At 39.1% G+C, this 144,179-nt stretch overlaps 3 protein-coding genes, 1 long non-coding RNA gene and 1 pseudogene across 12 annotated transcripts; 3 read left to right on the top strand and 2 right to left on the bottom strand.

Moving 5' to 3' along the window:
- The first annotated feature begins 58,755 nt into the window (after window positions 1-58,755).
- On the top strand, window positions 58,756-62,026 carry NPVF (neuropeptide VF precursor). The gene is made up of 3 exons (XM_025464802.2): window positions 58,756-58,893; window positions 60,184-60,587; window positions 61,975-62,026. Exons 1-3 carry the CDS (start codon window positions 58,756-58,758, stop codon window positions 62,024-62,026), a joined length of 594 nt encoding a protein of 197 aa, XP_025320587.1.
- A 17,211-nt stretch (window positions 62,027-79,237) lies between these two features.
- On the bottom strand, window positions 79,238-132,135 carry LOC112670592 (uncharacterized). 4 transcript variants are annotated; one of them, XR_004804504.2, is made up of 5 exons: window positions 131,997-132,119; window positions 124,979-125,082; window positions 100,923-101,082; window positions 98,296-98,444; window positions 79,238-79,377 (listed from the first exon to the last, which is right to left on the bottom strand). It is a non-coding gene; the product is annotated as an uncharacterized LOC112670592 (long non-coding RNA). The 4 variants fall into 4 exon arrangements; XR_004804505.2 differs by lacking the exon at window positions 131,997-132,119 and adding an exon at window positions 131,494-131,943; XR_003143042.3 differs by lacking the exon at window positions 124,979-125,082 and having other exon boundaries at window positions 131,997-132,135.
- On the top strand, window positions 84,627-119,621 carry C14H7orf31 (chromosome 14 C7orf31 homolog). Of its 6 annotated transcripts, none has more exons than XM_049093724.1 (11): window positions 84,627-84,783; window positions 85,457-85,616; window positions 92,704-92,850; window positions 95,387-95,554; window positions 104,116-104,187; window positions 106,366-106,395; window positions 109,432-109,613; window positions 111,366-111,454; window positions 115,469-115,643; window positions 115,940-116,031; window positions 118,736-119,621. In XM_049093724.1, the coding sequence occupies exons 2-11, from the start codon at window positions 85,483-85,485 to the stop codon at window positions 119,552-119,554; spliced, it is 1,908 nt and encodes a 635-aa protein (XP_048949681.1). In that variant the 5' UTR covers window positions 84,627-84,783; window positions 85,457-85,482; the 3' UTR covers window positions 119,555-119,621. The 6 variants fall into 6 exon arrangements, with proteins under 6 accessions (XP_048949681.1, XP_025320197.1, XP_025320199.1 ...); XM_025464414.2 differs by lacking the exons at window positions 84,627-84,783; window positions 92,704-92,850 and adding exons at window positions 90,286-90,382; window positions 98,930-99,035; XM_049093726.1 differs by lacking the exon at window positions 84,627-84,783 and adding an exon at window positions 90,286-90,382.
- Window positions 125,123-128,904, bottom strand: LOC112670590 (ubiquitin-conjugating enzyme E2 variant 1-like; annotated as a pseudogene).
- A 99-nt stretch (window positions 132,136-132,234) lies between the features above and the next one.
- LOC112670591 (cytochrome c) lies at window positions 132,235-134,839 on the top strand. The gene is made up of 3 exons (XM_025464415.3): window positions 132,235-132,423; window positions 133,507-133,683; window positions 133,808-134,839. The coding sequence occupies exons 2-3, from the start codon at window positions 133,515-133,517 to the stop codon at window positions 133,954-133,956; spliced, it is 318 nt and encodes a 105-aa protein (XP_025320200.1). The 5' UTR covers window positions 132,235-132,423; window positions 133,507-133,514; the 3' UTR covers window positions 133,957-134,839.
- Window positions 134,840-144,179: the final 9,340 nt, after the last annotated feature.

Genomic DNA, 144,179 nt, shown 5'->3' with positions numbered 1-144,179 from the left:
CCTGGTGACTTGCCCCCTCCCACAGGCCCCTTCAGGCAAGAAGGGAACCTTAAAGGGGCTCCACTGCTTCCAGAGTGGAGTATTCTGGTAGAAACATAGTTTTGTTTTGTTTTTAACTATTTTAATGGTGGTCTTTTCCATAGTTAAGGGTTTTAAGTGCTTTCCCAGTATTTATTTAAAAAAAAAAATCCCCTATCCCTTCAAGAACTGAATTGTATCTTCACAGTTTCCTCTTCTCTCAGTACTAACTTTCTGGAAAAATGCCCAACTGGATGGAGCAGCTCCTCTGCCCAAAGATACCCTTGGCATTGCATGGTGTTCTCAAAAGGAGAATGCTTTTCACATCTCCTACACCTCTACAACTTGGGTAGTATGGCTTTCTGATTTAAACTGCCTTTAGGTAAAATTATATACTTTACGACAGTAAGCTGTAGGCTCTACTCCACTGGATTTTCAAGAGGCTCTATCACTGCGGCCTTCAAACGATGGCATGGCCAGCTGTGATGCAAAACAAGGCGACAGAGGCACTGATCAGTGAAGAAAATATCGCATAGCGAGTTCCATAACCACCACGATAGGGACAGGGAGGAAGCAGCCAGCCCTTAGAGGTTAAGAAGAGGGGGAGGGGAACCTCACTACTTATTAGTTGTGTAACCTCATGCCAGCTATTTAACCTCTCTGATCTCGAATTTCCTAACATATAAAACGGTAATAATGATAACACCTACTTTATAAAATGATCGCGAGGAACAAAATACTGAATGTAAAACTTATTTAAAACGCTCAGCAAGTTGTGGAGCTGCTCAGTATTAGTTTCCTGTGACTGGCTGTAACAAATGACCATGGAAGAGGTGGCTTAAAGCCATAGGAATTTATTCTCTTAACAGATCTGGAAGCCAGAAGTTCAAAATCAAGATGTCAACTGGATTGGCTCCTCCTACAGTCTCATGAGGGAAAATCCATTCTATGCCTTTCTTCTACCTTCTGATAGCTGCTGGCAACTCCCCTATGTGTCTTCTCTCCTTGTCATCTCTTATAAGGACAGTTGTCAGTGGATTGAGGGCCCATCCCAACCCAATATAATCTCATCTTGAGACCGTTAATTACATCTACAAAGATCCCTTTTCCAAATAAGTTCCTATCCATAAATTCCTTGTGGACATATCTTTTGAGGAGACCATAATTCAGCCCATTACACCCTCTTGCCATCCATTTAGGTCATGCGAGTCTCAATTTTTTTTTTTCCTCTGTGAAACAAAACATGGGTCAGAGTTTTTTCCACAAATTTCTTTACTCTTCCTATTCAGAGGCCTCTCTGGTCAGACTCTTCAAAGCTATGATAATACCTATTTTCTTTCTGTCCTGTAGCTCAATAGTTTGCATACGGAGCATGGGCATAAATGTTGGGAAGTATACAGTAGAGTTTCAGGTAGAAAAAACAGAAGATGGCCTTGTTCAAATCCTTCACATCCTTAATGAGGTAACAGAGATCTGAGAAGTGATGTGCCTTACCAACGTAGTGCAGGTAACATGATAGCAGAACCATCATAGAGTCAGGCACCTGCCCTAGGCCCTGCCTCTCTTTGCAGTCCCCTCCCACTGTGTCACTCTTCCACCAAGGCTTACAGTTGTAATGATATCCTTAGTATTCTATAAGCCCAGAAGAGGAAAGCCAACATGTCTCACACCTTACTGCATGCTTCTGGTTGATTCTAAAAGTCACACCAACTTTGGTCCATAAAATTAAGATGTAAATAAGCCAAAGTTAGACCAGCCAGGATGCCAGTCAACTTTTGATTTGCTTTTCTACATTTCAAAGTACAAGTACAAAGAGAAAGTTTGGAACATGTTTCCCATCCTACATAAGGGCAATAGAATCTTACAATTTCACTTGAAATTTTGATCACATAAATAACCTCTTATATTCTAAAGATTCACCCAATACACCAATTGTTTGAAACTCAAATACTCCATTCTCTAGGATTGATATTAACCATAAAGAGTACATTTCCAGGTTATTGCCTACAAAATAATACAATTACAACAAAAAAGAAATCAATATTAATATTAACATTATAAGTAAACAAAGGAAACTTAAATTGAATTAGAAAGTTAATTATTTTATTAATTTGCCCAGAATTTCGACTTGGGGAAAATAGGCTTAATAAAAGGAACATGAGGAAGTAGAAAAAAGGTTTTGGAAAAGTTGATGGGGACTTCTGGGTATTTTCAAGGGCATTAAAGATCAATTAAATTTAATTCCATTGTGGGGATCCCTGGGTGGCTCAGCGGTTTGGCGCCTGCCTTCGGCCTAGGGTGTGATCCTAGAGTCCCGGGATCGAGTCCCACATCAGGCTCCCTGCATGGAGCCTGCTTCTCCTCTGTCTGTGTCTCTGCCTCTCTCTGTCTCTCTCATGAATAAATAAATAAAATCTTTTAAAGAAAAATTTAATTCCATTGTGAATTTATGAATTTTTTTTCCAAATGAAACCTTTTATAGCTCTTTACAATTTTCAGACTGCTTTAACCACATAGTCTCACTTGCAAAAGCAGCCAGGGGAGTGGAGATTTTATCAGGTAACCACAGCAGATGAATTCCAGCAAGTGATAAATTAGCAATTGGGAAGTGGTTCTTACTGATCTCTTTCAAACCCCCACTACTCTGAGTATGGTCAGGAGCATCAGCATCAAGGAGCTTGTTAGAAATGTAGAATCTCACCTAGACCCCAAGACCTACAGAAATCAGAATCTGCATTTTAACAAGATCCTCAGGGGATTCCTATGCACCTCAGCATTTGAGAAGCAAAGCTGCTGCCAGAGGTGTCTTTGTGAAATAAAATAAAGTGGGTAAGCAAGGAAAAATACTCATAAAGAATATACATTTGATTTTTAATTATCCAGCAATGTTGCAAATTGAGCTAATATCCTTTTTGACCTCTATAAACAGATGCTGGATAAACTACAATAATTTAACAGAAAAACAAAGGCCAAACTCAAAGACTGAAAGGGAAATTTCTAGTTACCAAAAAACCTACAAAGGAACTCTTAGCACAAGAGCAAATGTACCAAAATCCTGAGGGACAGCACTTGGCTGCAAGTACTAACAGCAAGGTACTAGAGTCATAAAATCCCCATGAAAATCAAAGATGAGGCCTTGGACCCATAGGAAATGTGATGCTAGAACAGACTCTGACACAAATCCTGCCCCCTTTGTGCAAGGTAAATGGGAGACTTCCAAGGGGGCCAGAGAAAAAGCAAAGAAGCATCAGGTGATATGGGTCCCCAAGCCCTAGTCTGTGCCACTTGTAGATATGGAGTCCAAAAGAATACTTTCATATTGTGTTGGGATCCCAAACTGACAAATTACTGTGAAAACTCATCTTGGGCAAGTGAAAACCTTGGGACACCCAGCCATGACAAATATAAAAAACTTCTTTGTAAAGAGACTCCCACCAAACACAGCACATATGACTCACACAGACCAAAAATAATATCAGCTGAGAATGAGTCCACAAGCAAAAATTAACACCATATGAAGAATTCACTGGAAGGGGACATTATCAGGTACCCAGAGCAATAGATAAGCATGCTTCAGAAAATAAGATAATAGAACCATTCTTAAGAGACTACAGTTTTATTTAAACCTCAAAGCAATTTACTAGATAAGAAAACTGAGGCTAACGGGTGATTTACAGGTAGGGAAACTGAAGTAAGGAGAGTCTCAGGCTAATAAAGATTGAGAGCTTCAATCCAGTGCCAGGGTTTTTCCCTACTCCATCACAGTACCTCTGTTCTTAATAAATTCTAGCTAGTTAGATCATTCCTTTGATTCATGCAAAACAGTAGAGAAAGAAGCCATTTTCTTAGATTGGGAAAGGGGAACTCTGATTCAATTCATTTGCTTTTAAGCATTTTTTTAATGCAAAAAAGGAAGGAAGTAGATAGGAATCTTTGTGTACTCAAACATTCTTATTGGGGACAAGAGGAGGTGACAACGTAAGAATTTTGAGGCAATTGGACACAATGGGAGATGATGGGTAAATAACCATCTGAATGTTCAGAAGACAAGAATTTATTTTTTTGAATTTATTTATTTTTTCATTCAGAGAGAGCGAGAGAGAGAGGCAGAGACAGGCAGAGGGAGAAGCAGGCTCCATGCAGGGAGCCCAACGTGGGACTCAATCCCGGACCTCCAGAATCAGGGCCTGAGCTGAAGGTGGCGCTAAACCGCTGAGCCACCGGGGCTGCCCAATATAAGAATTTATACCTTGGTAGTTGTCCTTATTTTTCCAAGGCAGGATGTCAACTAATCACTAAAACATGAGCCAAGAGGAGCTTTCACTTTTACTCCCAGAGCATCTTCACGGTGTTCCTGAAAGGCTATTTTAAGTAGCAGCTCTAACCTACAAACCTTTCCGCAGGGTGGTAGGGAAGTGGTGTACAGCTCAGGCACTGCAGCAAAGCCATAACTCCTCATCTCTTACCCCTTCACTAAATTACGATTAAATTCCATCATTCAAAACCGCCTGATCTTGGGCCAGATGCATATATCACAAAAAGGCATTAAAACCTGACCTTTTAGATCCCCAATAAGAAATGTCATGAGTCCATCACAGAATCATAACTCCCTCTTGAATTAGAGCTAAGAAAGATCTGAACTTCAAAGGGGAACTCTCTGATTATAGACAAATTTGAGGACTTTTCTAGTAACCTCTTAAAATTCTGAATTTTAAAGAAAAAAAATGAGATGTCTTTTGTATTTCAGAGCAAAAGAAATAATGAGTGAGTACATAGCAGAATGCAAAAGAAACGCTATATGCAAAAAAGTGAAAAGAGAGCACATTGACACATCTCTTTGAAGCCAGTTCTAAGATTACTGCAAACTTGAAAATTAGTAACATTTTTGCAGAGGCCCTAAAACCCAAAACAATTATCCATTGGCTCTTTTGCCAGATAAGATTTACATCTAGTGGCCTCATCATGTAGATACCACAGAGACTCTTATAAAGGGTACTGTGGGGTTTGGTGGCTTTGGAGCTTGCTCTTGGAATATTTATCATTTTAGTTCAGTAAATAGCTAGTCCTTTGCCAGCGGGGAGATAAGCAGGCAGCCTTATCAGTCTTACTACATTCTAAAGGTTTTCATTCCACAGCACACAGTGGGGGATCTATCATCCCTCTGATGATCATCCATGCCTATGAGAGTTAGAAAGTAGGTATTTAGGCCTTTGTAAAGAAGAATCATTTAAACAAGAAAGAAAAAAATGAATAGTAAGAAGAGGAGAAATGGGGACAGGAAGCAACCAGAGACAAAGATTAAAGAGCAACAGTGGCTGAGCCCTGCCATAGTTGAGGGTGTGAGGGATGGCTATGAGGCAATTCTAATAGAAGACATAGATGGAAGCATACATAGTCACCTCCACCTCCATCCATACAAAAGCGTACTTGATGTCCAAGGGAAGGCAATGGCAAAGTGAAATGGCTTTCCTGACATCATCCATGTCTTCATTTAATAAATATTTATTGAGTTCTCACTGTGTATACACATATGCCAGAGATATATCATGAGTATAAAGAGGGAAAAAAGAGATGATAAAATATGCAATAGGTAAAATAAAATGCCACTAATTAAAAAAAAAAAGTAGAAAATATAGCAACTGTGGGACTATGTAGCTTCATGAATAAACAATATCTTAGCTAAGCCTTAAAGATTAGGTAGGATTTGGACATACAGATACACTATTGGGAAGTACAATATTCTCTACCACAAACAAGAGGCTAGATGAATTATTGGGCTAGATGTACCTTTCAACCTTCCCTACATCTATGAATCACATAGGGAGAATTTTAAAAATATCAATGCCAGTGCCCCATCCCCAGATATTTTGGTTTAATTACTCTAAAGCGAGACCCAGATATGAGCAGCTTCACTTTTCTGAGCACTCCCTTAGGTGATTCTAATATACACCTAAGGTTGAGAATCCTGAGCCAGAACAGAGCAGACATGGAGACTGGTATTTGCCTTTGGGAGTTTGTACCAAAACTTTATAAAAATCCCAATGTGTCATGACTCATGGATTGACACAAATCCCCACATATAAGACAAAGAGAGAAAACAAAATAAAATACTGATTTCAACATAGTCACAGTCCTTTGGGAGCTTCCATTTTTCAGTTGAAGAGCCAATGATATAGGAACTTTATGGACACTATTTGGTGCTCTGGTGGATTCTCTTCCAGAGCAGCTCATACTTGAGGGAAATGGGTGAGGAACTGGCCACATGGAATCATAAGCAGGCAAGCTCACAGAGTATGCATAATGCTGCTTTTGGATATGGATTTGAAAACAGAACCAAGAGCACCTGATGATCTCAATATTATGATAGCCTCTGTGACAATTTAACAAAGCAAGATAGGCTTTTCTCAATCAGAAAGCACTTTTCAAAGTTTGAATTTTAGAAGATACAATGTTACAAACTTAGGTGAGCCAAGTGTTTGCTTTGGGCAGCATGAAGCCTTGTAAGGATGAGGTTTAGGATTATGTATGAAAGAGTGAAAATGGATTCACATAGCTTTAGAGTAGCCTCCTGCTATAGATAGAGTTGACCTATCTATTGCTATACAACAAACCACTAAAAAAAAAATGTGGTGGCTCAAAACAATTTATTGTCCTCAGGGTACCTAGGTGGTTCAGTCAGTTACACATCCAACTCTTGATTTTGGCTCAGGTCACAATCTCAGGGTTGTGAGATCACGCCACCTGTCAGGCTCTATACTCAGTGTAGAGTCCACGTGAGATTCTCTCCCTCTCCCTCTGCCTCTCTCTCTCTCTCATAAATAAATAAATCTTTTGAAAAAAAACAATTTATTGTTTTCTCTCATAGTTTTATGGGTTGCCTGACTTAGCTGTCTGGATTTTTCTTGGTTGTCTCATGCAGTTGTAGTCAGATAGTGGCTCAATTGGACTGAAGGCTCAATCGGACTGAACATCCAAGAGGTGCACTCACATCACTTTTTACTACTGGTCACTTGCTGGGAGCTCAGCTAGGACTATTGACTGGAATGCCGACATGAGCCTCTTTATGTGACTTGAGTTTCTCAAAGTATGATGACTGGGCTTCAAGAGACAGAAAGTAGAAACTGCCAGTTTCTCAAGTCTGGGTCTAGAAACTGGTAAATATCACTTTCACCATATTCTGTTGATCAAAGCAGTCACAGAGTCTGTGACTTTTTGAGAAGAGGGGACACAGATCCTATGTCTTGAGAGAGGAATGTCAAAAATTTAGAGTCACCTATATTCTTCCATAACTTATGAAGAGATTAGTCCTTCTTATTCTCAACACCATATATTTGAGCTTTAATTGGATATTTCTTCACAATTCTTTGATAGTAACTCCCACAGTAAATAAAAAAGAGCAATACTACATACAATACAAATATAAAAGAGTGATACTGCACTGTGCTTCACTGCAAGTTTATCACCTGTAAGTCTGAGTTGTTTTTTTTCCCCACAGTCATGATGAGTTTGTACTCTACATCTCTTCTCTCTGCCTAGTACCCTGGGTGACCAAAAGTATATGTTTGCAAAGACAGGTGCAGAGACAGGGTAAGAAGGATAATCAGCAGACCAGGGCACAGATCAGGGCCACACACCAGGGTCAAATCCATAGCCTGGGCGTTACAGCAACCCTAGAATTTTTCCACAAAATGTGACTGTTGGAAATCTGCCAACGTCAGCCCCACAGTCCATAATGATCCAGTGCTCAAGAGCTTCTGCATCGCTAAATGTTTGCGGGGCTCAGAAATCAATATCTAATCACACTTAGCTGGAGCCCAATATTCTGTACACTCAGCAGTGTACGTTTTTGGTTGCTGGGTATATAAAAGTTAACACAGGAAGCGGAACATTTGTTGGAATGAGCTGCATTAAAAATATTACCACTGTGGTGCAAATCACTGTTAATGACATTTATCGAGCGCTCATTCTGCAAGGGTCCCACTCTACCAGGAGTTTTAAGATGATACAAAGGAAATAGAAGACACTCTTGTTGACCTCAGAAGCTAACGTCACTTTTTTCTCAGCCCCTCATTTGGAACGTAACCGCTAGATTACTTCTCAAAATCTCTGTCGGCTTTAAAATCTTGTTCAAAATAATGGGAGTATAAGCTATACCCGATGTCCTGGTAGGCCATTCCATTTATTTTTTTTTTTAAGATTTATTTTTATTTTATTTTAGGGGGGAGGGGAAGAGGGAAAAGGAAAGAGAGAATCTCAGGCACACTCCCCAGTGAGTATGGAGCCTGATGCAGGGCCTGATCCCACAACCCTGAGATCATGACCTAAGCCAAAACTCAAAAGTCAGATGCCCAACAGATTGAGCCACCCAGGTGGCCTTTAATGAGGCCTTTTTGTAAGTTCTTACAGGGCCCCAGGTATGGCCAAGTCCCTTCTGCCTCTTGTCTGTCCCAAAGCTGCAAAATTCACATTGAAATCACAGACAAATCCCTAATAAAATGTCTAGTGGCAGCAGTGACATCCTTTCCCTTTTCCATAGGTGGGTTCTCCTATCACCTAAGGCACAGATTTGTGCAGCATTTCCTAGATGAAGTGCTTCTCAAACACTGATGTGCATACAAATCTCACCCAGGGATCTTGTCACAATGCAGATTCCAATTCAGTGGGTCTCTGAGACTCTGCATTTCTAACAAGATCCCGGGTAATGTCAATGCTGCCGGACCTCAGACCACACTTTGAGTAGCAAGGACAGAGGTTACTATGGAAAGAGCTTTACCTGTCCCAGGCAGCATTCAAAGGAAGAGAGACAAAACAAAGGTCCCATGTCCACTATCTTTTCCTCTCTCTCTCTCTGTCTTTTCTCTCTTTCCCAAACTCATTCAAGCACTACAGAATATATGCCAATCAAACCTCAAAACAAGCCTTTGAACCTTCAAAATTTTCCAACTTGGATATGCAACCTAAGTTCCAAATGTGACCTCAGGTTTAAAATATCAGCTCAGTTTTCAGACAAACAGAAAACACTGAAAACTGAGTTGGAAGTGTTAAATCTGTCCTTTTGGTATGAATATCACTTCAAATTACTGGTCTTTTTGACACCAAAAAAGGGAGGGATATGTTTGCTTCCTCATACATAGGTCCTGCAAAATTGTTTCTTGCCTGGGAATATTTTTTTAAAGATTTTATTTATTTATTCATGAGACACACACACACATACACACACAGAGGCAGAGACACAGGCAGAGGGAGAAGCAGGCTCCATGCAGGGAGCCCAACGTGGGACTCGATCCCAGGACTCCAGGATCACGCCCTGGGCTGAAGGCAACGCTAAACCGCTGAGCCACCCAGGCTGCCCTTGCCTGGGAGTATTAAGACAGAAAGTCAAGAATTAAACTTTTTTCTAAATTAGCTATCTGTTAGAATCACAGGGATTTGGATTTTGTCATTTATTTTAGTTTGAATTATCTGGATATTTGTCCTAAGTATTCAAATCACAGTAAAGACTTATACTGTTGTTGCTTTATTTTCCCCCCAACTCTTTGATATTCCTTATCCACAGATCACCTTCAGTCACCTTGACCTTCAAGGTCTATAAAATTGGCTCTGTTCTATACTCTCTGGAATGCCTGCCCAAGACCTTTTTTATGTTCCTGAGGGAACTTATATTCCATGGTCATTTCTAGTTTGAGTTTTCTGGTTCTACTGATTTTTTTTTAAGATTTTATTTATGAGAGAGAAAGTGAGAGAGAGAGAGAGCAAAGGGAGGAGCAGAGGGAGAGGAACAAGCTGACGCCATGCTAAGCACAGAGTCCTAATCTCAGGACCCCAAGATTATGACCTGAGCTGAAACCAAGAGTTGGCTGCTTAACTGACTTAGCCATCCAGGTGCCCCTGCTTCTACTGAATTTTTGTTCCATTGTGTACTTTTTAAGTGTTGGCATTTTTTCCCTAAATTGTCCCCAAACCAGCTCCTTCCCACCTTTATTTTAAGCAAGGTTCATATATAAAAATCTTGTGTGTTGAAAAGACTTTATGGAAGGTCATAAGTGGAGGATAATATTGCTGCACTGCAGATAAATTTGAAGTACATATTACCCATCACTATGCTTGAGAATGCCATCAGGCACTCTCCAGTATATCTCTAGACCTCTCGCCTTCTTGCTGATTATGCCTTTTCCCCCTTGCCTTCCGTTTCTCTCTATATACCACTTCTCTCCCTCCTTGCCCCTAAACAGTCCAATTTTATGTTCACATCCAGCTTATCCAGAGCAATTTGGCTTTCTCATTCTCTATTCCCAAACTATTGCCAGACTCACTTTCATACCTAAAACCCATCAAAGTGCTCTCCTGTCTGAAAGAACCATTAGCAGGTTGCCATATTTTCTTTAAGGGGCTTCAATTCTTTAGAGATATATGGAATTTAAAACACCATTTTTTTTTCATTAATAAGCATGATCTCACTTAGCCTAATAATTCTGAGGTAGGGAAAGCAAGCATTAGGATGGCCATTTTATACCAAAAAAAAAAAAAAAAAAACAACCCAGAAAAATCATGTAAATTATGCATAGTCCTCTAGATAGGGGCAGAACTAGTGCTGACACCTAGACTTCCTGGCATCTACTATACTCTCCCTTCTGAGTCATTTTTCTGCTGGATGAGACTAAATATGACATTTTATAGAGTTGAAAGAGCCCTTAACTTTCTAAGGTCCAAATTGGATAAATCCAAAATTTTATTACTTGACACAAGCTACTTGATGAGTTCTTTACAAAGCTTTGATTTGCAGTGATCATTGGCAGCCCCACATGCAATTGCTTCTATGCAGAGGCCACAAATCAATCTTTCCTCATGCAAATGTTTAAGGGTGACTCTAGGACTGTGGAAGACAGTCCATTAGGCCAGGAACAAGAAAAATGACTTTATTTTTGATACCTACTGGTTTCCACAATTTTAAAGTCATTATTAGCAAGTGGCTTGAAGAATGCAACAAATTATAAATAGAAGTTTCAGGTGCTACCATAGCAATTTGAAACCATGAAATTATACTTTAGAATTATTTAGTCGCCTTCACAACTTTTAAACCTTCTGAACTGTTTAAAAATCACAAAGATCTGAGAATCCTGGGATGGCAAGTGCAGTCTGGGGCTGATAAGTAAAGTTGGTTTAGGCAACATGCTAATGAGGTAAGTCCAGTCTTTGGTGCTAATTTGTCTATTCTCATCCTACAACTGCTTTAACCCAAAATTCACAGAGCAGTCCTATACTTGAAACTAAAAGTCGCCATTTTAGAAAGTGACTGTGGTTACTAAAAAGGCTGTACTACTTTTAGTAAATTTACTGCAAAAACACAGAATTCAATTGCATGTAATGATGTGGAAATCACACACATACACACCCTAAATTTTGGAAGTTACATCCTGAAACTTTGACTTTTTTTTCTCTAAATAAATTCATGCTAAGAAAGAGGAAAGCAGCCCCTGACATCCAAGGAGCTGACCTACTATGACTAGGCCTTGACACTGTCCTGTTGTACATATACAATTTCACAGAAAATCAACATTGGACAAGACCACTCTGTGACCATGATCGAACAAATCAAAAACATAGCCACTCAGTAATCATATCTAAGCAAAAACATTGTCTAGCCACAAAATACAGAAAAAAATCCCAGCTAATATAAGTGACTGCTACTTCTTTCCCAATTACAGCTTCCTTCCCAATCGATAAGATTGGGATAAGATTTACTGAGAGAGCCATGGAATTGTCCTTGATTTTAAGCAGACTCATTTGAAGATCCCAGGCAGATTAGAGCACCACTTGTTCTTGATTTTTTTGCAACCAATTAGGTATTTAAATTGTTTCTCATCTAAATTGAATTTGCCTTTATTATTTTTCCTTCCCCTTTTTCTTTTCCACAGCCATCAACCATATCCAGTAAACAATTATTTAATATGTTAGGAAAGCAAAAGTGAGATTGTAAGGAAATGGAAATGAGAGGGGTTAGAGTGGAGTAGTGAAGAACTATAACCTGGTAGCAGACCTGGGACTTGTATAAGGCCATCTTAAGTCACTTCACTTCTCTGAACTTCAGTCTCCTCCTCCATAAAATGAGGTTAAGATAGGTCTCTAACGTTTTACAAGGTAAAATTGTAACCATTTCCTCCTTGCCCACCTTCATTCCTTCCTAACTGAGAAGAAAAGAAGCCCCTTCTTCTCTATAGGTCTCCCTTCCCTATCAGATCCAAGTACACACTTCCTGGCTTCCATCAAGATGTTGTTCTTCCTCTTGAACCTTTAATCCTTTTGTCTTCCCATTAACTTTCTCTTTCTACCAAAAGCTCTATTCCCTATTCACTCTCAAGAACCACTAACCACTGACTTCTATGGCTTCTTTCACCACAATCCAGTTAGTAGTTTGCCCATTGATTCCACATTCCTTCCTTTGGAGCTAATGTGTTTTCAACTACTCCAATTTTCAAGTGATTTGGAAAACAGGTATGAGAGATCTGGACTCAACACAGATGGAAGAAAACATTTGGTTTCTAAACGGGCTTGTGTTGGAAATGAATTCTTAACACAACAGCATTATAGGTTATAATCAACATATAGCTATATTTAATAATTTGTTTGTAACAGACCATATTTCTATTTTTTCCATGAGATTAATCAAGAGCTTTCACGGAAACTTTTATGGAACACATGACTGCATAAATATCATTTTTTATTTAATTGGCATTTAAGCAAATGGGTTAATTTTTTTCAACCAACTACAAACTTATTTCCTTGGCTTACAGTTTTATTCATGTATGGTTGATTTTGTTAGACTAGAAAAATATATGAGAAGTCAGTTCTCCTTCTAAAAGGGCTAGACTGAGGGTGTGTACCAGGGGAAAATACCAGAACGACAGGAAGTGCAGAATTTTGACTATCTTTGCCTCAGAATACAGGCAGGGAAACTAGGTTTGTCTCCTCTGCTCCCACACCTATCAGCCCTTACTCTTCTTTCTTAACAAGCCCCAGGATTAAGGGATAGACCGCTTTCAAAGTGCTTTTAGTGAATACTCTGATTTTTATCCTCATCACCCTGGGAAGTCAAAAGGAGAAGACAAGCAATCCTCTTTTCTCTCTCCACAGACTCTCATACCTTATATATTGTACCTTCCTCGCCTTCATTCATGTACGCCAAAAAACATTTTTTTGTGCTTTTACTCCATGCCAACAACAGAAAGTTTGAATTTAAGGGCTCTTGTAGTTCATTTTCTTTGGGGAAAGGTAGAAAGCAGTCCTCTGACTGGAAAGGAGATGAGTGCTAGGAATGTCTCTTACTTTGTTCAACACCAGCTTTCTTATCCTACCAACAACTTCCTATGGGGAAAAATAAAGCAATTATCCCCATATTTCTACTGCTAGAGAAAGAGAGGTTTGGAGAGTTTTTTTAGTGTTCTCCATATAGACTTCCTGATGGGATCCTCCATGCAAACATAAAAGCATTATTCCTTAATGATAGCTACCATCTGAAATTTGTTTTTCCATTTACAAAATCACTCATTTGTGTTATCCTATTTATCCTCCTTTGGCCACAATCCTACAATCAAAGTGTCTCTTTTAATTCTTACAATGACAAAACTCAAAAAACCCTGAAGGAGTAGTGTTATAGATCAAATTGTGTCCTCCTAAAATTCATATGTTCAAGTCCTAACCACCAATGTCTCAGAATATGATCTTATTTGGAAATAAGGTCACTACAGATGTAACTAGTTAAGTTGAGGTCATACTGGAATACAGTGAGTCCTAATTCAGTATATGGGTGTCCTTGAGGAAAAGGAGGATTTGGATACAGACACACACAGGGAGAGGATTTCCAAACATGAAATTAAGGATCAGATGATGCTTCTATATGCCAAGAAACACCAAACATTACCAGCAAACTACCAGAAGCTAGGAGAAAGGCATAGAACAGATTCTCCCTCACAGCCCGCAGACCAGACCAATCCTGCCAACACCTTGATTTCAGATTTCCAACCTCCAAAAATGTGAGACAATAAGTTTCAGTTGTTTAAGCTACCCAATTTGTGGTACTTGTCACATCAGCCCCAGCAAACTAACACAAAAAGCTTGACCAAAATCTCTAAGGGGCACTGGGCACTAGTAGCATTGGTGTCACTCCAATAGAGATGACACAAAGAAGAGTCAGTGTCCCCACAACTGTGCCACAAACTAGATTAAGTTCTGGTATTTCACAAACTTCCTTTCATCAGCAGTGATGCCTGGGGTCATAACCAAAGGAAACCACAGAACTGGCTGGCACAATGGGATGCATGGGGGATCCAGAAGAACCCCAGAAGGAGGACATCAGAGTAGAACAAAAATGGAAAAACTGAGGCTGCCATTTGTGTGGGAATGCATGTAAGAGCCCCTTACCCCAAAGGACCCTCATGAACACTTTGGGGGCCATTACTTAGCAGGAGGCATAATTTTCCCATGAACAAGAAGAACAAAAGTCACTGAAATAACCGGTTTAATCTGATCAACACTTTCATTAAGAAAATGACCCATAACTTTGAGCTCTCTACTGGGATTGTTCTAAGCTCATCTTAGAAAAGCAGCATGCTCTCACTTTCCATATCATTAAGGTGGAGTTGTTAACTAGAATAATTCTGTGTCTGAAGAACACAGTTTGGCAGGATTACAGAGAGAATGAAAGGAAATGGGTTCAGAAGACATTAACAACTTCAGTCAGCTATGTTGACTTCCAGTCAAGTACAGTTTATAGAACTATTTCAAGATGAAAATGTAAAGTAAAATAAGGAAAGATAGAAAAAAACCCATGAAAGAAGATTATGATGCAAAAATGTTCAATAAGTCCTTTCCAATTTTCTATGCACCCTAAAAAAAAGTATGCTTAATTGTAAAATAGAACCTTGTTTAATAATGCAAGACCTTATTCTTTGACGGAATCTGTTAGAGCAGGGCTGTGCAAAGGGGTGTCAGTAAAATGCAAAGGGAAGCAATGGATTGGATTACTAACTTGTCAATGAAAATAAACAATATATATACAACTTAGACACCCAAAACCAGTTTGTGATCGGATGGTATCACAGAGAACTGAAGAATATTAGCAACAACAGGCACAAGGAGATTCTGGTGGTCTTAAAAGAAAACAGTATCGTGGGGATCCCTGAGTGGCTCAGTGGTTTGGCATCTGCATTTGGCCCAGGGTGTGATCCTGGAGTCCCGGGATCGAGTCCCACATTGGGCTCCCTGCATGGAGCCTGCTTCTCCCTCTGTCTGTGTCTCTGCCTCTCTCTCTTTCTCTGTGTCTCTCATGAATAAATAAATAAAATCTTTTTTTAAAAAAGAAAACAGTATCTATAAATATTATTGAAAGTACATTTCAGAGTGTATATTAATTATATCATTTTTAAAGGATATTTAAAATTATGTAATTATGACTATGTACTTAATATAACCAACTTAGAAATAAGAATTATAGATATTTTCACAATGCAAAATTGACAACTGTTAATAACTATATATTCTATGTGGTAGAAATATCTAGGTTAGTTATGTTACTCATTGCCCTTTTGCACTTTTTTAAAGATTGATTGATTGATTTTATTTATTTTTTTTGATTGATTGATTTTAGAGGAACCTTGGGATCATGGCTTGAGCTGAAACCAAGAGTCAGTTGCATAACTGATTGCACCACCCAGATGCCCCTGTCCTTTTCTGTTTTTAAAAATATCTCAAAAAAATTTTTAGAGAACTCTTATCCAACAATCTGTTTATGGATCTGACATTTACTAGTATTATGAATTTGGGCAAATGTTTTAACTCTATCTGAATTGTTTCCTCACCCACAAAGTGAGTTCATAATAATAGAAGGTTATTTACAAGGACTATGAGTGATGTGTATAAAGAGGTGATGGTAGAGAGCAAGCATCCCCAAAATGACCTTAAATGACTTAAATCCCCAAAATGACTATACTTATTCCTGAATCTCCTCTCTAATATCCCCAATATGTAATTATTCAGTCCAGCCATAAGAATTTTGAGCTCTGACAAGAAAATCCTACTTCCCAGACCAGCTTATTATGTTTTTTAATTCCCCATTATGTTTTTTAATTCCCCATTGTCAGAAAGTCCATCAAATGATCTCCCTGTAACTGTCACCCATGGTCCTAGTTGGGGCTACAAAGTCATTCCACTCAGCATTATTTCAGTATTTTAATTCAGATAAGGAGCTTCCATTCCCCTCCATCTCCCCAATATCTTCAAAGCTTCTCTTTTCCTGGTTTAAAATATCTCTATCTCTCTATCCTCCCATGAGAGACTTAATTTTGAGTTCCTGCACCATGGTGATGAGTTTCTTCCTATAGTATGCTTCCATTGACCTCTATCTCTTTAAATTGCAATGCCTGGAGTTGAGAATGGAGCTATACTTTTCTCCCTATCCCATATCTTTGTTCTAGATCATGGATGGGCAAACATTTCCTATAAAGACCGAGATAGCAAGTACTTTCAGCTTTACAAGCCATACAGCCTCCATGCAACTCTGACATGTAGCACAAAAGCAACTATAGTCAGTATGTCAAAGAAAGGATATGGCTATGCATCAAAAACAAACAAACAAAAAAACTTTAAAAAATGGCAGTCTATGTTTGACCAATTGGTCATAATTTGCTGACCTCTGGTCGAGAGGATATTCTCCTGCCAAAGAAAGACTCCCACTGGATTTTTTCAATGGCTGTACCACACAGTTGTGTCCTTTGTCATACTTTCCATTGAGCTATGTTTTAAACAATAGAGCATTAAGTTGATTGCCTTTCTGAGTGCAAAGAAGGATATAGATACAAGAACAAAGTATAGCAAACCTACCTCTTGGTACATGCAGCAAAGAGGAGCATGTTGGAACAATGAAGAAGGGATCCTTGTTACCAGTTCCTACACAGATACAGCAGCTATCAGCCCACCACATATCTACCCACATGCCACCATAACGGAGCTTAGTATGGAAGGAAGTTGACATCCCTTATGATGGAAGATTTCTACAGGTAATGCAGTGGATTTAGGGTCCCAAGTGGGGGTATCCCTGGGGGGCTCAGCGGTTTGGTGCCTGCCTTTGGCCTAGGGCGTCGTCCTGGGGTCCCGGGATCAAGTCCCGCATCGCGTTCCCAGCATGGAGCCTACTTCTCCCTCCTCCTGTGTCTCTGCCTCTCTCTCTCTCTCATAAATGAATAAATAAATTTTAAAAAAATGAATGAATAAATAAATAAATAAATAAATAAATAGGGTCCCAAGTGGAAAACTTTGCCTTCATCTATGTTACATATCATTTTGATAGATTCAGCTCACCTCTCCAACTAGTTGAGTACTTTTCAGATAATCCTCTTATTATCTAATAATGTGTGGAGTCACATCTGTTCTTTCCTTTGTTTATAAATTATTTTCTCCTTTATTCATAAGATGTTTGCATAATTAAAGTATTTACATGGTAGCAATTAATTAGCTGCTAATGAGGCACAAAAAGTCATGTAATTCCTTTCAACAGTAGTTCATAATTCAATCCAATATTTTTTTGTTTACTCAGACTCAAAATTGCCCTTAATTAAGATTTGCTATAATTTTCTGCCTTGACAATTCAGTGTCTATAGTGTCACTAGCCTATTATTGTCATAGAAATGAAAAGAATGAGTCAAAGATTAGTCCCATTTCTGTTATTTTTTGGTTTAAGCATTTGAACAGTTAATTAAGTTCTCTTCATCTCCATCTCTTCATGCACAAAATGGAGAAATAGTACTTCCCATGACTACTTCATAAGGTTATCTAATTGTCAAACATGGACATGGATTTCAAGGTTATTTTTTCCAAACATGTAACGTGTTTATTATAAACAAAGATATCCACAATATACTATTACCAGAAAGAGTAGATAACAAACAATTATTGCCTTATCTCTAAATTTTTCTGGAAGGAACCACACCAAAATGTTAATATTGGTCATCTCTGTGGGGTAGAAATAGGAATGACACTTATTTTGCTCTTTTTTGTTTACATGTAATTTCTAGGTTTTCCACAATAAGCAAATAATATTTGTTTAATAATAAAAGATCAAATTTTAAAATAATTGTTTATTAAATTATAAAATAATACATGTTAATTCTAGAATATTCAGAAAATACAGAAGAGTAGAAGAAAAGATGACATATTTACATGTGCTTACTGCAGTGTTACTATAACTCATAAGGAGTTGTGATAAACCACCTCCAAGGTTGGGTTTCCACATTTCATGGTTTCTAGTACTCATAGGATTATCCTAAAAAGCAGCTGAATAACTATATGCACCAGGTAACATTTTTGATATATAAATCTCCATGGCAATTGAAATAAGGAATTAAAATTGTTATGGCCCCTGCAGTTAGAGGTGAATGATGCAAAGCTATTTTAGTTGCACCACTAAAACTTATGTTGTGATCCTGTTAAAAAAACAACAAATAAAGAGGTTGTTTATTTTAAGAACTCATAAATAATTGGAAACAAATAAATTTTCTCTAAAAGGATATGTTGAAAAACCAGAGTAAATAAGACTTTTAATTCTTTTAAAAAGAAGTAAAGGTGAACTTTGGAAAGGTCAGATCTTACATTCTGCACTGAAATTCTTTCAAATCCTTTCAATTCTAAAGCACAAAGCCTAGCTCTTTCATCAGAGTAACTTAAAATCAGATCCTACATTTTAAATATGTGGAAAAACACTAAGGCTAATGTAGATTAGAAGCTTATATGTGATACAAATAAATTTCCTCTCCCTCTGGTATTACTACCAAGTGGGAAAGGGAAAGGAAATTTGTGGTTGACTTTCATACAGCAAGTGCATTTTTTTCATTATCCCTAAACCTAAAGCCACATACAAAAAGCCCCTATGTAGAACTGCATAGTGATTGTAAATGTAGATAGTATCCCAGCAATTTTTTTTTCATTCTTTTCAGAAGGCTTTTAACGATGGCTAAACTTGTTAACTAAAATTAACCCAGAAGGAGAAACTATTTACAAATTATATATATATATTTTTTTAAGATTTTATTTATTTATTCATGAGAGAGAGAGAGGCAGAGACACAGGCAGAGGGAGAAGCAGGCTCCACGCAGGGAGCCTAATGTGGGACTCGATTCCAGGACTCCAGGATCATGCCCTGGGCTGAAGGCAGGTGCTAACCAATGAGCCACTGAGGCATCTCTTCAAATTATATATTCTATAATAAACTTGTATCTAGGATATATAAGAACACTTACAACTCAATAATATAAAAACAAATAACTCCGTTTTTAATTGGGCAAAGGATCTGAATAGACATTTCTCCAAAGAAGAAGATATATGGATGGCCAATAAGCACGTGAAAAGATGTTCTGTATCATTGGCCATCAGGGAAATACAAATCAAAACACAGTGAGATACTACCTTATACCCACCAGAATGGTTATAATCAAAAACATAGAATATAATGTGTTGGTGAGGATGTAGACAAATTGGAACATCCCTTCACTGCTGGTTGGAATATAAAATTGTGCAGCCACTTTATAAAATAGCTTGACAGGTCCTCAAAACTTTAAGTACAGAGTTACTATCAGACCCAGCAATTCCCTTCTGAGGTGCATACCTAAAAGAAATGAAAACATATATCTACACAAAAATTTGTTTTTTTTTCACAAAAATTTGTACACTGTTCATAACATTACTCATAAAAGACAAAAACAGCAACCCAAATGTCCACCAAGTGATGAATGGATAAATAAAATGTATAATCATACATAGAATACAATAGAATACTGTAGATACAATATTCAATATTAGAATAGAATATTATTTGGCCATAATAAAGGAATGAAGTACTGATACATGTGACAAAATGAATAAACCTTAGAAACGTTATGCTGGGTGAAAAAAGCCAGTCACAAAAACCACATATTATAAGATTCCACTTATAGAAAATGTCCAGGATAAGCTAATCTATAGACAGAAAGTAGATCAGCAGTTGCCTAGGGTTGAGTGGCAAGGTAACTGGGAGGAAACAGGGTGACTGCCTAAGGTACAGATTTCTTTTCGGAGTGAAAATGTTCTAAAATTGATTGTGGTAATGACTGCACAACTCTGGGAAATACTAAAAACCATTGGCTTGTATGTATACTTTAGATGGGTGAATTTTATGATGTGTGAATTACATCTCAATATAGCTAGTGTAAAAATGATAGATCAGTTAATAGGGAGATGATAGATATCAGACAGACAGACACAGGTAGGAGCTATTGAAGGCCAGTTTCCAAAGCTGATTGGGTCTCAGAATTGGCTCATGAGAACAGCTACACCACTCCCAGGTACTGGTGTATTTCTCTTCCTCCACCTCAAAATCAGTCAGTGAAAAGTAAAACTTTTTAAAACTTTTTAAAAACTTCCTCCACGGGGATCCCTGGGTGGTGCAGCGGTTTGGCGCCTGCCTCTGGCCCTGGGCGCGATCCTGGAGACCCGGGATCGAGTCCCACATCTGGCTCCCTGCATGGAGCCTGCTTCTCCCTCTGCCTGTATCTCTGCCTCTCTCTCTCTCTCTCTCTCTGTGTGTGTGTGTGTGTGTGTGTGTGACTATCATGAATAAATAAATAAAATCTTTAAAAAAAAAAAAAACTTCCTCCACAACTCAACTCCTGGTACCTTCAGTAAAGTCAATTCTTTTATTAAAAACATGTATATAGGAGCACCTTGGTGGCTCAGTGGGTTAAGTGTCTGACTCTTGGTTTTGGCTCAGGTTATGAACTCAAGTCAGGAGATCAAACAGTGCATTGGGCTCGTCACTGGGCATGTTGCCTGCTTTGGATTATCTCTCTCCCTCTCCTTCTACTCCTTACCCCAACTCTCTCTCAAAAGAAGTACATATATTAACTACTTATTTAAGAGATAGACACTGCACAAAAACTGTTTAACTTCTGTTATCTGCCTTTATTCATATTCTCTATACAAAAGTTTTATCCCACTTACCACTCACTGGGGAGCTGGCATCTTCTCAATCCCATTCCAGTGTGGGAGATTTAAGATAACCTCATTCCTGTCCCCAGGGAAATGCTTTTTTGAGAAAGAAAAAAACGTCATTTGGATCTAAAATCAAGTATTTTGCTTATTCAAACACTGTGCTATAAATTCATCAATGTTAATAAAGAAGGCACAGTTATGCTTTAGGAATCTCAAACAAAGACCAAGGTTAAAATCCCAAGATTAACAAACACTGTTCTATCATACGCGGCAGATTTTCTCTGTTGCATTGCCCCATAAAGAGATTCGGATTCCTCTTATGACAAACTATTTTACTACAGAACTTATCTTTACTCATCTGAAATATAAACCTCTATATTTACAAGAACATTCACATCAAGATTTGTGTCTACTGTTGTAAAAAGTGATAGCTTGGGAATTTGCTATATAGTACCCATTTCATGTGTTACTGAACTTACTGGTTTATTAGTAAATTATTATTATTGTAGTAGCAGCAGTAATAACAGTAGTAGCATAGTCATTGCCCACCTAGACCTAAACCCCTTTTGTTTTCCCTACTATAAAAACCACAACGTATCTTCCGGTTTTTGAGATGGCTGTTTTAAAACTGTCAGCTCCCTGCTAAAACATTTTACTATGAGCTTGAACCAAAAGTGCTTCTAACATTTCTAAGGCTGAAACAAGACATGGAGCTTTATTTGTTCTCCTACTTCAGTAGCTTTCACTCCCTCTTTGCTGCAGACCTCCGTGCCTGAGAACACATCCTACACTCTTTCCTCCTGTTGTGAGAAGTTGGAGGGAGTTGTCCCTGCTGTAAAGAAGATATTTGCTAAGAGTCTCTGGTCTTAGCTGCTCTTCCCCAAAGGATTTGCTAGCCCTGAAAGCAAACACAGTGGGTTGGCCGGGAGCATAAGGAGCACCCTTTTCCCATAATCTGCAAAGACTCAGATTAAAGCAGGATATGAGGCCCAAATGTGCCTCTTGGATCCCTCCACATTCCTTTCTGCAAGCAGGAAAAGGACAAGGGTGTGAGTCCATGGTGCATATCTCTTTAAGCTGCATGGACAAGGAAGGCAGACAAAGGAAACATGGACAGTGGTCCCTAGAATAAGCCCTGGTCAGAAAACTACTGTGGCCACTTGGGTGAATAGAAGAGAAGAAGTCACATCCATGAACCGAGGTCTTTTCAAAAATTGACTTCACCATCAGTAAATATGGCCTAATTAATATCCTGGAATCTAACCAAGGAAATTAGCATGTCTTCTACTTTGGGGAAAGGAAGAAACATAGGACATAAGGGAGCCTTCCCTCCCCTAGACGCCAAGGACTTGGAATACTCAACTTCTGAAATCTTCAAATCCAATAAATCACCATTCTCTTGAAGCCCCTCTATTTTTACTTCAACAATTCTTTGCCAGCACTTCTGTCCCCTTGTCTCTTCACCTGATCTACTCTGGAACCCCCAAGTGCTAACATCCTCACTCCCCAAACAGGCAGCTGAGCCATGCTGGAGGAGACCATAATATATAGACTGTGACTCGGAGCCACTCTGCACCCAGTTCTTTTACATCTTCCAACAAACACTCTTCCACACAGATGTTTTTCCAGATCTCCAGCACTCTTCTGATGTTTCTTTCTTCCTTTCCACCCGCCCCTTCTCCTCTAGCAGATGTGCTTGACTGTCTTTATACAGAGAAAATATGTTTATGAAGGCAGGAAGTTGAAGTTCTTGTATCTGAACCAATTCTATTTCCTTGCCTCTGGTCTCATAGAAAAAGATGTTCTTTCTCTTCCAACCATTAAGCAATATCCATCTTGTCCCTGAGTAGAATCTACTTGTGTCTTAGCAATACTTTTAGAAATAGAAGTCTTGATCTCAGTGTGTTTGGTTTGCATTTCTCTTAATATGAGGGAAGTTGAGTGTCTTTCAAAATATTTTTGTGTACATTGAATCCTCTGCCTGTTTCTTCCCTGTCACTTACTTTCATTCTTTTTTAACATTTTCTTTACTTTCTATTTTTCTTCTTTTCTTAGTTAATCCTCTTTGTCCTTTACTGTGTTTTAGAGTATCTGTTCTCACTCTTTTCCTTCCAATTTGGTATTGTTTCTATGATGATTTTCCTACATTCTTTCTTACATTCCTTTCATGAGCTTTCCCCACCTATATTTTATCTTCTACTTTTTCACCAGTCTTTCCATGGGCTCTCACATCTCTGTTTGAAGCTCTTGTTTCATAAAAACAATTGTTTCATTGGTTATTTTTAAAAGTCATGCAATATATTTGGTTGCAATATTTATCTACTCCAAGGCAACATTTTTTTCATGAGTCCTTTAACATGCTTTCCCATTCCTTCTTCTTTTTATCTACAGGATAGATAGATAGATAGATAGATAGATAGATAGATAGATAGATTCTCACCTCATGATCTCTCATTACTAAAAGGCATATGTTTTTTTGGACCAATTACTTGCAGGTATATGTTGGGAAAGGGCCAGTGGCACTTTCTAATCTGGCTGAAATTTTCTCATTACAAGGTTTTGTGAGTGGCGATGATTGGCGGCAGTGGCTCTTTCTCACAATAGCAACTTTCTCATCTCCCCTAACACTATGGAGATGGTCCATTTCCTGCATGACTTATTTGACTTGGCCTCCTCTAATTCTTATAAGCAAGCAGAGTCCAGTAGCAACCCTGGCCCCCTATCCTGTTACAATGAGCATTTGGGCTTTTGCACCTCAGGGGGTACCCAATTTCACCTTTGCTGGCTCTTTGAGATCTGCAATTTCTATATCCTCTCTCCTCATTCTCATAAATTCCCCTCTCCTCCATTACCATTGCTTTGGGAATTCACAGCTCCTTGGTTTCACCAAAACTGGATATTAGGAATTTGTGTTTTTTTCTTCAAAAAAAGAAAGATTTTATTTATTAATCATGAGAGACACACAGAGAGAGGCAGAGACACAGGCAGAGGACGAAGCAGGCTCCATCCAGGAAGCCCGATGTGGGACTCAATGCAAGGACTCCAGGATCACGCCCTGAGCCAAAGGCAGACGCTCAACCACTGAGCCACCCATGTGTCCCTGTGCTTTTTTTTTCTTATGGTCATTTTTATTTGGGGATGATTTCCAGAAAAAGCTAGAGAAAATGCCAAATTTATGCTGTAATACAGCAGAAGTCTCCTTACATTTCTCTGAAACTTCACTTCACATGTATTTTCAAGCTCATCTATTTTTTTTCCTCAAATTTAGTGGTAGAAAATAAAAAGCCTCCCTTGGACTTTATGCCCTTTATCTACCATTGTATCTCTCTCTTGTCATTCACCAAATATTTATTAAATGCCTACTATAGATGGGGCACTGCACTCAATACTACAGTTATAATGTTGACCAAGGTCAGCATTGCCCCTGCTCCCTCTGAGCTTACAATCAAGGAGAACTGAGAATTAAATCAGCAATACAAACATTCTATGTTGCTATTACTACTGTTCCACCTTCCACTGGCTTTTCAGCTCTGTGCAGTCAAATCTGCACATCTCCAATCTGCTGACCTTTTATTCAGGCAAAGTTAACTGGGACATTTTCATTGACCAATCCAATGAAAATCTATCAGTCTTCATCTTGCCTTTCTTCTTCATAGCATAGTTTAGTATTCCGTTCTCATTAAAATATACTGTACCTCAAATTTCTGTGGCCTCCCCACCCTCCTCATTTGCCCTGAAACTCTGTCCACTGACAGTCCCTCCTGCTTCTCATTGAATGCTGGTGTTCTCTGGGGCTTTGTCCTTGGCTCTCTTCCCTTGGCATTGTGCGTGTGTGTCTTCCCTGAATGACTATGCCCCCAACAGGTTAGCCACACTTTCTATTACAAACAACTCAAATTTATATCTTTATCTCAGACTTTGTCCTTGAGCTCTAGGTTCATATATTAGCCACCTAGAGGACATCTGTATCTGGATGTCCCGCTTTCAATTCTAATCAGTTAGTTCTAAAACTGAATTGATACTTTAGTTTTTAAAATGAAGTCTAAAAAAAATAAAAATAAAAATAAATAAATAAAATGAAGTTTATATTCCACAGACTGGTTTAGTGGCTTTACCATACACTTCATTACCTAACACTAATGCTGGGTATTTACCTTAAATCTCTGCCACTTTTTGATACCTTTTCAAAGGTATTTTTATTACCTTGTATTTTTTTTAAATGTATGTTTAATCTGCTCCCTTGCCTCCTTGGGCAAGCCCACCTTTACTGCCCTAATTCAAGCCCTTGCCATTCCAAGCCTGAACTAGTAGCCTTTTAGATGGTTGTCCTGCTCATTATCCCCCTCTCTAGGCAAACATATCACTAATGCTAGAGTGATCTCCTAAAAATATAAATCTAATCATGATGGACTTCTACTTAAAATCCTTTACTTTTTTCCCCTACCTCTGGATAAAATATAAACTTCTTTACTATAATTTGAAAAACCTTTCATGACCAGGCTTGTGCCTATTTAACCCCAAGTTTGTATCCTGCTATTTCCCTCTCTTCCCTGCCGTATACCTTATGCTCTGCTGTACCTATTACTCTTTCTCAAACCGGCTATGCTGGTTCAAGCCCTATGGCATCCAACATGATCCTTTTTATAATACACTTTCTGGAACATTCCTTTTCCTGGAATATACTTATTCCATGTTTCCACCTAGTGAATTCTTGCTCATTCTATAATGGGCTTTGCTGCCCTCTTGTCTGCCCCTCAGCTCACTCCACAACTTTATCTCCTCTGAATCCATGTCCTGGATGCACCTAACAGTATCTGTCTCATATATTTGGATTCTGTGTTTCTTCGTTGGGACTTTGACTGCTGAGAGCAGAGCCCCTTGAGGGCAGCGACATGACCTTATTCATTTTGCATCGCGAGGTACCTTTTCAAGAGCCTGGTGTTCAAATGCTTGTGAATCAATGAGGGAATGAATGAATACAGTATGGTGAGATCATAATGTATGGAACAATATACACTAGTCAGTGGAGAAAGGCATTTTACAGCCATAGTGGTGTTGAAAGACGGGAAATACAGTCCTTCTCCCTGGCTATTAAGTGTTTTACATCAGATCCTTTCTGAAGTGTTAAAAGTTAAATCAATTTCCAGGAAAACATGACTGCCGATGTAAAATATGTCCTGAGGGGAATATTTCCCCTCCTAATACTTTCCATGCACATGAAAAGGAAAAGTGCACCTACTGCACATGTTCAATGTTGTCATCTAGAAGCTCATGCCCTTACATTTCTCCGGGATCTTATTTTTAAGCTAGTAAATCAGTATGTTGGCCTGGGATCAGTCAATGCACAAAGTTGGCAAGTTCTTTGCAGTGTAACGAGTCATCTCCCTGTCAGTACCTGGTCAGATCTGGCACAAGACAGAGCAGACCAAAGGGGCTAAAAGGGATGAGGTTAATCTTGACAGACATGAAGAACAATGCGCCATGTAGCAAAGGGTCACCACTGGGGCAAGGACAGAGAGCCTAGGACACAGCTCTGGAAGACAGATACTAGATTCTGGTAGTATCCATGATGAAGCCAATGGAGATATCAGGCCATCACTTAAAGAATCCACACATGTCAAGAAATATTGATAAGATGGGGATAATGTCCTATGATAGAAGTCCCATGTGAGGGTAGACGCAGATACCAAAAGCCATGGGCAGAAGTCAAGGTACCAGTTCAGACTGGACCCAAGGGAGCACAAAAAAGAAGTAAATGCAGTGACACAGTTTTCTTAAGAGACAAAATCAACACTAAAAGACGATGGCAATATAGTATTGATTCTGGGTCAGTGACATTCTTAGTTTGTATAAATAAGGACTTCATACCAGACATTTTTTTTGGTTTTGTGTGCACAGAATTACTTCTTGATACGCTTCTGTTAATAGAACCTATCTTTCTAGCAGAAAGCCCATTCCTTGTGGTGTGAGTGGAACTAACCTCATCCACCCCTGGCTCCAGGGTGGGCACATGACCCAGACCTGATTTCATGTTCCTTCCCTAAGCTGTTGGGGTCCCTAAGGTAGCCTATTGTAAGTCTTGGGCACATGGCAGCCAGATTGCTTTACCTGGCTAAGGAGTGAAAAGGCAGAAACTAGTACAACTAGGAGATGCAGAGAGGGTCAGAGACTCCGTAACATCATTAGATCCCTGAAGCAAGAGGCTATCCCTGAAGTTCCTTTTAAAATAAGTCAGAATTGGGTGTCTGCAGCCAAAAGAGTCCTTTTCTCTCAGAGGCCAACATGCGCAGCTCCTAACAGCATGCAGGGCTTGGCAGGTGCTTGAGGCCAGGTTTGCAGTGTGAGCAGAACACTGGATCTTCTGAGAAATTCTCACAATTCTCAATGCGAATACCAAATTTTATGTTGAGATTTGTTCTTTGAAAGAGAAGAGAAGTCTTTATTTTTGGTCACTGCTGTTACCTTTTCTGCTCCTTTTTGTTTTTCATCCTTTTCACATCCATACTCAACTTTCTGGAAAAGGGGAAGGAAGGAGCTGGTTAAATGACAACACTAGATCATGTGAAGCCATCACAGGATGGTTGGCAATCCATAGGATGGCCAGCAATCATCCTCTGGATACTCAGGGTCCTCCTGCTTAGGGGAGGGGAAGGATGCCTATACCACAATTACCTGTCATATGAGAAGTCTGCATAGGCCTGACCTCCCTTGGGGTTTAGTCTCCCCCTGAAACTAAAGTGGAGATAGAGCTCTACTTCATCCCACTCCCTGTGGGATCCCAAAATGGTCCTGTATAATTAGCCTGAAGACATTCCCTGCTGTTTGTTTGTCACGAAAACAAGCAGAAAGCACTAGAAAAAAGAGTAGTCATTTAGAGGTAAATAGCAAGGCAAGGTTGGAAATGTTTGATCTCATATATAGATATGGCCTTTGTATTCCCCAAGTAATTACTTTGGGTTTACTTTTTTCTAAAAGTGCACTGAGATTTGAAGGTTAGTAAGAATGAACAATAAAATTAGGTACTAAAAACAAACAAGGCTCTCAGGGGATGGATCTAAATAAGACAAAGCCAAAGTCTTGGCACTCTTCTTGGTTGCAAAAAAACAGACCTCACAAGTTTTGTCAGCTCTTCTGTATCCATCAGACTTGCTTTACCTACACTAATTAACCTGGAGAAAGAATCTGAAAGTTTGAGTCAAAGCCTTTGGTTTTCAGATAAGAGAGCATATCAGCTTTCAGAGAAAATTCCAGATGTCCCTATGTTTCTTCATTACAAGCCCCTCTCCGTGATCTGTATTCCAGAAAATTTTGAATCACATTTCTGTAAGGTACAAATAGCCCTGACAAAAATGTGTCAGGGGTTTCATTTAAAAACACTAATAAACCAAGCAGGTGGTGGCCAAATTGGAGGGTATGTTTGATCCTCTCCCAATTTCCCACTGCTGTAAAGACAGAGACCTATAGTAGATCATTCTTTAGTCAGTTCTCTTTTTTAAGATCAAGAAATCATTTTAGAAGACCTCTTTTTTTTTTTCCTCCAAGGGCTTTATAACATCGGCACACAGCTCGCAAAATAGAAGGAGAGAACGGAAACCACATCCAGAAATAATCATCTTCCAGCCACTTGTAATGGATTATAAATGTTAAAGGGGCCATTGACTAAATTAGCGTGCTGGTGTTTCATAAAAAGTTATGTAAATCTTAAAGGGAGGTAATGCTCTTCTCATTATGCTCAGCGATGAGGAGATGGTGAGACAGGAGATTTTGCCACAGAACAGTAGCTTTGCTTCATTTCTTCTTATACCACCAAATTTAACAGACAATTTGAATAAAACCGTCGCCTCACATACTCACATAAACTGAATCTTATTGCTAGCTGGGGCATACTGAAAAACATGAGACTAATGGAGCCAAACTTCCCACAATTGTTTGATCACTCTGTTCTCTTTAAATTTTTTTTAGAAGAGCAAAGTTGCATTTTCCTCAGCCCAAACTCAACTAGTAGATAGTAGAAGGTTCTTATTACTCTTTTTAAACTTGCAAATGGGATTCTCTATCTCAGAGGCCCAATCATCATTTCAAAGGGAAGATTTTTATTTTTAAGAGATTCTTTTTTTAATTGGTTACTTAGAAAGTCTGTTTTAGGAAATGTACAAATTCGCTGCAGTTAACTTGATCTATATGGTTCAAAAAAATTCTACCAGAAGGGAAACAGCATGGACATTGGAATGCAGTTATCTGGGATAATAATAATAATAAACAACTCAGGTAGAGGAAGTAGTTCCCCTTTAATATCTCAGTTCACACTCCCCCATTATCACTATGCAGGTCACATTATGTTCAGAAGCAATCAGATGCATGCGACAATTGCTTTTTAAGCACCACAGAATTCGCTGCAGTAATTTGGCTGTTTTCAACCATTCTCCAAATAAAAATATTTGTGCTAAATATGTTTTAACAAAAAGCTAAATAGGATTTAACAAAAGGAGTTTATAAATTATTAATTATTATTATTATTGGAAACTGACTTACACATTCCCCTGCACTCCATCACCCTTCATTGAAAATGTAACAGAAGCAAAGACTGAGAGGAAGCTGAAAGAAATTAAGAGCACTTTCAACCTTTTGAAATGCCTAAAACACTAATGCACATGTAACGTATATGCAATAACCCTGCAGTAAAGAGAAAGACGTACAGAAAAGAGGCTGTTCATAAAAGCTTGGGTAATTGTATATTTCAAACAGTGAAGTGAGATGTCAAAGCATGTTGTTATTTGTAGTACCTGTTTAACTATAAATCTATATTTCACATTGTGTGAAAACCTGAGTTTGAGCAGTGTTGGCTTTTTTCTATTTAATTAACCAGGCACTGCGCCCAGAGATAGGGCTGTAGCTATCAAGGAACCCCAAGGGCCACAGGGAGGGACTGATTAGGTTAATACTGAATCCTCTCTGAACCAGGAGGATGACTTTCACCTGGCAGCCTTGGAAAGTTGGTCGCCCTTCAGTCTCTTTCCTATAAGCAGAGTCTGCCCCCACGTGGTGAAAGCCAGGGGATGCTCTTACTTCCCTCGAGCCTCCCTCTCGCTCTAGGACAGGTAGCAACCCGGACTTTTTGACCAGGATCCTACCTTTGAGCTGCTTTTTCCTGCTTCTCTCCCCTCTGTCCTCTTTTCCCCTTTTATTCTTGTTTTCTTTTCTTTTGTCTTTCCTTTCCTTCCCAACTACGTCTTCCTTCCTCCTTGCTTTCCAGAGCCTTCCATAGTATTATTATTTAGCAGCCCAGTCATGAGGGCTAAAACTGATGCAGACCTTCTGTCTAGGGAGAGAATTTGGATTCTGACTTAAGAAACTTAAACAATATGGTTTCAAAAAATAATTAAATAATAATCACCTTAAGAGGTAATACCATGACCTCTAGAGAGCTTAGCAGATGCTGAATGAACAATCAGGAAACACAGGTTTCACTGGCCTTGACCCTGTCCCTGGATTATGATATGAATATAATACATTTGTATGAAAACTAAGAAATCTGGACATAAGTGCAACTTCATAGAGACTTGGAGGCAGGGAGACAAGATGGATTCCTCTGCCTTCTTCAAAGAAAAGCCGAAGGGCACCTTACCCATCATGTCCACCAGCAAATCAGCAAGCAACCCAAGCACACACAACATAAGTAATCAAAAACAATGTCATTATGCAAATGTGACCACAAGATAAAGCTCCTCATTCCCATCATGGCCCTATTCCAACCAACCTGTCATCCCTAGGACCATCCTGAGCAAAATATACATCCTGGATATCATTTTCATCATACCATTGCCCTACACAGAAATCTTCAAAGGTATATTTTTTCAAATACACCTTCAAAGGTTTGACTCTTCAAAGCTATATTGCCTTCAAAGTCTGAGTACCTTGCACACTCAGGATGTCATTCTCTTTGTCTCTCTCTTGGTCTCTCTCTCTTTGTCTCTCTCTCTCTCTCTCTCTCACTCACACACACACACACACACACACACATGTAATCTCATCCTACTCGAGTTCTCTACTTCTAGTCACTTTTTTCTTCCTGGGTGTCGTTCAGTGTCCATCTGTTTCTTGCCTTCATGCTTTTGCATTTGCTGTTTCCCAGCCTGGAATGGTCTGATTCAAGGCCCACAGTCTTTTGTGGAGCTTATGTCAGTCTGGAAGTCCCTTTTTATTTAACAAAACAAACTGTATTAGCGCACAGAGCAAGACATGTCACCCAAGGGGATGTAAGTTGAGGGCACTTTCAGAGCCCTATGAAAGCCTCATGTTGAGATATAACGCATATATTTTAATACAATGCAATTTACAGAGCTATTAATCATCCAAGGCAGGAGGTGGGATGGGCTGGGGAGGGGTAAGTGTTCATAAACTAACAATGAAGAATTCACATGGCGTATGCTTTTGCCAGAATCCTGAGATGGAATTATGGCCCCATAACTCAAAGTTGGCCGGCTCTTTCCATTTTCTAATGGATGTATTGGAGGCTTGGGTTCCTGCTCACTTTCCCTGTTTACTCTCTTGCTTACACTCCCAGTCACACCAAGAAAACCCCTAACTACTTCATAATCTACCTCGGAGGCAGAAAGTATGACAAGTTAGTTAAACTGCATCTTTGCTGAGGAAATGCAGAAAGAGCTCCCCATAACCCTCCCAATCCAAGGACTGGCCACAGGGTTATGATGGGAAAACCTCTCTTTGTAGCAGCCGTATAAGTGTCATAGAGCATCTGTCCACTGCCTCTAGATTTGGCCAGCATTGCTCCTTCCCAGGGGCAGTAACACATGGTGTACAAAATGCCCACAGGTAAGAGAAGAACTAAATACTACTCAAATATTACATCACATGTCCATTTGCATGAAAACCCAGAAGAGTATTTACCTAAGTGGAATCCATCAATACACTGAATCAGAATCATCTGGCATGATCATTTGAAAATGCAGGTTCCTAGGCCAGGATCCCAGACCTATGCTGTCAGAATCCCAGAGGTAGAGCCTTGGAATATAAATGTATGAGCAGCAGTTGAAGCCATTCTTATCCATCCTAACATTTCAGAACATCCTTTCCAAGTATCTACTGTTTTCCTTCATTGTGCTAAATGTTGTATTCTAGGCAGCGCCTACCTTAGATAAGACCATGGAATAACTAAAGGTATCAAGATCCATACATTATAAACCCACCTTTGCCCCTGTACCTACCTCCTCAAAGCAGCCCTTTCGAAGCCACAGCACTGAAGGTTTATCAGTGCACTCATATTGCCTCTGCTCTCCCTTGAAGCTCCCACCTGGACTTATCTTACTCATATGAACATTATATGAGCATCTAGACCTTTCCCTCCACCCTCCTGTCCAACAAAATGTTATTTCATCTCTGCCTGATTTTCCCAGGATTTTGACATGCATTAGATGAGAGCTAACTAATTGGGTCTGATTACTAATCCATGCTAAAGGGTTAATGAATAGGTACTTCTTGCACTTTGTCAATGTTACAGGACATTTTCTGGGACAGATGTGGAGAGCTTTGGCCTTCTAAATTACAGCATTAAGCCTAACCTGTCTACCCTTTGCTAGTAGGTCTCAGAATCTACACAACTTTGTCTCTAAAATGAATTCATAATCCCCATTTGCCCCCCCAAAGAGTAAGATTTAAAACTACTTTATAAACTCGAAAGTGGTTTATAAAAATAATGTATTATAATTCATCTCAAGACCACCCCTGATTCAAAGATATCATGGCAACTGTTTTCCTGGTTTTCACTCTCTTGGTAGCAAACAAAAAATTCTGATTAAAGTTTTTCCAACCAAGTCCGTAACAAGTACATCCTGTGATTAGTGAAAATCACTAATTTTCACTCAGAGTTGAGCCTGCCTGCAACTCACCTTCTTTGTCCCTCTCCATCCTCATGAATTTTGGCTTAGACCTGCCAAACCATATGGACATAGCCCATTAAGGATCAACTAAGTATCCTATTCTCTCATCTTACAAGAAGGAAACTGCTTCAGAGAGGTGAGAGGAGATAGTAGTGAAAATGAAGAAAGTAGTGGAAATGGGGCCAGAACCTGGATCTTCTAACTCTCAGCCCAGTATGCCACACTGCCTTGAGGTCACTATATCCAAATACCATAACATGTCTCTGGAATATTTTTATAGTCCTTACAGATGTGCCCATCATGCCTGATTTTACCCAGTCTTCATATCTTCCTGCCCATAACAAATTGCCCTCTAGACAGTTCTTCCCAGAAGGCTTTTTCTTTTTAATCCTAAAAATATCCTGGGGGAGTGAGACAACACATCCAGATGTTATATGAATAGGTGCCATACCCAATGCTCATCTACATAGACTAGAGCTGCCTCTTGAGTTTGGTACCATGGTGACATGTCGCTGCCTACTCACTGCCAAAAGCCTTTCATGTGGAGGGATAGGTACATAGAGACGGAGAGATGGATGGATGGTTAGGCTGTTACATAGTCTGCTCTGTAATAAGCCAGGTTCTCACATGGACTGTGGGAAGAAATCATGACAGATGGACAAGAATCCCAACAGGGCACCCTGTAACATGGTCAAGGAATCTTTCCAAAACCTGTGTTTCAAAAAGACTGAGTTAAAGTCTCTGCTCTATAGGCTACATTAGAACACTGAAATAGCCCCCACGGATAGTCTTTGCATGTGAATTGCTGGCATACAGGTTTTTTTAGCCTCAGAATTCCCTTGAATTTGGGGAAGTGCTACTTGAAATACAGTACACGTGTTCTCTGAGCCAGTGAGAGAAATCTAAAGTCTGGACAATGCTGTCAAATAAATATGATGCACAATGACAACGGTGGTCATGTATAACTAGCCTAGTGAATTTGAAAACCAAATCTGAGAACATTTGGTGGCTTGATTAATTTGCTTTGCCTATCTGCCATCTGTTGTTGTCTCCAGGAGCCTAAGATGGGTAGACGTGCTTGGTTCTGCTGACTTGGTCCAGCTGGAAACTCTCCTTCTATACACAGGGCAGAGTGGGGTCTACACGAGAACGAAGGTGCCTGGCCCCTGCTCTGATCTCACCCCGTGATTGTCAAATCGGGTTTTGTAAATGCAGCTCCTCCTGTATGTTTCAAAACTACTTTTACATCCTCTACCTCTGTTTAAAAGTTGTGTAAACTCACAGGTTCACCTGTTTTATGTCTTCCCATGCTGATGACTATAGAGAAAAGTGAGGTCACCTGGTGACAATTGGGCAATTGTTTCTTCGGAGCTGAGCTGCAGAGTGTCACATTTAAATTTTGCCTTTATTTTGCTTTGAGCTGAATTACTTCATTCTTTTCGTACAAAGCTTTTCGTCAAATGCCTTATACACACTTGGTGTGTAGTGCCCTAGGTAGGCTCAGCCTTGCTTTCTGAACTAGGTGATGAAAGTATCGCTCATCTTTGCCCTTGTCTTACTCCCCCAAACCCATACCCTTAACTTGCCTTATTCATTTTTCAACAAAAATATAATTAGTGCTTCATTTGTGAGGGGCCATGAGCTAGGTACTGAGAGTTCAGAAGTAAAAGCACAGACCTTGGTCCTTAGTGAGCTCACAGGCTAGTTGGGGAGGATAAATAAATAAAACTATGTTACAAACATTACGACAGAGATTTACACAGGGTACTCACGACAAAGATTTATAGCTGTTCACCAAAATCGATTTCACTCTTCTTCCATATTAATAGAGTTTTAGCTGAGCATGTAACCAGCCCCCAATCCCTCTGAACTCTCTCTTGGGCAACTAGGCATGGACTGGTGACTCAGTTCTCCCCATTGGGGATATGGGATGGAAGTGATGTGTGCCCCTTCCCGGTTAGGCCCTAAAACATTACACAGATACTCTAGCACTTTCTTACCCTTTCTCAAGAACTGGAACATGGACTTGCCTGCAAACTAGTTTCAATCATGTAGAGGAGGGCAGAAACAAGGCAGAGGAAACACTAAGTGCACAGAGCAAATGGGCCCGTCTACCCATGCTGGGCTGCTTTGGGAATGAAAATAAAATTCAAAATTCAAAATAAAATTTTGAATTTTATTTTAACATTTAAAATGAAAATAAAATTCAAAATAAAATTATTTGTTCCTTAAGCCAATGTATTGTAGGGCCTTTGTTACAACAGATCTGCTTTCACTCTACCCAACAATGCTTCTACACTTGTGGGACTTTAGCATGGTCTGAAATGGGAGGAAACAGATATGATCAGAGATCATATCACACACCAGGTCAACCCGCTTCCCTAGCATCCACCATAGGTTCATATCTACTGCTGCAGGCTAGCCATGGAAGCACTGTTCTGAGAACTGCAGAATCATTGACTAATAAGAGGCCAGAACCAGGGGAAACATTTAAGATCACCTAAGAGTGGAAAACGTGTGCACGGCGGCATCAGAAAAATCTAGGTTTGATCATGAGAGACTCCTAACTCTGGGAAACAAATAGGGGGTCGCAGAAGGGGAGTTGAGTGGGGAGATGGGGTAACTGGGTGACCAAGGCATTAAGGAGGGCACATAACGAGATGAGCACTGGGTGTTATACTATATGTTGGCAAATTGAATTTAAATAAAATTTTGAAATTTAAGAAAAGAAAAATCTAGGTTTGAATCCTGAATTTGCTTCTTACTACTTCTGAACCTTGGGTAAGAATCTTAACATCTTTGAAAAAGAAATTTTAATCTCTACCTAATAATATCTGTCTTGCAGCACAATTAAGAGGGTTGTGATAGATATAAATACCAAGCCCAGCACTTGGAACACAGTAGCCTTCTATAGGTGATTAGTAATAGTAGTATTTTGCATATCTGGTGAGAAAAGAACTAAATGCTCTTCTCACCACAGAGACAATTCTTTCCTGTAACCACCAAGTCCACAGCTGGTTCAGCCAAAAAGTTTGCCTCCATTGAAGAAATGTAGAATTTGATCTCCTCACCTCAAAAGCAGGTAGGAGTATATTTTACTCTGAATCTTCCTACACACATCTTCAAATCTAGACTAACACACACAAACTAACTTATGCCAAGAGGATAAATACACGTATTAAAAACAGAGAGGAGAGTTGACTCCTGTGTAAATTTACTTTAGCACCAAATTTTACATCACTTTTTCTGGATGCCTGTTTTACTGGATTATAAACATAGCAAAATAAACCATGCATCTTTCATGGCATCTTCCTCTAACTTAAAACATTTGAGACAATGGCAGGCATTCTGCAAACATTTAATAAATATTACATGAATCATAAAGTTTTAGAGTTATAGGGTCTTTGGAGATATCATATCTTGCTCTTGTTTCAGGTTAATTTGTTTATCCACTCTTTCATTAATATACATTTATCAGGAACTATAATATACTGACAGATTGGGCTACACTAGAAATTCAGAAAGTAACATCACAATTGGTAAAATGACTTGCTCAAAGTCAAGCTATTATAATCAGGAATAGCACGTAGGTCTTCCAGCCTCAGTGGTCTTCTTGCAGAGTATGGAGCACACAATGATCTTGCCCAAACGGCCCCTTGGGTCTTTCAGTTTGTCACTGCCCCAACATCTATGCAAAGCTGTCTGCTTATCCTTCAGGGCTCAGGTCAAAGAGGCTTTGCTTGGCAATCCCAGCTAACGTGTCTAACATCCTCCTTCCCACAGCTAATGATAAGATGAGCTCAAAACAATTCTTCATCAAATATTCTAAAAGTTAAAAACTCAAAGAATAAAAATATTCTTAATGTTTTATTCCCTTAAAGTCCTACTCCCCTGAAGAAAAACCAGGAATACTGTTCTCCCTTTCTTCTTAAATCATGTCCAAATCTTTCAGTGAATATTTCACCTTGTCACTTATGATTCCTCATTTCTTTTTTACCTTTTTTATTTTGAAGTAATTTCAAACTTTTAGAAAAGTTTCAATAATAGCACAAATAATCCCCATATACTCTTGATTCAGATTCACCAAATGTTAATGTTTTAACACATTTATCATTCTGTGTGTGTGTGTGTGTGTGTGTGTGTGTGTGTGTGTTCCCTCTGAACTGTTTGGGAGAGAGTTACAGACATAAATACTTGAGTGTATTTCTATTAAAAAAAAACAAGGACATGTTCTTATATAACAACATTACAGTTATTAAAACCTAGAAAAGTAATATTGATACCCAGCTATTATGTAGTATACAGATCTTATTTAATTGCTATCAATTATCCTAATAATATCTTTTATAGCAAAAGAGAAAAAAATTTGTACTGCTCAATCTAGTCTAGAAAAAAAATCTGTACTACTCAGATCTAGTCTATGTTCACGAGTCTCCTTGAATCTTCTTTAATACAGAACAATTCCTCAGTATGTCTTCTTTCTCCGGTATGTTTTTATCTTTCATGACCTTGGCATCTGAAAGAACACAGGCCAGTTATTTTGTAGTGTGTCTCTCCATTTAGGTTTATCTTATGTTTATTTGAGATTAGATTCACGTTATATATTTTTGACAAGAACAATATGTTGTGCTCCTCCCATTGCATCTTTTCAGAGAGTACACAATTTCCATTTGTCCAGTTCCTGGCAATATTAATAACTTTTATTATTTGGTTAAGATGCCAGCAGTGGGATGGGGGATAAAACTGGGATAAAATTCCTCCCAAAGAGATGACTGCCACTTTTCTTTAAGATTTTATTTATTTATTCATGAGAGACAGAGAGAGAGAGGCAGAGACATAGGCAGAGGGAGAAGAAACAGGCTCCTTGTGGAGAGCCTTTTGCAGGACTCAATCCCAGGACCCCGGGATCACGACCTGAGCCAAAGGTAGATGCTCAACCAGAGTCACCCAGGTGCCTGACTGCCATTTTTTCATGTAAAACTCAGATGCCACTAGACCTACATCCTTAAATACACCATTTCCATCGGACAAAACAGACTTCTTGGCCCCTTCCCGTCTTGCTTTCTTTTCTTTTTTTTTTTAATTTTTATTTATTTATTTATGATAGTCACACAGAGAGAGAGAGAGAGGCAGAGACACAGGCAGAGGGAGAAGCAGGCTCCATGCACCGGGAGCCTGACGTGGGATTCGATCCCGGGTCTTCAGGATCGTGCCCTGGGTCAAAGGCAGGCGCTAAACCGCTGCGCCACCCAGGGATCCCCCCGTCTTGCTTTCTTGAGTCCATTTTGACTTATCCCCAAATGGGTATACCTAGCCTGAGCTACAAGGCCTCTGTTGACAAGACTTTCAGCTTCAACTAGAGCTTAGTAGCAGATTTCAGTTGCCTTAAGGCAGGGGGCGGGGAGAGACTCCAATTGGTGGCTATCAGAAAGGTGGTCTATTGTACTAAAAAGTGGCCTTTCCAATACTCTAGAAATCATTATATCCTTAATAAAAGCTGAGATGTCCCTTTTTCCATCTGGGTTTATGTATTGTTCCATTTGGACCAGCCAGGGGGGGATAATACATATGGTAGTCCCTGAATAAGAACATTCCCTGACATTTTTTTTAAGATTTTATTTATTTATTCATGAGAGACACAGAGAGAGGCAGAGAGAGAGGCAGGGACATAGGCAGTGGGAGGAGAAGCAGGTTTCATGCAAGGAGCCAATGTGGAACTCAATCCCAGGACACGGGCACCATGTCCTGAGCTGAAGATAGACGCTCAACCACTGAGCCACCCAGGTGTCCCCATTCTGTGACATTTATGGGGCATGTGCAGTACAAGCATATAAAACATCTCTGCCAACTATGCATTCAGCAGTGGAAACCACAATAGTAGTATACTGAAGTGGCCCAGAAGCCTCACACAGTAGGCCACTTGACCTTCCCTTCCCCACTTTGAAATGTGCCCAAATCCTCTAGGTTGAATTCAGGTACCAAGGAGTCTAAGCAGATGCACATCAGAGTCTACACAAGATTCCAGATCATGCTATTTCCCAGATGGGCAGGTAGAAATAAAGGGTAGTAGGAGAATCTAGGCTATGGGAGGATGACAGTGCAGCAGAAAGGGAAATTTATTGCTAGGCTTTTTCTCCCCTTTCAACCCATCACCCTGGGATGAGAGCCTAAGAACAGCTCTACTTCCTCCCTCAGACACCCCTGCTCTCCAGCAAGCACCAGGATCCCTTTTCTTTCTGCCCCTGAAAACATGCCACTACAGATCCACCCTGCTATTCTGAGGGGCTTTAGTGACCCCTGTGCCTGGTGCCCCATCTTCTCACCAACCAAACTGAGCTGTGAAAAGGGCCAGATAGAAGAGTGCACTGTCTCTGTGCTATTAGGCAAAGTGTTGGGTTCACTTTTCTTTCTGAGTGGACTCCTGCTTATGACTTAATCAATGCTTTCAATTCATCCAAGCCAATGTTTTTGGTTCATCCAAAGTTCTGTTGAAATAGCAAGGTCTTGATTGCTGACACCAATTGTTTGGTTTGGGGGGACTCCTGGCTCAGTAACCACAGACATATTGCCTTTTAGCTAGGGCCATGGAGTTTGCTTGCCTGTTGTCATAATAACATCCCTTCCTCTATCTGCAGAAAGGAAAGAATAGCAATAATCAAGTGCCATTTGGGTAGCTTGTTAGTCCTCCTTTTTGTTGCTCAACCTTTAAGCATAATTCAACTTGTGTTTATTAACAGGACGATAGAAAACACTTCTTCCACCCTCATCTCTCAAACGTACCCTTCCTCTCACAACTTGGGCAAGAATACTCACTACCAGATTGAAGAAAGTTTTTTCATCTCTCTGAACTGGATTCATGAGACCATCCTCTTCCAGAAAGTTATGGCTCTGTTAATATTCCATCCTTGTCCCCAAAACTGTCAAAATTACATTGACTTTACCCTACTTTTATAAGCTACGAAGTTAGCATGTTGCTGTTTCATGGGTGCTTGTAGAAAACACAAGACTTTTATATCACAAACCATGAACTTGGTTACTCACAGCACAGTAAGCATGATGAGCATCAGCATGCTCACATTGGTTCTCCTTGTCCCCAGATCACATGGGGACAACATGGAGGACCCTGATGGATACCTGCATTTGCAGTGTGTTATGTTATAGGAAAGAAATACTTATCTTTAAGAATCTACCAAATTTATAGCAAGCAGTAAGCAAGCCTATCTTTTGTCCCAGAGGGAGACATTATCTTAATTTCAAAATTGCTCATTGCAGATATAACCCTGAGAAATACCCTGGGTAAAGGGAGGTCAGGGCCTTACATTCTTGGTATACCCAACAAGATGCGTATAAGCATGAGAAATTTATGGAGGAGTTTTTCGCAATAACAACCAGACCACTGGGGAAAAAGTAGTAATTTTTAGAGATCTGCATTGTATCACTTGCCAATTTCCTGACTTAAATACTACCTCATGGCTGACTTCAAGCTTCCACTGTGATATCACTCAAGTCAAAGTTCAGAAAAGATGTGCACACACACTAGCTGGACCATTCATTGATAATTGTTGCTTGAATCAATTATTGCTATGATTATTGCCCTTGTCTTTGAAATGCATTGAAAGGTATGCATTTCAAAGTCTATTCACCTATGAGAACAAGAACGTCTCTCATCTGAGGATCCTAAAATAATTTCTGAGGAAGTTTGGAAGGAAAATCTTCGGTTATATTCATGGATAAAAGAAAACCCATAAAATTGAAATGTTGAGAATTGTGGTATGATAGTCCCAACTTCTAACTGGTAGTCAATTCTCCACATTTCTTTCTACATCTTTAATAAACCATTAAACTCATGCTTATAAATTTCTGAGTCTGTAGTCATTTTCTCTGACATTTATCTGGCCTTAATTTTCTTCATAATATTTATTACTCCTTAAATTTCCAGGCCCCCCTTTAGTATTTTTTTACTTCATGGATTGTCTTACTGCCTTTAGAATGCAAAAACAAGAATTTCACCTATCTGGTTTATCCCTCTGTCCCCAGAACCTGTAAGTGAGAATTAGTCAATAAATATAGGATTTATAAATGAAATCTGGGTCCTGTGTTAGTTATCAATCCCATCTCATTATGCTGCCTCTGATTTTGGGATGGTGGGCATGAAGATAGCAATCAAGATGGCCAACAGAGGCTCCAAATTTTTTCCTCTTTTTTCTTTTAAGATTTTATTCATTTATTCATGAAAGAGAGAGAGAGGCAGAGACATAAGCAGAGGGAGAAGCAGGCCCCATGCAGGGAGCCCCTTGAGGAACTTGATCCCAGGACTCCAGGATCATGCCCTGAGCTGAAGGCAGACACTCAACCACTGAGCCACTCAATCATCCCCAAGTGTTTCCTCTGATAATTAAACCTTGATTAGGTTTCAGGACATCTGATATCCCAATGCTGCCACTCATACACTATGTATAATCAAATCATTAAACCTTTCCATGCCTCAGTTTCTCTATCTAACTCAAGATCTTGGAAAGAATGGCTTCAATTTTCATTGTCATCTGTAGACCATATAGTGCTGGGCATGTATCGGTGATAGTTTTTGTCTCATGCTGATGACCTCTTTGCCTCTGGAAGGTGAAAAGAGAGTAGGAATGAACAGCTAACATTTTACATTTCTGTCATCTATCATAGTGATTCAGAAAATCTTTTTTCTTTTTTTTTTTTAAAGATTTATTTATTTACGATAGAGAGAGAGAGAGAGAGAGGCAGAGACACAGGAGGAGGGAGGAGCAGGCTCCATGCAGCGAGCCCGATGTGGGACTCGATCCCGGGACTCCAGCATGGAAGGCAGGAGCTAAACCACTGAGCCACCCGGGGGATCCCCTGATTCAGAAAATCTGAAGATTCTTTGTAGACAATATCTGTTTCTCTTTAACCAGGGTTCAAACCATTATTCTGACAAGTTTCCCAAACTGAACACTCATCTGTATTATCATCTATAAAATGGGGCTAATAACATCTACATCACAGTATTGCAGTGTCAATTAAATGAGACAACCTAAATAAGTGGTTCTCAAGTGAGGAGCTTTCACCAACAGCATTGGCATCATCTGCCAGCTAGGTAGAAACCACAAAATCTTGGGACCTGCCCCAGATCTACAGAAGCAGAAAGTCAGGGGTTGCCCCCTTCCATCTGTGTTTTAATAAGCCTTTCAGGAAATTCAGATGTACATGAGAGTTTGAGAATCACTAACAAATGAAATTACTTGACATTCATTTGGCACTCAATGTCTGCTTTTTTTTATTCATTCAGCTTTATTAGCCACCCAAACCAATCCCAGCTAAGCTGCAGAATTATTTCACCTCACCATACTTGACAGATGGGAACAATGGATGGGAGACTTGGGAGCAGATCCTGCTCTAAAACCCAACTACAAATGCTTGTTCTGGCTGTTGTTCCTCTTCTCTGCAATGATCACATTTTGACCAAATGTTACCTCCATATTTATGTTTTTCTCTCTCCTGTATCTTTTTATTTATCAAGGACTTGTTTCAATAGACCAATTTACACATACCCAAGTAGCCAGATAGTTGCCTACATGGGCAGAGTCTAAGAAGGCCGTAACACTGGGGTGACAGAGAGAAGAGCATGTGCTTCAAGATCAACCAGTGCTGGGCTAACACCATCCAGGGAGAAATTAGCACTGGAGAAATTAGCCTTGATGGATCCTGAGTTTTTCAAATAAAAATTAGCATTAACAACAAGAAAAGTCTATATTTATTGAATGTCTCCTATGTGCCAGGCACTAAGCTAGGCATATTACATTTGATATATATTATCTCATTTAAACCAAAACCACTAGTTATTTTTTTGTCTTTAAACATATCTTATTTAAATACTTCCAACAGGGGCACCTGGGTGGCTCAGTGGTTAAGTGTCTGCCTTTGGCTCAGGGCATGATCCCAAGGTCCTGGGATCGAGTCCAGCATCAGGCTCCCTGCAGGAAGCCTGCTTCCCCCTCTGCCTATGTCTCTGCCTCTCCCTATGTGTCTCTCATGAATAAATAAATAAAATCTTTTAAAAAATAAATACTACCAACATTTTAATGCAATTTTGCAACATACAACACCCATGATTTCATTGTCCAATATAATCAAAAGATAATAAAGATACTTTGGGGAAACAGGACTTAATTAATAACTAGCTTTTTGGCAAACTCTGTTAGAATGCCTCAATTCCATTAAGTGAGTGATATCAGTTGGAAAAATGAGGCTGATTTTGCTGCAGGTTTAAAGAAAGTGGAAATAACCTCTAAATAGTGGTTTATCTGCACTTTGCAGTAAAGGTTCTTAGTTCATTCTTAATTGAAAAGGCAAGTTACTGTTGAATTCTGAAAATCCTGAAAGAGATTTTAAAAGTAATTTAATGTAGCATTTTATGGTTGCTTTTGTAGTTTAGAATTTGCGATGGATATCGAGGGATGTATATGCCTTCTGATCCCTTAGATTTAATCAGACTTCTCGCTTGCTTGCATAATGGTTTATGGTACCTTTGATGATTTGCAACCAACCTAGCTCTTTTAATAATTTACTGTAAAAGCATTTAATTTTTAATGGACAAGAATGGGTTAGAGGTAGCTTTTGCATTGGTAAGTGCTCTCCTGAAGACTGGGAAAAAGGAACAGTGTATTTAAATTCCAAACATTATTGAAAAACATGCGTCTTTTATTACCAAAATCAAATGCATAATTGAAGAATATACCTAACCCAAAATTATTGTTCATGCTTTATTTAACCAGAAGATAGCATTGCTTTCATGATGCTATCATGAGGACATTTTTTCAAATGGCCCCCCTTTTTTTAATCTTCCATGCTGCTTTCAATATTCTGTCCCACTAGATAAAGCCTATCTCCCACAGGGTGAGCATATACATCATTTCATTACAACTTGCTCATCAAGAAAAGCCCAACAAAAGAATGGTTTTAAGTCTGGTACAGAAAAGAAATACCATCTTATACTCATTTTCCTTAAAAGTTTTTCTAAGATCTCCATATAATGTGCATACCTAGGAATGATTTCACAACTAGTCTTAAAAATATCAGAGTTTCCATGTGGAAAGAAAAATGGGAAGATGCCAGGATAAATATTTTTTAAGACTTGATGGAGGACAAAACATATCTTGCCTTCAGAGGCACATAAAACAAAAAATGTTGCAATTGACGAATAACCCCTTTTTCAGATATGCCATATGTAAAAATCAGAATGACTTCACAGAACTACTTTCTAGGGAATCAACTAACAGCCCACAGCCCTGGAAACTTATTCTCTACTCTCCTAACATTCCACAGCTGACTGTCCCCAACCCTACCCTGAAATGGCCCACAGGGAGAACTCTGATGGTCAAGAGTCCAAGTCTAAGCTCTATTTCTAAAGCACCTTTGGAACTCAGACATCAGAGCAGTTTCATGAAAATGTGAAACTCATTCTCTTTGTTTTGGCCTTCAAACCGTCTTGAGACCAACGCCTGCTACACAGATTGGCTCCTAAGAACCTTTGGTTCTTAGCCAGAAAGTTTGTGCTCTGTCAAAAATTACCCCATCTAAAAATGAAAGTTTGAGGATCCAGCCACCATTCCCATGCTTGGTTTCCTGGAATAAACCTGCAGGTGTGAGACTTACCTGGTTAACAAGGACTCTATCTACTGCCCACTATCTTTTGGCTTCCTGGCAGAGGTTATATGTAAAACAGCCCAATACCAACTTTCTCTATTAGCCAGATTCTCATCTCCACCCCAGCTAAAAAACAGATCCCCCAGATTTAAAGAAGTATGAATTGGTCCGGAGTAGACAAGTTCTGGGGCACCTGACTTGGGTGACCCTTATCAACCACATACACACGTATTTCTTTCCTCTCTGGCTCTTTCAAATTCTTTATCTCATATCATCAATATTGACTTAGAGGTAAAGAGTCATTAACGGTCATCAGGCAATCCACAAACCTTTCCTGTAGAAGAAACTGAGAGCTAGGTAATTGCCCAAAGTTACACAAAAGCCAGAAACTAGTTTTCTAAATTGAGTGTTCTCTAAATAGAGTGATTTTTGAAATCTGCTTTCCAAATCAAGTGCTTTCCCCATTACATCATAGTCTCACTCTTCCCTTCACACCTCTGTTTTCCTCTCCACCCTCCCCTACCCTCCCCTGCAACTACTCTCATCACCTTTGCTTTAGCTTTAGGCTTTTCCATGGTGCCAAGGGAACCCATGGGTGTCACTTATCTGAAGTGGTAGGCTTCATTGCTTAAAAAAAAATTAAGGGATGGGTGGGGAGGGACAGATAGTAGATGGTCCTGACCCCAGTCTAACAACTTTTTTCCTCTTCCTCTTCCTCTTCCAATCAGGTGTGCTGCCTCTTTTTTTACATTCTGACAACATCACAGAATGAACTGACTTACCCCTAGTTTATCTGTCAGCCTCATCTCTACAACAGAAACATAATTAAGTTTCTTGGGCATATTAATTCCTTGTAATGTCCTCACCAGGTTCAGGCTTTGTCACCCATCTTCAAAAGAGAACAAGGAAATGTAGAAAAGAATGTTATAAATGTAGCCTCTAACTTCTATCCCAGTTGGGTTATCCTGGGTTATCTAACCTCTATCCTTGGCCTCACCCCAAAATTTATGCCAACTATACATGAAGTGATACCCTAAAGTGCTAACATTGGTCATTCCATGGTCATCGGACGGGAATAGGGTAGAACCAGAGAGAGAGATTATTATCTTCATCCTATTAACATCTTTTAAAAGATGAGGAAAAAGGAAAGAAGGAAAAACGGGAGAAAAACATGCCTAAATCACAATAAAATTTGTAAGCCTGAAACCTAGAGTATATCAGAAAAAAAATGTTTTAAATATATATTACAAATAAAAAGGCTACAAGGTATAATCAAACCTATAATTCTTTAAATCTATAAAGCTAGGTTTTTAATGAAAGGTGAAAAGGTCTATAAATTCCATTTTTCCCTTAGCAGTTAAAAATAAGAAAATTCTGAGTTATGGAGTGATTGTGAATAGAAAAGAAAAATGTCTCTGTTATGACTGGGTGCTACAATTTTTCATATATACCACTGATATCTATACAAGGGGGAAAACAGACTGAGTAACAGTCCATCTTGTATTTTTGGCAGACTAAATGATTAACCATTTCACATCTGAGTCAGTCTCAATCCAATCAACTGTATGGAAATGAGTCACTATAATAGAAAAAGTACTTAACTCAAAAGGGTTCATTCATTAATCACATATCAACACACCAGAAAGATAATTTTCCTGCTTAAGTTCCCAGGCTCTACTTGCTCATTCATTCCTTCACCAGATATTTGTTGAACTCTTACAATGAGGCAGGCACTCTATAGGGCACTGAGGATAAAACTCTTTAAAATAAAGAGTATTGTTGATTGGAAGGGAAAAATTAAAAAATAAATAAATTAGCTCATGATCTAAACATTAACATAGATTTTCCACACAGACAAAAAAAAAAAAAAAGTGCTGCAGGGATGGGGCAAAAGGGAACAATTACATATCTATTCTAGGGCAAGTGGAAAACTCTTCACAGAAGAAGTGACACCTGAGCCAGGACTTAGGGAGATGTTGGAGTTCATTGCCAAATTTCCAATGAAATTCAAAACCTGAAAATGGAAGAGGCCAAGTTTACAAAGACTTCCATTAGGCCAGTATTTCCCAATGTGTTTATAGATACTATTTGGGAGAGAAAAAAAGGGGCAGGGGATTCCATGGTCAAAGGAAAGTTTAGGAAATGCTGGATTCTACAGCCTGAAAGTTTTCTGTACTGCAGGACTTCTCAGAACCCTTACATCCTCAAAATTTATACCAACAAAATACATGAAAAAGATACATCCAAGTGTGAACATTGGTTACTCCATGGTTATAGAACTGGGGTGGAGTGGAATCAGTGAGTACTATAGGAATCTAGAAAAGAGGGATAGAATATTCAGTAATTCCCAGGCTTAAAGAAAGTTCCCCTTTCTTTATAAAACTTCAGGGTTTACTTGTCTGTGTATACACTTTACAGCTGTATTCATCATCTGTACTTGTGGATTTATTTTCATGTGTGTTTTAGACTAAGATAAGAGAAGGTAATTGTATGCTCCACCAGTGAAAGTTCAAATCCCTACTAGAAAAAGCAGCAGACAAGTCTTAACATTTTATTATTATTCCCATCAACCCTACAACCATTCTCATTCCTGAAGCCTGTTATCATCTTACAGAATCTAGAGCCTCTACCACCATTTTGTTTGGTGTCAGTGTTCAAAGAAGATCAGAGAATCCAGAGTAAGATGACTGAGTAATACATATGCATTTGATTGGTAATTATATCTGAGAATTAAACCAAATAGCAACCCAGCTATCACTTTTCTTCTTCGTATAATGACCAACAAAGAGATTAATAATCAGATCGCCCCTTCACACTCATTGCACATGTGTGTTAAACTATGCTTTTTCTATTTGTGAAAAGAAGTATAATTAGGTATATTTTAAGAAGTACTAAATATTAATAAAAGGGGGGAAATGCAGATGGTCTAGATAACACAGTAAAAGATGAATGACTCACAGTGTCACTATTTCTGTGAACAGAACCTCAGAAACTGCAGATAAAGACTCCAGGCCTGTGACACGACTCTATTTAAAGCATGTACTACCTGTATAATAGGCTGGAGAAGGACTGATCCAACTGATGGAGGGGGCTTTAGATCTATGACTTGCATTATCATGATGAATTCTATATTAATATTAAAGTTCTATCCATCCATCACATTGGAAATTTCCCTAGAGAGTTTTTTAACATTTCCCTGGTGGCTGCCTCAATATGTAAATCACTGCCATCCTGGGAGACCAATGCAGAATCTCTGCTTATAACTTTTTCTACATTACAGGGCTTTCCCCCCCATTTTATTTCTGTGCAAAGTGAGTTCTTTTGGATTTTACAAAGAAGAAAGTTGCTCCCTCTTCAGATTACCTGAGTCTGTATCACTCTCGCAAGCCCTCTAGTTTAGCTGTTCTGCATTGTTTCCTACTTCCCTTTTGTTTGCTGATAGTAAAATTAGCAGCAGCAAGAGGTTTGCTCTGTAGGCTTAGGAAACTTGGCTCGAGCTGCTAGTACAAGCAATAAATGCTGGCCAGCTTATATTTTGTAGCCTGTAAAATGTTGGATACCGTAGCTCAGATTCTTTGGTCGGTGGCCACAGTCTGCAAATGTCACATTTCATCAAAATCACTTCGGCAACTGTTGTTCACAGGCCTGACCAAAAGGAGAGAGGGTGATGCAATCGGACCATGTGGGAGAGGAGTTGGAGTCTTGTGGAGTCTCTTGAGGGTGTATCAAGAACTGTGCTGCCCCAAGTTCTCAGGTGTGACAAAGATCTAGGGGTCTCCTTGACCGTAATTACAATAAGCTCCAAATTCAACTACTTTTGAGATTTGGGATTGGGGTAAAGGAAAAGAACAACAGGCCCAGAATCACCCACCAGGCCTGATTCTCTCTTCCGTGCCAGAAAGAAAATCTTGGAGATAGAAGATCATCTTCCACCAGCCTTCCAATTATACTCTTCTCCCTCCCAGCCTGCATCACTCTTCTTCCTCCCACCCCACCATTAACTCTAGAGGATAGTGAGAATAAAAGCAGAGCAGTAGCAGTGATCAGTAACTGACATTTAGGAGGATCATTCGGGGCTGATGACTCGCCAGCCCTGCTGAAGCATTTGCTCAACTTTCCCCCCAGATGGGCCATTCAGAAACCGTGGGCAGCTGAACACAGAGCGGGTGAACACTGACTAGCTGCCCTTCACCCGACAGCTTGCATTTATTCCGGAATGGGGCCAACCTACATCATCCTCCCTGACGCCAGCATTTTTCACAATTTGCCCTTCAGAAGGCTTCCAGGAGGGTGGCGAAGGAGAATGACTGGCACAACCCAGAGCATCTTGAATGTCCTTTACTAGTGTGTAGTTAAGGAGAGGGGTGTGGGACTAAATTGTCCAGCCTCCTAGATGGAGAGCGCCTACTGCAGGGAGAAATTACCTGGCAGATTTTTCATTCAAAAAACTTTATAAATTTTTTAATCTTACTCTTTCAAAATGAGCCATAAATGGGTCAAATGATACAGAATAGCAAAATGGATTTGGTATGAATTCTTTATAATTATGGAAATGGCAGCTTCCTTATTGGTTACATGAGTCACATAACATGTAATTCCCTGTCTTGGGTTATTAATAATGGATACACAGTTATCAAATTGTTTTAATGAACACTTCTAAAATACTTTCTGTCACTAAAAGCAAATATTTTATTGCAGACAGATCTATTTGTAGGACTGAACTAGGATGTCCCATTTTTACTACTTCTAATTTAGTCTAAGTATTGTCAAAAAATTGACAGAGAACAAGGAAGCTAATTATCAAAAGAATATGTGCTTATATTTGGAATTATGCACAAGAGCCTTATTTTTACTATCTCCAAAATAAACTTACTGATCTTATTATTCAAGGAAAGTCCATTATTTAAGGAGAAGGAATTTTGGACTGTTTCCAAAGACGACCCAAGTGTCAGACGGAGAATGGCAAGTCTGCCAACTTAATAGAAAAATAAACTTGCTTGCTCAAAAAGCAATGAACCATTCTACCCTGGGTCACAGAACTCACTCAACCTTGGTAAACACAGTGGGAAGAAATGAAGCAAGCCAGTATCACCACAGCAAAATAAAGGGTGTGAAACATTTAGGAAAGAGGCCTAAGTTAAAAAGAGTTTAGGACCATTTAGGGACCAAACCACCTGGTCTTGAAATTCTCAGGACAGTGCTTCATATCTGGTGCTGAGCATAATGGTGGAAACAGGAGCGCCTCCAAATGCCAAAGAGAAACACCTGAGCCAGGGCTGCTCTCACCTGCCAGGGGAGAAAGGGAATCTTACAGGCTCTCAACGTTGGCACTGCTTTTGATGGATATATGGAGAAATAGCTGGGAATTGTGCCCTCAGCTGCCCCTGGGGAAGGAAAGATCTCAAATTTGTTTTGTTTTGTTTTGTTTTTACCATCAAAGCCCCACATGAGCCACAAAAATATCTCACAAGAACACCTGCTTGCAAAAACAAAGACCCAGATGGCACAGATGAAAGCACTGTCTACTAGTATCACTGGGCTAGGACAGAGACCTCCTCAGCATCTTTAAAGAAAAACAGAGAAATGCCCACCAACAGAATGATCAAGCGGTTCTTTAATTGCAACTCAGAACTTAAGTTTTTCACCAGCTTGGAAAGCAGTTTTCCTCTGCATGGAGAATTGGATTCAGGAAGGGAAGAGTCCAGATTCTCCCTCACATTCTATCTATCCAGCTGTATTACACATTTTTATATGGTCTTCCCAGTAGCAACACCTACCCTCGACTCATTCACAGGTTTGCAATAGGATCTTCAACGTTAGTGCAATGTGACCCACCCCTGGCCATAAATGATTGGTTCAGGATGGGGCACGTTATCTAGACTGGACCAATCAGAATCCTCCCCCAGTTATTTTGAATCTGGAACTGAGATAAAGCAGTTTTTTATGAGGTTGCTGAAATTGAGAATATGTAAACTCAGAAGGGCTGGGCTGAGAGGTGGAAAAATCAAGATAGCAGTAGGAAGGAATGATGAAACTGATGCACTGAGAGAAGAAATGAGAATCAAGGAGAAAGTCCCAATGGTGATTTAAGTCCTGGGCTCCAGATGTTCTACGAGCCCCCATCCCATTCATAAGATATCCCCATATCCTCATAATAAATTCTCCATTTTGCTTAAACACATTAAAAATTTCAGTTACGTGCAACTGAGGAGCTCTGAGTAATATATCAGGTAAAGGAGAGACTAGTTTTGCAGCTGTGCCAATATGAAAAGCCTCAACTACAAAACATTTACAAGACTAGGAAACTGCTCAAGAGGCAGGGAGGTCCAAAGTAAGCCCACAGTGATTTTTCTCCCATTTCATCTCTCATCATGGCCAGGATTCTGGAACTCCTCTCCTTGGTTATTTTTATCCAAGTTAGATTAAGTTAAGATACTCATTAAGGGAAGTTTTGAAATGGTAAGTTTAAACGAGCAAATCAACCAAAGAATATGGAAGCATAAGAAGGGCAGTTCCACTGCTCTTTGAACTAGATGTTGGGGAATGGGGCATGGACAGAGGTGGTATTCACTGAAAGATCCACATCAGGCTCCTAGCTGGATGCTTCTAGATAGATGAATCAGAGAGGACTCCAACAGGGCCCATCAGCCAAAGCCCACCATCGCCTGGGTCATTCAAGCCTATGTTTACAATACGCTATTGTCCCTAGAGACGGTATGCCTGCTTGTACATCTAAATATGTTCTAAAACTTTTACCAGCTTTGTCTGTTTTCTTTATTACTGTTTATCAAAGGGTAAATATCTGATTTTTTAAATTCATCTGGTACAAAACTTAGTATAAAATTAAATCCATTAGGCATTCAATAAGATTACATTAATATTTATTTAGCTCATTTAACCTCCAGTAAGTTCTGAATTTTCTGTTGAGATCTCATATTTTAGAATCAGGAGATTGCCAGAAAATCTTCTCCTTTAATTAAATTTATACCCCCAAGTCACTATAGACTTAAAAGTATGCTTTTGAGGGCTCCTTTGGAAGAAGAAGGAGGCATTTCTGTTGCTTGCTTGGGATTGGTTGCATTTTATTTGTCATAGAAGTTGGTTGAGTTTAACCAGCAGAACTGCCATGTCGTAATTCCTGGCTATGTCATGGACACATCCTTCTAAAGGTCCAATAAAAACCAGTGTTGAAGGAAAATGTAAACCCCTCCTCAGTAGTGAAATCCAGCCACTGAGATCTAAGGGATACAGGCACCGATTGGCATACAGTATCCACATGAGCTCAGACCTAGAACAGAGAAGCAGGCAGTATGGACAAAGCCAAAGGACTGGTAAAAAAGAAGAGCAAAATCCAAGTGTCAATGTGTTAACACAGGAGCGGTCAGAGCTAGGGCAGCTTCTGCTAAGAACAGCAACTGCATGGCTGCTATGGGTCTTCAAGAACTCCTACCAGGAGTACTCAGGACCCCTGATCACAGTACATCTCTAGTAGCCCCCTATATCATCTCTTTTCATCAGAGATGAAAGAGCATCTAGAAAAGTCCACATTAGTGATGACACTCATTGTTATTAGTTGCTCATCTGCCCTTATTCCTGTTTGAGATGGGAAAACAGTTGTACTCAAAAACATCCTTCAAAACCCACATCAGTGTAGGCTTAAGCAACAAATTTCGTCCTCAGTGAAGATGTGTTCAGGCTAGTGGAAAAATCAGGCTACTGGATTCAACTAGGTCCTTCCTAAACTATTAAAAGTCTGAAATTTGGGCAGCTCGGGTAGCTCAGCAGTTTAGCGCCGCCTTCAGCCCAAGGTGTGATCCTGGAGACCCGGGATCCCTGCATGGAGCCTGCTTCTCCCTCTGCCTGTGTCTGTGCCTCTGTGTGTGTGTGTGTGTGTGTGTGTGTGTGTGTGTGTGTCATGAATAAATAAATAAAATCTTTTTTTTAAAGTCTGAAATTTTCTTTTTTTTTAAGGAAATTATTATTTAAAAAGGCACACACTTGGTAAAAAAAAAAATTAAATTATTCTGCTCAGGTTAGAATAACAAGATGGCTACTTGCTTATTTTAAAAATATAAAGGCAAAACTGGCCAAAAAAAGAGGGGAAAAAAAAATCCCAGGAAAGGTCTTGGTTTCCATTACCTATATTTGTATAAAAGCTATGTGTTGTTTTAACTAAACATCTGGTCTTTGTCCCTCATGTAGAGAATTCTGAGTTTTCTTGACACTTTGGCAAGAGGTACCATAACCCCCTGCCAGGCCAGTAAAAATCACACATTTTTCCTGCAAAGAAAAAAATGTCAATAAAAATGAAACATTAAAAAGCATAAAAGCCCGAATTGGAAAGCTGTGCTGTAGAGAGGCTGCTTCCTAATCAGCCTTGCACAATTGCTTTAAAAATTCTTTAAAACATTACCACTCCATATCGTTGGAAAGATTTAATACTGAAAAGTTTGTTCAGTATATTGTTCTAAAATATGTCCTTTAGACATAGGGACTTTGCGGTTTAATCAAACTTCTAGAATAAATCTTATGAATTAATTTTTATAATTATTTAATGTGTATTCCTGTACAAACTGATTCTTTAAGTGACTCCAACTTGAATTGAAATTCAACTGCTTTTACTATGTGGAGGAATCATCTTTGTCTCGCGTTCACATCAGCACCTCCAAGGCCCTGGCATTGTACTCTGTCATAACAAAAAAGCAGAGAAGTAAATACAATCCTACTATTAAAATATGACAAGCTCATTATAACAAGCCACCCATAAATCTTGAAACAAAGGCACCATCACGCATTTTTAAAATAGTAATGTTATACAATTTGCATGGGATATTTTATTTGGAACCAAGGCAGGTATTTCTTTGTCTCTGTGCACAATACACTGAAATGTATTATAAAGCAATGTCACCACCCACCTCTAAAGGGGGCCTGAAATTAGTTAACAAATGGTTACAAAATACTTTGCAAACACGCAATGCAAAATAAGACTACAATGCCCATGAAGTCTTCTGCAGAGTGCAACAACTGGACTATGCTTAGATGGAGAAGAAAGAAACCATCAAGATGCAAATGCCCTGGAAGTCAACTGCTGGGCTGAGGATGAGGAACAGGGTTCTCTAACAAAATTCTTCTGGATATTTAACATTTACCACCTCTTTGGTAGAGCTCTCCGTGGCCTTATGGGGTATAGATCAATGTGTGGAGGAAGCTAGCATCTACTGCACAAAAACTTTTTTTTTTTTGCACAAAAACTTAAATAAAAAATTTGCAGCTCATGCCACAAAAACAACCACTTACTTTAAATATTGTCCTAGAGATGCAGATAAACTAGAACCTTACAAGGTCCTAAGCAACTCAAGTCAGCTCAGTTCCTGATTGGTAGAAAGGATCTGTCCCCTCCTCTTACTGTCTGCCAGAGGCTGGGGGGCATCTAATGGGCAAGGAAAAAAAATAAGTAATTAGAGAAACCTTTTTCTATCCTTAGCCAGGGGATCAGGGGAGCCTATGAAGTCTGCCTACTGGAAGACCCTGAAGCATCATCAGGAAGCCCTCTTTTGAGCTGTGTCATCCCTTTACACACCCTTTCTGGTGTTTGGATCCATTTACACAGCAAGATCCATCAGAAAATATTGAACTTCATCAAGCTACATGTTGCACTGTAACAGGATAAACCGATGCTCACATTCAACCTACTTATACCTGACTGTTCGTGTATGAGTCTCAGTCTGGGAAAGCCTTAGATGTGAATCCTCACCAGGAAAATGTTAAGATGTTAAGATTTCTGGATAACCCAACAAACTTAAGCTCTAATAATATATAAGTCACAGGAAAAGGAAACTCTGGTCAACAGCCAAAACTGGAGAAAACAATTAACAACCACCTTCAATTTTAACCCTTATTCCTGAGACACCTGGGTAGCTCAGTGGTTAAGTGTCTGCCTTCAGCTCAGGTTGTGGTCTCGTAGTACTGGTGTTGAATCCCACATTGGGCTCCCCTGGAGGAGCCTGCTTCTCCTCTGCCTATGTCTCTTGTGTGTTTTTCATGAATAAATAAAATCTTTAAAAAAACAAAAAAACTTATTCCTAATACCAGTAAAAAATGTGTTCATTCATTTAGAAATAAAATGTCCTGAGCAACTGTGAGATAGACAATGGAAATGCCACTGTGTTCTACACAAGCAAGGCTCTGCCCTGACATAGTTTCCCCGAGCAGTACAGGGGGAGGGGAGGCAAGGTATGGTGTAGGACACGTCCTAGCGAAAAAGCCACCACCAGTAAATACAGCAAGAGGCTGCAGCTGGAGGTCAAGTGAGCTGGAGGTCAAGGGAGACTTCGTGTAACACGTGATGCCTCAGCTGAGACCCAAACGATCAAGAGGTATAAGAAGGAGAGAAGGGAGTGGACGAATAGTACATGCATCAGAAAATCATGAGCAAAGGCAAAAGAAATCACATCCATTTGGAAGAACAGAAAGAAGTTTGTCAGAAAACACAGAGGTGGTAGGGAGTGGTGGGAGAGACAATGCGGGAGACGTAAGGAGACTATACAAAATGAAAAGTGGGCCTAGGTGAATCCAAGAAAAATGGGAAATCACTGAAAGGTTTAAAAAGAAATCACAGATATGTTCTACTTTGTAAAAATGCTTCTGATTACTCCATGGAGGAAGAATTGGAGAGGGCCAAGGAAAAGGTCTAGGCAAGAGAAAATAGTGAACCAAGTACTGGAGATGGGGATGGAGAGACGTAAACAGATTAATTAGAAGTTAGAGGAGGCACACCTGGGTGGCTCAGTGGTTGAGCATCTGCCCTTGGCTCAGGTCGTAATCCCGGGGTCCTGGGATCGAGTCCCGTATCGGGCTCCCCACAGGGAGCCTGCTTCTCCCTCTGCCTGTGTCTCTGCCTCTCTCTGTGTCTCTCATGAATAAAGAAATAAAATTGTAAAAAAAGAAAAAAAAAGTTAGAAGAGACCAGGCTTGACCGGGCAGACTGGCAAAGTGAAAGCACATTCATAATGCTTGGATTCAAATAATCCTGGCTCTGCCATTTGTAGTTGCTTCATCCTTCTGCACCTTAGTCTTCCTTTCTTGAAAATGGGAATAATAACAATAATAGTAGTAGCTACTTATGGGACTATTATGAAGGCTAAACAAGTTAATTCACAAGGTACATAGGACAGTTCTTGGCATGTGGCAAGCGCTCAAAAAAAAATACTGTCTGTTATTATTGAATGTGATAGCTCAAAAACTAGAAACTAGCTGTTTATTAACTCTAGAATGGGATGAGGGAGAAAAGGGGAGAAAATAGTTGTGAATCTCTCAAAGAATTTGGGCCTGGTCAAATGTAGTGACTGTGCCAGTTAATCTATTTATTGCCTCTCAGCTCCAAATCTGCTCTTCATTTCATGCTCTGAGATAATAGAGATGGACCCCACAAGCATTTTATCCTTTACAGCAGGCATAATTTTAAGCTTCGTCAGTAAACAGCACTAGAGGGGTATACTACAGGAGGAAGGGACATCTCCTGGCTCGAATGGGTTTCCATTTGCTTCTTTTTGCTCCTACACATGGCTATCAGTGGTGCACATGGGGGGCATCTGTAGTACTCAGCCCCATGTGGTTTCAGCGGCAGATTCCCACTGAGTCTCAGAAATATCCCAGAAAAAGCCTTCCCAGCCTTGACCCATTGGTACCCCGGAAGCATATCTCCCACCTGTGACTACAGACAGGCTCTGGCCTGGAGCAACCTGGCATGCTTCTCTGCCATCTATACTTTCTCCAATATGGTTTGAATTCCTATCAGCTTATCCTTTCCTTGGATACTCTCCCTTGGCCCTCCACGTATTCTTTCTCATTTCATAGTTAACCCAGATTATCATTAAATTCTTTATGTTGTTTAAATTACTATGTTATTTTCTATCTCCTGATTAGACCCTGACAGAAACAGTATTGCTCATTGAAATGGGAAACATAGGGAGAGAGACAGGTGTGAAAAAGATAAATTCCAATTTGGACACAGAGGACTTGAGATGCCTGTGAGGCATCCCTATGGCACTATCTGGTAGGAAGCCAAGGATCGGGGTGGGGGGGAGGGGGTCTAAAGCTCAGCAGAAGTGTCCAAGCTGGACAGAGAAGCTTAGATGTGAGTAGCCCTCAGGTCACTAAAGTCTCCGTTAATGAAGCATGTATGCAAATGCCACACATACAGAAGATAGTTTTTTTTTTTTCATTTTTTGTATGTCCCTATGCCTCATCAAGAATCCCTAAATATGCTATGTATGTAGGAGCACAATTCATCAAAAGATTTATAGTGATTTCACACCGTGTGTGTCAGGTCATGTTGTTTTGTATCAGTGTTTTCAAAGCTCACTGAAAATACAGTTGAAAAGTGCCAAGCTCTATGTTAATAAGATAACTCTAATTATGCTCCAAACTTGGAAGTTTGAACCTGGTGGAGGCAGGGGAGTAATTAGTCATATCGGCTACACTAGATGCTGACTGCAATCAGAAAAACTCATAGATGTGCCAAAATCCCAAGTAGCAGTACTGAAAATCGGTGTCCTGCTAACGTCTGGAACAACCAGATAACAAACACACTTTGAGAGAGACCCAGGCTGATCCCTTCCACTTTTTCCAGGATGTGAATTCAGCCAACATAACTTGCTCCTTGCTTCACCCATTTCTCAAAAGTTTGGATCTACTGACCACAAAAAAAGGAAGTTCCATCAGCAGTTTGCAAAGGAACAATTTGAAAGAGAAATGCATTAAATCCTCAGGGAAATTAAACCCAAATAATCCAATAACAGTGTTACAAAATTAACCCTAGACTATGAATTGAATTAATTGCCTCCTACTGTGGGGATTCTTGGCTAGCACAGACCAAAACAAATGAGGCCAATGATGTCAACTGCCTTCAGAGAGGACTGTGGGCAAGTGCGACCTCAGGGCACCCAAGAGTTTACCCTTTGTTGTATTTCTCATTTATTCTGGAGATCTATAATACAGAGAAAGTCTTCACGTCTGCCCATCACAAACCTCAAATTATGGTTAGTTGCGGAATTGGCTCGAGGTGGCTCTAGAAGTAGCTAGAAATCAATCACTCTAAGGTCTTTTCTCCTGAGAGGGATGAATGGGCAGATGGGAACAAGTAATGATTTCTCTAGAATCCAGGCAGTCTAATGATAAGGAAGGTTTTTAACAACACCAGTCATCTGCTCCAAAAGAGATTCGCTTTGGCATTTCAGTAAATAAGCATTTATTTCTATAAATTCTTTTTTTTTTTTTATTCCATGATGTCAGTATGCCTGTGGCAGTGCAAGATTACCTAAATAATATGAGCCAGGGGAGCAACAAAATTAGCATGTGTGTGACTTACCAAACCTCTGCTAGGGTTCTTAAGGGCTCTGCAGAGGAAGGTAGGATACAGCATCATCACGGAAATACAATCCCAGTGATTTATACAGTTTTGCCAAATAAGGCCCACAGGGCAGATACAAAAGGCCTGTAACTGCCTCCAGCTTCTCCTGAGACAGCCAGTTTGTCAAAACGCCTAGCACATGGTCTTATGCCCACCTTTCACGTCGCAGCTGACATTTACTCCTGAAGCTTTAATAACCAAACAGCATTTTAGAAAAAGTTAATTAATGTCATTTTATTTGGGTATTATGTGACTTAGAACTCTTTTTACATTCTGAATTTTGTTTGACATTTTGAAAATACTACGCCTAACTCTTTTGTGTGGGTAAAAAAAAAAAATTTTTTTTAACATAGCTAGCATGTACTGAATACTATTTTTTTCCTTCTCAAGAATTGACGCAAACACCAAAATATTTTTCATTTGAGCTCAAAGAAAAGAAGCATCCTGTTTGTTTGGAATCTTAATTACCATGGCCCCAAACTTATCTAATTAGACGCTCCTTCATAATGAGGAAAATTATTTTCAAAGTTAATGAATTTGCAAACAGGAACATTGCTGTCTTTCCAGAAAGAATTACCCACATTCCTTAAATACATAGTTTAGTTAAGCACTCTAATTAATACTAGTACTTAAAACATGTGGAATTGGTTTCACTGATAAATCAAACTTTCCTTTGTTTTTAGACAGTATAAAAAGACCACGATTCCCCTTCTTGCAGACACCAGGCTACACATAGAAACTTAATTCTAGATTCTGAACAAAATGAAAATTATTTCATCAAAACGCTTTATTTTATTGATTTTAGCCACTTCAAGCTTGTTAACATCAAACGTCTTTTGTACAGATGAATTAATGATGTCTAATCTTCACAGCAAAGAAAATTATGACAAATATTCTGAGGTAAGTTTTTTAACTCTAACATGACTAGTATTAACTATATATTTGTCCCAAATCTAATGCTTTTGTATTTTGTATTTTGTCGGGAATAAGTTAGTTTGTGCTTCATTGTTTGTCAAACTGTTGCCTTCCCATGACAGTACATTGATGTAACTTGTATTTTTTAACACAACAGCAAACAGTCTGGGCTCTCTAATGACAATTTATGTATAGGATATGATACTTAGCAAGTAAGGTGCATTAATAATTTTCACTTGGCTTAGAAGTACACAGTTGTAATAAATATTTGCAGAAATAAGATCTGGATACATTTCAGCTGAACATTTGAATTGTCTTCAGCTACAAACAAAAAAAAAATAAGGATTATATTTTCTGCTTTGTAAAGTACTGATGAGCCATAGATTTACCATAAATTTATGGTAATCTATATCTAAGTATTTATCCCTAGAGGGTAGAATTACAAGTTATTTTTATTTTCTTCTTTATGCTTTTACATATTTTATATATTTTCCAAGTTCGCTGAAATGAGTACATATGACTTTTTACAATAAAAAAAAGTCATTCAAAAATCTTCATAAGGACGAATTTTCATGGTAAAGCTAAATCTAATTAAGTATTTGCTATATTTCAAATGGTTCCTTTACAGTTCGTATTTTAGTGGCACAGTAACCCACAAGCCAACCAGTGCTTTACTAAAAATGTAATCTGTATATTAATAAAAATACCATCAGTTTCCTACAGCAGAGCTCTGAATATGAGCAGATAAGAAAGAAATTCAGTGGAGCTTCCTCTAACTCTACCCCAAAACCCGGCTAGTATCTCTGTTTCCATGTATCGGCCACTTTGGCGTTTAAAAAGAGGAGACACAAGAGACATGAAGAAACAGTGGGAGGTTTCTCTAAAATCAAAATATAAAAATATATGAAATATTTCATAAACCACATAGATTGCGGTTTAAAAAAAAACTGAATGAGAATAACTGCAGTAAAACAAACTTTTGCCTCATTTCAATACTTTATTACGCTCCTGCTGCTCAAACACACTGCTGTATTCACTGTATTTATTTTATTAATATTTTATGGTTGTCTTACAGTAGTCCAGGGACATTGAAACTGGACTGCTTTAAGAAGCCTAATACAAACTATTTATCTTTAAAAATTCTGCATACGAATACACAAACTTTGTTTATAGTTTTAACAATTCTGCTAACTAAAGTCTGGATTTAAGTTAATTTGAGGTTTAAATCTATTGCTTATAACAATGATTTCTTTTAATATTCATTTCTAATCATAGCATGAAGGAGACCCTAAGGGGGAAAAGGAAAGAAGTCTCAATTTTGAAGAACTAAATGACTGGGGTCCAAGAACTGTCATTAAGATGAGTGCACCCACAGTCAACAAAATGCCACACTCGGCAGCCAACTTGCCATTGAGATTTGGGAGGACCATGGAAGAAAAAAGAAGCACTGGGGCAATGGCCAACCTGCCTCTGAGATTTGGAAGAAATATAAAGGAAAGCATCTTAAGACATATTCCTAACCTGCCCCAAAGGTTTGGGAGAACAACAGCCAAAAGTGTCGCCAAGATGCTGAGTGATTTGCTCCAACAATCCATGCACTCACCATCTGCCAATGAGTTACTTTACTCCATGAACTGCCAGCCTCAAGAAATCCAGAATCCTGATCAAAAACACCCATGGTAAATACCTGAAAACCAGTTAAAATGCATGGGCCATTATATATAGCTGGTCCAGAAATGCTAAAAAGGATTACCACTTTTCAGAAGAAGTTTCTAAGAAAATCAAGTTTCTTAGAAGGAAAAAAGCAAAGGGACAAGGAAATAAATATCTGAGCTGAGAAGCACAGAAGGCCAGATATAAACATGATCATAGGTATAAAGTAATGAGATGGCTTTCCCTAAGCCCCACGTGGGCATCTATCTCATTATTCAATAGCCACATACCGAGTAGGAAGATTCGATGACAGGATTGGGAATTTAAGCCTATGAGATATTGTCCAACATTTGACCTCTTTAACGTAAAAGGTCTCGCATGAGGGAGCTATCTATAAGTACAAAGGAAGCCATCCCAATATGTCAGGTCTCAAATACAGAAGGTTTTCTCCCTCAACTTTAAATCAAATTTTTTTCTTTTTTCTGGATCTCATTTTATAAATGAGTTCTATTATAATCATTGCTTGTATTAATATTAGCTACTATGTACAAATCAGAAAGCAAGAGGTTCATTAATAGGCAACCTACCTATTTTCTAGTAGAGAATATATATATAAAAACAACAAATTTCTATGATGTAGAACATGACACTTTAATTAAGGCGTATGCAAAGTAAGGCAGCAAGCTGTGAAACCTTGTGAGACCTTTTCAGAACATTCCTGGTTTATTTTTTACCATGGCTCTTATCCCTATCTGATGTATGCTTAAGGTCCATTCCCCTACTAGAATTCCCATGCTTTTTGTCCACTGTATATCCCCAGTGCCCATGGGAGAAGAAAAGGAGAGTATTTCTACATGTGGGAATCTGGGAAAGTTTCATGAGTTAGACTTCGAAAGGTAGCTCTGTTTTGAACATTCAGGGACTGTTTGGAGGAGAGAAGATACTTTCGGGCCAAGAGAGGAGTATGAACAAGACAAGACAAGCACAGCCAGGGTTCAGTTCGGCAAGAGCATCCGAGGTGTGAAGAGGAAAGGAAAGAAGGCAAGAAGGTTGGGCTAAGAGCAGAGAGTGCACACAGGGTCAAGTAAAGGACTTTGGGCATTATTCATCAAGGAAAGGAGAACCACTGACATTCTGCTGAGGTCCTAAGATATTAAACAGAGGTAGAAATTGGCAGCTAACCAGATGTTGGCAATGGGACAGTCTTGAGGGAAAGATGAGTCAAAGGTAACTTGGTAAGTCGGAGTACATACTCATTACAAATTCATGTTCTCATCAACATCTCACTCGTTTCAAATGCAACACGATTCAACTCAAGTATAACTCAGCAATGAGGATCATGGCTTGTATTTTTATATGTAATCTTGCTATTGTTATGATGGATGAGAACATCTTGCACTGCTTATGTTTTAGGAGACTGGGACTCAAGGAAATAGATGATGCAGAACTGAAACAAGAAAAATAAGAAGTCTGGAGCTTGTCCCTACAGATGATATAAAGCTGTAGCCTGTAGTCTGCAAACAACTCTATAGTGAAGACACCAATGAATGAAGAGTCACTGTATTTTGATGGGTTATTACTGACAATTTTTCCTTGTCACTAGAGCTAGTATCTTAAAGTTCTTTTAAAAAACAATTTAAAGATATTGTAATGTAAAGATGAAATAATTTTCATCTAAATAAAAAGAACATTGCAAATACTTAAGAAGCCTTTGGTAATGGAGGGGCTTGGGGGGAGGCTGAAGCCATACACCATCTTACGTAAAAATCATGGACACAGCCCCATTTGAAGTAAGAAATTAAACAGAAGAGTAGCCTGACAAAATATTATTATGAAATTTAAATAATTTAAGAGAGTAACATGGATGACAAATGAACAAAAATAACAAATCATTTACAAACATGTTTCTATACACTCATTTTTTCCATTACATCAATGGTTAATGATTGTATGATAGGTTGAAATTTTTCTAAAAAGAAAGATTTTTAAAAAGGCAAGTGTTAGATGGCTCTTCTCTATATCTGGAAATTTGCCTTCTGGTGTGTCTCTTTTCTCCTCATTTAATAGTTTGAGTTTTTGATTGGCAGAAAAAATCTGGTCATTCTTAAACAATTTATAAGCACAGTACGCCACAACACAAATGCACAGTTATTTGACTTTAGTCCTTAATCAGATATAGCTGGTTTATTGAATAGTCTGAAGTCCATAGGGTGCAAATAAGAAATGGTGTTATTTTTCTTCTATCCTGCTCCCAGCTGTGCAGTGTTGCATCTCCTTTCCCTGCTGAGTAGTGATCCCTTAATGAGATACCCTGGACAGATTCTATAACCTCCTTGGCCACTTCCTGATATTAGAAAACTCAGTCAAGTCCACAAGAAACACTCTTAACTAAGACAACAAAATGATGGTGACCAGAAGGGAGGTTGGTGGGGGGATGGGGTAAACAGGTGATGGGGATGAAGGAGGGCACGTGTGGTGATGAGCACCAGGTGTTGTGTGGAAGTGTTGAATCACTATATTGTACACCTGAAACTAATATTACACTATATGTTAACTAACTGGAATTAAAAAAAAAAATCTCAGTCAAGTCCAGTTAATGATGCCAACCTCATGTGCAAAGCAAAGCTTCCCCTCCCCCATTGCTGGCTGGGCCAGTGGCTAGAGGCCCTGAAGTGGTGAAAGGGGCATGTCTCTGCTCTTCCTCTCTTCCTCCCCTTCCTCATCTCAATGGTAGGGTGGTAAGCAGCAAAACAGTAGGCCTATGAAAACAATCTCTTCTCCTAGCTTCTCCAGGGTCTCTAAATGGGCAGAGCTGGGATGGGGGTAAGGGATCAAGAGTAGCCTTTTTGTCTTCTCTCTATAATGTGACTGCTTCTACAAGTGAGTTCTTCAGGAAGCCCTACATGGATCTGCACTTGCCCTGGTCACTGACCTGAGAGACTTGGATGCTACTTCCAACTACTGCTACCTCATCTATACTCCCCATAGCTTGTTACTGACAGAAAGGCTAGAGCCAACCACCATCTCAGTGTCCACTTGATCCATAGAAAATGCGGTCATCCTTGTGTGTCAAGGGCTGTATTGCATGCTGCCCCCTTGTGTCTCCAACCCTCTTTGCCCTGCTTAAGAGGGACAGGGGCAGATGAGTAAGTCTACTGCCTAAGCAAACAGCCAATCAGAAGTGAATTGCCCATGCCCACTTCACGACCCTGCTCTCTATGAGGGATTTTCTAGAAACCTCTCTTGGCTGGCTTCAGAGGGAGGAGCAGCTGCAGGAGGTCTCCTGAAGGGGCGGGGAGGGCAGTCTCTCAAACATAGCTGGGAGGGGCCTGGACCTATGCAGGGGCTGTAATGGCTCTATCACCTCTTTGTAAACCCTGAAGTGGTGTCTGGCCCCCACCATTCACAGTTTTCATTATAATGTCAGGTGTTTTGGTATATTTTCACATCCAGGTTTGATCCCCAGTGGCCAATTCTGAGCAACAGAGAAAGTATCATGCAACATCCTGATACGCTAATAAAGAAATAAACAAAAGGCCATTTGACCCCTTGATACTATTCGATATAGGGAAATTTCTTGTCATATAATATGAGTTCTTTATCTAAGCCCTTGAAATATATAGAAAGTGTCAGGTAAATAACCAGCTGCCAGTTGTCCCCTCACCTACTGGCTTACTCTGTTTTAGCCCATCACCACTCACCAGATCCTTTGCCAGCTTCAACAAGAGACCATTTGCACAGGAAAGTTTGCAATTTTGCTATGGATTTGTGGCATCTTGAGGAGGGGATCACATTCCAGAGTCTTTCACTGAAAAAGTTTCAATTAGATGAGCCTCTTCTCCTGAGGATCTCTTCAACTGGACAACTAGTAAGTTCTCTTCCTTGCTCACCCCAGGACATGCACATCCATGCAGTCACACAGGGTTGGTTAAATGCTCTGTTGTTGCCTTCTTGAAATTCACAATTAATTTTGAATAAGGGGTCAGTCAGTATTTTTATTTTACACTGGGCCCCTCAAACTATGTAGTCTGTCCTGTTCCTCCAGACTTATCCCTTCTGGTTCTTGAATACTTCTAGTATTCAATCCCTCCCCATGTTTATTAATCAGAGCAGCTCCCATTTTCCACATGAAACCCAAGGGCCAGCCTGTCACCTGAGCCTGGGAGGTCTGCTTACATCCTACAGTGGGTATCAATATGACTGCACAACTTGCAAGATGTGGTCACAGTGCAAATCTATTTTTGTATCCCACTCTACCTGCTCTAAAATGTAAGGGACAGGGAAGAGGGCATACAGCAGTTCTCCCCCGGCCCTGGATGGAAGCCTTGACAGATGCTATGAACCTCCCAGCTCTCAAGTGATGTCAGACCCTTGGTCTGTCTAAGCCAAAAACATGGGATCTCAGTTCCATTGCGATCAGCATTTCAATCTGTGTTCGGCCATCCATTCATTTGTTCTCCACTGTTCCCATATAAGGCTGAGTTTGGGGTCAGGATTGTACTCAACTTCTGCTTCTCTTCTAGGGTCACCTGATTTCTCACTCTCTGGCTGCTTTGTTGGACTCTGCTGGGATGGAAGACAATCTGAGATGAAAGACATAATACCTTTCAACCCCCAAGCTGGCCTCAGCTCCTGCCCTAGGACACAGCCACCCACTCCATGGATGACCATTTTCTCTTCTGAAGATCCTCTTCAGTAGGACTCCAAATGGTTCTTGCAAACCTCTCTTTACCAAAATCTGGTCACACACCGTTCACTCTCCATACTTCCAAAACATTTCTGCTATCCTGAAGCTCCCAGAAGCTTTAGCTTTTTGGCCTGGAGTTGGGTACCAGGCCTTTTTTCTCTCAACTACATGGAACCCATTTCTTCATCATACGGAAGCCCTTCCCAGGTGAAGAATAAGAAATGCAGTAATCTCTGACACCTGGGCATGGGTAGAGGGCATTTAGAGCTCGGTAACAAAGCTCTCCAAAGAAATCTCTTCATAAACCCAAATCCCGCCTTTTCACACTCTCCACATTGGTAAGGGGAGTGAGGACTAGTGGAATGTCTTTCGAAACGCTTCCTTCAGAGTCTGGATATTGTGATCTCGCTTTGGAATTTTATGTCTGTTAAATTCTGGTGTTTGGCTAAAACTTCATTTTTTACATCCTTTGCAACAATGATGGAATCCTCCTTATAAGGAATGCTTACAGTTGCTAAAAATGACATTTTCTCTGAATCATTACACATATATGTGCATCTTTCTGAAGAAGAGTTCAAAACTCTTGGGCAAACTTTCAGTGGGGTTTGTGATCTCCATAAAGTTTAAGAATCACTGCAACAGAAGATTTTTATTTCTAGAATTACTTTAAATGAATATCTAGTTCAGTTTATAAGTGAATATTGTTATCTGATTAGACAATTAAGTACTAAGAATGTAATGCCAAAACAATCAGAGTCATTCAAGTGGCTTAACCCGATCTCTTCCAAATGCTGACTTTTATGGTAGCATAAAATGGGAATGACACGGTAATTTTGCTCTTCTCCTTAATGTGCTTCCCTAGGCACATCCCCAAAACATGCCATTCTATACCCTTCCTCCTCTCTTCCAATACTTCTCCCCTTTCCCAAGAATATTCCACTTAGATTAGTCCTGACCTAAACTTCAGTCAGCCTGTAAAAAGTGAACAAAGCACAGGGGCTTTGAGAAAGCTGGGGTTGACAACGTCAACGATTTTCATGGAAAACAACTTCCATGTGATCTCAGGTCCACATTTCATACATCATACTATGACAATGACCTTGAGAAATACAAAATGGAAAAAAAAATGTACTGACTATGGGACCAATTTCTCAGTGAGAAAAATGAAAGGTCAGTGTTCACTTAAGTGTGACCAACAAAATGAAATAGGCAAGAAAGGTGAGAGCACTGGTCTCCACTTACTTCATGTGTGTTTTCTCTTTTTTTGGCGTAAAGCTCTTCCTGCAGACATTATGGGACACCCTTCCTTTGGAACTTATCCTATTATCTAATGAACATACCAAACTACTCTCATGTTTCTGTACCTCTCCCCAGCTTAGTAATAGGATGATTTGTTGTTATGATAACTGTCTGTTTTAACATCTAATGCTATCATAACTATTTCTGTGATGCTCATTTTTATATGTGAGCAGTAAACTCAGAAAACTTTCAGAAGAAATGTGAGCTAAGAAGTGGACAAAACCGAGATCTGACTTCAATATTTGTGCTCTTCCTCCTCCATCCACCAACCTGTTCACCACCACACAACCACCTCCCGTCTGGCCCTCAAACATTTTAAGTATTTAGGAAACATTTGTTGAATTAACCTTTAAAAAAGAAAACATTAGTGCCCTGAGCCCAGCCTCAGTGTTTTAGAAAACTATATGCAGATGCAGATTTTACAAAGGAGGGAGGGAAGAAAGGAAGAAACAAAGACCACAGATTCCTGGACAGTTTTAACTTAGTTGGTCATTAAGGTATCTACCTGAAGAGCAGTAAGGAGGTGCCTAAGTTATCACTAATGAACAACTATAAAAGGTTAAAACATCACAGAATAAACTCTAATGAAACATTAACTAGTAATTTTGTCCCCCTATATCAGACCAAGGGTTATTGTTGATGATGAAACTCAACAACCAGTTTCTGCCTCAGTGGGAGAACTGAACTGGTCAAGACAGATGCTAAAATATGTTGTCACTGGGGCACCTGGGTGGCTCAGGGGTTGAGCGTCTGCCTTCGGCTCAGGTCGTGATTCCAGGGTCCTGGGATTAAGTCCCACATCAGGCTCCCCACAGGGAGCCTGTTTCTCCCTCTGCCTATGTCTCTGCCTCTCTGTGTGTCTCTCATAAATAAATAAGTAAAATCTTTTAAAAACATAAAATAAAATATGTGGTCATTGGCAAGCAGAGTGGGGGGAAAAAGGCATTTATGTAAACTTGGCCTGATAGGTCTTTGATTCCGTGGGCTATTTGCAGCTTCGCACAGATCTCATTTGTGAACTGTAACAAAGCAGTAAAGGCATTAAAGTAAATCAGAAGGAAGTCTGGCCCCAGCCCACCGCCATCAATTGCAGGAATATCCGAGTATTATAGCCTTTACCTTTCTCTCACCTAAACTGATGTCTGTTACTAATCACTTTGCTTCTTGGAGTCAAGCTTGAATTAGGAAAACATTATGTGGCGAATGTCTGTCCCTCTTTATTATATCAAATGTTTATTTTAACTTACTATGCATTAATTTGGCCCTGAGTTCCTAAAATGCTTTTTAGATGTTGCACATTTTATTCATTGTTGTTACAAGTATTAAAAAATCCAAGTGAAAGGGATTTTTTACTTGCCTTTTTAATCTATTCTTTTTATTGTGGTAAAATGTACACAACATAAAATTTACTAGCTGAAGTACCTTTAAGTGTACAATTCAGTGGCGATAAGTACATTTCACCTGTCTTTTTAAATAGTCTGGCACTCTTCTCTAATTCTATTAATACCTAAATAAGTACATCTAAACCTTTAGCATGATTTTGCCTACCAAAAAAAATTCCTTTAACAACAAGGCTAACGTTTTGAGAGATGTCAACTCTGACAGACTCATATTATTTAGGAGTGTCACATTTTTCACCAGAACATTAGGTTTTTTCTATATTCTCTTTAAGCTTGTCTTGAAAGTGGGTTATTGTTGCTAATCCTTTTTCCTCCCGAGCTACTTTATCATCTCACCAGCTCGTAATATAATGCTTTCATTTGGGGCCAGAGCTAGTGCTTCTCTGGAAATACCTGGAACTGTAAAGTTCTGTTAGCAGTCAGCTATGAGGAGATATTTATTTCAGAGAAGTGATGAAAATTATCCCAAGAAATAAAGAATGGCCAACAATCATCTGTATGCTTGCTATTTTGTAGCACTTTTCTTTGAACTTCAGGGATGTAACATATTCTTCTTAATAGTCTATTTTTGTCTTTCATATATCATGAAATTTTACTCTTATAACATTAAGATAATATGTATAATCCTATCCCTTTAGCCTCTTCCTAAATACAGGAACTATGAAAAGAGTCAAACAGGAAAATCTCTACTAGAATCAGGAGTGGAATTAAATTATGAAATTAATGTCAAATTAATACTCTCTTCATAGAGGGAGAGAAATATTATTTTAATCCTGAAGAAAATTCTCTTAAAATTTATTTCTCACCAGATTTCTAGGAATTGGTAATTGTGATTAATAAAACACAAAAATTATTGTTTCTCTTTCTTAAAATACACAACCATAGTAATTACCTGCAGAAATGTGCCCACATAATTTTCAAATCGCTTTTAAAATATCATGAAATGTCATATAGCTTTTCCCATGTAATTTAAAGCACGAAACTGTAACAAATATTGCAAAATTACTTTTAACCACCAGAGGGCAGAAAATACTCCACATGCATAACTTAACCAATTTTAAATTCTTAAGCCAAAAACAACAATCATCACTACCACCACCACCACTGACACACAACAGTCTTTAAGAGCCTCTTGTTTTATACTGTATAGTATACTGTACACTTAAGTCTCAATTAACAACTTAAAATTTTTAAACTAATGTACAATCACCTCAATTCAACAGTTTTTAGGAAGCAAAGGTTAACATTTTTGCAGGCTCAGTCTAGCTATGAGTTAAGAATTATTAGCATCAGAGAATTCATATCCCTTAAGGAAAGCAGAGTACTTTATTTCTTTAAGTTTTATTTATTTAAGTAACCTCTACACTCAACATGGGGCTCAAACTCGTGACCCCGAGATCAATAGTCATAAGCCCCTCTGACTGAGCTAGGCAGGCACCCAGAAAAGCAGGGTACTTAAAAAAACAAACAGTACCCACTGAGAAACAGCAAGATCCTATGTTAATATATCTGCAATGAAATGCAAACATTGTATTTATTATAAAATTGAAATAGTCACTGAATTCACAAACTGATCAAATATTAAAATATTTACATTAAACCCTTTAATTTCTTTTTTTAAGATTTTATTTAATTTTTTTTTTAGAAATAGAGCATGAGCTGGGGGAGGAGCAGAGGGAGAGGGACAAACTCCACACTGAACCCAGAGCCTTGACGGGGTACTCGATCCCACAACCCTGAGATCATGATCTTAGTGGGAATCAAGAGTCTGACACTCAACTGACACAGCTACCCAGGGAACCCTAGACCCTTTAATTTCTACGTGCACCTTCTTTTACTACAAACTGGCTGTAGGTCTACTTCTGGCAAAGATGTTTTTAGTTTCCTCTTAATATACCTTTTTGATCTAATTAACTTTTGCTTCCTTCCCAATTAAGCCATTTGCATTTCAGTAATTAAAGCATTACTTTGTTTGATTAGAAACCACAACCTCTTCACTTTTTCACTCTCATTAATTAAAATGCATCATGCTAAATTAAGCCATTTGGATTTCAGTCTGGGTGGGTGACATTTTAACAACTGCCCCTTCAACCTTTTCCCTCTGTCAATCTTGGCCATGTCCTCCATCATAGGATGGTGAGAAGGCAATGGCATTCCTCCAGATGGGGGAATGGGGCAGGCACGGAGCCAGGGATTATACATCACTGAAGTCAGCGATTTCTCTGATACATGAACCTTTCACTTGCCAATCAAATCGGATAAGGCTTTTACCTTGTGGGGTTATGCATGACCTTAACCAAGACACTAAATCATTTCTGAAGTCCTGTTTCTTACCCTAAGCAAACCTGCTCTCCCCACTTTTCAGCCCTATGAGCACTGTTCACTCTGAGACTAACAAACACAGCAAAGTGGTAGAGAAAAGCTGGGGGGTAGAAGAGGGTGGACGTTTCACTTCTTTAAGGAAAGCAACGTGCTTCTAAAATCAAGGCTGGTCGGAGAAGAGAACGGCTTCTGCATTATTACCTATGGGTGGAAGTTACAAATTGTTAAGTTTGAAAAGAACTTCTCACAATTATAGCTGCCCAGTAGTTGATCTAACACGAGCTATGGAAAGGTGTGTGAGCAAAGATTGGATGGTTATACATCAGGAATATCACAGACATCACTTCTGCATGGACTGTGAAGTTAAACTAATTGGCTTCCAAACTTTATGAGTCTTCTTTTAAGACTAATTTTATGTTTAGAAAGAAATAGGTGTACAAAGTCTAAGAAGTCAAAAGAATTCTACAGGATTTGTATTAGGATGACAGCACCGCCCCAGTTTTCCAGGGAGAGTTTTAATTTAGACTTACTTTCCTAGCATAATTTTAATAGTGTCCCCCTTTCACCCATAAAAATGTTCCAACTGAATGAAAAATTACTGTCTCAAAGCCAATCTCATCCACTCCCAATTTCTACTCCCCAGAAGCAACTACTTTTAACTCGTTCAGGATTTTTTCTATATGATGTCAAATTTCTAAACAAACAAAAAAGCATGATTATACATTTGTATCAGTTAAAAATCATCTTTGAATTTAAAGACAGGGGTGAGGTGGTAGGGGGGGGGATCACTGACTTACACAAATTGAAAGATTCCTGGAAGGAACATTGTTCAAAGACTTGCTAATCTAAGAATAATTTCTCTTTCTCCACAGTGTTGGGATTTTATATCCACCCAAATTCTTATCAAAGTGTAGGGGTAAGAGAAGTAATGACAGGCCATTTGTGCTCCAAAGCACCTCAGAGAGTTAGTCAAATTTCTGTTAGGCTCAAGACACAGATAGACTTGTCCCTCTGCCCAGTCTTGCTTCCTTTCCTCCCTTCCACGGGTGTTGATCTTCAACAAACATCTTATACCCCAAACTCCGTCTCAGCATCTGCTTCCAGAAAACCTCATCCACAGCAAATAGTAATATAGTTCAAAATTCAAAAGGTGCAAAAAGGGAATATGGTCAGCTACCTCCCACCCTCCAATGAGTTCTAGTTACTAGGTCCCCTTCCTGATGAGGTCAATCAATGTAATGTGGCCAGGTTCTTGTGCATATTTCTAGAAATATTCTAAGCATATGTAAGAAGTGTTGAGTGTATACCTGTATGTACAAACACATAATTAATAAGAAAATATGTAAATTTCTTTCATTTATTAACAAATAGTTAACATAGCCTACAACTGTTCTATACTTTGATTTTTCTTCCCTTCAGATATATCTCAGAGGTTGTTTGAAGACAATAAATAAAAAGTATCATCAGGGATGCCTGGGTGGTTCAGTGGTTGAGCATCTGCCTTTGGCTCAGGTCATGATTCCGGGGTCCTGGGATCAAGTCCCACATCAGACTCCCCATAGGGAGCCTGCTTTTCCCTCTGCCTGTGTCTCTGTTTCTCTATCTCTCTCATGAATAAATAAAATCTTTTTTAAAAAAAAGTATCATCACTCTTACCACTCTTTTTTAATGCCTGCATTGTATGGATGTAATATAACTTAGTCGATGGACATTTGGGTGATATCAAATCCTTTCCTGTTACAGACAATGTTGTACTGCTTAAGCCCTGTGGGCATGCATGTGTGCAGAGAAAATTCCTAGGAAAGGAATTCCTAGGTCAAAATGCTATCCAGTCACAATTTTAATAGATGTTGGAGAATTCCATTTATATTATACATTGTCTCCCAATATATTCCATTATATTGCCTTCCATTTATATTGTACCAATTTACATTACCCCAAAAATAAATGAGAGGCTATTTCTCCCATTTACTTTATGTGTATCACAGAATTAATGAAGTCCAGCATAATATATAAATAAAATAGAAATTTTAAATGTTGGGATAAAAAATATAGAGGTTCTAATACCTTTTCATGCCCTATTGGATCATCTTGTACCAGCTTGGAATTTGAATTTCACCTCACTTTGGAATTCAACAGGTTACCAAACTACAGAGCTTTCTGTGATATGAATCCGACATTTTCAATTTTGCATCCCCTATGTTGAATACACTGTAGTTCAATTAACATTTATAGAATACATGAAGTAATGGAAAAATGAAAATAAACCTGGTAAGCAATATACATAAGCCTATAAAATCTCTCATTTCAATGTGCCTATTTTACCACCAATATGTTTGAGAGTTGTGTACAAATATATATACACAGTTCACTACTGAACAACACAGAGGCTACAGGCACCAACCCCTATGCAGGCAAAAATCCAAGTATTACTTTTTACTCCTCCAGAACTTAACTACTATAGCCTACTGTTGACCAGAAGCCTTACAGGTAACATAAACAGTCAATTAACAGGCATTTTATTTGTTGTTTTTATTATATACTATATTCTTAAACAAGCTACAGAAAAGAAAATGTTATTAAGAAAACCATAAGAAAGTACTGTAGTGTACTGTGAAACATCCACATATAAGTGGGCCCACACAGTTCAAATCCATGTTGTTCAAGGGTCAACTGTAGAATATACTGGTAAAGTGTATGTGTATGTGTGTGACACATGTATATGACCAAAATACTCAAAATTCTTTTTAATAATTCACACACACACACACACACACACACACACACGCTTTATCTATTCATCAATGGACACTTATGTTGTTTCCATGTCCTGGCTATTATAAATACTGCTGCACAAACATGGGAGTCTAGATATCTCTTTGAGATTATGATTTCATATCCTTTGAAAATATATTCAAAAGTGGAAATGCTGGATCATATGATAGTTACATTTTTAATTTTTTGAGGAAGCTCCATACTATTTTCCATAGTAGCTGCACCAGTTTGCATTCCCACCAAAGTGCCAAAGTGCATGAGGGTTCCCTTTTCTCCATCCTCACTAGCACATGTTATCTCTTGTTTCTTTGATAATAGCCATTCTAATGGGTGTGAGAACACTTCTCACTGTGGTTTTGATTTGCATTTCCCTGATGATTAGTGATCTTAACCACTTTTCATGTACCTATTGTTCATTTGAATGTCTCCTTTGGAAAAAATGTCTATTCAGACCTCTTCCCCCATTTTAATCAGATTATTTGGGGTTTTTCGTTTCTTTGTTTTTGTTCTTGTTTGCTATTGGGTTATGTGAGTTACTCATATATATAGGATATTAACCCCTTATCAGATATGTAGTTTACAAATGTTTTCTACCATTCCATAGGTTGCCTTTCATTTTCTTGATCATTCCTTTTGCTGTGCAGAAGCTTTTTAGTTTAATATAGTCCCACTTATTTCTGCTTTCGTTGCTTTGCACTTTTGATGTCATATCCACAAAATTGTTGCCAAAACCAATGTTTTCTTTTAGGAGTTTCATGGTTTCAAGTCTTAAGTCATTAATCCATTTCCAGTTCATTTTTGTGAGTAGTATAAGGGTCCAGTTTCTATATCCTTTGTTTGTGAATATCCAGTTTTCCCAGCACCATTTATTGAAGAGACTGTCTTTTCCCAACTGATTATTCTTGGCTCCTTTGTCAAATATTAGCTGACATATATGCATCTGTTCTGTTGGTCAATGTATCTGTTTTTATGTCTATACCATACTGTTCTGATTATATTTGATTATTTGATTGTAGCTTTGTAATATAGTTAAAAAATCAAGACATGTGGGACACCTGGGTGGCTCAGCAGTTGCGCGCCTGCCTTCGGCCAGGGCGTGATCCCGGAGTCCCAGGATCGAGTCGCACATCGGGTTCCCTACATGGAGCCTGCTTCTCCCTCTGCCTGTGTCTCTGCCTCCCTCTCTCTGTGTCTCTCATGAATAAATAAATGAAATCTTGAAAAAAAAATCAAGATATGTGATGCCTCTAGCTTTCTTCTTTTCAGAATCGCTATGGCTAATCAGGTTCTTTTGTACTCCCATGCAAATTTTAGGATTGCTTTTTCTATTTCTGTAAAAAATGCCATTGGAATTTTGATAGAGACTGCATTGAATCTATACATGGCTTTGGTAGTATGGACATTTTAACAATATTAATTCTTCCAATCCATGAGTATAGGATATCTTTCCATTATTTGCATCCTCTTCAATTTTTCATCATTGTCTCATAGTTTTCAGTATACAGATTTTTCACTTGGTTGGTTAAATTTATTCCTATGTATTTTATTGTTTTTGATGTTATTGTAAATGTGATCATTTTCTTTCTTTTTAAATAATTTATTTTTAGTGTATAGAAATGCAGATAATTTTGTATGTTGATTTTGCTTCCTGTAACTTTACTAAAGTTTTTTTTATTGGACTTAACAACTCTTCAGTAGAGTGTTGTGAGGTTTTTGATTACTGATTCAATCTCTTTACTCATTAGTGATCTGTTCAGATATCCTATTTCTTTCTGATTCAGTCTTGGTAAGTTGCATGTTTCTAGGAATTCATCCATTTCTTCTAGGTTGTCCACCTTGTTGGTGTATAATTATTCATTACAATTTCTTATGATCCTTTGTATTTCTGTGGTATCTATTATAATACCTCCTTTTTTCATTTATAATTTTATTAACTTGGGTCCTCTTTTTTCCTTGGTCTAGCTAAAGGTTAGTCAATTTTGTTCATTTTGTGGGGGGCACCTAGGTGGCTCAGTGGTTGAGTGTCTGCCTTTGGCTTAGGTCATGATCCCGAGGTCCTGGGATTGAGTGCCGTATCAGGCTTTCCACAGTGAGCCTGCTTCTCCTTCTGCCCATGTCTCTGCCTCTCCCTCTCCCTCTCATGAATATATAAAATCTTTAAAAAAATTTTGTTCATCTTTTCAAAGAACCAACTCTTAGTTCTGTTAATCTTTTCTATTGTTTTTCTATTCTCTGGTTTATTTCTGCTCTAATCTTTGTTATTTCCATCCTCCTGATTACTTTGGGTTTAGTTTGTTCTTCTTTTTCTTATTCCTTGGGGACTAGTTAAGTTGTTCATTTGAGGTCTTGCTTTTTTCTTGATGCATTTATCACTATAAACTCTTAGAACTGCTTTTGCTGCATATCCTACATTTTGTATGCTGTGTTCTCATTTTCACTTACCTCAAGGTATTTCTTATTTTTTTAATTTCTTCTTTGACCCATTAATTGCTCAGAAGTATACTGTGTAATTTTCACGCTTATGAATTTTCCAATTTTCCTTCTATTATTAATTTCTAGTTTCATACTATCGTTATCAGAAAAGATACTCAATGATTCAACTTCTTAAAGACCTCTTTTGTGAACACATGATCCATTCTAGAAAAAGTCCTGTGTGCACTTGAGAAAAATGTCTATTTTGCTGATGTTGGTTGGGATGCTCTCTATACATCTGTTAGATCCATTTGGTCTATAGTATTGTTCAAATCATTGTTTCCTTATTGATTCTCTGTCTGGACGATATAACCATTGCTGAGAGAGGTGTATTAAAGTCCCCAGCTATTATTACATTGTTGTTTATTTCTCCTTTTAGTTCTGTTAGTATTTGCTTTATGTATTTAAGGGCTCTGATATTAGTTGCATAAATATTTATAATTGTTATATCTTCTTGATGACTTACTATTGTCATTTTGTTCATTTTTTTCTGAATGCTTTGTAGATATTATTGTTCCTACTTCTTCTCACTATCTTCCTTTGTTACTTGATGATAACTTTTTGTGGTAGTATACTTTGACTCTTTTATCATGATCTTTTATGCGTCTAATCCAATTTTCTTTTGTGGTTGCCATGAGGCTTGCACAAAATATATTTACAACATTCTATTTTAAGCTAATAGCAACTTGATTTTGGTAGCATACAGAAACTTTATACTTTTATTTCTCCCACTTTCACATTTTAGGTTATTGATGATACAATGTACATCTTTTTATATCATGTATCCAATAACATATTATTGTAGTTATGGTTATTTTTAATACATTTGTTTTTGAACTTTTAAATGAGAGTTGTAAGTAAATGATGCACCAGGGTAGGCCTCCTGGCTGGGCTATATGCCAAACAGGGCTGTTGGGTGGACTCTCATTGGGTGGAGATATTGGCTGTGCTTCACAGTCAAATGTGGCTACTAGCCAGGCTCTGTAATCATCTCTGGTCAGGCAAAGTCACAGGCTGTGTTCCATGGTGAATGACTCCATATCTGGGCAGGGTATGGGCTGAGCTCTGCAACTGCCCCTGGTCAGATTGGATCTCAGACTGTGCTCTCCAACTGGACTGGACTCTGTGCTCAAGTAGGACTGCAGGCAGAACATCATGGTTAGGCAGGCCTCAGACTGGTTCCTATGATCAGGCAAGGCAACAGGCCCTGAAGTTGGACAAGACTACAGGCTCTGCTTCATGATTAGGTAGGCTGCTGGCTATGCTCTCTGGTCAAGAGAGGCCTCCCAGCTGTATCCTGCAGTTTGGTGGGGCTAGATAGTATATGCTGAGGTCTGGCAGGGTCACTGGGTTCCCTGTTGGGCAAGGCCATGGACTGGGCTCAGTAATAGGGTTGGGCTGTAGGCTGGGCTCCACAGATGGGCAATAATGTAGGGCTGACTCTATGCTTTCCTAGGTTGACTGTTTACACTCTCTAGTTATATTGGGCCAGATTATACTAAATAGTTGGGCAAAACTGCTGACTTGGCTCCCTGCCTGTGAATGGCTATAGGATGGACTCTGTGGCTCCTGGATTTCCTGATCAGACAGGACTGCAAGCTATACTCAGCAACTGGGTGGGAATGCAAATTTGCTTCCCTACTGGGAGGGTGAGGCAACATAGAACAGGCTCAACAGCCAGTAAAGCCTGTTGGCTAGGGACCCAAATCAAGCAGAACTGCCAACCAAGTTCCCTGTTCAGGCACTGCTGCAAACAGGAATGTGATTTGCCAAGTTCTGAGCTTTGCTTGCTGTAAGCCCCACCCTCTTCCCCATCTCTATCTTAAACCCAGTGGTTAAGCCTCACAGATTCTCCAGTGATCTCTGTGAGGAGAGACCGAAGAGGGCTTACTGGGAAGCATCCCACAATACTCAGAGGCTGGATGTCCACCTTGGGCTCTATATTCTTCCCCGCTGGAGAAATCATAGGTCCTGAGAGGACATTAGCACAGCCAGCCAGAGGGGCAATACAATCAGATGCAGTCACTCTTACTCTCCTAATGAGGTTCTTCTCAATCTCTGTGGACATGGAGGTGCTTCAGCCTCACCCCTGGTTTCTGTGATTTTCACAATGGTGTCTTGTCTATGGATAGTCACTGGTTGGTCTTCTTATATAGGGGAACTGAAGTTCAGAATGTCACCATATTGATTGTCACCTTTTCTATGTTTAATTTAAACAAATGCTTTGGTGCTTTAGATCTCATTGTTTCTTTGTTATTCAACAGTTTTTCTTTTCTATATATGATACAATATGTATAGTTAGGAAAAAGGAAACCAAACTAGGCATTGCAGCAGAGGGAATTACAGAAAAGTGATCACACAGATGTTAGAGGCCTGAAAGAGCAAAACAAGAATAGAAAAAAATAACAATAAGCTGAGGAAACAGAGGAAAAATTAGGGGTTATCAGGTCCTGGAAGCTCATGAATCTTAGACTCAGATCTATGAGGGAGGGCCTCAAACACACAGCAAAATCCAGAATAACTAGAGTAGCTGCTGGAACATGAGAGCTGAACAAGGATTCTGGACACTGAACAGTGCTGGGGACACACTGGAGTTTAGGCCTAGTGAGAATGGAGGGACTTTGGTGAACATTCTGGCCATTCAGCTAAGGCCCTTTGGTAAAGAGGCAAAAAGTCAGGAGCGAAGTTGAAATAGACCCACCCTAACAAAGCCTAAAAACAAGCCTCATATATGCTAGTAATTTAACTACCTGCCAGAACAAAACCTAACATTCTTTAAATACCTATAACATAATCCGAAGGATGAGTCCAAAGTTCCTTACTTGAAAAAGTGACAGAGACAGAACGTGAACCTAAAGGAAATTTAATGGAATGGCCAATATCAGAACCTGTCCATGAAAGTGAAGTAAAATTATACCATTATACTATGAACCAAGTGGATTTTTTTTTTTTTTTTTTTTTAGGAATCAAAGTTTTTCTAGGCATGATATCTCTCATATCAAAGAGATTTTGAATTGACAGTTTCCCACCACATTATAGTATTAATAAATAAATCAAAGTATAAAATAAAAAGTAAAAAAGCCTTTCCCTATTCTCAAGACTCAACCAGACCAACTAGCTTAATCCAATGCCAAATATTCAACCCAATTCAACAGACTTACTTGGCACCTATGTAGGTGTTTCCAGAATTATTTAGCCCACTGGCATTGGTTTCAAGGAGAGAATACCCAAACAATTATTATTTTCATGAGCACTTAGGTACCTGTTAGGTACTAAGTAAAAAAGATATGCATTGGGAACCCAAAATGAATAGAAAAAATATGATTCCTGCTTTTCAGGAACTCATATTACTGAGAGAGGTAGACATTTAAGCCAATAGGTACTGCAATATAAGTGCTGTTATACAGAGACAAGCACTGAGGGGGAAGACAAGAGGGTACATTTAACTTTCCACAGAGAATAAAGGAATATCAGGATAGCAGAGAGGAGCATAGCTTTGATGTCCAGACAAACATGGATCATTTTTCATACATGTCAAATAAGGATACTATCTACTCCACAGGGCTGCTGTGGGATTTAAAATGATGTACACCAAAAAAATAAATAATAAAATAAAATAAAATGATATACACCTACATACACACACACACACACACACACACACACACACACACACATTCTATCATAGCGCCTGGCACTATGTTAAATAAACTATCATTGCTAAGGTGTGCAAGTTATCAATTTATTGGTTCTCCATTGTAGATTCACTCTTCTTTGCCCTGCATTTTGTGATAGTGGAAGCTTCTCCTTTGTCAGGGGGCAGAATCTCAAGCTTCATCAAGAGAGGGCACTGGAATGACCCTGCAAGGCAATGATAACAGTAAGACACTTCTATTTCAGGTACGGATCCTCTATTATTATTATTAACCACCAGAGCCCAGTAGCCGCACAGAAGAGTTCCAGCTGTGCCATTAGACCACTCTCTCTCCACCAGCAGCTGTATCCAGCCATACCCTCGCAATGGCAAGCCAGTTCTGGCAAACTCACATCCTCCAAGACCAGACCATTTCTAGAGAACAGTGCCAACCTACACCTCCGGCAAGTTTTTTCTCCATCTGAAGGCTGTGTGTATCTATGATAGGGACACTATCTTCCAAGAAGTTTAAATCTCCCTCTTTTAGTAGTGAACCAGCTTCTACTAGCTAATAATCCTTTATATTAAATTTGTCCTGCTCAAGTAATGGGTATGGTTTCTGCTCCTTAATGAACCCTGACTCACAGATACAGTTTATAAAAAAAGAATGAAACATGATATAAGGGAATGGCAGGTGGAAACGTATGGAGACCAGAAAAAGGCTAAGTCAAGAAATTTCAAGTAGCTCAGTACAATCAAAGAGTGGGCTGCCTGTGGGGCAAGATTGAGAAAGATCAGATTATGAAAATTTTTTTCAGATTAAGAAGTTAGTCTTCATTGTGTGAATAACAGGGATCCACGGTGGACTTCAAGTAAGAAACATGTCAGATTCGCATTTTACAAAAATCTCCCAGATGGCAGTGTAGAGAATGATACGATGAAGCTAAAAACTTGGAGGGAGGCAAAGTAGAAGAACACTATGACTGACATTACTAGAACTCACTAACATTTCCAGGTCCCTCTTTTTCTAAGTACACAGGGACACGACATAACTCAGGCCATGCCCTGTAACTTCTGATGGCCACTGAAATGTTTAGAAACTGGTGTGAATCACTTGTGAGCAGAAATAGTTAAGAGCTGGTGCTTAATTATCTACACTCCCTTCTGCTGATGCAAACCTTAGGCCCCATATTGAGATGACAGAGTTATGAGACAGGGGGTTCTCCATCAACATAAGCCCTGAATGACAAGGCACAGAGGCCCCCTGCAGTACTGGTTTAGGGATCCCAAGGAGAAACAAGCCACTGTGATTTTAGGCCACTTAGGTTTGGGGGTTATATGTTAATGTGGCATGAACTAGCCTAGGGTCTACTCCTTTGGCTCTTCAGTACCCGCAGACACATTGCTACCCATATTTAAACATCAATGCAACAATAATAAAGCATGCTTCCATCTAAAATGATATTATTTTTCATACAAATGAATATCCTATCACTCACTCCCCAGAAGGTCCTAATAATCACCATGTCTATTTCTGGATGATGTTAACTTCCTCTCCTCATTTAGTTACAAAGCCATTAAAATATTCTGCATCCTAAATACTACATTGTAAAGTCAACCACCAACAAACACCCTAATTAATGTTAAAATATTAAAACATTCTAATATTTAAAAAGTTAAGAAAAAAAGCAAACTACATAATATGTACAACATTACATAACAAGTGTTTGTTATGTAATGATAAGCCGTCCTAGGACTTGGTGGTTTTAAAGACAACTGTTTTATTGCTCTGTGATTCTGTGCGTTGACTGAGATCATGTGGGCAGTTCTTCTGCTGGTCTCATCTGGGGCCTCTCATGTGGATGCCGTCAGATTACGGGTGGGGTTGGAGTCATCTCTTCAGATAACAGGGACATTATGACAACAGGGTCTCCCTCTTCATGTAATCTTTTCACAGGGTCCCTCCGGTAAGGTAGTCAAGCCTACTTCATGGTGGTTCAGGGTTCCCAAAAGCAAATGTCTCAAGAAGGATAAATAGGAAGCTGCTAGCCCTCTTAACAACTGGGTCTAGAATTGTTATGGCACCATTTTCACTGCATTCAAATGGTCAACATGAGTCACAGATCAACCCATACAGATATGTGGGAAGGACACATGAGCATTAATAGCAGGAGCTGTGGTTCACTGGGGGCCATCTTTGGAACCCAGCCCCACTAGGCTAGGTCCTCATTTCCATAATTCTTAGGGCTAGAAGCGCAAGAGTATTTGCCTCTCAATGCTCCACCTACCACCTTGGATTTTAACTGGTCCCTGGTTCCATATCCCCAAGAGACCACAGGCCCTGGGACAATCCCTGACACATTCCAGCCAACTAGGGATTATTTACTAAATAAGCATATTTTACAAATGTCTGCATCTATGTCATTTCAATGACTACATAGTTCCTTAGCTACTCAAGGCAAAAAACTCAATTTACTATTAATTAAAGTGTCACTAAATTCAATTGTAATCACTTTAATTTTAAAGCCAGTGAAAGATGTATTTTTAATTGTCATCCTAATAAGTAGGATATATACATTCTAATCAATGAGGTTTTCAAGTTTTGTGATTTTTTTTAACTTATATTTTACAGCCACTGAAAGAGACTTCCCAACCCATCTTCTGGGAAAGGAATAGGAGTCAAACTTTTTCCATTTAAAAAATACTCATGAGGGGATCCCTGGGTGGCTCAGCAGTTTAGCACCTGCCATTGGCTCAGGGCATGATCCTGGAGTCCTGGGATCGAGTCCCGCATCGGGCTTCCAGCATGGAGCCTGCTTCTTCCTCTGCCTGTGTCTCTGTCTCTCTCTTTCTCTCTCGCTGTCTCTCATAACTAACGAACTAAATAAATAAATAAATAAATAAAATCTTAAAAAAATAAAATAAAATAAAAAATACTCATGAAATCATATATCAAAAAGATATCTGTACCCCCATGTTCACTGCAGCACTACTTGTAATAGCCAAGACATGGAAACAACTTGAGTGTCGATTTACAGATGAACTGATAAAGAAAATGTGGCACATGCATACACACAGGAAAACTATTCAGTCATAAAAAAGAAAGACATCCCGCATTCATGACGACATGTATGCATCTTGAGGACATTATGTTAAGTAAAATAAGACAGAGAAAGATAAATACTGTAAGATCTCATTTATATGTGGAATCCAAAAAAAAAAACAAAACAAAACAAAACAAAAAAAAAAAAAAACCCATGGAAAAAGAGATCAGATTTGTAGCAGCCATGGGCAGGAGGTAAGAAATAAGAGAATCAAGTGAAAGTGGTCAAAAATCACAAATTTTCAGTTATAAAATAAACAAGTACTAGCGTGTAATGCACAAAAGGATGACTAGTTAATGCTGTATGGTATATCTGAAGTTGCTAGGAGAGCAAATCCTAAAAGATTTCATCACAAGAGAAAAAAGTCTTTTTTGTAACTATATGCGGTGATAGATGCTAACAACTAAAATTACTGTGATAATCACTTCCTAATATACACATATATGAAGTAATTATGTTGTACACCTTAAACTTATACAATATTATATGTCAATTATTTCAAAACTGGGGGGGGGTAGTTTTTTTAAATACTCCTATCTGCCAAGAAGTACCAGATCCCTCAAAACCATATTTGGTTCATTATCAAATACCATTTAGTTAAAAATCTCTATAACATTTAAAATAAAGGTTATAGAGTATAACTGATAGTTTACATGATCATATACTTCCTGTATATTATTTCCTTGAAGGTTAAAGGTCTATCTTTAGTGTTTGAAATTTTTGTCAACTCAGATACAATATTCTATGCATATTTTTTTTTCATTCCCAAATTTCATTTTCCCTGCTGGAAGGATTACTGGTGACTCAAAGAATACATTAAGGTAAATGGGGTGATGAAGGAGAGATTATTAACATGTCAAAACGTAGGTTATCTGACCTTAGTGACTCTGCTGGTGGTACTGACATACCTTAAGGAATCTCAAATTTATTTTGAGCACCTCTAGGTAGGTGTCTACTTTGTGTTGTTGAGGTCACATATATATATTACCTGATGGCTGAGGCAGTGTGAGCTAAGTCAAGAAAGCCTAGAATAAGGGACACGGTCAAGTACACCCAGTCCTGACATCCTCAAACACCTTTCAGATAGGAAAGGATTTCCAAAGAAAACACTTGCTTTACAAAGATCTGACAATGAATCTTTTTCTTGCCTATAAATTTTATTTGGGAATAGCAAAGTTAAAAATAAGTAATTATATTCTCCTACCCTTTATTTCCATTTGACAGAAAATAAAATTTCAAGCCCACTAGAACCTGGAGATGATCACTACATATCCCGGCCAATTGACCCACTGTTGCCCTAACTTCCCTGGTATCCCAACCGTCCACGTACATATAAGCACATGGCTAGTGATGCAGGTTCAGCAGATATGCCTGAGTAAATCTATTATGCTCATTATTTCCCAGGAAGAATCAAACCATAAGGAAGAGGGACAAAGGTCAAGCACAAGAGAAAGGTGGAATATGGAATTTACTGCAAGGCTGGGCACAGGAAATAGGCTGAGCAGGTGCAGGGACTAAGAAGCTGATCCAAGAATACAAAACTACTACCTTGCCTACTCCAATGCACCTTTCTTTCCCTCATGTCGGCTAATATTCACCTAGAAGGCACAAGCACAAAATAAATACCCACTGGTCAGCTGACTGAAAAGTTGTAAACAAACAAACAAACAAACAAACAAGTCAGAGAATGAGGACACTGTCACTCCTCCCATCTCAAGGGTGGTAACCCCTCTTAGCCCCATAACCTTCCGTGCTCCTGCAGGCTCAGCTCTAGCCTCGCCCAAAACCTGAGCTCCCCACACCCCCATCCTTCTGGGGAGCCGAGTTCTCAGTCGCCCCCGAAACTGTGGCCCTGCAGGTGCAGAAACGGGGTTCGCATTTGCTCCTGGGGGAAAGGGGCGAGGCGGGCAGTAGGAGGGCGGGTAACCTGAGGTCATCCAGGCGGGGCGGGGTCCTCGGGACTGCGAAGCGCGAGGCGTCCGTGGCCCACCTGCCGGGTCGCGGGTCCGCACCCGCCCGGGGAGGAAGCACCCAGGGTCTCCCGGGGCGCACCCCGGGCGCAGCGCGCGCAGCATCCTCCGAGGCCGCCCCGGGTGCGGCCGCACCTGGCCCGCGCCGGGCGGGGGGGGGCGGGGAGCGGGGAGGACGGCCACCAGGGTCTCCGCTGGCCCCCATCCCGGCCCTGGCCGGCCGGACGAGGGGAAAGCCCTAGAGCAGGGGGCGCACCTCGGGCGGTTCGAGGACCCCGGGTCGCTGCGGCCGAGGGCTCCCGGAGCCGCCCCCCCCCCCCCCGCGCCAGAAATGCGTTACCTGGTGCCACGGTCACGGCTGGCGTCACAGGCACCCCAACCCCACCCTGCCGGCCCGCGGCGCCCCGCTCCCTCCCCCGCACCTGCCCCCGCTCGCCTGCTCCCCGGGCCGCAGGGGCCGACGACCGCGGGATCCCCCGCAGAGGCCCCCGCAGAGGCCACCAGCTCTGGGGAGCGCAGGGGAGACGCGGTCCCGGGCCGCTCCCAGGCCAATGTCCAGGTGCGGCCGAAGCCCGGAGTCACCGCTTGGCAGGACGCGCGCTGACCGCCCGGGGCTCGCGGGCCCCACCGGGGCGCCTCCTTGGCTCCCCGCTCCCAGCCCGAGGGCCGGGGTAGGGGGGGGATTCTCAGCCCTCTGGGATCCCCCTGGGGCTAGGCCGCCGCTTCTCCACCTCTGTGCAGAAGGCTTCTCTCCTTCGGGTCCCGACACCTTGAGAAGCACAGCTGCTGATTCTGTTGGATGGAGTAGGGAGCGAGTTGGGGGGAGGGGGTGGGAATCAGCAGAACTTTAATAGTTATGGTAAAATTTGAGGCAAAAATCTAATTTCAGTCGATGTCCATGCAGTAGTGAGTGGCCTTTTATGGACGTGAACCTACATGTCCTCCACCTGGTGTTTAGGTTGTACTTAGGAACATCATCTTCTGCTTTGTGGATTTCTTTCGGTTGAAGCTCATTTCCATAGAATTTAAGTTGCTGCTTATTACTGATGTGATCATCTGAGGGTCCATAGACAGCCTCTAGGTGAGGAAGGAAGTGATTTCTATGCAGTGTTGAGTTGAACAAATTTAGCAGCATAAAGGATGTTTCCCGCCTTCCCTGAGGGAGGGTCACTGTGGTAGTGATCAAGGCAAGCTGACCACTGAACCAAGGGTGGCCTCCTTTTCTCTTCCAGCCTGTGCCTTCTTAATATAAAGAACCATGGAGGTCATTCACGGCAGGCCCTATTGTTGCAGAGAGCTCGAAGGGGCTGACCTACTGTCCAACACCTTCTACTCTAATGAATTGCACACCCCGCTACAAACAACTGCTCGCCCAACTGCCTCAGAGGACAGGTAAAACAAACACTAGAGAACATAAATCATTAAAGGGGGCTTTAATGTATTCGTTTATTTTTATATGTGGGAAAAACGGGGGGCTCTTCCGTTTATCACATCAGAGGGATGGCATAACATGACAATTAACTCAGCTGTAAACTGTCCACATGTTAGGAACTTGATCAAAAGTAAGTTGGTGTGTATTTTTACAAGGCAGACATCAGTTTCATCCACTACATTCCAGAACTCCAAAACGATCACTTCCATCATTTGAAAATTCATCTGTTTCAGTCAAACTTTTTATTTTATAAAGAGTAGCAGAGTGGTTCTCTATCATCCCCTAACACCATCTGTTCAAAAACACTCCTGGAATCTGTTGTTCATAGTTGCTATCTAAATTTTTGCTTTACCAAATTTCCTGTAACACATTAATTACAAGTTATTATTAAAACTGTACCTAACAGATATTGAGTGATTACTGTGAGTGGGCCCTGAACCAAATGCTTTGAATGTAGCAATTCTTTTAATCCTCACAACCCTATGAGATAATACTATTATTATCCCCATTTTACATATGAAGTAACGGATACAAGCAAGTAATTTTTCAAGATCTTAGTGCCAGCTTCCTTGAATAATTTTGAAGCAAAAAATTATCTCAAAACACTTGGACAGTGAAAAAATAGCCCATGTGGTTGTTTTGTTAATCATTTCACACGGCCAAACCTCTTGTTTAAGAGTTCCTTCTTTAAGAAATCACTAAGGAAGCCACCCAGACTCAGTTTACACTTCCAAAATGGGAGTGTCACTACCACACAGGCAATCCATCCCAATTTTGAATGCTACTGATTGTTAGGTAGTTTTCTTTCTACTGAGAACATTTTTTCCTCTTCCTAATTTCTACCTGCTGATCATAGTTCTTCTCTCCAAAGTCATGCGGAATAAGAATAATCTATCACCTCCATGACAGCAGCCCTTCAACAAGAGTTTGAAGATCCTTTGGCTTTGTAAGAGTTCTCTTTTCAGACTAAACAGTGGTTCTCTGCAGACTTCACACTTTCTTAAATGTAGGCTTTCACAAATATCTTGATCAGACTTCCATGGATCTAATCCAGTTTGTAAACATGCTTTTTATATGAAAAAAGAAGAAAGTTTTTTCCCCATAATTATAAAATTAATACATGTTCCCTATAAATAATTTAGAAGTCACGGACATCCATAAAGAAAACAAATTTTCCATTTTTGTAACAGAAGAAAAAGCATGAAATTAAACCACAAGGAAGAAAACCTCTGTACTTCCTTTATCCAGAGTAACCACCGGTAACATCTCGACATGTGTCTTCCCCATTTTTGAAAATATAAAGATCATATTTAACATATTTTTTGTAAACTGATATTTTCCCTTAATGAAAGGAATATTTGCATATTTGTGGGAAAGAGGACATTTCTGAGTCAGCCCATGCTGCACATGCTCTTCTGTTACCTGATTCCCAAAACTGACTACTTAAAGTAGTCTACTTGAGTACTTAAATTCCTACCTGAGTCAAAGGGAGCTCTTAGCAGACCATGCCTGATCTGGGGATAGGCAACTGTCCCTGGTTCAAAAGCATTGTAAAATTTTATATTTGGCCGAAAGGGATCTGAGTAGGAATTTAAGGCCGTTCTCTCTTATTAAATTCGCTATCCTCTCAAAACCACTATGTAAGGCTTTTCACTGAAATGTTTATCTCTCCTACCTAAATAGTCCTATGGTTGGTTAATAATTGGCTCTAAAACCTTTTAAATGGCATGAAATTTAAGAGAAGCATCTTTGAGAAAATATTTTATTATTTTATTAACTGATTATAAAATTAAACACATGTTCAGTTACCTATAAATTACAATAAGGTACTACTTCAAGCAAAAAGCAGGTTCAGCCATGTTCCTGATTCCTAATAACTAAAACTTGCTTTCCCTTTTATTCCATGTGAATTTTTTCCTATCCTAGTCCCCAAAAGGGAAAGCCAGGATGATCATGCACTCTCACAACTCCTCCTGTTAACTCCCTCTTACAAAGCAGCTGGGCAGCTTACAAAAATAGAAGTTCTCTTTTTCTTCTGAACTGCTCTGAAAAGTGGTCATCAGGGTAACATTGGCACCCCTACTCTGTGTGTACTGAGGCTCACCTTCAGAGCAAGGTCAGGCTGTAGCTCCCAATTCAAGCCTCAAGGTATTTTAAGAAGCAAAACAAGACAAAAAGCTCCTGGCCTTTAGGGGTTGCTCTTCATAGTGGTAAGGATGAATGTGAATCCTAGTGTATATTAGCTCTAAATAATTTAGAAGTCATGGACATCCATAAAGAAAACAAATTTTCCATTTTGGTAACAGAACAATTTACTTTTCTTAAACTTGGCCGTACTTATGGAGATGCCTTTTTTAAATATCAGAGGTATTCTGAAGGCCATTTTAACTGCAATGCAAAATAACTTCCTCACATCAGCCTACCTCTTTCTTTTCAGAATAGGCAGTCTAGCTCCACTGTTACCCAGCACAGGTGTGCAGACAGGACACATCAGAACCACATGAGCAGCTTTCTAAAAATAGAGATTCCTAGCCTCAATCTGGAGATATTCTGGCTCATAAGGTCTGAGGTGGGTCCAGGAAATCTGGACTTTCAGGTTTTCAGCTTACTTTGAGAACCACTGGACCAGCAAAAAGCATTGAAAACAGTAACAAAACCAGGATTATAGTTCTGGCTTTCACCCATTGGCCAAAGGGCAGTTATTCTTTTTACTGTAGTTTCTTTCTTCACTGGTGTATTTTGGAGCAATTATAGTAGTCACTATTATATATACTCTGACTTGATCTTCTTTAAAAATATTAATAAGTAAGTGGTATTCTTTTGTATTTCTTCCATTGAAAATTTAAGAATGGCTGGCACGGCTATTCAAAATCATGACAGATGTCTATCTCTGTTTTCCATTCGGTTGACATCTCCTTACCTCTAGCAAGTTCTCTAGCTTATTAAGCAAACAAACATCAATTAAGGAAGTGCCCTAAGAATTGCTTAAGATTTCATCAAACATTCCCATTTGGTTTCTGGATTCATTCCATTGCTTTCAGATTCTTGAATTTCTTTTTATTACAAGTCCTCTGCCAACTAAAAATGAAAATATATTTGTTCAGAGCTTTTCTTTAATCATGCCTTCCAATAATTACTGGCTAAATTCAGCCCCCCAAGTAGAATGTAATGCTCCACAGTGACTCCAGAGCAAGATGCTTCATCTATAGGAAAACTATCACAAAAACAAGTAACAATAATTTTGTATGGCTAGAAATTGCAGTACTAACAATTTGTTATTTCCTTTGTTATGGAGACCTGCATTATTTAAGCTTTCAAGTCATTTAATTCTAAAACTTCAATATTTATTTCAATTCATTCCCTTTATAAGATGCTATTAGTATTAAAGCTAAGGGGGGAGGTACAGGAGACACTAAAATAAAGGAGAAATAGGACTTCTTTATGTTTTTGCCTTTTATTTTAAATGGTTTCCTGCAACTTACTAGCTTTAGATGGATGCCAACTCAAATGATTGATTAACATTATCTACTGGCTCATCTTCCTAGGACAATGTAATATATGGAGGTCAGATGTTGAGAAATTGACTCATCTAATTTAAATATAACTTTTTAAAATGTAGATATTAAAGCTTAGCTTGTCATAAATCAAATGTGTTTAAGTATTTTTCACTTGTCATGCCCTTCATACCATGTCTACTGATCATCGCCATAAAGCTGGTGAAGACCTCAGAGGTCTAAGAGCTGAATACTGCCATCCCTTCTACAGCACCCTAAATCAATGGTCACCCAGATTGTCCTTGACTAGCAAGTGCAGAGCTTGGTAAACTTCTATAAAGGGCCAGATAGTAAATGCAGTTGACCATTGAACAACACAGGTTTGAACTGCATGGATTCACTTACATGTAGATTTGTGTTGAGAAATACAGTACAGTAATATAAATGCATTTTCTTTAGCTCACTTTATTGTAAGAATACAGTATATGATACACATAACATACAAAATACCTGTGTTCACATGTGTGTACACTATTACAAAATAGTATAATCAACTATTTATGTTATCTGTTAAGGCTTCTGATCAACAGTAGGCAATTAATAGTTAAGTTTTGGGGGAGTCCAGAGTTATATGCTGATTTTCACCTGCATGAGGGGTTGGCACCCCTAACTCCCACATCATTCAAGAGTCAACTGTATGTTAGGCTGGTCTCTGTCAAACTACTCAACTCTACTATTGCACAGCAAAAAGCAGCCATAGACAAAAGATAATACATAATGAATGACTGTGGTTATATTCCAATAGAATTTTTCTTACAAAGACAGGCAACAGGTTGGATTTGGCCTATGAGCCATAGTTTGCCAACTCCTAATTAGTGACTTCCTATGATAAAGCATTCCGTTTATAAGACAGTGTTAGTTCTTTATTCCATTCAGCAGATATTTACAGGAGGATTACATTAAACCAAGTGCTCTGTTGGTACTAAGATGTTCCACAGTCCATACCACCCCTGTCTCTGCACTCCTCTCCCATGTTTCTAATTGACTCCCCACTGCACAGACATTATAATCCAAAGGGCTCTTAAGGTTCTCAGCTATTGTTCTTATTCTCCTCTCTTGCTTTACCCCTTACCAGAGCTCTTCTCTGCTATGCTGCAAATTCCTGAATTCTGTATCATCTCTATGGATTTAGTCCAAAATTCAACCCCATTTTCTTAGCCCTTAAGATCTAGGTAAGTTCCACTCAAATCTTTATTCTGTACCTTCTGGAAGTCTAAAGCCTTCCTCAAAACTTTCCACATTCCTAGGATAGGGGTGGGGGTAGGCATTAATAACCTTGTTTTGGTTTCCTTTGGTTTCACTTTTGCTGCTTCTGTTCAATGACACTTTGACCCAGCTGTGAAACACAGTCATCCTCCAGTTTTCTCCAAAGACCTTATCCACACAGCATTTGTGAGCCTGGTAAACTTCCCTGATCAGTTAGGGGTCAAAAGGAAGAATCACATGACACCGTATAACACATAACTTAAGGTCCCTTCTTAGCCATCACTTGTGTATTCTCAAAATTTCTTGAGCCCAGCTGTCACCAGGGTTCCTCACTGAGCTTTTCACTCAGTGCAGTACCCAGCCTCCTAATACCTTGCTGGCTTGTCCCTTCTTCATCTCCCTTTACTGTACTTTTCTTTCATTTTCCTCTCACAAGAGCAAAAAACTAAATCCTTCCCACTGCAAGGCAGCTTAGTCAGTCTTAGGTGGCTCACTGTCTTACCAACACCCATACTTGCAGACTCTCAATCTCTATACCAAGTGGCCTAACAAAATATTTTATAAAACAAAACAGATCCTTTCTAAAGAAGGGTTCTGGAGCCAACACTGTCAGGAATTTTTTCAATTCCATAATCTTTCTAACCTCTATGCCTTTGACATGTTATTCCCCCACCTGGATGTCCTACTCATTCTTTAGAACTCATCTTAGACAGTGATTTCCCCCAAGAGTCCTTCCTCCAGAAAGGAATCTTGTTGGTTCTACAAGGTGCCTCGTGGTCTACTACCTATCTTGGACCACTTAAAACCAAGGTCAAGTCATGGCTGACACAAATCTGGGCAAAAGACAAGAGAGGTGGTCTACTTCTAACTTATCTTTAATATGGAAGAGTAACTTTTTGGAGCTTATTGTGGAGATAGTCTCCTTTAGATTTCTCACCTGGCTGATTTCTGTACCCTTCACCCAGCGACCTCTTACAACAGAAATGAAATTTGCAAGAGTTGACATTGCCCTAATGGCAAAAGTGGCTCCTTTTTTTGTTTACCTCTCTGGAGTCCTATATTCCTCTTATGGAGCTCTGGTAACTCTTTCCAGACTTATTAACAATGAGTTGCTTTTTAAAAGATGTTTCTCTTTTTTCCTTTTTGCATGCTTTTGGTCTGTCTTCTCCAGGTAAATCAATAAGGTCAAACAGAAATAGAATTACACTTCTCCAAGAAAAGTTAATCCAAAGTAATTAATCCCCTTTTTAAGATTTTCATCTCATTGTCTGCCCTCAAGGAAAATAACCTAGTCAATAAATATTTGTTAGGCATTATATATTTGCAAGACACTATGCTATATCCTGAGGATTCTGTAGTGAGTATGACAGAGTCCTTGTCTATGGTGACTTTCTGCTGTGCTATGGAAACTGTGACGAATCAATTTTTCTTTATTCTGTACAGTATTATATTGTTCATCTCTTGGTGATAGATTATCAGTTTATTATAAAAGGATGTAACACAGAAACAGCTAGGTGGAAAAGATGCATAGGGCAAGGTATGTTGAAAGGCGCATGGTGCTTCCATGCTCTCTAAATGTACTACTCTCCTCCACATCTCCATGTATTTACCAACCCAGAAGCTCCCTTTTCAGCACTTTTGGTTGTTTTCAGTGGAAAGGATAGTCCAAATAATCTAGACTGTCATTACTGGAAACTGGGAGTCATTTTTTTTCCTTGCTAATTAGGAAGCAGATTTCCACATATTCTTAAGTGTTTTGTGAGGCCTCCTTCTAAGGAAGAAGCTTTCATTCCTGTGTGACAGGCTACAGTCCAGGAAACAAACCATCTCTTTGGCTTCACTCATTCAACAGACTCCAATCACTACTTCCTACAAAGCATGTTTACAACAGTGAACCAGTTAGACTCCCTGCCTTCCACCCTCTTAAGAAAGACCAGAGAAACTCATCTGAATTAACAGTTTTCAAGATCAAACTAAGGCCTACCAGCCAATTTATGAAATTTCCACATCTCCAGTCCACTGAATGTAAGGGATGAGACCTGATTCCTAGGAAAGGTAACTGTGGAATGGAGCAATGCTTTTATAAAACTTTAGCATGCATAACAATCATCTAGAGGGCTTATGAAAACAGATTACTGGGGCCCACCCCCAAACATTCTGATTCCTAGCTATGAGGGAGAGCCTGAGAATTTATATTTCTAGTAAGCTTTTTTTTTTAAGATTTTATTTATTTACTTACTTACTTACTTACTTATTTATTTATTTAATTATTTATTTATTATTTGAGACACACAGAGAGAAGCAGAGACATAGGCAGAGGGAGAAGCAGGCTTCCCATTGGGAGCCTGATGCGGAACTTGGTCCCAGGACCCTGGGATCACAGCCTCAGCCAAAGGCAGACACTCAACCACAGAGCCACCCAGGTGCCCCTTTGGTAAGTTTTTAAGAGATGTCAACGTTGGGGCACCTGGGTGGCTAGTTGGTTAAGGGTCTGACTCTTGGTTTCTACTCAGGTCATAATCTCAGGGTGCTGGGATCTAGCCCAGCATCAGGCTCCATACTCGGCAGGGTGTCTGCTGGAGGATTCTATCACTCCCTCTTCTTCAACCCCCTCACTCCCTGGTGTGCTCTCTTTCTCTCAAATAAATAAATCTTTAAAAGAGAGAGAGAGAGGGCAGCCCGGGTGGCTCAGCGGTTTAGCACTGCCTTTGGCCTGGGGCATGATCCTGGGGACCCGGGATCGAGTCCCACGTCGGGCTCCCAGCATGGAGTCTGCTTCTCCCTTTGCCTGTGTCTCTGCCTCTGTGTGTGTGTGTGTCTCTCATGAGTAAATAAATAAAATCTTTAAAAAAAAAAAAAAAGAGAGAGAGAGAGAGAGATGCTGATGCTGCTGGTCCATGGTCCACACTTTGAGAACCATTACGGGATCTCTAGATAAAGCTTAGGAGCAAGTGCTTCTGCTCCTTTACAGGACTCTCCATTTTTAAAAAATCAAAAGACAATCTCTATGTCCATCAACAGATGAATGGATATTGAAAATGTGATATATATATATATATATATATATATACACTCAACCATCGAAAAGAATCAACTCTTGCCATTTGCAACCATATGGATGGAAGTAGAGGATATTATGCTAAGCAAAGTAAGTCAGAGAAAGACAAATATATGATTTCACACCTATGTGGAATTTAGAAAACAAAACATGAATATAGGGAAAGGGAAGGAAAAATAAGATGAAAACAGAGGAAGACAATCATAGGAGACTCTTAAAGATAGGAAACAGAGGTTTGCTGGAGGGTGCACTTGATGGAATGAGCACGTGGTTGTTATATGCAACTGATGAATCACTAAATTCTACCTCTGAAAATAATAATACACTAGATGTTAATTAAATTGAATTTAAATTAAAAAAAAATCTCTAGCCAAGACCACTCAATGGAGAAAGAATATTCTTTTCAACAAATAGTGCTGGAACAGCTGGTTAAAAGAATGAATTGTATCCTTATCTCACACCATGAATAGAAATTAACAACAAATCAACATGGATCAGAGACTTAAATGTGTAAGAGCTAAAACTATAAAAACTATTAAAAGAAAACATATGGGTAAATCTTCATGATCTTGGATTCAGCACTATATTCTTGACAGTAAAAGCATAAGAAACAAAATAAAAAATAGATAAACTGAACTTTATCAAAATTAAAAACTTTTGTGCTTTGAAGGACACTACCAAGAAAATGAAAAGACAACATATAAAGTAGGAGAAAATATTTGCAAATCATATATCTGAGAAGGGACTTGTATCTAGAAGTGTTACAACTCAGTAATAAAAAGAGAACCCAATTTAAAAATGGCAAAGGATCTGAATAATAGACATTTGTCCAAAAAATATGTACAAATGGCCAATAAGCAAAAAGTTGCTCAACAGCATTAGTCATTAGGAAAATGCAAATCAAAACCATAAAGAGCTACTACTACAAATGTACTAGGAAGGCTTATATGAAAAAAGAAAGTAGATTAGTGGTGGCTTTGGGCTTTGGGGGAAGGGCAAGTGGGGAAATGAAGGCAAACAGAGTATAAGGTTTCTTCTTGAGGTGATGAAAATGTTCTAAAATTATGATGGTAGTTGTACATATTTGTGAATATACTAAAAACCATTTAATTGTACACTTTAAGTAGATGAATGGTATGGCATGTAAATTATCTCTCAATAAAGATGTTTAAAAGAAATACGCACATGGACTCCAACTGTAAAAAAAAAAAAAAAAGGTATCTCTAAGCCCTCAAGAATTTAACCTTGTTCCTTCAGCAATCTGATGATGCCTAAATAACCAGTGTCTCTCATAATCTACTCGGCACTGAGAATTCTGTTTAAAAATGCAATCTAAAAATAATACTGAAGCTGTAGGAATTTTAGTTGTTTGTCTTAATCTGTTTTGGGTGCTATAACAAAATACCACAGTGTGGGTGGCTTCTTATAAACAACATTATTTCTCACAGTTCTGGAGGCTTGAAGTCCAAGATCATGATGCCAGCATGGTCCCATTCTGATGAAAGCCTTCTTCCTGGTTCAAAGCTGGCACCTTCTTGCTGTGTCCTCACATGGCAGGAGGGGCTAGCGAGCTCTCTGGGGTCTCTCTTTTTTTTTTTAAATTTATTTATTCATGAAAGACACAGAAAGAGGCAGAGATATAGGCAGAGGGAGAAGCAGGATCTCTGCAGGGAGCCTGATGTGGGGCTCAACCCCAGGACCCCAGGATCATGCCCTGAGCCAAAAGCAGACCCTCAACCACGGAACCACCCAGAGACCCCAGAGGGTCTTGACCTAGGCACTGAGTAAAGGCCCCACTTTCTTGTATCACCACATTGAGCATTAGGACTTCAATATATGAATTTTGGATACAAAAATATTCTGACCACAGCATTCCATGTTGAAATGATTTCAAAAGTCTCTTTCTTCACAGGTATCAGGAATTAAGGGAGTCACTTCAACAATGTAGACTTCCGTGGGGTGCTGAAAGGGAATATGGTGGCATAATACCCATTTCACTCCCTGAGGAACACAGGCCAAAATATCGTTTCATGGGCAAAGGGCATAAGCATTATGGATTTGGTGGAGAAACCTGGCCGAGGTAAGTAACTTTCTGCCCTTTACAGAGAGGTCTTTATTTTTCATTTTTCTTTCTTCTATGGTAAGTCCTTTGTTAAATTAAATCTACCTCCACACTTACTGCTTTTACTGTTTATGACAAGATGCAGATGGAAAAACTAATTACATAACTTCTAATTGTGAAATAATTTTTTAAAAATCTGCATTTATGGATGTCTTTGCTATCCTTAGAGATGTTTAAGTATTGCAATCAGAAATTTTGATTAATTCCCTTGCTAATCACATTTTATCTAAAACTAAATGGGACTATTCCTGAGAGACATTAAATTAAAAATGTTTTGCTTGCGCAAATAGCTGGCCTAATTTGTACAGATGTGGTTGGTTTTTGGAACTTTTGATTTCTAATTTGTTCATCAATCTGTAGTCATTAGAATCTGCTGGGCACCATTTTCAAATATTAAAGTATTTCAATAATCATTTGTAACTCTTAAAAGTCACTCAGCAACTTTATTCAAAACACATTAAAACTGAGGAGAAAGCAAAAAAAATCTGAGCAGCAGATTGTCACATTAATTGTTCACTAAAAATATGAAATTTTTTAAAAACTATGAAATTTACTCAAGCACAATCTATCAAACCTTCATACAGAGCCTACTGCTCCTGCTTTATCTAACAATCCTGCTTACCTAGTTTACTAACAATCTAACTAGTTTTTTGTTCTAAAGCAATTAAAAAAAAATAAATTAGGAAAGACAAGCTGCACATAGAAAGAGCAACAGCCAAAATAATGACAGATGGCAGCCGACAACCTTCCTGAAGCCTCAATGAAGCAATAAGAAGCAGACAAGTGAAAAGGCCTGTCAGTCCAATTGGAAAGATGCAAATATTGACACACTATAGATAGCAAGGGCCTCAAGATCATGGCTTCATCCAACAGATTTTTTTTAAGTCCCCACTCTCATGGAACTTACTTTATAATATAACATAAATAGATTTATAATACTTTTGTGAAGAGACTATTGTTATCCTGGTTTTACAATACACAGAGATACCTGGAAGATTCAGTACCTTTCCTGGATCAGACAACTGTGAAGTTGTGGAACGGGAAATGGAGTCCACGTTTCTTGGACTCCAAAGCTCAAGCAAGTTCTTTTCATCTGTCCATTCCATTCATTGTTTACTCAATAATAATATTCAAAATGTTACTTAAAAATAAAAATATTCATTTGTTCAATAATTTGAGTACAGCAAGCATTGTTCTAGATACTAGAGGTATGACTCCTTACAGAGCTTACATCTATTATCTTCAAAATTTAGGTATTAAAAAATGCACAACATTCTAAAAGGATCAGAATTATATTCATGGAACTCCAGAGTGCAAAAAAGAGAGCCAAAGATGAGTTTCTTAAGGGAAACCCAGGTTGAAATGGGAGGTTTGTGTTTCGTGCCTCATTGAATGCAGCCTAAGGCCACTGGGAGATGAAGTAGTTGTTCCAATTAGAACACCCATCATCCACACCTCAGAAATGCAGGTTCCTGTGTTCTGTTCTCTTCACAGCCTTTTATGTTAAATATTACTGTTTTGGCATATTTATCTCTTAAAAATTTATTTAAGGCAAAGTCCTACTTTCTGATACAAAGCATATCCCTTGACAAACAGCTACAGAATAGGGTTTTACTTATTTCCTATTAGGAAATAACGTCTGTCACAGTATTTTTCTTTTCTCCCCAAAAAGAGCCTTTTAAACAGAATAGCAGATTATTCTCCAGCTGTCTGTGGGGTCAGGCCTCATCTGATCCATAAAAGCTTGTGCTGACAGTCGTGCCCTACCACTTTCCATGGAGGGCATGTGCAGTGGGCTATTGTGGCGCCACACATACACCACTGTATGCATGGGGAACAGGATCACTCCTGTGCCTCACCAACCCCTCAGTCAAAGGACTCGGTAAATTGAAAGTACCTACTTCTAAGTTAAATGTCTAGTGAGATGTCTTACTATATGTCATCTGAGGTTAAGAACATAAAAGAATGTGGCTTACTAATGAAAATATAATCACATACATTTATATACACATGTTCCAATGCAGCCTACCCCTTCCAACATCACTCTTCCTTCTGACACTTTATGACATTCTCTAAATAAAACTCTTTTGAAGGAACTTTAACAGTATCTACTTAACAATAGGTGCAAGTATCAGAAATTCCAAGCAAAGTTTTCATCACCTAAACCAGCGTACATTTGCTTTGAAGAATGAAGTTACAAAGTAATAATTTATAACTCTTTGCACTTCCATAAACACTTTAAGATTTTATTTATTTATTGAGACAGAAAGAGAGAATGCAAGCAAGTGTGAAAACCAGGGCAGGGGCAGAGGGAGAGAGAATCTCAAGCTAACTGTACACTGAACTTGGAGCCCACATGGGTACAATCTCAGGACCCTGAGATCAGGACCAGAGCTGAAATCAAGAGTCAGGTGCTTAACCATCCAGGCACTCCCATAAATACTACTGAGCTTGGTAAAGTAGCATAGTTTTTACTTTGTTTAAGATAAAGGAAATGAGGGACACTTGGATGGCTCAGTGGTTGAGCATCTGCCTTCGGCCCAGGGCGTGATCCTGGAGTCTCGGGTACAAGTCCCACATCAGGCTCCCTGCATGGAGCCTGCTTCTCTCTCTGCTTGTGTCTCTGCCTCTCTCTGTGTGTCTCTCATAAATAAATAAAATCTTTAAAAAAAGAAAAAGGAAAAGGAAATAAGAGGCACCTGGGTGGTTTAGTCGATTAAATGTCTGCCTTCAGATATGATCCCCCAGGGTCCTGAAATCCAGTCCAGCATTGGGTTCCGGGCTCAGCAGAGAGTCTGCTTCTCCCTCTCTCTCTGCCCTTCTGCCCCTCTGCCTGCTTGTGCTCTCTCTGAAATAAATGAATAAAATTTAAAGAAAATAAAAGGGAACTAGATCTTCCTCTAACATGTTTGGCAAATGTTAAAGAGCTTCTAAATAGATTATATAGTGTCCTGTGAACTAAAGAATATTTTGAAATAATGATAGTAGTAGTGGTGATGGTGGTGGTAATGCTTGAAGGTCAATGCTTATGAAACAAAATCACAGAATATCCCTCTCCTGTTACCTAAAAGTGAAATAAATAGGAAATTACCAGCAGCCCCCAAATAGTAAAAGGAGAACAACCTTAAAGCCATTCATTTTAAATGTGCCAAGGAAAGAAAATTTCTGTGTAGTTTATTTCAGTTCCTAACTGCTTCTCAAGAGGGCATTTGGAGCAGGGCAGTTCTTTGTTCTATACGTTGCAAGATATTTAACATCTCTGGCCCTTGCCCTATAAATACCAGTCTCATTCATTGTGACAACCAAAATAAAACTGGCCATGCCTATTTCCAGATTCTCCCAGACTCTCTGCTGGAGGTATAGAGGGAAGCCACATTATTGGTTGAGAGCTGCTACATCTAACCCCAATTCCAACACTCCAAATGCATACAGAGACAAGGTAAATCAACAAAATCCTGATAATTCTCCAATTTGAAGAGAAGGTTAAAAGACTGTGTAGGCAATCCTATTAGAATAGAAAAAAGACTCAAGAGTAGAAGCCCCTATTTTAAAACATCGAGATCTCAAGAGAGAGAAAGTTGTACAGAACGTGTACTCTTCTAGAATACTGTGTTGATTTGAGGGAATGAGCAGAAGCCCAAGGGTATGGCTACTTCTCTAACTTAAAGGAAAGAGCCTTACAGAGGACATTTAACAGGATCTTAGATGGGAGTATACCCAAAATGCTTGTATTCTATCTGATACAGTCTCAGCACTTACTCTCTGCCACCTCCATGCCATCAAGCTAAAGAAACATGAAAACAACAATATTCAGTCATCAAGCTTTTAGCACAGACAGAAAGGCAAACTTATTTCAGATGACATAATCAAGAATTCACTCACACTATATCATAGCAAATAACTGGGTTTAGACAGAGCTGTCCAAGTAAACACACATAATACACAACATGTGGTAAGGCGATTTTGTAACCAGGAAGACAAAAGAAAAAATATGACACACATATATATTATATATATTACATATGTAATATGTTTTTATATATATTATATTATATTATATATAATAAAATTATATCTATATAAAAAAATATTTTTTTAATATATAAAACACATGAAGAAACTAGTCTGAGAAAAACCACAGCCCAGGAAACAAAAGTAGATTCTCTACAAAAGGACAAAATAAGTATGTGAATCCAATAAAAAAATGAGATGATTAAATAATAGAACATTATAAAAGGGAAGATCACAGGGCTAAGGGGAAAAATGAGAAAACAACTACACAAAAGCACTCACAGATCTAGTACAAAAAGAAGCAGCAAGAAACAGAATAGATGTCACTGAAAATTGATATAATGGGCTAAAGACAATAAATCACAGAGAAGGCAGAGAAAAAAGTTATGGATATTAAAGAGTTAAAAAGTGATGGCTATTGGGCAGCCTGGGTGGCTCAGCGGTTTAGCACCATCTTCAGCCCAAGGTGTGACCTTGGGATTGGGATCAGTCCCATGTCGGGTTCCCTGCATGGAGCCTGCTTCTCCCTCTACTCGTTTCTCTGCCCTCTCTCTTTATTTAATAAATAAAATCTTCAAAAAAAAAAGTGATAGCTATTAAGAACAAGCATAATTATCATAAGGAAAACTTATGTCCCAAAGGAAGAGCATGTAACAAGTAAAACAAGTAATAAGTTAATCTAACAGAAAAGGTACTCAGAGATATACAAGTATCTATACACAGTATTAATATTATTAGTATTCCCTTGAAATTAAGAGCTGACTCTGAAAATCAAAAGGATGTACAATGTAACAGAAAAAAATTGGAGTGAAACTAATGAAATTGAGATACAACTTGGTTATATTATTTTATTCTTAAAGAAAGAAGCCTGTGTTCTTAGGCTACTCACATTCAAATCAAAGTCTAGTGCAGATATGGATGACTGACAAAACTTAGGGCACACATTTGCACCCTGATTGCTCAGGAGGCTGGAAAGCAGGTTTTCTGGATTCTTCCTGGGCAAGTGAAGTGTGAGAAATTAACAAAATGTACAGAGGGTATGATGAAGATGTAAGCCATCTGTGCCAGTCGACTGCCATGCTAAATAACAGCAGCAACAGAAATAATACACTTTTCTATTCAACATGAGTTCCGTGGACCAGCAGCATCTAGGAAATGGTGAATGCAAAATCTTGGACCCCACCCCAGATTGACTGAGACATAATCTGCATTTCAAGAAAATCCCTAAGGTAATTCTAACATGTAGCGAAGTTTGAGAATCGCTGCCAATATAAGAAAATGCAAGCCTTTTTCATACAACTGAAAATGCGCTCACCTCCCCCAAAAGGGAAAACTCAAGAGTTTAGATGCATTAGGTCCTGCATCCAGCTCCAAGTCCAAGATCTCTGGGTGATGTTCTCCTCTCTAGTTCAGTCCTAAGCTCATCCTCATAGTCCTCAGCTGTTCACTTAATGAAGTAAACCATCACCAATATCCTATATAGAGTAATAAGGAAATAAGGGAAAAGGATGAATGAAAAGAATTAAACTAGTTAGTACATAGAAATATAATCAATGTGTTATATGTTATAATCTTTATATATTATAATTATATATTATAATATATTAAAACATACTATATAATTATCTATATGTTAATATCATTATATATACATCCAAGTTCCCTTGCCCTCAACCAGCACCTGAGCTGGTAGGAGTTCATTACCTGGTAGAGCCCCCCTCCCCACTAGTTTTCTTCCTGAGAGATCTAGCAGTCAGTGGTTTTGCCTTTGTGAGGCTGCTCCAGTATTCTGTTAACTTTATGCCACTAGAAACAATACTAGGAGGTGTCCAAAAGATTCTTTAGAGTCTAGAAATACTCCTTTTCCCCATCATTGAATAACAGCAGTCTTCTTACTCTTGACATTCAGGATCAATCATCCCAGGCCACTTGGTATAATCCTTTCTTGCCTGTTTTCCCCAATCATAAGGAGCCCCAATGACCACATCATCAGTTCAGCTTCCAATTCAATGGAGCCAGTGTGTTTCCTGATGAAGCATTTCTCCCTTGACATCAAAACCAGCAAAACTCAAGTGGTTGAGAAGGAAGTAAATTTTTTTCATTTTTTAAACCATCCATTCCAACTGTGGGAGAAACCATTTATTGGTCACTGGTTCAGAGCATGTGCCACACTCTTGAGAACAGCTTCAGCCACAAATGAATCATTATTAGGCTGGTCTACATTCTGTAAATATGATAAGACCAGAGTATCCTTTAAATCCAATCAGTGACATCTTTTGTGGTAAATTGAGTTCCTTAGTCAAAAGTTGTATTTTTTCAAATGGCATGCAGTGCATAAGGTAATCAGTAAGTCCACTGGTGACGTAAGTGGCAGACGTAGAGTGAGAAGGAAAGGGAAATCCATCTAAGTATCTACTCATGTGGGGATAAATCATCTCTTTCATGATGGAAGGGGTCCAGTGTAATCAGCCTCCCACCAGCTGGCTCACTAGTACACCCAGGGAGATTTTTCTCTATGAAATACGTAGGTTTAGTAACTTTTGCTGGCAAACTCAGATGTGGCCAGGTCAGTTTGATGAGAAGTTCATGTTGCTGAATCTATTCCTAATTTCTGCCCTGCCTCCATGATAACTTAGTTTATGAAGCCACGGAGCAAGCACTGGAGTAACTGAAGAAAGCCAGACTGCTGGTCACTTAATCTACCTAATTATGAAGCACATCCTCAACTATAGGGCTCTCTTGGTTAGCATTCTTGTGGGGTAAAAATAACCTTCACACTCTAGGACCACTCTCGGGGGATGAAAAAGCAAGTTTTCGAGAATCTGTCTTGGGTTGATGAGATAAAAGATAAGTATTTAAAAGATACTAGGAGCCCCAAGTGACAGTTGAGTCCTACAATGTATATTAAAACATTACAAGCACCAAAAGTGAAGGCTAATGTAAGCTATGAACTTTAGGTGAAAATGATGTAGGTTCATCAGTTGTAGCAAATTTACCAGTCCGGTGGGAGATGTTAATAATGAGGGAGGCTAAGCATGTGTGGGGATAAAGGGTACACTTTATAAAGGGAAATCTCTCTACCTTCTCTCAACTTTGCTGTGAACCTAAAACTGCTCGAAGAAAAATAAGTCTTTCTAAAAAGAAACCAAACACAAGGTCTAGTTTCGTTTGACCACTACCCCACCAATCCCAGTTTCCTTCCTAAAGGGAATCACAGCTACCACTTTGGTATGTCTACTTTCATACCTTTTGTTACACAATTACATAATTATTCATGTACCCACTGGAAATAAATGTATTATATTGTTTATGTGTGGAATCACTGGATATATAGTTGTAGGCAACTTGGTTCTTTTTTCTCTGTATAATCTAGAGACTGTAAACACAGATCTATCTAATTCTCTTTGTGTTCAACAACATAGATGCTAAAGATTAATAGTTCATAAACTATTTAGCCGTTTTCATATTGTTTTCCTTTACTTTTTGGCATTAACTATATGTAATGAATATTCTTGTATGGGCCTCCTTGAGCTCATACACAAATGTTTCTCTGGGGAAAATCCTAAGTGAAAGTTACGGGTCATAATATATGAATATTTTCAATTCTAGAACAATAGCCTAAATGCTTTATATTCTCATGGTAGAATGTAAAAGTATCCATTTCCCCATACTCTTGGCCAACTGTGTTATATTATCAAACTATAATTTTGCTCTAATAAGTATAAAGGTTATCTTGGTTATCAGAATGCATTTCTCTGGTTGAGTACTTATGTTTATGTTTTCTTATGCATGGAAAATATACATAAGACATTCACATTCTCTTTTCTGTTCTTATTTTTTGCCCATTTTTATTATCTTTAGTTATAGATTATTAGTTATATTCTAGATAATCCTTTATATATCTTTATTGCAAAAATTTCTTCCAAACTTTGCTTTGAGCTTTTTTATTCCATCCTATCTTCAAAAGTTTTTCTTCTGATGTTATCAAATTTCCTTTTGGATTTTGAGTTTAAAAGAAAAATCTAAGTTAAAATGTTTTCCCCACCACATGGGACGCACCTGTGTGGCTCAACCTGTTACACATCAGACTCTTTATTTCAGTTCAGATCATGATCTCAGGATTGTGAGATTGGTCCTGAATCGGGCTCTGCCCTGGGCATAGAGCCTGCTTAAGAAAAAAAAGTTTTCCCTACCATGAAGAAAAAAACATAATTTTTGTATATTTTCTTTTGATATTTGTATGTTTTTCTCAATTCTTTACATTTTTAATCGATCTGAAATTATCTTTAAACATAGGATGAAATAGAAATCTACTTTTCTTAAATGGCTAGGGAATCTTTCCTGTATTGTTTATTGAAAAGTAAATCCTTTTCCACTAATTTAAAATGCCAATTTTTCATATACTAAATTTCCATATATACATGATTGTATTAGTCTATTTGTCTTTTACTATCTGCTCATCACTATGTTCATTTGAAAAGATGTTCAATTTAATCTTTTCTTTACAGAAAACTTCCTATTGAACAATACTATTATTTGACGCAGAATAAAAAAAGTGACATCTATGGAAATGATTCTTTGTAAGTTTGGGATTTCTTTTCCTTATATTGGACCAAATAACTTTCTTAAGTAAAAATGAGTTATATGAGAAATATAAAATCCCCAAAATGGGAACTTTTAGAAAAACAAGTATTCTTTAACAGGGATCATTAATAATAGAAATCAAGACCAAAGAAACAAAAATAAAACAATAAACCAAAACCCACTAACAGTTTGTGACATTTAAAAAGAAAAAAATACAAAATACAGAATAGCAATGTTCAAAGGAATTCACACAAGTCACCTGGGTCCATTTCTCTGCCTTTGACCTAGTTAGTCTAGTAAGAATCCATTAAATTTCTTAAAAGGTTCATAGGAAATGCTCCAGCAGCTCTGCATAATTTTTTCATCAAGATTTATGAGGACAGGGCATGCCTGGGTGGCTCAGCGGTTGAGCATCTGTCTTCAGCCCAGGGCGTGATCCTGGAGACCCGGGATCGAGTCCCACGTCGGGCTCCCTGCATGGAGCCTGCTTCTCCCTCTGCCTATGTCTCTGCCTGCCTCTCTCTCTGTGTCTCTCATAAATAAATAAATAAAATCTTAAAAAAAATATTTATGAGGACAGAGGTTCATTATGACAATCTACAAATAATTTGTACTAAAATTACTAAGTCTCCTTTTTAGATAAGGAATACTTTTTAATTTATCCTTTGCTTAGAGGAATTATTTTCTAGTATAATATTTTTTCTTCTTTGAAACAATTTGGTGTATAATTACAAAAGCATACTTTTTAATTTTCAGATAAAAATAAAATACTGACAACACGGAAGTAACAATGAAAATATCACCTCTTTAACTATTAGAATGGTCAGGAATCTGCTTTTAGGAAGGATGTTAATATAGAGTTCAGCCACGAGAGGGAGCCCAAAAGACATGAATTCTGTAGTTGTGAGGCCCTGTTTGTTTATTCCTTTGGGATCAGTAAACTTGGAAAAGTAAATGCAGAGTGCAGCAGTAAAATAATGGACTCGTTCACATCAAGGAACTGGTCTCAATGAGCATTTTTAATTTTCATTCAACCTTTCAAACGCTCAATTTTTTAAAAAATTCTTTAATTTTTTTTATTTTGAATCAGATTTTAGGTATATACTTGTCAATATCATAGCTTAATTTGTCATATGAGAAAAATTTCAGATGCTGATTTCATATTTCATAGCCTATCTAGTAACTCAAGACCCCCTGGATTCTTCATATTCATTGCCCCCCACCTCTTCCCCAACTCAACCATAAATATAACTGGAAGACATGTTTGCGTTTTTGTTTTTTAATTTCAAGCCTACAAACTTGGGAGTCCAAATAAATATATAAACCTTAAAATTAATGCGAATTATGTGTTTATAATACACTGTAGACTCAGAAAATTATAAGGCTTATATACCACTTTCTGAATAAACATGTACAAATTAAACCTTATAATCCTTTTTATAGATTTTTGCTATCAACAGATATCACTGTATTTATTTTTCATGCCTGAAATATTTCAGAAATGTCTGCATCAGCTGAAACTAAGTGTTGAATCCAACAAAAGTAGGTGACAGTCCTTCTCGCATGTGGACTTTGTTCCCGGGCTACAGTATTATTTCTTGGCAGGCAGGGCTCAGAGTAATTAGTAAGTACACAACTTTCAAATGAGCTGATTCAGAAAAGCCAGGCCTCCAGGAACTTGTTCAGTTTTGTTCTAGCCTTTCTGGCATCTAGGCAGTAATCAGCAATCCTGAGCAAAGGGACAAAGCACACATAGTACTTATATATCTTGCCCCATCAGGACACACTCGGGTCACCTTAGGTCATGTAATTGCACCACATGCATGGTGTCAGGCTGCCACAGAGCACTTTGGCTATTGCCTGATTACGAGGGTGAATGTCAGAACCAAAACCATGGTATTGTTAGAAACAGTCAGTTTTGCACATGCGCTGCAAGTAGGAAATGCAAATGGGTGCTGAATGGGACTGAAGTTAGATTGGTCGCTAAAACTGAGATGTGAGGACATCCTATCTCTCTATCCGGTCAATATTCAGTGTTCCAGAACATCATTGAGAATATTATCTTAAAGACACTGTAGTTTGAAAATGAGATACATCACTATTCTTCTAATAGGAGCATATGCTTTTAAAAATCTTTATTATAAATGGGGATTTATTTCCTGTTTTTATTCTAGGATGCCCAAACCACCTAATTCAACAGTAGCGTAAGTATATACTTATATTTTCCTTCCCTGTTATAATCAAGAAAAGAAATATTGGCAATCTCTATGTCTCAGTGTGAGGATAAATGTGCCTTTTTATGAAAGATTTTTATTTTTAACAAGTGGGGGGAGGAGGCTGGTTAATTATATAATACCTTGCTAGGCTTTTTTAAATAAATTTTTTAAATTAAGTACAGTTTAAATTTACAGAATTATTTGAAAAATAGTACAGAGTTCCTGTATACCTCATACCCAATCTCCCTATTAACATCCTATATTAGTATGGTATATTTGTCACAATTCATGAGCCAATACTGATGCATTACCTTTAACTAAAATCCATACTTTATTCAGATTTTAACAAAAATAACCTTTGTAATACATACAAAATTTTTAATGAAATCTCATATGAGATTCCTCAAGACATAGAGTCCATAGCTCACAGGTCTTCAAGTAAAATATGCTTTGCTAAATCATTGCCAGATATAACTTAATATTATCAACCAGGAAATAGTTTCTAGAATCTGAGGGGAAAAATATTTCTGCCTCAATCCCAAATGATCAGAATTAATCAGGGCCTCTCCCTGCCTTCCTAACTTCTACCTTTTATCCCTTCTTCACAAAGCCAAAATCCTGACTACAGGTTTACAAAATCAGAAGGATCCAATAAAATCATTTTGCAAATTGACTTCCTATCAAGGGACCAATCCCTAGGGGGTAAAAAAATGGCTTTTAAAATTTTTGTTGTTCTTTTTTTGTGATTTAACATGATCTTGGCCTTTAGAATTTGTCTTCTAAATTAAGAAGTCAATCTCTACTCTCTGGTCATGTCTTTGTGATGAGAACAAGATACAACGAAAACCAATGTAATGGCCTTTTCAGGAAGTCCTTACCAACATCAGATTATTAGAAGATGGGGCCACCCTGCCCTGACCTCTGGGAACATGCTAGTAGCATTTAGCTTGTTGAATGATCCACTGATAAAGATTACAGATAAAGCAGTTAGCAGAGGCCTGGCACATAAATGCTTTATTGTTGTTGTATTTATTGTTGGGGTTAACAATATTTCAAGGCAACCTCCTCGGAGTATAATTCCTATTCATGCAGTAGTTACAATGTCTCAGGACCTCCCACTGAGATATTTTGTAGGGAACATTAGACAAAGGTGACTATTTTGTGAAATCTCCATACCACATTTCCTTTAACTGCATCAAGTCTGTGGGAAATGGTATTGGAAGTTTAAAAATTAATCCCTTATTGATTTCTCATTCCCACTGATTCTTACGTCTTTGTTCAATCTGATACATACTGGGAAAAATTCAAGAGAACCAGGATGAATCTTCTTCCCAGATAAGTTAATTAGCACATACTGAGACAATCATTAGACTCTATTTACTAGGTCATTCTTTCTGGTATGTTTTGTGACTAAATCTCTCTGACTGTTGGACAATATTTGAACCCCTGCCTTTCTCATTCCATTCTTCACTTCTCATTCTGGGAATGAAGATCTCCATTCTTCAAAGAGTGAGTTTCTATTGTTCTTGCCTAGTCTCATGAAGGTGAATGAGGCAAGCCCCCAAGGCTCTGAAAGTATAAGAACTTCCTCTAGAACACGAGCTTTTTACTAGACCTCAGTAAACTCCATCCTTTCCCGACGTAGACTGGACATGTTTCCATGAGCAAAAATGTGTTCATTCCTGTTTTATTCACACAAATAGTTTGCTCAAACTATAAATGATCACTTACTTTTAAGCGGATTTGTAAGGGGAAGTTAACTCAAGGAAGATAGTTAACTATGGAATCCATCAAATTAGACAATGGAAATATATATTTAGAAAAAGTAGAAATCATTGTGTCTTCTATAAAATGAGGTACAGCCAGTATTTCTTCACTGAAAGCAGTTACTAGGCTAGTGTTTTTATGACCATGAGGGACAGCAGTCAGATTTGAGGAAGTCTTGATTCTGTGTTCTCATGTCATCACAGAGTTGACAACTTTGTGCCTTGTACCAAACCATGTAGTAATTGATGTGGTACTTTTTAAGCAAAGTAAATAAATCAGAGAAGTGTTTAGTGATTAGCAATAAAATGATGCTATACCCAATGCAAAAAAAAAAAAAAAAATGTGTTCAACTGAGAGAGCGTGTGACAAAGGCAGGAAAACCAAATCACTTTACACAAAAACCAAATGAACTAGCTGGCCTCATACATGACTTTTGCTTGGAGTCAACTTTTTCTCTTATAAATCAACCTTCTTGTGGTATCTATGAGAGACAAGGAATTTGTTATGCATCTTATACTGCTAGGTATTTCAGAGAGCCCATCAAGATGCCAAGGCTGATGAATTCAGTACAGATTTGCATCATGGGCCAAGTAAGCATAGAGGCCCAGATCTGGGCCAGCTCTCACAAATTTTTTTAAACCTCTGCTAGTTCTTTTAAGAACTGTTAGTTTTTCACATCATAGGAAAATTATATCCCTGTGGGGTTTTTTTTTAACTTTTTTTCCCATCAGCTAGTATACTAGCTATTTTTGGCTTTTTGATTTCCAAAGAGTACTGTGTACATAAACGGGCAGTATATTTTGTTGACTGCTTAAAAGAAACAGATGGCCTGGGTTGAAAAGTTCAGTGCAAGATGGTTAGAGATCACTTTGCATACTGAATGCCCAAAATGATCCCATAAAATAAAGTACAGGGACCCTCTTAAAATAAGAGGTAGGAATTGAAAGCAACTAGAAATTCTTCCTATAGCATTCTAAAAACTATACATTTCATGTTGTGAAAATTATTCGCAGATAAAGAATTCAGTATGATTTATTTTAAAAATTAATTTGTCTAGCAAAGTTAAGAAAATTTCACGTTTAACGGAATACATTCTACCAGAAAGCTAACTCCATGAGTATAGGGACTTTGTTTCACTGTCATATCCTCAGGGATTAGAACAGTACCTACCACAAAGAAGAATCCCAATAAATACTTGATTAATTTTTTCAATTGCACTTCTTTCTATTCTGTTTTGTTTGCTCAACTAAATCTCAGAGAAATCTGTTCTTCATATCCAATTGAACACCCGTACCACACACACATCTCACGTGGTGCCATGTTCCCGACCTTTACCTCACCTAAGGATCTCTACACCGGCATTAAAGCCCGAAACCAACAGCCATTTCCTCCCACTGTACCAACAAAGGCTTATGATACAACGATTTTGAAAACAAGAGGTAAAATGTGATTTGATATCAGAACAGTATTGATTCTTCTCATATTTGAATTTTATTCAATAATAAAATTAAAGAAAGTAGGGCAGAGAACTCAAGTCACAAAAGTGTGACCCACCAGTAGATTATGAAAGTTGTTCTTAACTGTGGCCACACTTTAGAATCATGCAGGGCCCTAACCACAGACTAAGTAAATCAGATTCTCTGCATGTGCGCTTAGCTTTTCTTCTTTATATAGAGTCTCTCCCATGGTAGAATCAGAAACCAGGCATTATAGAATTATTTTTATTATTCTTCCTGTATTGCCTATTTTTATTTCCTTCCTGTTCTCTCTTATGGTTTAGCTTTTAAAGATTTCACCCTAGCTCAGGTGATCAGCACAACAATGATATTTGGCTCAGAGCATCAGGGTCTAGATACGGGTATAGTAGTTGTGATGAAATTGAAAGACTGTCATTGAAATAAGACTCAGAAGATAATGGAAACAGTTTGTTTAGGTCCCCTTAACACTTGGGGCATCTTCTTCAGATGCAGGCCTTGGAGTCTTTCCAGATGTGTTTTATTAGGACCGTAAGGCCATACACTAATCATCAAGACTCTCCCACACTAGATACCTTAAAACAGAGGAGAAACCTATGGAGACAGATTGAAGGTCCTAGAGAAAAGGTAACTGAAGGTGACAGAACAGGTGCATGGTAGGTAGAGAAAACCATCTGTTGAATGAATTTAAGCTGTGAGATAGGCAAGACCCAAGAACTGTCCTATAAATGCAGTTTCTCGGTATATAAATATTTGGACCCAAATGTTTGCCATCATCAACATCAGCTTCAGTACCTTATTAGGAGACAGTAACAATTTGAGAGACATAATCATGGAGTGTTTAAGAACTATGGAGTCAGACTGCATGGGTAGGATTCTCGCTCTACCACTCACCGTGAAACATAGCAAAGTCCCTCTTAGAGGACTTTAAAAGGATAAGTTTGTTGTAATAACCCTTATAAAATATCTTTCCAAAAACTACTACTGCATTAGTATTTCTACTCTCTCTTTTTTTTTTTTTTACACTTACTTTAACTCTTCTTTAACAGAAATTGATAGTATGTGGATTAAGAGTGCAGGCCTAGTACCAGATTGCCTGAGTTTGAATTACTCCACTTAACTAGCTGTGTGATCTTGGGCAAATTGCTTACTTTCTTTGTGCTTCAGTTTCATTCATTAAAGTGGAAATTATAGTACTTTCCTCATTGTAATGTGATGATGTATATAAAACACATAGTACAGCACTGGCATATGGTAAATGTTCAATAAATGCCAGCCTTTGTTCTTATTACATATAAGGATGGATGTACAGAGCATTATTTAATGTGGAACTTATTATAGGGCCCAAGGAGGCCATGCTGTGTTTGATAAAGCTTATCAAACTACCACTAATACCTAAGACGGTATAATCTTTAAAATGTTCTCCTTCAGTGCCTTTTTGGTAAGCAAGTGTTAATTCCATTTCTTGATATTTAGTCAGAGAAAGCCCAAATCAAGTAGTATAGAAATGTATTTGCCAAGCCTTCAGAGACCAGAAAGAGGATCCAGGAAAATTTAAATTTAAAAGTGATGACTTACCTAAGAATCCCTTTCATTAATCAGAGAGGTGCAGTACAGGGCTAGCATCTTATTTCTATTTCTTGCACCCCAGAACTCTATTCATAGAAAACTATTCTTGCATATTACAGATAACAGTGCTTTTCCTGAAAATTTCAGGTAATCCTTACAGATACGAACTGCTTGATTTTCCAATGGATTCAAAAAAGAAAGCCTTGACTTGGCCAGGTCAGGGTGTATATTATGATGTAAGTATCTTTTAAACTGTGTTTTTAAAACAAAGTTTAAAAATGTTTTCACACTATACATTTATAAAAACCCCAAAGATGGATTGTTTTATTTTCTATCTGGTTAAAAAAACCTTGAGATTTTGACCATAATTCACATGTTTTTGTTTTCTTAGTTGATTTCACATACTTTGGCAGTTATGTAACATTTCCACAACTATAACAAAAAAGGTTCCCACACTGAAAGAAGGTGGAGGGCTGCATTTCACTATGTATCCCCCAACTCTATTCTTATAATTCATAGTATATTAACTACAAATATACACAGGTCCCCTCAGGGACCTCTTCTCACTGGCCATTTCTAGCCATTACCAAGCCAATGAGAACACTCCTTTTCCTTTTATAATTGGCAAACAAATTGATTAAAATACTTTGGCTGTTTTTGTCATTACCTCCCCAAGTGGCCAAAGATTTTTAAAAAGGTTTTCTGTCTAATAGCCAGGAGATATATTTTTGGAACTATTTAAGATTTTTATTCTATTTCTCAAGAACTCAACTCTTAGTTTTTGCAATATGAAAATACTCTTTAGGATAAAATCTACCTTAGGATCATCTTATTTTTTGAAAAAGTGTGAGGGAGTCGGGGGTGTGCAGAGAAACAGAGACAACCTTAAGCAGGCTCAACTCAGAGCCCAACACAGGGGCTCAATCTCATGACCTGAGCCAAAATCAAGATTCAGATGCTTAAAAATTTTTTGATAATTAAAAAAAAAAAAGAGATGCTTAACCAACTGAGCCACTCAGGTGCCCCTTGTAATCATCTTTTGAGTAAGATGAGCTATAATAACCACAGAGGTCAAATGCCATAAACCTCTACCTTTGACTAGAGTATTTTAACAAACCATTTTCAGAGCCTAACTGAACCTACTATCCAATTTTCCTTAACTGTAAATATTTGGAAAGAACTTTGGGTTTCCTTGGAAAGAGCATCCACTCATATCACCCTTACAGAGGAGTGTGGTTTCTTTCTTGAACCATCTGCCATATTTCTAATGTACAGTCCCCATCCCCCTCCTAGAGATACATTCCTCATTCCTAAAACAGTTCTGTCTCTGCACAAAAGCATCCATAACCCATAATCCACATTCACCCTCAACTAACCACAATGAATTTGGCAAGGACACAGGTACCTTCTTTAGAAATGTAACATCTTATCAAATAATTGGCTGCCCACAGTTCACCTCTCCTTCACCACCAGCACCCTGGACCCCACCCCCTACTTGCTCATCTCCAGCAACAACTAACGTATCCAGAATGAGAAATAAACTGGTGGGTTTCTGCTCTACCCTGCATGTTTCCCCATTTATGGTCTCACCCACCCCTCCACTTTCCCTCCTCCAACTCAGGCAGCCTTTCCTCCCATTGTGCATCCTCTTCTCCCTTGAACTCTTTCTTCCCAAGACCTAACTAGATACCAAAGGAAAATATCTCTGCCAGTCTTTCATTTCTTATTTACACCCTCTCTCCTTTGTGCTATGTTTCATATGTAAATGAAAAAAATTCTTAATCGCAACTTCTTAATGTAAAAATGATGCTGATACAAAAGAATTAAGTGAAACACGACCCACTAAGGAACCAGTGTTCCTAGAACTAAGCTCTCCAGAAGGGCAAAGGGGTCTCCAAAATAAACCTGTTCTTGTTTTCCTATTAAACCTGATGAAGCCCCATCATTCAAGACTAAAAACAACAACAAAAACTATATTTAATTTCTTGTTTTTTTTTTTTAATGTGTTACAACAATATTAATCTCTGTTATTTTGTGGCAACTTACAGAGTTTTGGTAGTTACCACGGGGCCCTTAGAAATTTGCACATACTTTGCATGTAATAGTTATTCAGTAAATGTTTACTAAGCAACTTATGAGTTATATAGATTTTATGGGCTACCTAGGAGTATAACTATAATTTATATGGTACTACTCTGAAAATGTATTTCAAATTTAAAACAACCAATATCACTGTAGATTGGAGTGTCTGCCTAAATAGTAACATCTCAGGAACCGGAATTCCTTCCTGCTTTTGTACTTCTATTGCATATCAGACACAAATGTCACCCTGTGAATAGTACATTTAACCAATGAATTCCTATTGAGTGGATGATCACCAGCAGCCACTCTCTCATTGTCCTCTTAGAATAGCATTACCTTAACATACTGAAAATTAGCCAGCTCTCCACTCTCAAATATTCCTGACTCTTTAAACTCTTCTCAAGACACCAGAGGTTACAGTAAAATCTCAAATCTCCCATTTCCTTCCTCTGCATTTCAGTAGGTCACTGCTGTTATTTAAGCTAGATCAAGACACAGGATTAATCCAGCCCCTTGAAACAGTATTTGGGGAAAAAAAAAAAAGTCCTTATTTCTAAACTATCTTTGCAAATCATGATCAAGATAAGGAGAACAGGGATCCCTGGGTGGCGCAGCGGTTTGGTGCCTGCCTTTGGCCCAGGGCGCGATCCTGGAGACCCGGGATCAAGTCCCACATCGGGCTCCCTGCATGGAGCCTGCTTCTCCCTCTGCCTGTGTCTCTGCCTCTCTCTGTGTGTGTGTGACTATCATGAATAAATAAATAAAATCTTAAAAAAAAAAAAAGATAAGAACAAAGAATAAGCAAGCCACGTATTTGTTAAAGGTTTATAGAGGTGGTTACTTAATACATGAAACAGTCTTCTGTCTAGTGTCTTTTACCATGACTATTCTATATATGGAAAATGGGGATCATTCAAACTTCATAGGGTTGCTATATTCAGCATCACCCTGAAATCCAGAATCATTTGAAGGCCCCATGCCTTAGGGCTCAGCTCTAGCTTCCTCTGGCTGTGCCCCTCCCCATGGCGCAGGATGTTTATGGGAACAAGAGGTTAAGTCCATCTAGAACCCATGCTCCCCAGTCTCCCAATTCCAGCCTGATGTCGAACTGCAGAAAATCTTTACAAAATGGCTCTGAACCCAGTACTCAGGCCCTTGTAGGGTATCTTTCTAGGTCCATCCTCCTAGAGGTTGACACTGCTTCCAAGCTAGTATATACCTTTAGACCAAAGGGATGGCCAAGTGATGGCTGTTTGCTGGAAGCAGAGGTAATAGGTACAATAGATCTTGAAACTGAGGGCCAGGGTACCCTCATATCCAAGACACTTCATCATTTGAGATGGAATTGGGGGTAGGAAGAAAGCAGTAAGGAATGTTGAGGCCAAGGGCCAGCAACTAGCTCTTTGTGAACTACCATATCCCAATACACAATTAGGATAGTCTAAGAAGTCTAAATTTGAACCTGGTCTTCCAAGTTTTCATGAAGGTATTTCATCGAAGTAGGAGAATGAAACACATTTTATTTCTTTAACAGCTTATTTCCTTGATTCATAAATTAAACTAATTAGACTAATAGAAGGTGGATTCTCCCGCTATACTCTAGCCCCAGGACCTGCAAATGTTAAGGGTGGGCCTGACCGTCAGGACAAGTGCATAGTGTTCAAGAAAGTTAATTCCATACTTTCCACTGCCATCCATATCCCTGCTCTTACTGTTCCTTCGGCCTCCCCATCTCTGCATGTCCTAAAGGCCTATTTCTGTAGTATGATATAATATGGCCTCTTGTCTCCTCCCTTCTTCTCTGTTCTGAGCCCTACTTCCCTGTTCAGATGGAATCAAACTCTTCCTCCTTAGAGTACTTTAGAGCCCTTTATATCTTTAATAAAATGTTGTTGGAGGTAGAGTATTCCGAGGGACATTTCTCCAACGTACACTATAGACAAAGTGCCTGCTAAAGCAAAAAAACTTTAGAAAAGACCTCACCATTTCTTTGATAAAATATTGTGTTTAAATATGGTTAAGTTGCAGAATACTAGTAATTAATGAAGAAAAAAATAGTATCTGACTTCAGCTTGGAATTTCCTTTACCCTTCTTCCTGCTGACATAGTGAATCAGCCCTTACTCTACTAGATGACATTAACAACAAACTCTTATGTTTATGTTCTAGTTTCCTGAATGTGTTGAGAAAAATAAGCCTGTATTCTACCCAAAACCTCCTAAAACCTTCGCTCCTAACACTTCTTTAAATTTGTGGGACCCTATTAGCTCTCTAAAAGAAGCCAACATACAAAGAAATCTTGAGAGGTCCCACTGGATCCCTTCATACACTCATGATTTTACAGGTATGAGTTTACTTTAATATGAATAAAAAGAACTAAACTGGAATACCTGGCAAATGCTGTTACAAGCTTGCATCTTCTAGTGTTTTTCCCTGTTTCTTTAATCTAAGTACTAATACAAATAAGGGTGGGTCTTAAGCTTCTCCTAGTAAGAAACTGGGAGGTAAAATTTGTTTTCAGTTTATTCATTCTAATTATATTACAAAGGGAAATGGGTAAGAGTTTTTCTATAAAAGATCATTTAAGTGTCAACCATCATTTGCTCTAACAAAGTAATAAGATGTGGTGTTTCCATTAAGGTCTGGGGCCCATGAACCCCCTTGAACTGGATGATTACCATGAAAAGGAGGTAGCAGAGTTAACTGGACAGATAGGATTTGACCCAGAGCCTGTAAGTAATTGCAGTTAACTCTCAGTTATTTAGGGGGAAGGTATCCAGGTGTTAGGCTCCTTCTTGCTTTGCCCACTTTTTCTTTGCTTCATGAGAACTGGTGACCAGGTTAGCAAAGGGAAAATTTAACTTATCTTAGAAGTTAATTCTGAATTGATTTTAATCAGTTTGAATATGCTTGTCCACTATTTCAAAGAACAGGCAGGGGTTCTTTTCCTATTCACAGCACTGGTGTTTTGTGGGGTTTTTTGAACAGATTTTCTACTAGGCTACTCTTCTAAAATTTACAAAGGAGTCATTTTAGAAATGCTTTAGTTTAATGAGATTCTTAATAAACTCTATGAAATCTTTATAGATTTGTATATCTTGTACATTTTCACTGCTTTTGAAGAGATAAAGTCTTCTTCCTGATATCTACCATAATTGAGAGTTGACTGAATTACAGTAGAAAGCCAATAAATTCTCTACAAATATCAATACAGATTTCTTAATTGGTTATGTCATTCTTTCACTGAAAGAAATGATCAAGCCCTTCTGTTGGCTTACTTAAAACATGAAATAAAATAATGTAACAGTATACATATTGTTTTATTTAGGGCCTAGATTTTATCCTATAAAACTACAAAGTCTTTAAAAACAAAACTAGTATTTTCAAAAATATAAACTGTAGAAAGACCCATAAAAAGTGACTGTAGGATATTTTAGTATGAACTCTTTTTAGACTGAACACATTTATTTTACATTGGCTTCAGTATTTCCCAAGGTGATAAAAATATATATATATCATAGTACCTTAAGTAGTTCCACAGACTGTACTTTATCACTTACTGAAGGGTTTTTCCTTTATGTTTCACTTGCAGCAAATATTCTCTAAGACTAGAAAACACTATACATATACTTATATTGTCGAGCATGTTCAGTAGCTGTCCAGATTTCCACAGATTTGATCCTGTAGGGTCCAGCCCCTCAGGAAGCAGCTTTACCATTTTTACAAAAAAAGTACATGTACAGTAATACAAAGTATACCTGTCAAGTATATTATAAACAAAATTATTCTGCAAATAAATCAACAAATTTTTATTAATAACAAGATAAAACATGCCTAAAATGGTTTAAAAGTAAGTTTTAGTGAATCTTGCTGGTCTCTAAAACACAAATAACAGACTCTGGGAAGGCATGTTTTAGTGGTAATACGATGAAATATTTTCTTATAGTAGAATGAAATAAAGATACTAAAAACTGCTTCTTGCACAAAAGGATACTGTAAAGTAGGATATGATACACCCTAGACTTTTTTGTTTGTGACAAACTTAACATAGTATTTCAGAGAGCTGAGGTTTCTTTTTTTCTTTATAGTATCTACTCAAACCTGTTAGCTAAAGGTTAAAACGTATTCATAACAGATGTTAATTCCTCCAACCCTGAGCAAATTAGGATCCAAGAAGACACTCCTAAGTCCATTTTATTTCCTAAACCCAAACTACAGTTATGATTTTCTCACCATTCTCATTTGTATTATCTCTGCTATCAATTCCATCCTTACCATCCACCCATTCTTTTTTAGTTTTTCTTCAACATATTGTCATAAAAATTTTCAAACATATGGAAGGTTGAAATAATTTTGCAATTAACATCCATAGACTAACCACCTAGATTCTACCATTAGCCTTTTGGTATACTTCTTTTATCACATAATCTATCCATCTTTCCATCCCTCCAACCATCCATCAATACTTTATTATGTTTCACGCATTTCAGAGTAAATTGCTGTCAACGGGATACTTCAGCCTTAAAAATGCAGCGTGCATAGATAGCATTGAACAGTTCAATTTGTTGCAGTTTTTCTGTTAAGGCAAAATACATACCCAATGAAATGACACAAATATAAGTATACATTCAATGAGTTTTGACAAATGCACACACTTTTGTAAGCCAACCACCTACGGATATATTGAATATTACCGCCATCCCAGAAAGTTTCCATATGCTCAACTCCTCCCTCTTCCTCCTGACCCCCTCTCCAGACATATATCTATTAATAACCTTTTAAATACACTTATTACTTTTGCAGTTACGAGGCAGGATTCACAATATTTGTCAAACATCTCAAAAAACACAGATATGACAAGCTCCCCACAGACCAGTCTCTAAGCATAGCACATCTGTGGCCTCAGCACCATCTGAGATGCTTGTTAAAAAAGCAGATTCATGAGTCCCATTGCAAAACCTCTGAATCACAATCTCGAAGGATCAAGCTTAAGAATGTCATTTTCTCCGAAGCTGATTCTGATTGAACCAAGGTTTAAGAACCCCTTGGTTGGCCGAATAAAAAAGACTTTCACTGACATTTAAGCAACTGCACATAACCATTAACATCATCCATTGGGGATGACAGTTTTGCTTCAGAGATTTTTTTTCTCTCTGAAAGTTTTAAAGCAAAGAGTTCCTATATAGAGGAATATTTCTATAGACAGTAAAAATATCTATCCCCTTTCCATATTAGCAAAAGCCAGTCAAAGCGAAAAACGTGTTTATTAGAGCACAAATGTCAAGGTCTATAAACAAACACTGCAATATGCACTCCTACACCCATCCTGTGTTTCCTCAGTGAAAATGGGTATGAATTTAACCTGCCATTTGTAGCAATAAACTTGCAATGCCAGATTTATTAACTGATTTTCTCCTTTTTATCCCACCACTACAGCAAGAAAAATTCCATCCTGTCTTAAAACCTTCCAGGCCCTTGGAAGGACGAACTGCTCGACTGATTCAGAACCGACGTCCTCTAGAGGCTATTGTCCAGCAAAGACAGCCCTCCTGTCCAGATTGTACCCCTAGAGTTTTGTGTACTTTTCATACCTTTGTACCCAGTTCTACAGAAATGATGGCACTTTGTGATAACACGCTGGCAGGTGTCACCCATAAAAAGCAGGAAATTGAAGACAAGATTAAGCAAGAACAAAGCTTGCTATCTACCTATGCATTCCCACCTTGTTATCCAACAAAAGATCTGAATAACACTTGTGACATAAAAACGTTTCCAAAAATCACAGATACTAAAAAGATAGAAGATTTGTACTGGAGACAGCTGGCATTAAAACCCCAACATACACCTTACTGCAACCCGAACCATTACATTCCATATGAGCAATTTAAATGTGTCATAGGTGACCAGTATACTATGTGTCAAAACTCTGTTAGCCTTAGTAAGCCTAGTATTTTAGAAAGTAAACGAGATTTGGGAGCTTTTGATTTAGAACATTTTTTAAGTAAGCCAGAAGAACAGTCGTCCTTGAACACAGAAAACGAGGAAACAAGACCTATTCTGGGTTGGATTCCTAGAGCTGGAGTGGCCAAGCCTCAGACTGACCTGCTGGGGCTTAAGAACTCTTTTTCAAAAACTGGTGCACAAAAACGTTTCCATAAATCAATTCTTGAAGACCATAAAGACCTCAGGGATAAAGTGCATTCAGGGATGAAACACCAATTCTATGGCCATAATTCCTATTATTTCTATAATTGATATTCATCCTTTCCTTCAAAACCCAGCCTCTTGTAAGAAAAGTAAAAATATAACAGAATTTCTTCCATGTTGTTGGATTCTCTTTTCTAGAAGAGCCATAATAATCTTGTTAATGAAATTTATGTTTTCAGGAATTTAAATTAGGATCTTGTCTGAGGATGTTGTTCTTGATAAGTTTAAGAATTTCAATAAAATATTAGAACCAGAAAAATTTATAGTCTTTAATCTCATTTCCATATTATACTCCAAGGAAGTTCTCCAAAATCTTAAAAAACAATGTTTGACAAAGTTTACATCATTGTTTTATAAAAACGAGTATTAGAAATTCATATGCCAAATAATTGGTGGATGTCTATACAAAATACAGTACTTTAATAAAATAAGTATGTGAACACTGTCTCCTTCTGTAAATGTTTGTACAAAATAACATCAAATACTAAAGACAAAATTCACATGCCCAGTTAACTGAGAAACAGCTTTATAAACATTAACTTAAGAAATTAAATATATAGGACCTGTTTTTTTTTTTTATGTAAACATGTGGGCAAAAGCTAGTAGAAAAAATGAAACCCAAAATGCTTTGCATGCATGCATCAAAGTTGGATGTTTCTTTTCCTTTAACCCTTAATAGAGAAACATAACCATTTATTTTATGCAGGAAAAAAAAAGATTTTATTGTGAAGATCTAGCAATGGCTTTAATTAATAACTGCTGAGTTCTAATTGTGGCAAGAAAGGATGTTAGTCTTCTTTGGGCTGCTAAAACAAAATACCATAAACTAGCTGGTTTACTAATAACATTTCAAGTTTAGGAAGTCCAAAGTCATAGCACTGACAGATTTCATGTCCGCTTCCTCACTGGCAACTATAACCTCACATGGTGGAAGGGGCAACGGATCTCTCTGGGGCCTCTTTTATAAGTGCACTAATCTCATTCATAAGGAATCCACCTTCATGAACTAATCACCTCCCAAAGATCCTACCTCCTAAAAAACTTCAGGGGTTAGGATTTTAACATATGAATTTGGGGGGGACATAAACCTGCAAATCAAAGCAGATGCCTGATATCAATTATTCTAAAGCCAAATATCATTTTTGGAAGGTGGCTACCAAGAGTTTAGCTAACCTTCAAATGCAAGTCAACTCATTTAATGTGCCAAAAGGCACATTTTAGACATAATTTATCATGGAAAGTTCATAAGGAATTTATAAGGAGTGTTTTGTTGAGATTTCTTTTTAATTTTTTTTAAAGATTTTACTTATTTATTCATGAGAGACACAGAGGGGCAGAGACACAGGCAGAGGGAGAAGAAGGCTCCGTATAGGGAGCCCGACCAGGACCGGATCCCAGGTCCTCAGGATCCCGCCGTAGGCCGAAGGGCCGGGACTGCCCTTTTTTTTTTTTTTTTTTTTTTTTTTTTTTTTTTTTTTTGAGATTTCTTTTAATTTTTATGTTTCATGACCATATTCATTTAACTATACCTTCTATAAAACTATTCTGGACTAAAATTATGGAATTCTTTCCAATCTCTATTTTAGAGCCTTACTTTATATTATGTTAGGTATTATGGAATACAAAAACTTACATGGTAAAATAACATTGGAGAAAACAGGGAGCAGCAAAGCCAATCACATTATTTAATCACAGGATTCTCCTTAGCCTTTTATATGAAACATATTTGGGAATGTGGGGGGTGGGGTAGGGAGGCTATACTCATTTCTCAAACAAATTTGATCCTTTTATCATAGAGGTTATCATCAGACTACAATTCTAAAGAATTCTGGAAAATGCAAGTCTGCAGTATAGGAATTGGGGGTTTTAATTGCACATTTTCCCCTGGGTTGCAGGGACACAGAATTGCATTAGGACTATGGGCATTCACTCCACCCACCTCTATGCAGAAGTAACACAGCCTTCTCTCCACACATTGATCTTAGTCACCCTCTTCAATACTCCTACCAGGATGTCAGATCTAATTCTCTGTTAAGGCCTTACTAGGTGACAGCAAATACCTATACTCCAAGTATGCTCATCATAAGCTTAATTTTGAAAAATATTTATGGAGTCTTCCAGATTAAGATATACCAAATCTATCCATCTAATTTCATTTACTCTAAAAAGCACATTAAAACTTGGTGACTTATTTTGTTTTTCTTATTGTATTTTTTGTTTGTTTTATCCTACACACAAAAGCATAAACCAGCCAGGTCATAGCGGAAACAGAGCCAAGACCTCAGGAACATTTTGGAAAAGAGATAAATGAAAGATAGATCCTAACCGACTGAAGACACTAAGAACCCTAAACTGGCAGTGGGGAAAACAGCCTGATTTACATAGTAGATTTCTCAAAAGGTTCAGGATCGCAATACCTAGAGCTTTTGGGTCCGGTAGTAAAGGCAGGGGGTGGGAGGTTGCTGAATAAGGAAGACTATTTGAGAGCTAAGACACAACTGGCTCCCTACACCCTCTCCCTGCCCTGCCCTGCCTCACTCCACAGCGCTAGACAACTGCCTTCCCTCACCCTGGCAGAAGTCCAGAGGATAATTTTCTGACGAAAGATAAAATAGGATTTCTGGCATGGAGAATACCAGGCATAGCTGAGACCTGGGTGCTGTTCTGAAACCAGGAGGAATAAGTACTTGGATCAATCAGGTCCCAGCAGGAAACAGCCCCTCAAAGGATTCCACTGAGGGGAGTTCAGTAAAGGGACAATTTACAAAGATATATGGGCAGGGTTAAAGGAACCCCCAATAGTGGGGCAGCCAGGAACCAGCAGCAGCAGCAGGAAGTCTTACCACTCCCAACCCCTTAAGAGAGGTAAGGGTCCAGTGTTACAGTGCTTCCCATTCACATACCCAATCTTTAAAAATAAAAAAGATTGTGAAGATTGTACATATCTGTGACTATACTAAAAACCTAACTAAAACTAAATTGTACACTTTAAATGGGTAAACTTATGGTATGTGAATTATAACTCAACAAAAAGATTAAAAAAGAAATTTGTGAAAGGAACACAAACTCCTTTGAAACAGTGAAACAACTGTTCTCTAAAGGGAGAGACTGCATTGAAATGGGCTCCCTAATTTCTTTTTTTAAGATGTATTTATTTACTTGAGAGAGAGAGAACGCACCCACATGCATGACCTGGGGAAGAGGCAGAGGGAAAGAATATGCAAGCAGACTCTTGCTGACGTGGGGTTCAACCCCACAACCCATGAGATCAGGACCTGAGCCGAAAGCAAAAGTTAGACAATCAACTGAGCCACCAGGTGTCCCTGGGCAGCCCTCCCTCCGCGCCACCCCCCCCCCCCGCCCCAGTTATAAAAGGAATAAGAGAATACCTGACTGGCAAAGGCCAAACTCACCCCTAATGGTCAGAGGCAAAGTGGGAATGGCTATTATAATAGGTAGGGTAATCAGAGCAGTTTGATACAGAGGGATATTTGGCAGTGGCTAACTGTTCTTGGGATACTTAGGACCAAAACAGATAAGCAGGACAGATAAGGTCTGTACGATCTGCATAACCAAAAAAAAGTTAAAAAGTTACAATAACCAAAAATAATCCAACCAGTCACCAAAAGAGACAAAATCTCTTGCCAAAACTCAGACTTAAGTCACGATTCTTAAGTACAATTAATGAGGGTGAAACTGATTAATTAATAAGGTAAGAACCTGCAAATAACAAGGATCCATTCTAAATCTTCCACCTAGCTTTTCACAAAGGGATCCACTAATCCCTTGGGACCCAGAAGACCACCATGATCTACTGGTCAGAGGAGAGAGGTTCGGCCAGCTTTACCCCAGTTTGCCTCCTGGTGGAGCCAAAGGAACACAGACATGCTATAGCTATTTCCTCAGTTCTTGAGTGTATCCTTGGAACAGATACACTTAGCAACTGGCATAACATTGCTGTGGCTCCCTAACCCACTAAATAAGAAAAAGCCCAGTGGAAGTATCTGAGGACCTTCCCCCATGTGTTCCCCACCCCTGCAAAATAAAGTTAATAACACATCTAGGGGAAGGAGGTAAAGAGAGCAGAAAGGTATCAATCCCACCATCAAAGACTTGAAAAATCCAGGAGTGATTTTTCTTATCCCACTTAAATCACCTATTTGGACTATTCACAAGATACATGAATTTGGGAGAATAAAGATACATTATTTTAAATTTAAAATGTGATAATGCTAACTAAAACTACTATTCCATATCTAGTAAGAATATACTCTTTTTATGTCCTCTGGAAAATTTAAAATTACTGGGATTATCTCTTATTTAAATATTTGGTATAATTTACCACTGAAGCCCTGAGCGTCTAGAGTTTTCTTTGTGAGATTTTAAGTTATGAATTCCATTTCTTTAACAGTTATACTATTCGTTTGCTCCTTATCCCTAAGGGTTTTTTTTTTAATTATTCTTATTTTTTTAAGTAGGCTCCACACCCAACATGGAGCCCAATGTGGGGTTCCAACCCATAACCCTAAGACCAAGACCTAAGCCAAGATCAAGAATCAAATGCTTAACCAACTGAGCTATCCAGATATCCTTGCCTAAGTTTTGATAAATAATATTTTTCAAGGAACTTTTCATTTGACCTATATTTTCTTTCTCTTTTAAAGATTTATTTATTGAAGAGAGGGAGAGGGCACACGCTGCACATCATAAAAGTGCATGAGCATGGGGGAAAGTGTAGAAGGAGAGGGAGAAAGTCTTAAGCAAATTTCTGCTGAGCACTGAGCCTGATGCATGGCAAGGAGCTCCACGTGGGGCTTAATCTCATGATACTGAGATCACAACCTGAGCCAAAACCAAGAGTGAGCGGCTCAACTGACTGTGCTGCCCACACACTCCCACATATTTAATAAAGTAATGCTTATTTTTTATATAGATTTTTAGTACCTTTTCTCTTGATCCTTCTTATCACTTATCTCTTGTATTAGTCTATTCTCTTACTTTCAAACCTTTTGTATTCTTGTGTTTTAGATGTATCTTCTTTATGTAAAGAGCAAATATTTCAGTTTTTGAAAAATCCTATTTGAAAATCTCTGTGTTATAACAACAGAATTTAGTTCATTTTATGTAGTAACTGATCTCTCTGGGTTTAAACCTACCATCTTACAGTGTGTTATCCTTCCTGTTTTTCCTTTTCTTGCCTTTTTAAAAAACTAATCACATTCCATTTTTTCCATTACTTTGAAAAACATACAGAACTTTTCTATTATTCTCTTAGTTTCCCTAGAAACTACAATATACTCTCTTCCTGAATAGCACAATATATAGATAGAATATTTTAACTCTACTATTGTGATTTATGTGCTACAGTTGTTGCCATATATATTAATATTAATGCACACTTTTTATTATATTAAAATAGTCTGGCAATAAAAAGGCTGCTTATAGAATACTGTTAGGTTAAACTTTACTTACAGGATGTTAAATCCTTAGAATTAAGGTTTCCCCCAGAAAAAGATTAATGAAAACACTGATTGCTTTTCAGATTTGATAGTCACTGCTTCAAAAGGTGGTTTTACCTGAATAAAACAAACAAAGCCTGAATAAAAACCAAAAAACTTCAGAACACAATTAACACTTTTATTTCAGTATGCATCCACATCTCAGTATTTAGTGGTCCTGAACAGAAAAGTGGAAAAATGCAGCAATTTGCCAGGAAGTTAAGCCCACCAATTTCAGGGATCTGCTGTGCACACTGAGTTCTTTCTTAATCTCTGCTGAGGACCATGATCATAAAGCAGCAGCATCAAAAACAAAATGTGCACCAAATTCAACGTTCTTTTCGTTCCAGTTGTCAGATTCCAAACGAGACCCACGTGGATTCCAAGACGACCAAATGAGAACTCTGTTTAAAACCTCAAGTTTTAAAAGCAAAAGCAATTACAGGAAAAGAAAACAATTCATTCAGAGGAATTACGTGTGCTTACAAATGTCTTCTGTGGCCTTTCTTCGTGTTTTACCACCAAGAACTTTGAGAGCTGGCAGGTCTGAGTGCCCCTGGTGGCTGTTCTTTTCATTTTAGCAAAACCTGAGCTGAAAAACTGCCATAAGCTGATGATGACAGCAAAGAGTGGCAGAGCTAAGGATCTAATATTCATTCCAGGCTGCTGGAGAATGAGTAAATTGATTCCAAAACTAAATAAGGGAAGTCAGAAACTCTTTCCAACCTTACCTGATGGCTTTTAGCCAAAGCAAGGAAGTGTCATGGAAAGTGCTAAGTGATGATGGTATACAAAAAGGGACTTGAGGAGAAGGAAGGAAAGAGCAGCACCATTAAGGTAGGGGGAAAGCTATGGAGAAAACCCTGAATTCCTCACCAAAGGCCAACTTCAGAGGGGAGCAGAGGAGGTCACAATCTATGCTTTGGCCAAGGGTGGTAGTGGGAAGTGAAGAAAGGACAATGGCTTGGAAGTGGGAGGGCATCATTTAAGACTAAAAAGAAAGAAACCAGGAGTGCAGATGGAGTACTCCACACACACCCAGCTATAGCCCCACAGGCTGTGACCCAAAACCTTCACACCTACTCTAGCAAGCCACCCCAAGCTAGAGGGCTGTTGCAGGGAGGGGGGATGAAGGGAAGAAGGGAGAAAGGAATTGAGGGAGGGGTGAGGGACGAGAAGGGGAGAAGGGAGAGACCCCAGGCCATGTAATCAGCAGCAAGGTGACTGTGTGATTTGTCTTTTCATAGTTGAGTTAGGTGTGCCCCACTGGTTACGATGGCAATCTATTTATACTTTCTTGATCCCACAAGTTCAACTATGTAGACAGTGATTACACTTGACAGGATTTGTTATAGCACAACTTATGTGTTTCAAATGGACAAAAAATTAGTATCATTTACAGTATCTTAAATTGCTTTTGAAGGGGAGCTTCCTTTCCAGTACTTCTAGGTCTATAAGACATAGCTAGAAAATTTACTACTATGGAAAATAAGGGCTGCTTAAATCAAAGGCTGGAGGGGAGAGGTCCTGTAGTTTCTCTTTTTGATTAATTGCTATAACACTGTCCTTCCGGTGGCTGAGGGAGTTTCATGTTTTCTTTAGCCATCATCAGGCTCCACAGCTCTTGCAGGACAACTTTAATGCTATATGAATCCTGCCATTTTGCTAGCACTGGCATGGTTCTTGGGTCCACCACTCCATTAGAACTATTAACTCCATTCATATTAATTTTTGTTACAAATCTTACAAAAGGGAATCTTCTGGGTATTTAGCTCCACATTCTATTTTAAGGCTGTATATGAGATTTTCATAAATTGTTCCTAGAGGCCTAATTATCATCCTTGTCCATCTTATAAGTGTCATGTCTTCATCATCTTCTAGACCCAGCTAACTGCCATCTCCTATTCCTTTCTGGCCTCCTTCTAGTTCTTCCAAGTCAAAAATTGCAAGGGACTTTTACTCCTGAGCCCGTGGTGGCTGCCATCTTGTGTCACTTTGTATATATATCAGCTACAAAAACATTATCATTATTTGAACAATGTCCATTTAGATTCAATGACATATTTATCTATGTTGTTGCTCTTGATTTTTCCTTTATCTTTGATCTCTTAATCTGTAATAATTCTTTTGTATAAGAACACCCTTTAGAATTTTCTTCCTTGTGGATATGCTGGTGACAAACTCAGTTTTTGAAATGTCTTCCTTTCTTAAGAAATATTTTGCCAGATAAATTTAATTTGACAGTTATTTTCTTCCAGCACATCCATATACTGTCCTCTGGCTTCCACTGTTGATGTAGAGAACTCAGTGGTCGGTTCAAGAGTTCTTTGAATATCAGTATTTTTCCTCATTTTGCTTTTACATTATCATTGTCTTTATTGTTAGTTTTTTTATTGTATTAGGAATGACTGATTTTCTTAAATCTATGAACTGGTATCTTTCACTCAAATATTGTTTCTACCCTATTCTCTCTTCTCTCCTCTGGGGCTCCACTTAAAAGTACATTATACATTATCTCAGTATCCTCTTTTGATTATTTTTCAGTTTTAGAATGTCTATTTGATTCTTGTTCAAATCTGTTATTTTTTTTTTTTGAAGATTTTATGTATTTGAGAGTGAGAAAAAGACAGCAGGGGTAGGGGGAAGGACAAGCAGATTCCCCCGAGCAGGGAGCCCTATGCGGGGCTCTATCCCAGGACCCTGAGATCATGACCTGAGCCAAAGACAGATGCTCAACTGACTGAGCCACCCAGACCCCCCTGTTATTTTACACATATATACTTTCCAGTCGCCTTCTAAAATGTTCAAGCCTGGCTTTTATGTACAGAAGATAATAAATATTTCATAGTTTATCTGATGATTTTAAAATCTGGAATCCCTACTACTTGACTGTTGCTTATGCTAGTTCTCACTCATATTGTGGATCTAATGATCTTTCTCCCTTTGCTGAACACCTTAAAAACTTTATTTGTAGTAATAATCTGAGACTTAAGCTGATATTACCTACTTCCAGAGAGAATTTTCATTTGATTCTACCAGGTGCTTAAAGGCAACAGAATTCCTATTCCAAGTTCAAAATTTAAGATTTTCCCTAAAGAAATCAGGCCACAGATCTTGTAAGATCAGTATTTCCTCCAGTTTATCCTCACTTCCAGCCTGCAGCTCTTTGAAATGCTGACCGAAAGCAAGGGTTGTTTGCCAGGTACCAGGTTCTCAACCTCTGCAAGTCCTGACCTGATATTATAAATAGAAATACATACATTTCTACATACAGATATCTATATATCTAAAGACAAATAGTGTGTCCAATGATCCCTGCAGCTGTATTTCCACCCTTGTGAAGGTTCCTTCTACATTGTACCAGGATCAGTGACTAGTAACAGAAGTAATGGTATATCACTTCTAAGATTATAAAAGACTGGCATCTGTCTTAGCTTCTCTGTCTTGGGGAAGCAAGTTCCATGTGGTAAGCAGTCCCATTCACAGGCCTCCAGCTAGGAGCCAATAAGGAACTGAGGCCTGACAACCATGTGAGTAAGCTCAGACTTGGATTCTCTAGTCTACTTGAGCCCTCAGATAACTGGATCTCTTCAACAGTTTGACTGCAAACTCACAAGAGACTCTGAGCCAGAACCAAAACCCAGCAAAGCTGCTTCCACAGAAGCTGTAAGGTAATACGTCTGCTTATCATACTATATGCAGTGTATTTCAGTGATCATAATTTTTATTTCTACAAATTAGCTTTGGCTCTTTTTAAAAATCTGTTTTTTGATAGTCTCTTGTTTGTTGCAAATGCTTTTGCTTTCTACTTTGTCTAAATTTTTTAAATTTATTTTTTATTGGTGTTCAATTTACCAACATACAGAATAACCCCCAGTGCCCGTCACCCATTCACTCCCACCCCCCGCCCTCCTCCCCTTCTACCACCCCTAGTCCGTTTCCCAGAGTTAGCAGTCTTTACGTTCTGTCTCCCTTTCTGATATTTCCCACACATTTCTTCTCCCTTCCTTTATATTCCCTTTCACTATTATTTATATTCCCCAAATGAATGAGAACATATAATGTTTGTCCTTCTCCGACTGACTTACTTCACTCAGCATAATACCCTCCAGTGTCTAAATGTTTTAAATGTCTTCGTATTATACATTAGAAAGGTAAATAAAAATTTTCTCTGTTTATAAAGGAAAATGACATTGTTTCCCCTTTTAAGAACGTTTTCTGTGAAAATCCAAAGTCCTCACTCTAGCCTTTAAGAATGTATGTTTCTCAGAGGTCTGGGCTTTATCCCTTTTGGTATGTAAACACCTAGGAACCTAGGAAGACAAGAGCTTCACCTCAGGAGCCTGAAGTAGGTACAACTACTTATTTCTCAGGAAAACAAGTTTTATTATTCTTTTGGATGAGGACAACTAATTAAACAAATGGCTACCCCAATTCCTGAGGGAATTCAGGGTAAAAGAAAGTGAAAAAAACTCAACTGAGAAGGATCTGGCCACAAACTGTAATGGCAAGTCCTCCTACAGAAAACTGGTTACCATTAATCCATATAACAAGCAATAATTGTGTGGCCAAAAGGGAAATCGGCTACTATTGATCATAAAGCCTCATGTTTATTATGTGCTAACTAAAACCAGTATGATAGAAAAGCATTATAATTAATTTAGCTGTATAAATTGTGTGAGACTTTATTCTGATTTGGTAGTTTCTTGTAGACTACCTATATACAACCACTTTATTGTGCTTACCCAATAATGAACAAGTTTACTTTCGCAATATAGTAAAGTGAGGAGACATCTCTTTCCTGCTAAGATTTTTACTTCTCCATTGATATCTAATAATTCCAACTCCTATGGCCCTTTGCGGGTATAATTTTGCTCTTTGTGTTTTTCGTAATGATCTCATGCTTGGCATTTCTTAAGTGTGGGAATCCTGAAGGCCTGGGTTAAAATATTCCTCTGCATATTTATGTTTACTTCTGCCAGACACCAGAACACACTGCCCATCCACAGCTACTATGTTAATTTTCCAGATAGAGGTTTCCCAGACGGGCAGGTAAAGTATAATCAAACCCTAACACTGCATGAGAGCCCACCTGCAGTTATGAATTCTCAAAGGATACTTCTTCCTTCTACTCAGTACCCAAGGCCAAGCCAGACAAGACTAACCTGGTTATTCCCTCTGCCGGTGAAGAGACTGTGTTTTACGCTTTGGATTCAAGGGTTTCAGCATTACGCAGTAGTCTCACCCAACAAAGGGATCCAAGGGCTGTGGTTACCTTCCCTTCCCCCTAGGGATCCAAGGGCTGTGGTTACCTTCCTAAGCTTACCATGTTCATTTTCAGTTCTTGTTCCCCACCTCACCCCTGCCTCCAACCAGATTTCTCTTACTTTCTTAATGACCCTCATTAAGTGTTTTGGTCTGGGTGAAGAGGGTATCTTATCATTAGGTCTTTTTCATCAGAAGGGTCTTTAAAGGGATCCCTGGGTGGCGCAGCGGTTTGGCGCCTGCCTTTGGCCCAGGGCACGATCCTGGAGACCCGGGATGGAGTCCCAGGTCGGGCTCCCGGTGCATGGAGCCTGCTTCTCCCTCTGCCTGTGTCTCTGCCCCTCTCTCTCTCTCTGTGACTATCATAAATTAAAAAAAAAAAATTAAAAAAAAAGAAGGGACTTTAAAAATACGGCATCTATAATGTTGGTAGAAGGAAAAACCTAAGGCATTGCTTTGTCATAGTTACACCCCTTACCAGCCACTATCAAGCCTACGGGATAAGATGGAGGTAGACGGAACAGATGCAACATAGAACATAAAACCGGGGGAAAAAAAAAAGATAAAATAAATAAATAGAATAGAATAGAAAACCGAACTGCAGAATTATCATTGTTCTCAACTAATTCCCTCAGGTATTGTGAGTAAACTGCAAATACTGTGTGTCTCTTCCAAACTTGAATACATAGATATTATAAAACATAATAGGTGTGATTTCTGTTTCACAGGATGCTTTTGTGGCCCTAGTGTGTGCAATTAGAGGAAACTCGAAATCAGGACGTAGAAAACAATAAAAAAATAATCCGGTCGTATAGAGAGATGGATGGTCTGGAGCAGAAATCATGGTACCCGTGGTCTGGAAGGGGTGTAAGGTAATCTAGTTAAGTTTACTGCTTAACTTGGGAGTAGGAAGAAGATGGCTAGAATGTAAGCTCCACCAGAGAAAGAGTCCTCCACGATCTACTCCAGGTAAATAATATGCATTCAATAAACACTTGTGAATGAATAACGGCAGTGCTAGAACACGAGAAAGGAGGGGGAAAACCCATTCACAACTCGGGGGCTGAATTAGCGGGGGCAAGGGAGTCCAGAAAAAATATTTGCCAGGGACAGAACCGAGCATGTCTGGAAGGAGAGCTAGTTCTGGAGGAAAAGGATGATCCCCGGAAGCTGTGGTTATCAAACCTGCCTTTGTCATATGACCCCAACCGCATTACATCTTACTTGAACAGGTCATTCGGCCTAGGTTAGAGGAGATGCAAATCCTCTCTAGGTTTCCAACAATGCTCTAGCCCCTTGACAAGGCTCCTCGCTAGCGCCTGCACATCCTCCTTGTTCCGCAGGGAGACGGGTGTCGGCGGAAAAGCCGGCAGCTGTGGGGCCCGAGCTACAATCCAGCTTCCGCCGCAGCTACGGCAGCTTCCCTGCTGCAGACCCGGGGTGTCCGTCAAGGGGGGGATGTCGAAGTAGCAGAGTGAAGGCGAAGCGGTACGTCGGGAGCTCAGGTCCAACTCTCACAACTCCGGGTTCCAGGCGATGCTTTGGGGTGCGGCTGGCGGCAGCCGCGAAAGCAGGACAGAGACTGCGGAAAGGCCGCCAGCTGCACGGACAGCAGCCAGGAGGCCTCTACGTGCGTCAGAGTTGGGGCGTTCCCCTCCCGGCAGGCAAAACGCCCCCCCCCGCCCCCGCCCAAAGCGCATTACGTCAACAAGCCCAAGAGCAGTTACCTTAGCACAACAACGCCCTCCATCCACCACGCGACTCCGCTCCACCCTCCCCTTGGGGATACGCATGCGCAGAAAGGCAGGACGGCGACGTCAGCCCTTCCCGGCACCGCCTCGTTGTCGTACATCCAGGGGCCTGTCGTAACTGCCGGCGGGAGAGCAGAAGGGCACCCGCGCGGCACACCCTACCCTGCTGGCCGGCCTCCGCGCCGGTCGTTAACGCAGGCCCTGGAGACTGAAGCCAATGAGGCGCGGTGACGTCACTGCGTAGCAGGCCGCGCAGCCGCAGGGCGGGCGGCGAAGGGACGGGTCGAGTTCGGTTGCACCGACACCGGTACTTAGGTGCGGAGCGGCGTGTCCTTGGACTTAGAGAGCGGGACGTCCGGCTTGCGAGCGGGCTTCTTCGTTTCGCGCGCGCGACAGAAAGGCGGTGAGCGCCGGGCGGGAAGCCGCAGCACGGGGACGCGCGGCTGTGTCGAGGGGTGCGCGCCCTGGCCGAGGCCGGCGCCCGGGTTCGGCGAGTGGGGCGCACCTGGGGCGGGAAGGCCAGGGGTGACCCCCCCCCCCACCCCGCCTGGGGCCGGCCAGAAGCCGGTGGGCTACGGCTGGAGACGGGGCGGCACGCCGGCTGGGACGGGGAGTGGGCTCGATCAGGGCCCTTAAAGCCCGGAAGCCGCCTGGATGCTGATCCAACCCAGACCGAGGCCCGGGGGTCTCGTAGCCGGGGCCCAGGGGCTGTGGAAGTGACAGACTTCCCGGGATGAGGGCGGGAATGTGGGGGGCTGCGCAGCGCCTCACGGCCTCCTGCAGAGGCGGCCGGAACTACCGCTCCTGCAAAAACGAGCCCTTTTTCTTCCGAGTCACTTGTCGCTTTTCCCCCCTTAACCTGCCTAGGCATCTCGGGAAGGCAGGTGCCCTCCGTCTCCTTGAAAGCCTGATTGGGTGACCTCGTGGGCGTCTCCAGAGAGCCCAGAGCTGGAGGACGGACGGATGGGAGACCTCCCACCCGCACCGCAGGGCCGTTTATACCGGCCCGAGCAGGCTGTTAGCAACCACAGGACTTGGGTTTTGTAAATGTATTTTGACTGATCAGAGGTGGCTTCACATTGCAGTCTGATTAAATAGGCTTTCTTAAAAGCTGAAAGTTTTGGTAGTTTGGTAGTTTTGGTTTAATGTAATCATGGTTTTCGACTTGACTCAGATTTGTGACTTTCTGTGACCTTGACCTCAAACTTTTGAAACCGTTTTTGAACTAGGTTCCCACTTTGCTTACTTGGGCTTTAGTTCTATCACTCGAATACACATAGATGTGTATTTAGGGAAGTCGTTCCAGCTAGTGGTTTTGGTACCTAGAGAGCCAGTCGCCAGCACACTAAGTAAAACCAGATTCGCCCTGGTGATTAATACTCTAGATTTGCAATGGGTTAGTAATTCAGTCCCTGGAGCGACCACTGGTTGGTTTTCACTGGATTTTTACTCGGAGGAAAAAAGTAATGGAGTCTTTCATTTTTAGATTGAAAAATGGGTGATGTTGAGAAGGGCAAGAAGATTTTTGTTCAGAAGTGTGCGCAGTGCCATACTGTGGAAAAGGGAGGCAAGCACAAGACTGGGCCAAACCTCCACGGTTTATTTGGGCGGAAGACCGGTCAGGCCCCTGGATTTTCTTACACGGATGCCAACAAGAACAAAGGTAAGGGTCTGGGAGGTGGGGGATCAGTTATTAAATAACAGAAGCACAATTTCGTGAATATAACCAATGGTAAGCCCTTTATCAGGAGTGTAAGATACTTAACAATACGTCCCTCCTTGTTTAGGCATCACCTGGGGAGAGGAGACCCTGATGGAGTATTTGGAGAATCCCAAGAAGTACATCCCTGGAACAAAAATGATCTTCGCTGGCATTAAGAAGACAGGGGAAAGAGCAGACTTAATAGCTTATCTCAAAAAAGCTACTAAGGAGTAATAGTTGGCTATCGCCTTATTTATTACAAAACAAAAATGTCTCATGACTTTTTTTTTATGTGTACCATATTTAAATTGATCTCATTGACCAGAATTCAGATCATGAGTGGCTGATAGAAGGTTTCTCTTGGACAGTCCTGATTTAAATAAGATTGGCTTGTGGTTAAATGAATATGATCAGTTTTTTGAACTTTGATAGTAATTCTGGTTCAGCAAGTGCTCTCACTGTTTTCCCCTTCTAAAAAATATGATTGGAATTGATTAGAGATGTGTAGCTTTTCACAGAGATGGTAAATGCCACCTCTAAATTTATAGATTGGTTTTATATTTAGATTTATATAACGGGTTATATTAATATATTTAAATACTGAGGAAATCCCTTCACTCTCAGAACAGCAAGACTCAGCTGTGTTTCAAGTTGTGTTCCCTAGCCTGTTAAAGGCAATGGCTGAAGATAAGCTGGCAGTGTCCACTTTATCTTTTTGGTCTTAACTATGCCAATTTAATTAAAATTCTTTGCATCTAAAATGTTGCCTTTTGCTAATTGAAAGGCATTTTAGTGTGGTTTGTGCGTAATATTAAAATTTTAACACTTGGGTTTTATACACCTGTAAGGTCAGACGCTTTTAAAATTTAGTGTGAGGAGATACAGCAGCAGACTTGGCTTGTGAATTCTTGACTAAGACTACGTTATTATTCAGGATTGTCTTCTAAACAGCTATTCAGTGACACAAATGTGGAATTAACCATGTGTGTATGTATGATTGGTAATGGTGCTTTTGCCAACTCCTTAGAAAGGTTAAAATAGAGGAGATCCGTCCTCAGCACAAATTTGTACATTATGTGATAAGGTTTAAGATAATTAAAAACAAAGTCACAGATCATGATTTTTCTAATGTGCTTGATTTAATGACTGCCAAAATTTTGAGTACAAGGATCCTAAGCACTGGTGGAGCAGTGTTACTAGCCATAGTACTTGATTGTTTACTTAGTCCTCTAGGACAGTGCGAATTAGAACAACACTTCAGTCATTGATCTTTAGAATTTCTATTGGCCAGAATGAGGAGTGGAGTGTTTATGCCAAATATAGATAGAATAACGTGCTTCTAGTCCTTGTTTTGTGGTATATAACTGTATGATTTATATACCAAGTTATTTCATACATGGTCCATGCCATAAGATTTAGAGTAGGCCCTGGAAATTTTAATGGAGATGGTGAGGTTCTCAGTGAAAGAAATCCTGTGGTGATGAGAGCCAACCCTGGGACAAGGAGACAGGAAGAGGCCTTGTCAGTGCTTCCAAAGGTAATGAGGGTAATAGGTGGCTTGTGAAGGCTTGACAAAGCAGTTTGTAATTGGTGAATCTTATTTTCAATCATTGGAGAACTGTAAGTAAGCAAAGAAATCAGGAAACCTGTTGTAATTCAGGGAAAAGCCTTTGTAACAGAGAACTTGGTAACTGCAGAAGATAGTGGTATTCAGAGACAGTATAGCGATTTACCTTCTAAGAATTGTAGATGATCATGGGAAGATATGGAGACCAGGAAATTGATTTACTTCTCTGCCTCCTACGTTAACTAAAGCCTGTGTTGGCAGAGATAATTACTAAGTACCTGCTGTGTTCCAGTCCAGTTGTACTCACTAAGTGTCCCCGGTGCGTTACTTATAACATTAAGTGCTCCTACAGTTAATTCAAAAGTGAAATTCCCAGCTTTGAGGTGTATACGCTCTCAGGAAAAAAGAAGACAAAAAAAGCACTCTTTTTTTTTTAAAAGATTTTACTTATTTATTTATTCATGAGAGACACAGAAAGAGGCAGAGACACAGGCAGAGGGAAAAGCAGGCCCCATGCAGGAAGCCCGATGTAGGACTTGATCCTGGGACTGCAGGATCACACCCTGGGCTGAAGGCAGCGCTAAACCACTAAGCCACCCGGGCTGCCCAAAAGAAAAAAAGCTCTGTCTAACACATCTTCATTCCTACTGCTCCATTATAGGTGGGTTGGTGCTGTCACAAATGAGTCAGATGTTTTTTTTAAGGAGTGTTTCTTCCAAGTGCCACCTACACTCTAGATTTTGCCTAGAAAAATCTGTGATGATGGATTATACTTGTGCTGTCCAATACAGTAGCCACTAATCACATTTGGCAATTAAGCCCTTGAAACATGGCTAAATTTTAGCCATAAATGGCTATAAGACGGCTGTAAGAGCATTGATATCTCAGAAAGCACTCAACTGGTGAGCACTGGAATATTTTTCATTTTATAACCACATCAAATTCTTTGAAAGAAGCAACTGAATTGTCATATCTAGTGTTCTTTTTTTTCTTTTCTTAATTAGCTCTGATGATCCCTAGGATTTTTGGCACCCTTGACTTCTTATTTTATTCTCCCTTGGTTTAAGTTAGCTTCATACTCAATGTGGAATAAAACACATAGGCGTCATAGAATCCTTACACATGTTGCTATAATCTGCCAATCCAAATACATTTTTTTCACATGACATTTTGGCCAAATTCTAGCCCTATAACTGAGATTGCTTTATAGAGTTTATTCACTTCTCAGTTTATCTCCACTGCCTTATAAGGTGTATGGAACAATTACTGCCTCTTTTTATATCAAAAGTAAACAGGCTCAGAGGGGTTGTTGCTGTCAAAGGTCACACAGGCATTATGGAGTAGTATCACATAAACTGACTTGCCTTTTATTACTGTCTTCTAAAACTCCATATAAATTGGTTATCTGTTGGGCTCTTCACAGAACTCAGACTTTTCTTGCTAAAGACTATGTTCTCCAGACCTCTCAACCTCTGCAGCCCTCGTAAGTAGAGCCTGCTTGTCCTTCCCCACTGTCCACAACAGAGGCCGTTAGGGTCTTGGCATTTTCCAGGTCACTGCTCTTCCTCACACGGGCAGAGCTACTTGTGTGAGATTCATGACATCTTTGTGGATCCTTTGCAGTTTTCTGTACTAGTGGACCTTCACTACATTTATTGAAAATTTATGTACTCTGTTCCAATTCTTTTTTTTTTTTTTAAGATTTAATTTATTCATGAGAGGCAGAGGGAAAAGCAGGCTCCCCATGGGGAGCCTGATTCATGACTTGATGCCAGGACCCCTAGGACCATGACCTGAGCCAAAAACAGACACTCCACCATTGAGCCACTGAGGTGCCCCTGTTCCAACTTAAAAAAAAAATTAAACTGGTAACAGCTACATAAAAATGAACGAATGACCTGTCCTTAGTACCACTATCACCTCAAAATTTTTTACTTTTTTTTTAATAATAAATTTATTTTTTATTGGTGTTCAATTTTCAAAATTTTTTACTTGATTTTAATTCTTAGTGCTTCTTTCCCATGGTTGCTACTTAGACTTGTCATGGCTGTAGAACTACTCTACTGAAATTTGAAATCCTGTTATACAACCTTATACTATCTCATGTCTTAATCTGTTCTATTTCCTTGAACTTGGAATTCCAGTCCCTGATCATTCCCTTGTGGCATTCCTTCCTTAGCCAACTTCTCCATGTATCTTTTCAGTCACAGTATTGCCTGCACCCTCTACTTTTGTCACCTCTGTTCCTTTTTGTGGCATCTACTCTACACACACCCAGCCTGGGAGTAGCCCAGCTGTCTGCTTTCTCCACTTCCACACCCCCATCTGATCATTACTGGAGAAAATCTCCTACATCAGCCAAATGGCAGCACTGTTATAAATCTCTGATTCAACTGAACCAGCAGACACCCTGCACAACTGTTCTTTTATATAACCATTTTTTCCTAGTCTTCCTCATGGTTAATTTTAAAAAAATCATGCTCCTCCAGCTTATCTTTCCTCTCTCCCCTCTTCTCACAGTAGATGAATGACCTTGCCCCCCATTACAGAGATGAATTATTCCTGACTCTCAAGCAAGGGTTTTGTCGTCTCCCATCCCCCACCTTGTTAATTAAGATATAGTTCAGAACGTTCAATTATGTCAAGAGCTCCAGATGTCACTCTAGCATGGTCAATATAACACCCATTTCCAACCCTATCTTCTGCCTCCCTCTCCCATAGAAGTTCAAAGAGCTAAACGGTTTCATTTCAATGTAGGAACTTAACATTGGGAACCATACTCCCAACAACAAATACACTGTAAGTTCTGGAAATTACAGCTTTTCTTAGTTTAATGAAATTGTAGCTGGGCCTGGGTAATACATCTGGACTAAGAAAAAAAAATCATTACAATTTGGGGAGGATAGGGGAAATCTGTAGGTTTTCTAAGTCCCTTGCACTGAGTTGGCACATATATTGTCACATAAAACTATATTTCTTACTGGTAGGACCTGAGCTCTGCTGGCACTGCTCAGTGGAATCCTGCACAGTAACGTTTCTGTGCCTACAGTTAACTCATCTGTAATTTGACATTAATTACAATAGCCCTGAAGGTTGTTGTAAGGATTAAACAAGAGAATGTGTTTGGCACATTGCCTGGCACTCTAAACACTCTCAAACATTAATTTTGAACTGGGTGGGCAGTACAGTTTGTTAATAGCTGGACAGATCGCACAAAAGCGAGACCAAGAAGACTTCTAACTGAAGTGATATAATGAGAAGTGCCTGGGATTAGAGGTTTGTATCTATGACTCTGGTCCATAATTTTGATAACTCAAACGGTAATGTATACTTATTAGTGACCAGGAAAAAAAATCAATGAAGTCCAACATCCATCAATTCCATTTACCTTGAAAGGTTTTTGGAGGGAGATCTGAGATGTAATAAAGTTGAATGGGCACCTAATTTTCATACCCTGGTATCCAGTTTCTCTGGCATCCTGACAGACATAGTTGTTAGTACCCTACTTACTGGGATTATGCCAATCTGCCAACCTCTGAATCTTTAATCAAGAAAGACAAAGTGGTTCCATGTCATTAACGGCAGCTTAAAGGAATGCTTGGGTGGCTCAGTTGGTTAGCATCCAACTCTTGGTTTTAGCTCAGGTCATAATCTTCAGTCCTGGGATCAAGCCCCTCGTTGCACTTAGCACAGTCTGCTTCAGATTCTCTCTCTCTCTCTCTCTCTCTCTCTCTCTCTCAAATAATAAAGGCAGCTTAGAGAGCAAAGTTTAGGAGTCTGACTCCAGCCCTCCACTGTTTCACCTCCCAGAAGGATTTATCTGGAGGCTAAATCCAGGTCATACTATGGTACCACCTATAAGAGCCTTGCCTATGAAGAACTAGTGCTTCTGTTTCCCAGCTTGGCACAGTGGTTGCTAAACGTCACGAGCAATATTCAGTAGTTGTATTTTTAAAGAATTTTGATTCTGGAAACCAGCACCTTGTAGAATTCTCAGATGGGTCATGTGTGATGTAACAAAATATCACTATACTAGCCAAACATTTATGTGCCCAGGTTAGAGACCATATGGGAAGAGATCTGTGGGAAAGATCTTTAATTTGTGAGTGTCCTGAATCAGAGTAGGTTAAGATACTTGGTTTCTTGGTACATACATAATATTAGAGGGGAAAGGAATTTTAAAGAACCAAGGCTTAGTGGAAAAGTAGGAAGGACCTGCTCATTTTGCCCCCTTCCCAACATGATCTCTCTCAAGATAAAGTATTAGAAATCAAGGTAAAGACTCCAGTGCTCTTTTATAGCATAACAAAACCAAACATGGCCTGTGTATGCCAAATTCTCACTGTAGATATCCTACTTGAAATTGTGTTAGCTTTCTTTCTATTCTCCATCCTGAAGTTGATGAAGCGGTTCACAACCGAGGCCTCTCTATTGTAAGATACAAGAGAATTCAGGTAAGGTGTGTGATTTCGTAAGAGACCCTCTCAGCTGGAGCAGTTGTCCTCTTTACCCATGCTGGTTCTCCAGCAGAATATTTTGAAAGTAAGCAACTAATACCTTTACCCTTGGCCTTCTACACACAGGAGCAGTTTCTGAATCCAACTACTCTGACAGGGAACTGCCCTTTAGTACCCAGCTCCAAACTCCCCACCCTTAGCTCCTTTCCTCTTTCATGGATCATTCCTTCTCAGCCTCATTTGTGGAGTTTTTTGGTTATGTGTGTGTATTGTCTATTATCAAAGAGACTGCTTTTTGGCTACTTGATACCCATTCTCCCCTTCATTTTTAACTTTTTTTTTTTAATTTTTTTAATTTATTTATGATAGTCACAGAGAGAGAGAGAGAGAGAGGCAGAGACACAAGCAGGCTCCATGCACCGGGAGCCCGATGTGGGATTCGATCCCGGGTCTCCAGGATCGCGCCCTGGGCCAAAGGCAGGCGCCAAACCGCTGCGCCACCCAGGGATCCCCCCTTCATTTTTAGTAACAATGTTGGTGGTCTTTTTTTTTTTTTAACAGTAGTAATATACCTATAAAAGATTATACTCTCCAACTTCCTTAGGTGTGGTCAGTGGTCAAGTGGAAGTCAATTGGGTGGGACTTAACAGGAAATCTCTAGAGAGATCTGACTCAGCCAGAGGACTGCCCTTTTACCCTTTCTCCTCTGCCTGCCTAGAAACTTGATGGGATGGCAAAACTCTGGCAGCCATTTTGGACTGTTTGCATCATTGAAGATGAAAGCCATACACCTTAGGATGGCACAACAGAAAGATAGAAGGAACTAGCACATTTGTGATATGGTCAAACTGCCATACTAGCCCAGACTTCTTTAATAGTTTAATAAACTTCCTTCTTATTTAAGCCATTATTAATTTAAGTTTCTGTTATATGCAGCTAATTCTAATCCTAACTGATGCCCACCCCTTATATAATATTAGTGCTCCCCACAATTATGTCTTTGATATTTTTCTTTACATTTTCTCCTTTTGGCATATCCACACACATGCTGGTGACTTTATCTATATCTACAGTCCAAATCCCTCTTGAGCTCAAAAACCATATACTCCACTGCCTATTGGACATCTTTTTTTGGGTTACCCCCTAGGCACTGTGGTAGGCTGAAAAAGGGCCACCCAAGTGTGTCTATGCTCTAATCCCTAGAACCTATGAACACAACCTTATATGGCAAAAGAGACTGCAAATGTGATCAAGTTAAGGATTTTGAGATGGATAATTTAACCCGGCTTATACGGGTGGGCTTGATTAGTCAGAGAAGAAGGCTATGTGACGATGGAAGCAGAGATTGAGGGATGTGGCCACACACCAAGAAATGCTGGCAGCCTCCAGAAACTAGAAGAAAGATGAACTGATTCTCTTTTTGAATCTCCAGAAGGAACCAGCCCTTCCAACACTTTGATTTTTAGCCGACTGAGACCCATTTTGGAATTCTGAGCTCCAGAACTATAAGATAATAAGTTTATGGTAATTTGTTACAATAGCAATAGGAAACTGATACAGGCATCTCAAACCTAACATATCCCAAAATAAATTCATCAACTTTTCCCCCAAAACCTGAACCTTTTATGTTTCCTGTCTTGATTATTATATCATCCAAAATATGAAATATGTGAAATTAGTCATATATCCTAGATTTGCCCCACTGTCATCCTTCACTGATCACCTTGTATTTTCATTTCTATATACTGTCATTGAAATCAATTCCTAATTTGTCCGCATTATCTTTCATCATACAGTTATGGTAGCACAATGGTCCTCAACTGGGGGTAAATGTGCCACCTTGGGCAGGGGAGGAGGACATTTGGCAAAGTTCTGGAGGCATCTTTGGTTGTTACCACTGTGTAGGGGTGCTGTCAGCTGGCATCTAGTGGGTAGAGGCCAAGGATGCTACTGAACCTCCTACAGTACATTGAACAGTCCCCACAACAAATAATTCTCTGGCCTAAAATAGTGCTAAGGTTGAGAAAGCCTGCCATAGTCTTAAAACTAGTCTCTCTACCCTCCTATATTAAACCACTCCAGTCATGATCATTATAATTTCCAATTCCCTCATGAAATCTCCAGGCATATCTTATTGCACTTTGCAGATACTACATTTTTTTTTTTACAAACTGAAGGTTTGTGGCAACCCTGCATCAAGCAAGTCTATTGGCACAATTTTTCCAACAGCATTTGTTCACTTTGTGTCTCTGTATCACATTTTTGTTAATTCTTGCAATATTTCACACTTTTACCATATTTATTACAGTGATCAGTGATCTTTGATGTTACTATTATTGTTTTGAGGCACCAGAAACCACACCCATATAAGATGGAGAACTTTATTGAGAAGTGTTTGTAATCTGACTGCTTCACTGGATGTTCCACTGTCTCTCTACTTCTCCTTGGGCCCATTATTCCCCAAGACAACAGTATTGAAGTTAGGCCAATTAATAACCCTACAACGCACTCTAAAGATTTAAGTGAAAGTAAGAGTCAGTCTCTTCCTTTAATTCAAAAGCTAGAAATAACTGAAATTGTGAGCAAGGCATGTCATTAAAGTTGAGATAAGCCAAAACCTGGGCCTCTTGTGCCAAATAGCCAAGTTATGAATGCAAAGGAAAAGATAAGTTGCTTCTTAGGGATGAGCAAAGAAAGTAGTTGCTTGAGATGGAATCTACTGCTGGTGAAGATTCTGTGAAGATTGTTGAAACAACAACAAAAGATTTAGAATATTATTTAAACTTAGTTGAGAAAGCAGTGGGAGGGTTTGAGAGGACTGATTCCAATTTTGAAAGTTCTACAACCTTGGGGAACCTAGGTGGCTCAGTGGTTGAGCATCTCATGATCCTGGGGTCCTAGGATCGAGTACCGCATCAGGCTCCTTGCAGGGAGCCTGCTTCTCCCTCTGCCTATGTCTCTGACTCTCTGATGAGTAAATAAAATCTTTAAAAAGTCCTAAAAAAAAAAAAAAAGTCCTACAGTGGACAAAATGCCATCAACCAGCATCCCACAGTACAGAGAAATCATGAAAGGAAGAATCAGTTGATGCAGCAAACCTCACTGTTGTCTTACTTGAAGAAATTGCCACAGCCATCCGACCTTCAGCAACCACTAGTCCAGGCAGCAGCCATCAACATGGAGGCAAGACCTTGTACCAGCAAAAGGATTACAACTCACTGGAAGCATTTTTTAGCAATATTTTTTCAAGATTTTATTTTATTTATTTGACAGAGAGCACAAGCAGGGGGAGTAACAGGCAGAGGAAGAGGGTGAAGCAGGCTCCCCACCAAGCAGAGAGCCCAACATGGGGCTCAATGCCAGGACCCCAGGATCATGATCTGAGCTGAAGGCAGACATTTAACTGAGCCACCCAGGCCACTCCTAAAGTTTTATGTATAAGTAAGCTCTATACTCAACATGGGGCTCGAATCCACACCCTAAGATCAAGAGTCAAACACTCTACCTACTGACCCAGTCAGGCGCCCCAGCAATAAAGTATTTTTAATTAAAGTATGTATATATTTTTAAGACATAAGGCTATTTCACACTTAATTGACTATAATATAATGTAAACATCACTTTTATATGCACTGGGAAACCAAAAACATCGTTTGCTTCATTGTAAATTTTACTTTATTGCAATATTCACTTTATATCTTCAAGATATACCTCTTTTTTGTTATTAATTGTAAGACTTAGAGTCCTTGACCAATAGTGTCAATATCTGGATCACTTATAAATCTATTGTCTTTTTATTCCCTTCAGTTTTCAATCATTTTGACATCTCTCTTGACATGCCAAGTAATTTTTAATTGAAGGCTGACATGGAGTATTAAAAATTATAGTAGCTCTGGAATGTATCTTTCTCCAGAAGTAGTTCACCCTTTCTTTGCGGGGTAGTCAGAATGGAGGCTGATTACCTTGATCCATTTAGAGACTGAGCTGTCTTGAGGCTGGGCTGAAATTCTGGAAAGGCTTTTTCTACGTCTGGTTTACCCTGATGTTAAAGTGTAGCCTTTTAGGATACCAGGAAATCACTTCTCAGCTTTGTAGCTAAGATCGAGTGTGGGGAGTTGACTGAGCTCATCCCAAGGTGAATCTTGAGCTCTACCCTCGTCTGCTCAGCGCTACTAGACTGACACAAGCTCCGCTGTGCTCTTCAGAGCCTGTCTGCTTGGCTTCTTAACACTGTCCGCTTGAAAATTTGGCAAATGGCTTAAGGGCAGGGTGTTGGGTACACATTTTTCCCCTTCTTACTGAGACATTCACCCTTCCATTCTCTACTTTTCATTTCTTCATCCCCGAGAAGTTTCTCTACCTTTTGTTAGAGGCCCTCTGCCCAAACGCTTCCCTTGGATTCTTAGGGGTTTTGACCCACACCCAACTAAGTA

This window comes from Canis lupus, chromosome 14 (genome assembly GCF_003254725.2).
Source record: "Canis lupus dingo isolate Sandy chromosome 14, ASM325472v2, whole genome shotgun sequence".
Lineage (NCBI taxonomy): Eukaryota > Metazoa > Chordata > Mammalia > Carnivora > Canidae > Canis > Canis lupus.
This window is presented reverse-complemented; position numbering and strand designations above follow the sequence as displayed.

Excerpts from the sequence above, each read along its gene's own strand:
- LOC112670591 (XM_025464415.3), top strand. The coding sequence starts at position 133,515 with ATGGGTGATGTTGAGAAGGGCAAGAAGATTTTTGTTCAGAAGTGTGCG. Across the intron at positions 133,684-133,807 it reads GGATGCCAACAAGAACAAAG|GCATCACCTGGGGAGAGGAG; the intron begins GTAAGGGTCTGG and ends CTCCTTGTTTAG.
- C14H7orf31 (XM_049093724.1), top strand. The coding sequence starts at position 85,483 with ATGGAGGTCATTCACGGCAGGCCCTATTGTTGCAGAGAGCTCGAAGGG. Across the intron at positions 92,851-95,386 it reads GCCACCCAGGTGCCCCTTTG|GTATCAGGAATTAAGGGAGT; the intron begins GTAAGTTTTTAA and ends CTTTCTTCACAG. Across the intron at positions 111,455-115,468 it reads GTCAGGGTGTATATTATGAT|TTTCCTGAATGTGTTGAGAA; the intron begins GTAAGTATCTTT and ends TTTATGTTCTAG.
- NPVF (XM_025464802.2), top strand. The coding sequence starts at position 58,756 with ATGAAAATTATTTCATCAAAACGCTTTATTTTATTGATTTTAGCCACT. Across the intron at positions 58,894-60,183 it reads ATTATGACAAATATTCTGAG|CATGAAGGAGACCCTAAGGG; the intron begins GTAAGTTTTTTA and ends TTCTAATCATAG. Across the intron at positions 60,588-61,974 it reads CCTGATCAAAAACACCCATG|GAGACTGGGACTCAAGGAAA; the intron begins GTAAATACCTGA and ends CTTATGTTTTAG.